Source organism: Mytilus edulis, chromosome 11 (genome assembly GCF_963676685.1).
Source record: "Mytilus edulis chromosome 11, xbMytEdul2.2, whole genome shotgun sequence".
Classification (NCBI taxonomy): Eukaryota; Metazoa; Mollusca; class Bivalvia; order Mytilida; family Mytilidae; genus Mytilus; species Mytilus edulis.
In genome coordinates, this window is record NC_092354.1 from 45,453,377 (window position 1) to 45,597,555 (window position 144,179).

At 32.1% G+C, this 144,179-nt stretch overlaps 8 protein-coding genes and 2 long non-coding RNA genes across 16 annotated transcripts; 6 read left to right on the forward strand and 4 right to left on the reverse strand.

The window, feature by feature from the left end:
- Positions 1-21,236: 21,236 nt before the first annotated feature.
- Positions 21,237-23,150, reverse strand: LOC139495711 (uncharacterized). The gene is made up of 4 exons (XM_071284040.1): positions 22,694-23,150; positions 22,109-22,258; positions 21,904-21,967; positions 21,237-21,448 (listed from the first exon to the last, which is right to left on the reverse strand). The coding sequence occupies exons 1-4, from the start codon at positions 23,075-23,077 to the stop codon at positions 21,282-21,284; spliced, it is 765 nt and encodes a 254-aa protein (XP_071140141.1). The 5' UTR covers positions 23,078-23,150; the 3' UTR covers positions 21,237-21,281.
- Positions 23,151-30,740: 7,590 nt separating this feature from the next.
- Positions 30,741-35,758, forward strand: LOC139495712 (uncharacterized). Of its 2 annotated transcripts, XR_011657439.1 has the most exons (5): positions 30,741-31,171; positions 31,528-31,742; positions 32,701-32,849; positions 34,240-34,357; positions 35,324-35,758. It is a non-coding gene; the product is annotated as an uncharacterized lncRNA (long non-coding RNA). The 2 variants fall into 2 exon arrangements; XR_011657438.1 differs by lacking the exons at positions 30,741-31,171; positions 31,528-31,742 and having other exon boundaries at positions 31,752-32,849.
- A 6,655-nt stretch (positions 35,759-42,413) lies between these two features.
- On the forward strand, positions 42,414-44,689 carry LOC139495714 (uncharacterized). Its single transcript, XR_011657440.1, has 2 exons — positions 42,414-42,990; positions 44,577-44,689. It is a non-coding gene; the product is annotated as an uncharacterized lncRNA (long non-coding RNA).
- Positions 44,690-49,793: 5,104 nt separating this feature from the next.
- On the forward strand, positions 49,794-50,948 carry LOC139494306 (uncharacterized). The gene has a single exon (XM_071282473.1). It carries the CDS (start codon positions 49,794-49,796, stop codon positions 50,946-50,948), a length of 1,155 nt encoding a protein of 384 aa, XP_071138574.1.
- An 884-nt stretch (positions 50,949-51,832) lies between these two features.
- Positions 51,833-53,155, forward strand: LOC139494307 (uncharacterized protein F54H12.2-like). The gene has a single exon (XM_071282474.1). The coding sequence runs from the start codon at positions 51,833-51,835 to the stop codon at positions 53,153-53,155; it is 1,323 nt and encodes a 440-aa protein (XP_071138575.1).
- Positions 53,156-55,256: 2,101 nt separating this feature from the next.
- LOC139494308 (uncharacterized) lies at positions 55,257-59,060 on the forward strand. Its single transcript, XM_071282475.1, has one exon. It carries the CDS (start codon positions 55,257-55,259, stop codon positions 59,058-59,060), a length of 3,804 nt encoding a protein of 1,267 aa, XP_071138576.1.
- A 1,077-nt stretch (positions 59,061-60,137) lies between these two features.
- Positions 60,138-62,372, reverse strand: LOC139495675 (ABC transporter F family member 4-like). Its single transcript, XM_071283998.1, has 4 exons — positions 62,142-62,372; positions 61,356-61,499; positions 60,974-61,155; positions 60,138-60,284 (listed from the first exon to the last, which is right to left on the reverse strand). The coding sequence occupies exons 1-3, from the start codon at positions 62,370-62,372 to the stop codon at positions 60,985-60,987; spliced, it is 546 nt and encodes a 181-aa protein (XP_071140099.1). The 3' UTR covers positions 60,138-60,284; positions 60,974-60,984.
- A 1,329-nt stretch (positions 62,373-63,701) lies between these two features.
- LOC139495674 (uncharacterized) lies at positions 63,702-66,269 on the reverse strand. 2 transcript variants are annotated; one of them, XM_071283997.1, is made up of 4 exons: positions 65,946-66,269; positions 65,675-65,764; positions 65,407-65,479; positions 63,702-64,887 (listed from the first exon to the last, which is right to left on the reverse strand). In XM_071283997.1, exons 1-4 carry the CDS (start codon positions 66,267-66,269, stop codon positions 64,721-64,723), a joined length of 654 nt encoding a protein of 217 aa, XP_071140098.1. In that variant the 3' UTR covers positions 63,702-64,720. The 2 variants fall into 2 exon arrangements, with proteins under 2 accessions (XP_071140098.1, XP_071140097.1); XM_071283996.1 differs by having other exon boundaries at positions 64,747-65,101.
- Positions 66,270-91,118: 24,849 nt separating this feature from the next.
- LOC139495715 (metalloproteinase inhibitor 3-like) lies at positions 91,119-95,936 on the forward strand. The gene is made up of 5 exons (XM_071284041.1): positions 91,119-91,301; positions 91,998-92,077; positions 94,071-94,182; positions 94,919-95,040; positions 95,663-95,936. The coding sequence occupies exons 1-5, from the start codon at positions 91,172-91,174 to the stop codon at positions 95,792-95,794; spliced, it is 576 nt and encodes a 191-aa protein (XP_071140142.1). The 5' UTR covers positions 91,119-91,171; the 3' UTR covers positions 95,795-95,936.
- Positions 95,937-124,016: 28,080 nt separating this feature from the next.
- LOC139495676 (metalloproteinase inhibitor 3-like) lies at positions 124,017-129,471 on the reverse strand. Of its 5 annotated transcripts, none has more exons than XM_071284000.1 (6): positions 129,334-129,471; positions 128,270-128,428; positions 125,798-125,877; positions 125,320-125,431; positions 124,746-124,867; positions 124,017-124,220 (listed from the first exon to the last, which is right to left on the reverse strand). In XM_071284000.1, the coding sequence occupies exons 2-6, from the start codon at positions 128,382-128,384 to the stop codon at positions 124,092-124,094; spliced, it is 558 nt and encodes a 185-aa protein (XP_071140101.1). In that variant the 5' UTR covers positions 128,385-128,428; positions 129,334-129,471; the 3' UTR covers positions 124,017-124,091. The 5 variants fall into 5 exon arrangements, with proteins under 5 accessions (XP_071140101.1, XP_071140103.1, XP_071140102.1 ...); XM_071284002.1 differs by having other exon boundaries at positions 128,270-128,408; positions 129,334-129,438; XM_071284001.1 differs by having other exon boundaries at positions 128,270-128,408; positions 129,262-129,406.
- Positions 129,472-144,179: the final 14,708 nt, after the last annotated feature.

Genomic DNA, 144,179 nt, shown 5'->3' on the forward strand with positions numbered 1-144,179 from the left:
TTCCAATTTTGAAACACAGGTAAGCATAAAGTTTTTCAATTTTTCATATAACAAAATGGTATGGAGTAGTAGTATAGGATAAACGTATAGTCTAGAATTTTAACAAAGTTATTGTTTTAATACTAAACTATCATTTCTAATGCACGAGAAATAAACGGAAACACAATCGATGAATTAAATGAAATGTGTATCACGTGTATCCCTGCAATCATGAGACAACGAAATTTAAAAAAATTAAAATACGGGAGTACGCGCATTAGAAAAACTTAAAACGTTGCACGAAAATAACTCTCTACCACTCTCGTAACAACATATTTTGTTTGTCTTATAAGTAAATTATACTATGCACACTATCATGGATTATACATTATTTGCAATCTGTTCGAAATCCGACAATTCACAATGTAGAATGTTCATCTGGTTTTTTTTACATCTTCAATTTGTAGACCCAACTTTAAGTTAAGACACCATGACAGTTCGTTTCACAATATGTCAGAATTTATGCTATTATGCATAAAAATATAACCTTAAAGAGGTAGGTTCTTGTCAGTCTTTCGGTATTCTGGTATGTCATAATATATATTAATACAAACTTGTTTTAAGTGATTATATGATTTAACATCTTTGATTTCTAGATCCAATTTAAAATTAAAACACTTTTTTCAGAGCAGAACTCAATTATCAAAGGAAGAGAAAGCTTGGCAGATGGTAGAGGGAAAGAAGAATGTGTCGACAACAATACCCCCGACGATATCAAAAGATGTGCCGGCGTCGCCGACAATAATAGAAGAGCTGTCAACAGACGAGGATCTTCCTGCTTTACTGTCGGAGGAGGAGGAAACGCAACTACCACTAAAGAGAAGAAGAATAGTAAAAAAAAATCAAGAAACCCATAGTGGAGGAGCTCATAAACGACGAAGCGTTGGATTAAGGTCGTATGTTTGAAAAATCAAGTCCATCGATAGAATTATTCCGGTGTTAATTGAGTCACAAGTAGCATTAATGACTCGTGATGTTTTATGTCAAATGCCTACTTCAGTATTAACTGAAATATATTCACATTTGAAGTAAGATTTAAACAAATCAAGGGTTACCGATCTAATGATGTTGTTGCATGAAGTGCTTTGGCAGAGGAGTTTTTCGACTGGTAATGAATCTTTAAATAATTTGGAAACTTGTAAAATGGTAAGAAAATGCGGCTTTTCAACTACCAGTCAAATATCTTTTTTGACAAGAGAATGAATTCTCTTTAAAACAATTGGATGATATGAGGGATATATTTGCTGATGATCATTGGCATTGTCGTATCATGATTTTACGAGTGGTAGTAAAGAAGTTAAAACACACGTCACGTGTTTAAAGTCTTAATGTGTTCTTTTGCATAATTAAAGCATATTGAGGAGCTGTTTGTGCAGGTGTTGCGGTTTTATTATATGCTAGCTCATATTTAAGCATTCCATATTTTATGACCCCATGTAACCATCTCCTTTTTTACATACCCAAGGCTGTGGATGTTCAGTACAAACCCAATGTTTTATTGTCCCCAAGTAAGTATATACTCAATGGGTATTCAGTAATCATCTCATATTTTATTATCCCCAATGTTGTGGGGTGTGGCGTTCAGTAACCATCCCATATTTTATGACCCCAAGTAAGTTCCCATGTTTTATGACCCCAGAGTTGTGGGTGTTCAGTAACCATTCCCTATTTTCTGACTCCAAGTAAGTTCCCATGTTTTATGACCCCACAGTTGTGGGTGTTCAGTAACCATCCCATATGTTATGCCCCATGTAAGTTTTCAGGTTTTATGACCCCACAGTTGTGGGTGTTCAGTATTTCAATGTGCAGTGACTTGTTCAAATGAGTTGCAGATGTTTGTAAATATTGCAAATACCAATCTGTATGTATTTGCAAGTATCGTTTTGATCGGGTTGATGAATGGAGGAACCTACCCTTTTTACGGTCATCACCAATTCCTCAAAACAACACCAACCATTTTCTACTACACAACAGGAAACTGCATCCATACATCTTTTTAATGTGATAGCAGTTGAAGACGGGATTACTCCAATCATTGAAAAACCGCCAGAAATTATATCTCCATGTCATGACAACGGAGGACTTTATTCTATCTGTACAACAACAGCAATTACTTCGTAAAGAATTGACATTGATTATTGGAAATGCAGTTGTAGCCAATCCACCTCAGTATAATATATTTTCAAAAATATGCTGAAAATTGGGTCAATTTAAAACATTTTGATCCTTCAGGTGCACTACTTTTGAGTCTTTCATTACTGCTGATTCCATATGTGCTCCTATTTGAATTTAAGCATGTGAGAGAATAACCTTGGTCAAATCTGGATATAAATGGTATCCATATCTGTTTAAGTTGAATTGGGTACATATTAATTATTCCTAACATTGGTTGTCACAAGATGGACATGATGCACATTGAAAGGAGGAGAGGAGTCAATTTTGTACATATCTTCTGGTCAGTATCCCGAAATATAATAACATAGTTTACGAATGTACAATCAACACATGTACAAACATAGTCACAACAGAGTTTTTATTTGTTTCTGCTGTTTGTTTTGTTTGTAATTTTTTTGTTAATACAATTTAGGTCAACCACAGATACAAACAGAAGTAAGTTGGAAAATAACACCAGACACACAGCCTAGTTATGACAATGAGGTACAAGGTGAGTGTCATGATGTACATTTTAAATTTGTTATCACCATATTAAAATCAAATGTGAAACATCAAAGATTCAAGCTGCTTTATCTTCATACCAGTTATAACTTCATCACACGGAATGAATGCAATAAGATATGGAACATCTCCATTGCAGCCACTTTCCTGTAAAGACATTAGTTTGAAATACATAACACACTAACAATGTACAAGGAACAATTTGGTCAAAATTTGGATTCAACATGTTTAATGAACGAGGAAATTTAAATCGGCACGAATTAGTTCAGAAGAAATACAGCAAATGTCTAAGTCAGTGTTCGAAAAAAAATGTACGTTTTGGTGTTATTGATATATTTACAGAGTTCTTTATTTTGTAATGCAGGAAATAATGAAGATTTTCCTTTGCTGTACCATCTGTTGTTTATTCAAAAGTATAATTAACAAAAAACAAATTGCAGTCATTAGCTATCATATGCATTATAAATTCTAGTATTGCATGTTTGCTATTACATGTTTCATTTGCTGGCACTAATGGGCTGTACAATCTGAACAGCAACTGTTGGTTGAATTCGGTACTACAGTCCTTGAATCAAATTGTGTTTCCAGAATTAGACAGAAATAGCAAGATAATGTCCCACCCAACCACAATGGATGTTTTTTTTTATATTGAAGCAATGTACTATTCATTTAAATATATATTCGTTTGGACGTAGTCAGGTAATTGCGGCTGCAATTGTACAGTAATTTGATTTAGGTCTCTTTCATTGACATGTATGTATTAACTCAACATGCAGACTATACAGAATATAATTATGTCCACAATTCAGGACATTTCATTTTACAGATTAAATTCATAAAATTACTGACAACTTATAGTCAACGTACATTTACAGCCTACACATCATTTATGAGAAAGGTTCACAAAATTTATATTCATCATCAGATATTTCATCAGCTGCATTATTGATAACTGCACTGAAATGTATCTTGAAAAGTTTTGATACATACATTTCACCTTTAATTTGAGATTTCGTAATTGGCAAACTGAAAAAAAACCAGAGGGAAAATTCATAGATTTTTGTAATTGTCTTCTGCATTAATTTAATGGTCTGCATGTAGATATGACAAAATAGAAGAGAGAAATCAAATCAATGCATTTTTTTCTTATCTACATTGTCATTTACCATTTATCTGATCTCCAAATAAACATGCATTTCTTATTGCATAATGTATATATCCTGTTTGATGAGGTTTAAATGAAGACAGCACCAAAGATATGCAATTGATAGTTGACTTGCAGCAACCTGTTACAACAAAAGTTAATCACTCTGTTGAGCATATTCTGGTAAATACTGTGTATTTTATAGATCTGATTCTGGTTCACTTGATTAGAGTCGCATATTATTTTATTTATAGTCGCACTTTATATATATAAAATACTACTATATTTATATTACTATATGAGATGCAGTTCAGAGGAATAGACCTTGAAGGGAAGAATATGGAGGCGGTGGAACAAAAGCAGAAGTTCAATGTGATATTGACGGAATTCGCTTTTATGGCATACTCGGGCTGCTACGAATCGTTGGCTGAAAAGGGAATTCTTCCCTCTATTATTAAACAAATTTATAAAACCTGGTCCCAAAAGGCCAGATTATTTCACGAGAATAGAATGATGGGGACAATTTTTAGGGATTCGTATAAAACCTTTTTTGACAGTTCCCACCACGATAGACTTTTAATTCCCTCTTTAGTTAAGGAAGTTGTTGAAATTGAAGTAGATACAGCAAGAAACAAGGGTTTCTTTTATTTGCATACGCCGAGGTTGCAAATGGAAAACTAATAGTATTCTTCCCCGAGTTCATGGCCGAAATTGGGGGAGAAATACGGAATGATCTTGTGTGGTTGTACTGTGAGAGTTAGCGTGTACAGCAACTATTTAAAATTATTTTATGGTTTTATAATGAGACATGAAAATTAGGTATGTTGTTTAATTGTAGGATACGGGACGGGCGGCTGGACTTATTTTGCTAACACTTCTTTTTGGTTTTGGCGAGCTTTCATATCTGACAATATAGTATTTGACAAAGTAAATACTGTTTACACCACGAGGTCGAAATGGTTGGGTTCTTTTATAATTGATTTAAAACTTATTTCAAAAATATATTGGATCTCCATTTATATTTCTCTTTTAAAATATATTAAAAAAAAGCCAACTGTTTCACTATAATTTATAAATGATGTTTCAGTTTATAGTCCCCTGTAGACATACAATTTTAATCGAAAATATTTGAAGTTCAGAATTAATTGTTTTACATGTACAATATTAATTCTCATACATCATAACTAATAATGCCCAGGTCATAATCTTTAACAGGTTTAGATTTATTGAATCTTTTATTGTTAATATGTTTTATTTTGATACTTCCAGAAATCTATGGAATAATGAGATTTATTTAATAGAGCAGAAAGCGTTTCATGGATTAACACCTCTACATACATAATAAAACTGATACAGTGTCAATTGAATGAAGACTCGTTGACATTATACAGTGAAATAAGTTTTTAATTATTATGATGTGTATTAGCGATTTCTTGACATTTAAGTTGGTTTCTTTCCGTGGTTGTTCCGGCCTCCTATCGTGAGCCTCCCCTAAATTGTGCAAACGGTCATTACAACTATCGGGATTTACATACAATCTTTTAATCTAAAACCATGTACAAATAATTACATTAGATGTATGTTTCATTGTAATACTTTATTCTGATTGGCTTACTGCACATCACGTGTTATTCCGTAAGCAGTTGCATGCTCAATACAACTTTTCATTCATGATAACACGTGGTCCAACAATAAAGTGCACAGGTGAATTAAATAAAAAAATATATAAAATTCGTGTTTTCATGATCATAGCTAAAAAATGTAATTATAAGTATTGAATGTTTCTTTTTGTAACTTTATAGGGTTGTAAAAGCGTTGACCGTGCGCACATTTTCAGAATGAAGCGCTTCCGCGCTTCATACAAAATGTACTTCGGTCAACGCTTTTACACCCCAATAAATTTACAAAAAGAAGCATTCAATTCTTAAGTAAATGTAAACAGACAAAAGAAACAAATAACATTAAGTAAGTACATATGTTGTACTGCTACATGTATGTGTACACCAGACTTTAAAATATATCTTTTACATGTTAACAACAGCTTATGTTGTATTATATTAAATTACAACTTTTTCTTACAGAGTGGTGGTAGGGAATACTGATTTGGACTTGTCAGAGTCTAAGTGTCTAACAGACACCCGTCATACCATTAAGAAAAGGATCGACAACATAAAAGTGTGTTAAATAGTTAGCACAATCATGTAATTAACACCAATAACAAAAGAATAGAAAAGGAACTCCTGTTTGGCAATGTTTATCAGAAAAGGCTAAACATGTTATCAAACGCATAACCTGAAGTCTGTAAATTTATATATTTATGAATCTCATTACATTAAACAGTCAAGGGTATAACTTAAATAAGTTATTAGAGAAAAAATACAGATACTTTCATGAGTTGTTTATTCTTTGTTTCTAAAATTTTCTTAATCTGTAGTAAAATAATATGTTTGTTAAATAAATCATAAAAATTTTCATTTTTAGTGGATTCAACTACAGTAACACATTCTTATTTTGATTTCAGTTAAATACTTTTGATAATTATAATAATAATAATTCACTGAATAGTTATAATTTGAATGCATGTTTTAGGTATTCAGAAATAGCAGTCATCAGTCACCTGGAAAATATCATGAAAAGGAAGATTGATGATCTTGCAGTCAAAATCATGTATCAAGCAGATGTAATTGAAAGGAATAAAATAAAGTAAAACAGTGAGATTGTGATCAAGAATTAAAACCCAGAAAAAGGGATTTAATGTCAGAAGAACTCAACAGGTGACATTTTGGAAATGGAGAAACCATATATATGTTATTTGAACAATGAATTGTTGTTGGTATTTTTTTAAATATCTAAAGGCATTTGTTGTTGTATTCATTGTAGATAATACATATGCGTAATAAAATGCATACATTCCATTAGTTGATGTCTATATCAATATAATTGTGAACTTGGTTACTAAATGTAGTAATTTAAATGAGCTTTGAGTTGCGGGTTCCCACTTAACCAATTTCAATGTATATATAAAAGGGATGTCAACTCGGTGCGGAATTATTTGAATTACTTCATATATTTTTCACTACGTTAATTTAGTCGTTAAAAAAAGGGGGGTAACTGTGATATAATGGGTGTTGTTTGAAAGAAGAAAACCTGTAAATATATTCAAGAATATTCCCTTTATATCAGTTAGTTTAACAGTTGTCACTGTTTATTTTACTTTATTTCTTAAATCGTTGCCGAATGTTAGTATTTTCCCACTATCTCATTATTCACATACTTTAGAACCAGTCCAGATGAACGAAGAGGGGGTGGCGTTGAGGCTGTTGGAGGAGAAAAGCCGGGAGCCTCCACGCAAGAGGATGAGGAAATCCGTACCCGCCAGAGCATTCCTTATAGCAGAAGACAGCAGCAGTCACACAGATTGAGGGAACCGATGTTGAAAAAACTTTCAAAAAAATTATTAACCTATGTAAACCTAGTAATGCTTATACTCGCGACATAATAGTCAAACTACCCACTTACTACTACGGGAAATAGGATTTTTTTTTATCTTCAGACATCGAAAGCGGGGATGTGGATCTGTTATCTTTGATACAAGAAATAATTTTTAAACGGATATTTTTTAAGGAAAACAGTTACACGGATTTACATTTGGATGTCATAAGACAATGTACATATTTATCAATAGCAGAAATTAAGATTTTAATTAAAGATTATCCTAATAAAGTTAAGCTTGATCTTATTGAAAAAAAAATGGATAAAATTTTAAATCAATAAGTTTTAAAAAGTCCACTTGAATCACTGAACAACAAGCTATAAATGGCATTACAATTTCTAGTTTAAAACAAATCAGACAGATGCATATACAAATATATATATAGTTTATAAATAAGTATATTCGTGGACTATTGTTGTTTTAAATGCGTTCAATATGGCTTCACTGATATGTCGTGTTATGCTTTGTATGGTGCAGTGGTGTAACTCATTCGTGATAAGACGGAAACGCATGCACAGAACAGTTTAATCTAAAGTTTGAATAAATAAGTTTAAGCTGCAATTTAGTTGATACGAGTGGGTGTATTTTTATAATCACATTTGCAACCTGCTATGTATAGGTTAGCGCTGATCACATGGCACAATCCTAGGTACTGACACTAGCGAAGAAACTGAAACAAATGTCAGAAGAAAAAGCAATCGAGGAAACACGAATGACAAGACCTTAACATCCTTAATGTGTTCATAATCTCGAACTATGAATGTATGAGTTTAGAGGAAGTACATTTACACCGCCCGAACTAAACAAACAGCTTCATTGTCCAACGTTCCAACAACGAAGTGAAAAAACTAGCTTTGTACAGGTAAGCTGGTAATTGCATTATCCCCTGAGGCACTTCACTTGTCAAATTGGCGTACTCCTGAATATCATATAATTATCATTTTCATCTACTGTTCATCTATCTATTTCATAATCTATCCATCTATTTCATTAGCTATTTATCTATATAATATATCTGAAAATAATAGAATGGTGTGAGGATGTTTCAACCAAAATGCAAATCAAAAACACCTCTAAATTACAACAAAAAGACACAACTCAATAAGTTAGATACTGCCTTTTAACAATTGAACATTAAGTTTAGAACGTTTCAAGTCTAAGTATTCCATTCCGTTGGATCCATATAAACTGAAGGTAAAAAGATTGTAACCCGTTACTTGTGATGTTGGTCGTATCTCTTCATACGATATGCTGTCAACCCCTAACTGATAAGGTTGAAGTTTTAAAAAAGTTCTAACTCAGTTGGTTGCGCCTCCGAGTAGTATAAAATGGATGGTTCAAACACTTGACCCCTTGTTTTTCTTTTGTTTGGCTATTGTTTACAAAATATGTGAGGAATGCCATCCACATATAATGTTAGCCGCATCTTACTTGATTTGGCGGGTAGTTGTATACAATAGTGTGTATTACAGGAGGGAGAACTCCGGTTTCTAAAAGGTGAACACAAGCGATACACAAGTTGTCCATGTGGTTTTTTGAGTAGTAAGCTACTGAAAAAAAAAACGAAGGAACGATCATATGGAGAAAATTCCATACTTAAATTAACACCGAAGTTTCCAAAATTTGAATAACAAGGACATTTCATACATATAAACTGAACTTCTCAGTTTCACAAAAAAATGTTCGCACTTTAAGCTATTGTTTTTTTTTAGTTCTTTTATTTTATCAACATGCATCATCTTTGATGTGCACAAAGAATGTGTACCAATACCAAGAACGTCCATATTCCGATGTGGCGTATTGGGAAAGGGAAACTATGTAATTCACAGCACAAGACTCGTTACGAGGTTGTTGTTCGAAGTAATTTTTGAGGGTGTTGAAATGAGCACATATGCAGAGATGACACCAGGACTACAATATGTATATTCCAAAGTTGGTGATTGCCCTGTTTTTAAGACAAATATAGAAAGTCAGATAAACGTTGAAATAGGAGATAATGATCAACAGGTATTAATTCAGACATATTTATAAACATATGCTTATGATAGTAACTTATCGATTCAAAGTGTTCAAACTGTCATCATGTTTCAGAAATTTCAAAACTCCCAGTTTTCTGAAAAATAATTTATGTCTCTAGTCCATATAGTCTGTTCAGATTTATCAGAAAATAATTTAATTACACCAACACCAAAAGAGAAGAGGAAACCACATCACATTTTACCTGTGTCTGTCTGTCTGTTCGACCCTTTTCTATCATATATATGTCATATACATGTACATATACTTCAAATGAAGATTGATTGATTGATTGATTGTTGGTTGCTTAACGTCCAGTGGCAAATATTTCATGCATATTCAGGACGAGAACAAGTTCACAATAAATACAATAGGTAGTTTGATACAATAGAGGCCATCTGGGATGATGGTCGTGGAAATTTGGACTGCCACTGGAAAATGAGGGTATATTGGATAGGGACAGAAATTTTGCCTTGCAACAGGCCACCTACGGACCCCTCGAAGAGTTGTTGCACGGGTTCTTAACGTGCAAAGAGTGTGGCACTCTCTTTACACGAGGCATCGGATTTAACGTCCCCCTTCTGACCGGACGTGACTGCGAACTTGATACATCCCGCACAGCCAAACGGACGCCCCACTTCGGCAAGCGTTTTACTGCCGGTCGGGAGAAGACCAAATGACCATATTTCTATACCCCAGTCACCCTTGGGGGCTTCAAATGAAGAAATTATTGCATTGTGTGCATATATTATTACGAATTAGGAAGAATAGACAAAATTGAGATTAAATATTACAATTCTGTAAAATCAACATACCTGTACTGTCATTTGTATCAGATATCAGAATGGGCGCTTTTATTATTTTGATATTTATTAAGTTACATTAATTGTATTAAAACACTCTGAATTTACAGTTTTCGTCTTTTACGGTCATGCATATACTTTTAAGTTTTATATTCATTGAGCTAAACTCGCACATGTAATTTTATGGGAATCAAATTTCAAAGTCTACATGTATATGATTCTACAAATTAACTTTTTATTAATTTTTTTTTTTTCATTTTCAGATAAGATTTTCTCATGTCAACAACAAAATCGAAAATAACGATCACCAACAGAAATGAGGATACCACTCTCCAAACACAAAGATAGAAATTTGTAGTTTTTGAAGTTTTAAGATAAGTCAATTTAAACTTGCTAGTCTTTCACTGAAATATATTTGTTTTGTGATTGTTATTTAGAAATTTTTATTTTTTTTATAAAGTCTTAAGATAAGTTGTTTTGTTTCACAACCTGAATGCAAACACAAGATTACTTAATGATATTACATTTTACACCAAAGATTTTATATGATGTCCACAAATAAATTGTAATAAATTTACATACGTAATTTCTTGGAATTACTTACTCATGGTGTTTACATTGGGTTGTTTTTTTTAATGATGTTTTAAGATCGTGTGAAACATTTTAGTCTTCCAATGAATATGTACAAACACAAAGATAGAAATTTGTAGTTTTTGAAGTTTTAAGATAAGTCAATTGAAACTTGCTAGTCTTTCACTGAAATATATTTGTTTTGTGATTGTTATTTAGAAATTTTTATTTTTTTTATAAAGTCTTAAGATAAGTTGTTTTGTTACACCACCTGAATGCAATTAGTTTGATGATATTAATACAACAAGCTTCATTTTGATGCACTACCTCTTAAATATTTTCACTAGGTTGAACATTGATCAATGTTGGTATATTTTACTTCAGACGCTTTTCTCGTTCACAATTCTATATACAGTTTCCACTATAGATCAATATTGAAATATTTTGTTTCCCCATATCTTTCTGTTTTGTAAATTTACGGAAATTACTTAATGATATTATATTTTACACCAAAGATGTCCACAAATAAATTGTAATAAATTTACATATTTTGGAATTACTTACTCATGGTGTTTACAATGGGTTGTTTTTTAATGATGTTTTAAGATCATGTGAGATCGCTGTCTCGCGTAGATTTCTTTTGATTTTATCTTCAGCCAATGGCCGATCCGCAAAGTAGTGTTTGTGATATTTATTTTCAAAATGAAAAATCTGAATTGTCGGTGAACATTCATTCCTTTTTATTCAAGCTGTAATCTTTTTAAAAGAGTAGCAACTCAAAATATCCAAGAATCAGAATTCGAACACTAGTACTACATTAGGATGGAGCAGAACATTGCGATAGTCTGTCTCATCGGAAGTTGAGGCCGACGCCTATGGAAAGTAGCTATAGCAAGCTAAAGCAAACTTTCCAAAAACGACTTAAATATAATAACATTTTTATATTCTATAATAAATTCCAATTTCTTTTAAAAATGCAACAATACTTGTAAATCGAACATTATTAAAAAAATCATACATATTATTGACATTGAAATGCTTCTTACGAATATCAGCAAAGTCAATACAATTAATTAAAACATTTTTAATAGTACACTTGCAGTTGCAAGGTACACATTGTGTGTTCATCTTCATTTTTTAAAAGATTTTCGTGTGTTATTCTAGTATGACCAATACGACATCTAGAAATCACACTGATCTTTTCTGCACATAATATTATTAAAAGGTTTGCCTATATTAGGTTTAATTTCGTGTAATTTATTATCATCTTTTTTACTACATTCATTTTTCAATATATTAAAAACATATTCTCTAATATTAGATTTAAAATCAGTATATGGTATATCACAGTTAGATAAAGGGTCACCCAGGGCATTCTTTGCCTCAAGGTCTACAGCTGTGTGTCCAAGGATTCCAACATGACTTGGAACCCATAGAAATATTATTTCTTTCAGAAGATAAGGAGATAGAGGATGCAGCTAAAGATTGGCTGCGGTTGAGCCTTGACAGAGAAGGTGGCAGGAAACAGAGAAGGTAAAGAAAGAATAACATAAATAATAATGACACTGTTGAAATTCAAATTGAGGAGGACAATACTCGTGGTGACGACCAATGATATCAAATTTAAAATAAATAAGTTTCATCTTCTGAATTATATAATTTTCAATCTGGATCTGGAACCAGTACAACTAAAATTACATCTCATAAAACATTATTTGTATGAGCGACTTACCATAAGACATACGTCATTTGTGCTGTTAAAGAAATAAACACAGATTGAGGGAACCGATGTAGAAAAAAAATGTATCAAACAAAATATTAACCTATGTAAACCTAGTAATGCTTATACTCGCGACATAATAGTCAAACTACCCACTTTACTACTACGGGAAAAAAGAATTTTGTTATCTTTAGACATCGAAAGCGGGGATCTGTTATCTTTGATACAAGAAATATGTTTTCAACGGAATGCTGATAAGGAAAACACGGATTTACATTTGAATGTCATTAAACAATGTGCATATTTATCAATAGCAGAAATTAAAGATTTTAATTAAAGATTATCCCAATAAAGTTGAGCTTGATCTTATTGAACTGTTTCCATTTGATTCTTGGCATAATACAATTTCAAAAATAGTTAGGGATTCGCAAAGGTAGGATCACTTTTTCGAGACTGATCACTTATTCACATTCATATATGTTCACTATTCTTATATTAATAAACATGTACAAATCCTTTATGTCGTCTTTATTCATATTCAGTCTTCTCACATGACTGTCCGTCTGTTTGTCTGAATTCCCCCCCCCCTTTTGCTACACGGCCTTGTCATATAGGTTGTGTAACAGTGAACACGCTAATCATGTGATTCCAAACGCATTCTGTACGTATCTTTACTTGCATAGTCAGCTAATTTTGGGTGTTTACGTACTGATTGGTTGTTTGTTAACCTGATGGCCAATGAAAAACAAGGTATAACACTCATATTTAAAGAGCAAGCGGCTCTCTTGTCCACATGTCAACATCCTGGATTAAGAAACAATATTTCATGATTCAGACAAAATATATAGAGAGGGTAGTCCAACCTTTGAAAACGAGTTGCGAAACTTAAAGAGAAATTTAGAAATAGACGAGGGATTTAAATGTAAAATTTGTAACTGGGTCATAAAACATAGCGTCAATTATCAGAGACATGTCAAGTCGCATACAACTACTTAAAAATGTTTCATGTGTCCCAAAAGGTTCAATAGGAGTGACGCACTTACACGAAACGAACGCGGACATCTAGTCGGTTACAAACCAGCAAATAATGCATTTACCTGCAAAACATGTGGTGAAGTTTTCAATAACTATAGTTCATTGTTCGATCACTCTCAGAAGGCACACTCGTCGCAGTGGGATGGGAAAATTAGCACATCTTCGACAAAATCAAAAACTACTAGTCACCAGTCGTCGACACAAAACGCAATAGATGATGCGGTACATGTTCTCATCCTTTTCCACACGGATCTTGACAGATACGATCTACTCGTATTTTTCTACAACACACGAGAGGAAATAGAAATCACTTGATTGAAAGGTGTGACAAAATGAAACATATAAAATGGTTTTTAAATGTCCAATCATGTCGAATTTGTTAGGGAGATGGTTATCGGTGAAAGTGATACCAGTCAACCCTATTTCAAGAGTGATGTATACACTTTATTGTCAAAGGAAAATTTATCCGAGACTGCCTTGAACGAAGCATTTACGAAACAGTTCAGGTCATTCGATGAATACATTGCAAGATGATCCGGATGGAACTTAAAACACATTATCAATTTAGAGATTCACATATTTCAATACCGTCCCATAGGTGGATCCAGATATATTCAAGCCCATTATTCACTCAAGGGTAGTCATTATATTGCCAACATTCGTAATAACGACCAAAAATGTTTTGCATGGTCTATTCTCGCACACCTTCACCCAAAGGCAATCAATCGAAATAGGCTGCAAAATTATAAACAATATGAAGACGAGTTGAACATGACGGGTATATCATTGTTCTGTGTCCGGAATTCCCGAATTAGTTCCGTATATGACTCTATTTTTTGTAACATCACATCACTTTCTGCATTGTTTTGAGAGCATTTTGACCACTATTTCTTGTTATTTCATCACTGTCTCGTAACGTGGTAAGCTTTTTATATTGATAATATTGTCAAACATATTTTATTCTATCCCTGTAAATGATTTTTATTTGATATTCCTATTGAAAAGTCAATTTTCGAAATGTGAGTTGTTCATGAAACTCCCGGCAAATTTTTGATCTATGGAACGCCATTCGTGACATTTATGTATTCGTCACTACTTTGGTATGTATGGCACGCCATTTGGGACACTTTTGATTAATATTTTATTTTTGTCATTTTGATTGTATTTTAGAGCAGAGAAACATTTTATGAATGCTTTTTTGATATTTTGATCATATTGTAAAGGTTGTTTCTTTTTTCTTTTCAGTTTTTACCTTATACTCGAATGATGCACTACGCACCCATTTGATGTCTTGTCGGTCCCTTGTATGAATAAACTTGTGCAACTAAAATTCTTGTTGGTTATCTGGTTGTTTATCCTAGAAACAGCACAATCATATCCCGTGCAAGTAAAACAGATTCCCAAATAATATCTCTGTAACTGTATTCAGATACGAGGACGGTAATCTGTTTCCAATGTACATTAGTACGAGTGTAGCGGAATCGGTTTTTATATATTTAAAATTATAAGTAGGATGGCTTATTTCAATTAACAATTCATTTTCATTATCATTTTGCTTGCATGTTCGTATCCAGGTTAAACTAAAAAGTGTAGTCAATTTGTATTGGTTAATCAGTAAGGGTTCTCGGTGTTTTACATACGATAAATGATTAAAAGCTTTTCTTTTCTTCTCGGTCGTAATCAATAGTTGTTTAGATTAAAATATTTTCGAGTGCACCTTTATATACAAGTTTGTATCGAAGAACGCGGTTTGTTAAAGTTGTTATTTCTTCACCTGTAATTGGTATATAAAGTAGATATTTTATTAATTCGGCCGCTTGATCGTATAAAGCCAAGGTCTGTATAAGACATAATCGACATTTGGTTTGAATAAAACCGCCGTTGTTTATCTTTATTATTAAGGGCTTACGGGTGTATTATACCCCGATGTCTGAATAAGACGCTGCAACTTGGTTTGAATAAAACCGATATGCTTTATTTCTCAGGGTGATTCTTCGTTGCTTTATTTTGTCCGGTTTTAGACCATAGCGTGTTCTAGTAAGAATTGAGTAAAGTAGCTTTTATATTTTGGGGGTTTGAATTTAATATTTAATGAGATTACGATAAAGTTTAATAGTTTAGGGTATTTACGGTAAAATCCCATTTGTTTAGAAGCCGAAACTTAATATTCATTTTACATTTTTGATAGGAGCTTTTACATTATTTTACAATGTAATATTTTATGTGACTTTGATACTTTGTATTGTTATTGCAATCATTTACATCTCTTGATATTTTGAGAGACCTTATTAAATTATATAAACTTACTTATCTGGATCTCTTAGGCCAAGGAATCTCGGGGCCCAGTGGTTCGAACCTTCACATAAGGTTAACAGACGGTTTTATACAATTTATAGTCGGAAATATCAAGTAGACTTGTGTTTCGGGAATTAATTATTTCCGAGCCATAAGATCAATTACGCTTGATTTAATATAATTGTCCGATTACAGGTGTTTCAATTAGTAGTTAACTTAGGGATATTGAGGTCAATGTCAAGTATTGATTTGTCGGTGTACTTATAGGTAAAGGTGGGTTCGAAGAGTAGGCACACGTACTCACAGTATTGTTGATTTATACACACGATAAAAAGGAACTCGTCATTACAATGTAGAAATACCTGTAGCTTTATAGGCTGAGTTAACATAAAGCTGACTTTAACAAATAAAACACACACACACATACAGAAGTTCTCTTTCACATTTCAACGGCATAATGTGTTGCGTTTACATTATCGCTGCATACTGATTAAACAACACATCATATATATATATATTTTTTTTTTTATTTTTTTTGTTTGCGTTATTTTTTTTTTTTTTTTTGGTTTATACTTATATTAAAACTGGTAAAATTTCATACACTGATACAAATATACGGCATGGATCTTATGAGCCAGTTTATAGAAATGACAGAATTTTCCATGAAACTGTTTTTATGATATTTCGAAGCAGTGCCTCGTGTGTCATGTCTATAAACGCGTGCATAATATTGATTGATACTCGCTCTGACACTGGGTCAAAGAACTCTGCTCGTCAAAGCTGTATGTTTCGATAAGGCCGAAGTGACTAAAAATCGTATTACTGCACTATACACTTTAGGTATATATTGCAAGTGAGATTGCCTTAACTAAGGTTTAAAACTATGTAGATTTGATGGATTTAGGTTTAGAGAACCTCCCAAGTTTTTATAGACCTTAGGAGTTTATTGGAGGAAAGTTTTGCTTGTAAGACTAGAATCCTGGTGTTTGATTATAGTATTGTGGGTACAGGATTTAAATCACGCGCATGATGTAGTAGAGTCGCGCCACGTCTGTTTTAATTATCATCTTTATGATTTAAATGAACTATATTTTCAAAATCTATATTCAGAATGTATTTTACCGCGTATCTACACATCCATACAAATAAAAGAAGAAAAGAAAAAGAACAGCACATAGTTAGTTTAATTTTTTTTCTATTCATTTCGTAATTGTGTTCTTTTCTTTTGGTTTTGTTTTTACTGATGATTGTTGTTCAATTTTAGCAATGGATTACACGGTATCTTCGAGAGAGCAATGGCTAGTTTAGACATGGACACAAGAGCATTAAGGCCTGGTTGTCCAGTTGGTGGCATGCCTTGACCAGTGGCACCCTCAGTACAGGACACCTCAATTTTAGACAGCTTGTCCGCCACTGGAAAAGATATCATGAATTGGAAATACATGCCCATAAGTGTCCGTTATGTGGGATAACAGACACCAGACGGAATGACCTTAAGCGGCACATCAGAGATATGCATTGGGTCACGGGTAGGAACATGGAAAATCTAATGAAGTCAGTTGTCGCCGTGACTGTCATTAACACTCAGTACAAAGACCCTGAAACTGCGGTCCTGCCTAAGTATGTTCGTCCGAGTCCGTGTAGTACTGAAGAAGCAGTGGTAGAAGCCGATTGCCGCATTGCTGGTGTAACCTACGCCGACTTTGATGATGAATAAGTAGTTGAAGAAGTAGTCGAAGAAGTAGTTGAAGTCGATGAGGTGTATTATGAGGCCCTCACACCTAGGGAAATGGCACAACGACAACGGGAGGAGTATGTTAAGCAACACACCATTCATTTGAATGAACTTGAGACTCCGGATGTTCTTGTCGCACGTGATCAGGTGGCAACTTTGGGTGAAATTATATTTACACGAACCATAAATTGTTACAACAGCTGGTTAACAAATATTAATTTATATCTCAGATCCCAATTTACTGTATAGGAATGGTTGTGACATTTAACATCTTGTCACATACATTTTATTTTATATTTGCAGATTAATGTCGTTATTCATCGTCATTTTGAAGTAAATCAACCAGGACCAAGTAAAGGAAACAAAACTCAGTCTGTTTTACATCAGAAAGAATTTAATATGTGATATATGCTGCTACTTCTTGAAACTAAAAATATTTATGTTAACTTTTTTTGGACCAAGTACAGAAACTATAATGGTATGGATTTGTGTATTCACTCATAATATCACATACTGTTGTTTAATAAGTACTGTTTTGATAATTTTTTTTTTATCAAAGATCAGATTGATTGATTGTTGGTTGCTTAACGTCAAGTAGTAAATATTTCATGCATGTTCAGGACGAGAACAAGTTATACAATCATTATCAAGAATACTGTTACATGTTTCTAGTAAAGCTACATTGAAAAAAATCCAATTTTTATCATTTAGTTCATATTCCTTCGTTCAAAACCAGTCAGAGAGGTCTTCTTATCCTAAAAATAAAAATAAACATTTTATTACCAGAATGTATGTATATAACTTGTTCTATTTTTAAACTTGATTTGAATATGTATTTCAGTATGAAACGCATAAATAATTGTATTTGTATTTTAGTCCGTTTATTTTACATTTATTTCAAACCATTTGAGAACCGCTTCTGATTCAGTTCTACAAAGTTGGAACGTGAGCTTTCCGTGACACCGCTAAGGTAGATCGACAGGATACACAAGATTCACTGGACCTCCCACGAAATCCTTCAACTGTTAGTTTGTATTGGGTAGAAACATTTCCAACAGAGAATGTGGAATAATTTACATATCCTTTGCTTCCTTAGAAATTAGAAATGTCTATCCTTAGATTATGTCTGCTTTCCGAAGGCTGTGAGAACTTAAGTATTTTACTTATCGGTTTTTTCTTAAGCGGTACTGACAATTCTCTTAGCTCTGTTAAACCTAGAAATATATTTGCATTTAGGTTTTGAAGTTGGTTGTCATATTAATTACCGTTCTTGAAGCGTTGTCAAACCTTGGAATATATTTGCTTTGAGGTTTTAAAGTTAGTTGTCGCACCACTAACACTTTTCGAAGATATGTCAAATCTCGGAATACATTTGCATTTAGGTTGTAAAGTTGGTTGTCACATTACTTGCAGTTCTTGAAGTGTTGTCAAGCCTTGGAATATATTTTCATTTAGGTTTTAAAATTGGTTGTCAACAGTAGTATACTACTACACGTTCTGGAACACATTCCAGACATTCCAGCAATTGTGGTACACGTTGTAAAACAGTAAGAGGTCAATCAAAGTTCAAATAAGTGACATTCCAGCAATTGTCAGAATGATGTCATCAAGAATGTTGTAACCTTAACCATAGGAATGTATGTACCGGTGTAATGTTGATTTTATGTTACTTTTTTGAACTTACAATAATAAGAATGTTGTTGACCGAAATGTTGCAAGGTCATTTATTGGAATGGTGTAAAGACATCCTATTTTGTTTTACGAATATATGGTAAACACTTTTTGAGTATAGAAACTTGTATGCTGTTTAGACAGCTAGTAAATGGCTTGGGAAAAAGAAAAGATGATTAAAACAGATTTAAATTTATTCACATTTAACATCACTGTTTCAAGTGTCTAAATTATTTTTCAAGTAAACATCTAAACTATATATATATTAAAAGACATCACATTATTCTTGTTTTAAAAAACAATATAACTGACTTGCGTTACCTGAGATCTTTTTTGATTAAAGAATTATATGAATTGAAAAAATTATGCAATGTATTGTTGTAAAACATCAATATGTAATACCATATATCATTCAAAAACATGTAACCCGAGGACAATAATGTGATGAATGCTATTATGAAGTTATGACTTCAGGTAAATAATGCAATGAATACTACTATGTATTTACACTATATTTTGGCACTTATCACATGGTGTAAAATAGACTATAAAAAAAACACAATATATGACAACATACAGATGATCAATCTTTAGCACCATGTAAAACATCAGTAAATTTAAAAAAAACAAATAACCTGAGATAAAATATATTGAGCTTACTTAATTAACATATGTTAAACTTTGACCTTTTATAAAGCATCAAGTATAAAACAAGTACCTTATTTATTTTTTTTTTTTTTTGGTAAAAGGTCTAAATAAAAGGACATAAATTGATCTTTGAAAAAAAAAATGCAGCAATATGTCATACTAGAATAAATGATTCCCAATGCATAATGAGATTTAAAAAAAAAAAAAAACAACAAAACAATCAAAGTATACACATGATCATATAAAAAAGTCTGTTTAATAAAAAGATATCTTTAACACAACAAAACCATAAAAATGTAACAATATACTAAACTCAGATAAATTGGTCCCTATGTAAAACGAGATCTATAGAGACTAATTAAACAATCAAAAGAGTGAATGTTTCTCTCTTAAAATTAAAGCTTGGATAAATTGAACCCTATGTAAAAACAAGATCTATAGAGATTAATTAAACAATCAAAAGTATGAAGGTTTCTCTCTGAAAAATCAAACTGGAATGTATAACATAAAAGAAGATGTCTAAAAACCTGTCAAGTGCAAGATCCAACAAATACTATTTTCATAAACACTATCTATCATAATTATAATTCCCAACCATTTATTTAGCTTATGTCAACATGGTCAAGAGATCCAACAAATACTATTTTCATAAACACTATCTATCATAATTATAATTCCCATTTATTTAGCTTATGTCAACATGGTCAAGACAGAAGGTGTAACATGACACTTAAAATTGATTAATGTGAAAACATGAAACAGACCCACCCTTCATATAAAAGAAAAGACCGCGAAAACTTTCTTTTAGAATTGGCGCGAATATTTGTGGAAAAAGGCGGGAAAGTAAGTTTTTTTTTATGTACTTAAGCTTTAACATTACATGTTAAGTAAAAAAAAAAAAAAAATGTATGTTAAGACATCTATCGTATAAAAGTCGGCAATATTAAAAAAAAAATAAAACTATATATATATAGAAAATAATTGTTTAAATTGTAACTAAATTTTTTTTATAGGTAGTGGAAAAATACATTTTTTTTTAATCATGACTGAAACATTACTGAACTCTCAAAAAGAAATTTACCCAGACAAACAAAAATACCAAAAAAAAAATTACTATAAGTTTAGTCTCATAACAGGTTTTATTTGCCTTTGAGACCTTCTTAAGGGCTGTGGTTGATTCTCGGCCGGTTGTGGTTGATTCTGAGCGAGTTGGGGTTGATTTTGAACAGGTTGTGGTTGAATCTTAGCAGGAAGTGGAGCGATGGGTTGGTCTTGAGGAGGTGGGGCAGCTTGCAGTTGATCATCTTGTTGTGCTGTAGGATTTTCCAAACGGTGTAGCAAATTTTGAAGTCTAATTCTAAATTTTCTGATTAATTCTATTGTAGCCACTATAATCATTACCACAGCCAATATATACTCTGTAAAAATTACATGAATTATTTACTAAAAACTACATCTGAAGTGTCATCTAAAGAAATTTCTTCATCATTTTGACGTCGATCCAGTGGAAATTGTTCCATTTGAAATTGTTGAATTTTTACTGTCCTTTTCTTTTGATATTTAAATAGGATTAAAGATGTACTACTCAAAAGGATAATTAAAACTGAAAAAAAAAGAATGTCCAAATGTCATGACTGCCACATTCAATTATTGTTTTTTTTCTGCCACAAGATATAATGTGAATGCTAGTTTTTTTAAAAGCACAATACAACATAGCTCCAAATGCTATAACTAGAACCACTGAAAGGGAAAAAAATAAAAGATAGTTATTTTTTTTTAAAATTTACTTTTCTGCTCAATGTTTTTTTTTTAATTTGTAATTATATTTTCCTTTTCTGTGTTTGTTTTTTTCTTTAATTGTATTTTGTTTTGTTTAAATTGTATTTCTTTTTTTTTTTGCTAAATGTATTTATCATTACACATCGACTTTAAAAAGTTTGTCCCAATTCTGTTTAAAACCTACTCTCTGAATTTCTTGTGTTTGTGTATGATTTTTTTTTTCTATTAGTGAGTTTCTATGAACATTTACCTTACATTAATATATCCTATAAAACTTACCACATAAAGTAGAAACTGTGGGAATTACCCAACCTTCCAGGTTGTTGATGATCGTTCCAGCAGTCTGAAAAACAAATAGGAAACATTAATTTTTTAATTTTTACTCTATGTTAATGTTAAGTTAACCACAATTTGTATCTATTTAAAATAATAAGATGATGTGATATGGGTGTAATAATGGTATATCTATCATAATTATACATACCATATTTTTTAATTCTGTAGTCATGGTAGAAGTTGTTGATGAAAAAGCCAAAGTGTTTTTGGTTTCTGAGGCAGGCAAAGTTGTGGTTCTTGTTGGTTGTACCATAGACGTGTAATCTGTCATGAGTGAAGGAGTTTTCACTGTAGTAGGCTGAAAAAAAAAGACAATGGTAAGCATTTACAAACTTGCTTTAAGTATAAATATTGCCAATTAATTATAACTCTCCTAAGCAGTGTCTGAATATGTTTAACATTATTTTAATTTTTTTTTTGGCTTAAAGTTGGTTTATTTACTTTGTTTCACCATACAATATTATCAGGGGCGGATCCAACCATTTTCATAAAGGGAGGAGGGTCAAGGTAAAGGGTCATCCAAATATATTTCCTGATATAAATGCATTGATCATAAAAAAAAAAGGGGGGGGGGGTGTTCCAACCTCCCAAACCTCCTGGATCCGCCACTGATTATCTATTTTTTTTTTATAAATAAGAATAAATACTTTGCTAATTGTAGGGACAAGATCAGTGAATGATTTATTAACAAGAAACACCATATTGTCAACAATGATGATGCATAAAGACTTACACACTGTTTATCTGCAACAAAAACAGCTGTTGCGCCTTTTATGCTGTAGCAACACCACTCCATTTCTCCGTTATTTATCCGTACCGTAACACCATCTTTATTTATAATTTCAAGTGTGGATGACTCAAAAAGGCGATCCATAATTAGTGTCGACACTTCAATCTGCGGCTCCAGGATGTACGTTTTTTCTCCAACATAACCACAGCGTAAGACGCCCTGTCTTTCATATCTGCACAATTCTCCCACTTCCAGTTTAACAGTCCTCCGTGCAGGTGGTGCAATTACTTGCACTATCAAAATTAAGATGAATATGTTCATGTTTTTTTTTTCTTTTTGTTGTTGTTGTTTGTTATGATATAGAATGGCGCGAAAATGAAATGACATCTGTGTGGGAAAAGGATTTGACTAAATACTAAAGAGACACTTTTCATATTGTAAAGGAGATTTAAAATGTTTATCTAGAATTTTTAGTTTCAATTTTCTTCCTACGATATAAAAGAATCATATTTTAATAATATCATCAATTCTTTATATTTTGTTTTCATGAGTTTGTCAATTAACAATAATTTTGCGTACGTTGTATTTAAATGTTGGTATTAAGTCGCTGTTATGTCCTTAAAACAAAACTGTGATTGGTTGAAAATAGATTAATTATGTAAGGGATATACTAAATAAATAATCGATGTGTAGGAGAGTGAAATAATTCCGGAATATTATATTTGCGTGTGTTATAACTAAAAGGAAAAATACAATACATTTCAGTTTCATATTAATCTAATTATTGATTTATTTTAAAAGAAGGTTAAATCAACCATCAAGTGGTCTATAGTTCCCCGATTGTTATTTTAAAAGAAGGTTAAATCAACCATCAAGTGGTCTATAGTTACCCGTTTCTTTCTCCAATTTCCTGAATCCATTTCCTTAGCTTTGGTATCTCTGTATCTTCCTCATTGTAAAAAAAAAAAAACAAAAAAAAACTAATATATATATATACAATTTAAATACATCGTCTTTTACTTGGTTGCCCCGAGGGATTCCCGGGATATAGAAATAGGACCCAGCCCCTCCAATCTGCTGCGTGGTAAGACCCCACCATAGGGAGGGAAACTTTCTGCTGTGAAAAATAATAAAACAACTAATATATATATATACAATTTAACAATTTAAATACGTCGTCTTTTTACTTGGTTGCCCCGAGGGATTCCCGGGATATAGAAATAGGACCCAGCCCCTCCAATCTGCTGCGTGGTAAGACCCCACCATAGGGAGGGAAACTTTCTGCTGTGAAAAAAAACAACTAATATATATATACAATTCAACAATTTAAATACGTCGTCTTTTTACTTGGTTGCCCCGAGGGATTCCCGGGATATAGAAATAGGACCCAGCCCCTCCAATCTGCTGCGTGGTAAGACCCCACCATAGGGAGGGAAACTTTCTGCTGTGAAAAAAAACCAAACTAATATATATATATACAATTTAACAATTTAAATACGTCGTCTTTTTACTTGGCTTCTCCTCCTCCCTCGTGGAAACCATGGGGTAAATTATATGGTTTCAACAGAGTGTGCCGATCTGCTTTTTGTTGTTTTTCCCTTTTCTTGCGTTGTCTTTTTTCCCCTCTGGTATGTATTTTATGTGATATAAATTCAATGTATTTACTTCTATGATGTTTGTTGTGTAATGTACATGTGTAATTGTTTTTTTTTTTTTTTTTTTTTTTTTTTGTATGAATAAATTGTGGGACTTTGGCGGGAAATTTGTGGGTGGGAACATTTCCCAAAATAATTATTCAAATTTTCATGCTTCAAAACGGACTAACGGTATGACATGAAGCTTTTTGGGGTGGGTGGAGTTAATTTTTTTTTTCTTGGCAAGGGGTTGGTTTCACCGCATCTTACAGAGAGTACATTATAAAGGTATATGCTTTTTCCATTCCTTTATTTCTACATTCAACATGGAAAACACTTCTCGCTTTGTATTCACGGAAAAAGTCAAAAATGGGAAAAAAGAATTTTCTCATCGGTTTGGGAACCAAAAAAATATCGTGTTTCAACAATCTACTAGGGGGAACTTTTTCGTAAATATCTATGACAATAGACCAAATTTTAGCGGTCGGATATCGTTCTTATTTGAGGAAGCTGTACAGTTCAGCGAACTAGTTCCCCAACTAGAAATGTTGAAGGAACATTTTAAAGTAAGTGTATTTTCATAATATGTGGTGAGATAATAATTTTTAAATGTTAAAAAATATGTGGTATGATTGACCAGTGAGAAAATGATTTTTTTTTAATAAAGTTAATAAAGTTGGGATTTTTTTTTAAAATAATTAATCAAGATATTTTTATAATATGTAAATGCTGTCTTACAGCTAAAGAGGGAGGGGGGTTGTTTTTTTTTTAAATGTTGATCTTATAATAAAACTTATAAGACTTAAAATTTGTTCCAAAGCACGCATTCATTTTCGAAGAACTTTCGACTTTAATGGAAAAAAGATATAAAACTTATAAAAAATATAAAAAAAAATAAAAAAAAAAATAAAAAAAAAAAAAAATAAATAAATAAATATAAAAAATATTATAGGAGGAGAATAAAACTGCCATTGGGACACAACCCACAGCAGCAAGTGGATCTGCAACATATGATCCAGCACCTCTATGGTATGCAGAAGAAACATCTTCGAGGGGACCCACACAAATGCATCCCCCACCGCCACCTTACACAGCTCCTAAGAAAAGAAAAGCTGAAAACCATGACCTTTTGGACTTATTGAAGGATATAACCAAATAATTGTATTGTACTCTCTGTAAGATGAGTTTGTTTCAGCAGTTCCAATAAAAGTTTTATGAAAATTCATACAATTTTATTTGCAATAAAATAAAATATTAAATTATAAGATAAAACATTAATATAAAGAAAGTTTTTATGAAAAAATTCATAAAATTTTATTTACAATAAAATAACATACTAAATTACAAGATAAAACATTAATATAAAGTTTAATCATATTTTGAAATGTCCGTAGGCATAACTCTTAATATGATTAATCCAAAATCTCTTCTCATCAAAATTAGATAAACCTTTTTTAACAATATGGTTGACAAAGAGTTCATGATTTTGACTTTTTATCAATTTCATTGAATTCATTGTCGATACATTTTGAAATAAACATTCTTTATAATTGGCATGTTTTAACTGTTTTTTGACGGCACATTTTTTTATTCCTTTGGCAGTTTTCTTTTCCTGTTCCGTGTTGCCGTCATCATATATCAAACTGTACATTTTTGGTCGCAATCCAACAAACTCTTTAATTGGAACTCCTGAAACAAAACGAAATTCATCAAGTATTAAGTTCAAAATTAGGTTTCAAATAAAAAAAATTTTTTTTTTGTGAAATAAGAAACAAATCGCAATGATATTATATTTTTTTTTCTTTGATTTTTTTTGTTTATTTAATATTTGTTATTTTCAAGTTTTTGTTAATCGATTAATAATAAAATTAGTTACCATCTAGTTCATCCTTGAATTTTCCAGGCATTTTTTTGTATTTGTTTGAAAATAGATAGTGAGTTTGAGGATATCCAGAAAAGTCGAAATGGTCTTTGATGATTTCCATATCCTTGTATACATCATCTGACATGATTTCGTAACACAAGCTGTCTGTAAGAAAAAAAAAGAATTTTATCATTGTTTAGCTTTGACTAGTCGAATAATTCAGCTTTTGACTAAATTTATTTAACTGAAACATGCATGGTTGAAGTGGTAAATTTGATAACTTGTGTAAAATACTATTTGTCTTTTATTCCCATAAAATAGAAAAAAATATTTACCTGTATCCGTAAAAAGCAATCGAATATCTTCTCCATACATGGGCTTCATTGTTTTGTAGTGGAATTCATACATCAAAGCTTTCGAAATGTCCAATATTGCCTGGCCAACATAGATTGGTTTGTTTAAAAGAATGTTCACTTTTTTGTTTTCTATACCCACAAGGTGTTGGTTAAATATCTGAAAATGGTCAAAGGACGGTTTCGACGTATATTTTACCAACTTCTTTTGGTCTGTCATAAGTTTTACGTTTCTATGTCTGCGAATATCTTCCATGGTCTTTCCTGCAATTAAAAGATCGATTAATATTTTCATTTAAAACAGCTTTTATGAATTGAATGTTTTACTTTTTTTTCGTTTCTTATTAGAAAATAAAAAAAAAAGGTTAGACATTACATCGCCTAAAAATTACTTACCAAAAACACTGTTATTCATTAACTTGTAGAATTCTTTCTCAAACACATTATTAGCCTCCTTTCGTTTTTGACTATTGAAGTCAATATAGGTCTTCAACCATCTTGACTGATGAAACTCTACAATCTGATGTATTTTGGTTACCTTCATTCCAAGTTCAAGATATAGCTGTAAATTTCTATAATGTAGAATGTAATGGTCTTTATTTTCCAATGTAGGGATAAGTTTTTTGGTGACGACTTTAGATGCATTTTCACCATTAAGGTCTTTCCAAAGATTTTGACTGTAAGGAGACAGCTCTTCCATTTTAACTTTCTTGTGAGATGGAGCTAGTGGATAACAATTATGATGATCATGTAGTTCGGGGGGATATTCCAGATCAACCTCTAAGATGTATCCAGTAGATGCATCCTTTTCAATCTCATTTATATTAAATTGTCGTATTTCATCATCCTTCAACAGTCTAAACATACCCGTCGGTAATGGTTGCATCATGGCAGCTCCATAAAGGTTTCCACAGTCGGTATATAATATGTGCGATGATGGTTTTGAAGGATCGAAATCTTTCATATATTTATTGTTGGCTTTAGCATACTTTTGGTTAATAGAGGCTATTCCACCTCTCGTTCCAAGTTCCACAAGATTGTAAATAATAGGGTCTGTAATCAATTCTAGCGAAACCCCACTCATTTTTAACGCCGCTTGCCATGCGAGACCAGGGGCCGTAAAGAAATGACAGGGATCTAAACCATAATTTTCCATAGTTATGTCTCTAAATCGTTCAAAGACGTCCGCTAAAAGTAGAACATCCGTCATTACATATAGATCGTGAAAGTCACCCAAAGTATTCATGTTCATGGTATTCCAAACTTCAAGAGCGTGATTATAATCCTGATCCGAAATGGGTTCATCCGTTAAGCGATTGTGAAAGGCTTCTTTTGATGGTAATTGCCTTTCTTGGAATCTCTCTTCACAGTCAACGTAATCATAGCAATATTCATTCTTCCTCAATAAAAGTTTTGCTATGTCTTCAGACGGGAACGCTTTTTTGAACTGTCGAAAATGTGTTGGTCCTTCTTGTGATAAATTTTTTACTAGAGTGTCTAGAGAACTATTTAAAAATTGACATGTGTCCAAAAAGCGAAGATTTCCTATAGTGAGTGATACGTATTTTTCCATGTTATTTGGAATACAGGATATTGGCTTATCTTTAAAACAATCAGCCTTTTGTAGAAGTAAATGTGTATCAAAATTTTTACCATTATGGAATAATACAGGAATATACGATGGTTCCTTTAAACTTAAATTACACCGCTGACACAATGCATGACGATAATTAGTATAATCTTTTTTTCTGGGGTCTCTGGTTATTCCATGATGTGCATGGTCTCGTACTTTAATTACATTTTCATCAAAAAGTGTCTGACAAACCTCACAGTTGGTGGTAAGTTGAAACTCTTGTTCTGCTTCATCATTCATTATCAAAGGTTCGGGTTCTCCAAGTATGTCATTGATATATTCCTCCTCGGTAGCCATGTCTTCAAAAAAGTGTTCTATAACGTTATCTCCTCTATAAACAACAGGTGGTTTAGAATAATCATCGTTCGTACATAGGACTATGTAGGAGTACCCCGATGGTTCAAATTTCGTTTCGGATGTAAGCGATGATTTCTTCGGGTTAGGTAAACTTGTATCCATCTTTCTTGAAAAACATTCAAAATCAGCTATGATGGTGAAACTTATTTTTATCCCTTTGTAAAAGTCATTAAATTCTAAAATGTTTTCTCCTTCTTTCGGATATTGTACTTTCTGAAAATCTATTTGATCACAATAGGGTTGATGACTTACAAGCAGGTCTTCTCTTGAAAATCCATGCAAACACCGTCGACAAAAGAAATGTGCATTATGTTGGTTTGTTTGTCTTAAAAATCTATTAAGATTCTTAATCAAACAATAGTGTGATTGTTTTTCGTTTGATATATACAACAAGTCAATACTTTGATGGACGTTTCCTGATTTAGATAAAGCTAAAGGGAAAATCTGTTCACCTTCATATCCGAACACGTTAATTGAAAGGTTGTTTAGTTTTTCGAATTTTTCCACCTGCTTTATTGGAACAGGAAAATCAAGTCCTGTCGTATTCAATTCATTTTCAAACGGTTTATACTTATGTACACGATGAGCGTTGTTATCAGTCGGATGAATTGCTGCCAAAACAGACCAGAGGAAGCATTTATTATCATCATTTTGAATGTTGATTACACCTTTACAAAGTTTTATGGCTGAAGGAAGCTGCATGTATGAGGAACCATTAATAGGTGCGTATTTTACTGTTCTTGCTTCTAAGTGTACAACTTTCCGTATTATCCAATTTGAGCCTCTATTTATGTATTCTTCAAGACTTCGATGCATCTTTTGATAAGCTTCGTTTAAATTATGTTCTAAGTCATTATCATTAAACAAGGACACATAATTTCTACTCCTAAAACTGGGAATGACTGTTTCTGTTTGACCATCTTGAATATCACGTTCCATTTCAACTTTTACATTCAAATACCATTTAATGTCTCTCATATATTTTTTCCTAGACTCGACTATTTGTTGTATATCTTCTTTAACATTCGAAAAAAATTGTAAAAGATCGTATTTTTCACTTCCTTCTGGAATTATTTCAATTTGATTAACGGAATCGTTCAAAGCAGATTTTTTAACCCTACGATTCTTTTTCTTTTCAGTAGGTAAATGATTTATGTTTTCGATTTGCGGATTCAAGGTGCTGATAGACGGATCAGACGATAATGGAGGAGAACTGTTTGTGATTGAACGCATTTGATCCACGACTTGCCCTGCCTGACCTCCAGTTTGATTCAATGGATGCTCAACATTGATGTGATCAAAAAGATCCTCGTATGTATCAAAAGGTAAGCCACAATGTCTACATGGAAATTGTCTTTGTTTTTTATGGGATTTTGAGGCGCGAATACACATTTTCTCGTGTCTTTTCAAGTTCTCTAAACATGATAGGGTTTTGCTACATGTATTACATTCATATCTCTTCCTTGTGTGTGTGATCATATGAAGCGATAGGTTGCATGTTTTAGTAAATTCTGCATCACATAAGTCACATTGATATAGCGCTTTCTTTTCCCGTTGTGGAATCGTTTCATTTGATTTCCTTTTCCGATGGTAAAGTGATTCTGATGTGTCAGCTGCCCGAACCAATGCTTCTTCATCACAATCGCTGAATTCAGAATTATTTAATTTCTCGTTAAAGTCTTTAAACAATCTTTCAAGCTGTTCGTTTCCTTTAGGATAACGTTGTTTTAAAAATTGAAGAAAACTATCGGCCATGGCTGATGTGAATAATAATGTAAACAGATTGCGGCTCTTATATATTTATAAATATCAGGTATTCCACACATTCCGTTGTAAACATTCCTCACATACCACTCACATTTTAAATGTCAACCATTTTGTTCTTGTTTGTGACCTTTTTACACCTGCATTCCTCATTTTGCTTTTAGGTTGTTTGACTTTGAGAAATGTTGAAGGTTTCATTTTTAAATATGACTGAGATTTTTCGGTTTCAATCCCATTTAAATTTTCGTTGTGTATTTTTGTCTCTTGATGTTCATCCTTATTTATTTTTTGTCCTTCTACATCGTCCTTGTTTTGTGGTTTAATGTCGCTTTTTGTGGTAACAGTTTCTTCAGTATAGTCTTCTTGGTTTTTATTGTCACGATGTTCATCATTAAGTGGTTTGTTTTCAACGTCTTTAATTAGTCTATCATACTTATATTTAGGAATAAGCACCATTTCACGCGACATATTTCATATATGATGTAAGTAAAATTGGTAAAACTCTACTGATATTCTGCAAACGAATCCGTCTCTCTTTCAGTGTTAATTTCGAAACGGTTAATCTACGAATGGCTGCTCTGTGTCTTCTTAGCGTATTTATATCGTTATCTGAGAGAGGACATACTCCTTGTATAACGTTGAAAACAATTTCTGTAATGACCTGTAGTTGGGTATTTGATAAGGTTGATATAACTTTTTTTCTTTGTTTTGATTCCATTAAATACTTGACTAAAGCTTCATACTTCTTCATTTTTCAGGAAGATAAACAATGGGGATCTGTCCTGGTAGAATATTAGTACGCAACTGATATTGTTCGTCGCTTTTGAGACTTAAATCAAGAACCAAATAACCAAAAGGTTTGCTCGTTGATTTATTGTAAGCATCCATAAAGTATTTCAATTTTCCAGGAAATATTTGTCTACCTAAAGTATTGATTTGTAAAAGGTCTCTTTTTGTTTTCATGAGTATAAAATAATGAACGGACAATGATGCCGTCCGCATTGATTTTGATTTTGGGAAGGCATTTTGAAGTAAATGAAGAATTGTTATATTATGATGATGAGAGCCAACACAAAGAATATGCACTAATTCCATACTATCAGCTGCTTCCATCATAAGATCGTCAAATACTAACAGTTTATGTCCCTGTTCACTTCCCCATTCATTTATCTGGTCCATGGTGGGGAGACCCTTGTGAAATAAGATTGATGATACACTCTGTTGCATTTCAGAATACAATGGTTGCCAAATCGAATAGCAGAAAAATATACTTGATGGTGGGGTTTGAAACATCCCATCTGCTTGTTCAAGAAGGTGTTTTGTCAACATGGTCTTACCAGATCCGGAAGGACCAACCATAAAAATTGATGTAGGTGATTCGAATTTTAATGTTGCGTGCTGTTTTTTCAAGCCTTCCATCCTGTTTGAAGGTTGAAGTAATAATAAGGTAATATGTATGGTGAATGTTTGTTTTTTTTAAATGACAAATGAGAAACAAGTACAGAGGTGAGTAATATCTTTTATTAGCACTTATTTTTACTGATACATATCTGAGATTGTTCTACAAGCATTACACATTGAGACAATTTATCATTTACAAAGTCAAATACAAATCGATCATTTAAGTCGTAGTCACTTGTAAAACGCTCTCCTATTTTTACAATCGACAGCCTTTCTTTGATACGACACCATAGAAAAAAAAACACAATATTGACCACACACAGACGTCTTGTCTCCCTGGAGACGTTTATTGTTAAATGTCACTTTGTCATATCTTCTTATGAAATGTTTGATTGAAGAAGAATAAAGATCTGACGAATTACCATATGAATCGAAACATTCTAGCTCTCGCTGTTTGTTCACATAAAAGGCAATCCAGTGTTGACCTGGTTTAGATATTGGATCCGTGTTTACAATAAATCCAGTTAGTTCACGTACATTTTTTGGTATTTGATCTGAGGCAAAAATACCAACCACTCGTTTCTTTAAATCTCCATCACAGGAAAAAATACTTTTTAACTGATTTGTATTCATTCTATTTCGATAGTGCGAGTTGCCGTTATACCAAACATCCCCTGTTGTTCTGAATATATGAAACAGGTGATTGCTTTTGAAAGAGCAGTACCAAACTGAGCTTCTAGTCTGACATTTCCTTGTTTTAATAAGGTTAAATAGTGTGCACTTTCTCCAAATTCTGGTTCTAATTCGAAACAGTACAATGCATATCCTTTAGCAAAGTCTTCTCGGGTGATTTGATTACCAGAATCTCGAGATTCTTTTTCTGTTATTTGGAATAATTTTGTATACGCCGGTATGATCGTTTGACCAGTGGTAGCGTCAAAATTGATCTGTAAAATGTTACCTGAAACGGGTATGTTATTCACGTATAATCCAATGTTTTTCAGGTTAAAATGCTCAAAGTTGAAGGGGTTTGTGATGTAACTACCTGCAGCAGCTTCGGCATCAACAAATCCAATTACAACTCGAGCTGGACATGACCCAAGAAATAAATCTGGAAAGTTAATATTCAAAGTACCACTTGGAATGTTCATAGGTATGATCTGAGATTTTGTGAAGGGGTATCTTGCATTGGTTGATTGTAATTTTTGAGCGTGAGCCACTATCACTGCTGGGTTTATCTGTAATTTACAAACTTTCAGAACGATATCTTCAATGACCACTTCAAAATTTGGATTTTCTTCTGCTGTTACGAGACAAAAATCAGGTCTTGATCTGTACAATTTTACACTGATAGGTACTTGATTAACTATAAAGCGATCAATACTACATAGGTCGTTAAGTAAGGGACCTTCCATGTCACATGTTTTTGATCCTGCAAATAGCTTAAAGCGCTCATACAAAGCCTGATTTCCAGAACCCTTTACATCATTGGCATCAACATATCCGGGTGTGTCTTTCTTCCAAAGTTGTGCACCCACTTGAGTTTTTTTAGCATCACTCCCATAAGACAACAATGTTTGTATCATTGCTTTATATGGATATTGGTTGGTGGCTGTCGAAATAAGTTTCCCCTGTAATGTAACGTCTACTTGTGCAAACATTGCATGTAAAAACAAATTCACTGGTCCAACATATTCCGTCTCTGTTAAAGAAGATCCATCTGCTTTCTTTATTTTAGCTTTTACATACAATTTTGTTCTCTTCAAATCAACATATTCTAACCCATTTTGTCCAGAAACGTTAAATTCTAAGGGTGTGTTTCCACTCAATTGTGAATTAGTTCGAACGTCTTGATAATACATACGTTCCACGGCCGTCTGATAAGGAGGGATAGAGAAAATGTCAACTCCGCTTGGTTGTGCCTCCTGCATTTCGTCGGTGGTAAACGAGGCCATTATTTTTTATTCAAAATATCTTTATATATGACTTTAGATTTTTGCGGAAGTCCTGACTTCGTTTGTTTTGCTGATCTGGGATTTTTTCTCGGTTTGTCCTTTTCCTTACTCAACTTCGTCTTACTTTGTCGAGGTTTTTTTATAGAATGAATATTTTTTTTCGATCCTTTTCTTTTCAAACCGTGTGTGTCTCCGACTTCTTCTTTGGCTTGTTCGAGAAATTGTTCGCTTGTTGACACTAATTTGACCTTGACATCTTTCGATAAATCAGTCTTGTTTGTGGACATTGTACCCACAGGAATCATAAATGATTTCGAAGTTCCAGTTAATGATCCACCAACTTGGTTATTGTAAGCTTGTTTTTTCAGATGTGCAGATGGGTTATATTTTTGTATCCCAATGGTATCATAAAATTGTATCCATTTTTTAGGATTAGGGATATACATTCTACTTAAATCCATGTTCACGAAAATGGAAATGACTTAAAATGAAGTGTGACTGTAGAAGGTCTGTCTATAAATGAAGATAAATCGTCATTGTCGTTTGTTATGATAATTTCTATGTTGTAGATCTCTTTTACTTTTACAGGCATGTAATGGGCCGTATCCATAATGATAGTCCAATCTCCAATAGCAGTAGGTGACAGTCGTCTCAGAACTCCTTTTTTTTTCCCCATCAACGATTGATTCCTCACATACATTTGAATGTAAGTATAACGAATCTTGTATTGATGATGTTGATGTAATATCAGCTTCTACGAGTCCAACCCTCCACGTTCCGTCAAGTACTAAAGGTGAACTTAAATGTGATCTAAACCTGTAAGGTTTGTTATTTGGAAAATAGTTCATGGACTTATCGCTACTTAAAATTACATACATGCTCATCTTTAGCTATCAGCCTTATCTGTGATGTCTTGTTCAGCTACCCATTGGTTATATTCCTTTGGCCACCCTTCAAATTTTACAAGCCATTCGGTGATACCGTTTCTCTTGCGTTTGCGTATTTTTTTTTCTATATACCATAAACTATCTTCATTTTTATGAACCTTCTGCATCTCATTTTCATAAAAGTTACCTCGAATGAAACCGGCCTCGCCGGCCGCGTCTAAAAATGATTTCAAACGATACATGGGAATTCCTTGCATGCGAAAGCGTTTACGTACTTTAAAAATTTCTCGAGTAAAGTGCTCATCGTATGACCTTTCAAATGTTGAATTCTTACTTGCAATTCTAACTAAATCATTTATTTTGAAGTGATAGGGGTTGACTCCCTTATTTGACGTCTTCGGTTTCAAATACATGTGTGCCCAAATATCCGCTTCGTTATTAGTGTTTACATCTTTCGGAGCAATATTATTCAAAGTTCGATGTGGTGTTGCATTATAGCTTGACGTTAAATCTTGTAATACATCAATATATCGATAAGTTCTGTTCTCTGTGAAATATCTATACATCTTTGTTTTTATAGTTTTGATGACACGTTCGCATACATTTGCCTTTGTATTTGAATTTTGTGTTGTGAAATGATATATGCCTTCGTTTTGTAAATATGACTTTGAAATGTTAGAGGTGAACTCCGTCCCATTATCCGTTTTTAATTTATTACACTTTCTTCCATTCTGGAATATTACTTGAAATCCTCTAACCACTTCTTTTGCTGTTTTATTTTTCAGAGGTTGGATCCAGAGGTACTTACTGAAGATATCTATAACAAACAATAGCTGAGAAAACTGATCGTTAGAGTCTTTTAAATTAGACATGTTAGCTAAATCAGCGACGAATTGGTCGTCAATACCAGATACTACCACTCGTGCTTTACGAAAAGACTTTCGAGCTGGTTTTTGTAGACTGTAACTGTCTTGATCCTGTAGCCATTTTCGAACACGATGTATACCTAGTTTTATTCCTTTGGATTTCAATATTCTGTACAACTTATCAGGACCGACATATGCACCACCTTGGGAAAACTGATAATATAATTTTTCGAGGACCTTGTATGGATCGTCCATTATCTGAAGAGACAACTGAAACACTTTACTAAAAGTGAAAAGAATAACACGAAACCAGTTATATATATTGAATTTTATTATATGATGAAACAAAAATTACACTATGTTGTTTATTGAGCAGTCCATAAAACAAACAAAATTGTCACATCAATTTGAACGTCACTTTACTAGTCATAAAAACGTTCCTCCAACGCTCTCATTCTTTCTGCCGTGACTTGTATTGCTTCCCGTGAAGGTGCTTCTTTTTCAAGAAATGAAAACAACCTGGTCTTCAATAATTCTGGTATATTTAAACGTTCAATTTCCTCCTTCCACTGAGCTGTAATGGTTTCTGTTTTCATTGAATTAAAGGCTTCATCAAAGTATAGATTTAAATGTTCTTCGTCTGTAAGTATGGTGTCTTTGACTAGGGTGATCTACTTCACATCCATAGCAGTGATTTTTTGCTAATTTCCTAGTATGTTTTATAATATTCTCAGCAAATTTAAACATATATAATGTATATGAGTGCCAGACTAGACGATTCTTTTCTTGTTGGTCCATCTTGGGTTTTTTTCCTTATGAACTACATTAGCTTCGAATTTCATGGAATATATATTTGATGGTTGAATAGTTAACATTATTCACATACTCGGTATGTTTCTATAAATCATTCACATATTTTAAATTCATGGAACATATAGTTTTCTAGCTGAAAAAATGCATGCGTGAAGAATTTGTTTAATTTCTCTTTTTGGCATTTTTCAATATTGTCGGTAGAATTCGTTTAATGTAGCGTAGTTGATCAATGTTCAGTTGAACCGCATTATTTGTTGGCTTCCCTCTGATAAATTCTCTAATATCTACCTCATCATATCGTTCGCAAATACTAAGAATATAATTGTGAGGAAGATTGATCTGTTTTACAAATTTACAAATATTTGGTCCACAAGTCTTTATTTGTATGCAGTCAGATGAATTATGACTTGGAAGGTGAACAGATGAATAAATATTAGTTGTAAGGACGAGTGTTGCTAACATCATACATAATAATATCACAACTCCTGACCATTTTAATGTAGGTATATGAACATTGTAGTTTTCATACAGAGATTCCAGACTAGCGGCTATACTCGATCGGTTCATTGAATGTCTTTCTGTGTCAAAAATAAAGCTGTCTGTCTGATCATTAGAATTCTTTCTGGACATCTTAACCCAACCAGATCCTGAACGAAACTAAAGGAAAAAGGCAGGTTATAAAGGTTATATCATTATCCTTGAACCCTGATTTAATGTATAATAAACGAACTGAGAATATCATATTTCCATTTTTCTACAAATCTTTCCTTTCGATAATAACTGTTTTTCAGTTTCAAAAGCAAAACACGATTAATGTATCTGCTAAAGAAAAAAATATATAGATCTGTAAGGCGATCTGTAAATGTTAAAAAGTCATGAATCTGCTTTTCATTCATTTTTTCTTTCTTTTAATAATAGTTTTTGTTTTATTAAAAGAGGTATACCAATGATATAATCAACAATACACCAGTACACACATTCCACACATTCCTATGGTTAAGGTTACAACATTCTTGATGACATCATTCTGACAATTGCTGGAATGTCACTTATTTGAACTTTGATTGACCTCTTACTGTTTTACAACGTGTACCACAATTGCTGGAATGTCTGGAATGTGTTCCAGAACGTGTAGTAGTATACTACTACACACCACTATCATTTCTTGAATATAAATTAAACCCCGGGAGAGATTTGCTTTTAGATTGGAAAGTTTGGTTGCACGTTACTATCAACTTGAATATATGCCAAACCTTTGAATATATTTTCAATGATGTTGTGAATTTTGTTGTCACATTACTTACAGTTCTTGAAGCGTTGTCAAGTCTTGGAATATATTTTCATTTAGGTTTCAAAATTGGTTGTCACACTACTAGCATTTCTTTAATATATATCAAACCTCGGAAGAGATTTGCTTTTAGGTTGGAAAGTTAGGTTTCACGTTACTATGAACTTGAGTATATGTCAAACGTTTGATTAGATTTTCATTTATGTTGAAAAGTTGGTTGTTGAGTTACTTACAATTCTTGAAGCGTTGCCAAACCTTCGAATAGATTTGCATTTAGGTTGATAAATTGGTTGTCACACTACTTAAATTGAGAATAAAAATGGGGAATGTGTCAAAGAGACAACAACCCGACCAAATAAAAAACAACAGCAGAGGGTCACCAACAGGTCTTCAATGCAGCGAGAAATCCCCGCACCCGGAGGCGTCCCTCAGCCGGCCCCCAAACAAATATACACTAGTCCAGTGACAATGAACGCCATACTAATTTCCAAATTGTACACAAGAAACCAAAATTAAAATAATACAAGACTAACAAAGGCCAGAGGCTCCTGACTTTGGACAGGCGCAAAAATGCGGCGGGGTTAAACATGTTTGTGAGATCTCAACCCTCCGCCTATACCTTTAACCAATGTAGAAAAGTAAACGCATTACAATACGCACATTAAAATTCAGTTCAAGAAAAATCCGAGTCTGATGTCAGAAGATGTAACCAAAGAAACTAAACAAAATGACAATAATACATAAATAACAACAGACTACTAGCAGTTAACTGACATGCCAGCTCCAGACTTCAATTAAACTGACTGAAAGATTATGATTTCATCATATGAACATGAGGCATAATCCTTCCCGTTAGGGTTTTAGTATCATACCATCATAACATATATTATATATATGTATATAACATTCTTGAAGATAAGTAAACCTCGGAAGAGATTTGCATTTGTGTTGGAAAGTTGGTTTTCGCATTACTCACAACGTTGAGTATATGTTAAATCTTTGAAGAGATTTGCGTATATGTTGCAAAGTCGATTGTTGAGTTACTTGCAATTCTTAAAGCGTTGCCAAACCGTTGAAGACATTTGCGTTTAGGATGGAAATATGGAGAAGATTTTACAATCGTACAAGGAGTTTGTGCTTTCTATACTCTAAAAAAATAAAAAAATATTTACACAAACCATAAATTGTTACAACAGCTGGTTAACAAATATTAATTTATATCTCAGATCCCATTTTACTGTATAGGGATGGATCTTATCACATACATTTTATTTTATATTTGCAGATTAATGTCGTTATTCATCGTCATTGTGAAGTAAATCAACCAGGACCAAGTAAAGGAAACAAAACTGTCAGTCTGTTTTACATCAGAAAGAATTTAATATGTGATATATGTTGCTACTTCTTGAAACTAAAAATTCTTATATTAACTTTTTTGGACCAAGTACAGAAACTAGAATGGTATGGATTTGTGTATTCACTCATAATATCACATACTGTTGTTTAATAAGTACTGTTTTGATAATTTGTTTTTATCAAAGATCTGATTGATTGATTGATTGTTGGTTGCTTAACGTCAAGTGGCCAATATTTCATGCATGTTCAGGACAAGAACAAGTTATACAATCATTATCAAGAATACTGTTTCATGTTTCTAGTAAAGCTACATTGAAAAAAATCCAATTTTTATCATTTAGTTCATATTCCTTCGTTCAAAACCAGTCAGAGAGGTCTTCTTATCCAAAAAATAAAAATAAACATTGTATTACCAGAATGTATGTATATAACTTGTTCTATTTTTAAACTTGATTTGAATATGTATTTCAGTATGAAACGCATAAATAATTGTATTTGTATGTTAGTCCGTTTATTTTACATTTATTTCAAACCATTTGGGAACCACTTCTGATTCAGTTCTACAAAGTTGGAACGTGAGCTTTCCGTGACACCGCTAAGGTAGATCGACAGGATACACAAGATTCACTGGACCTCCCACGAAATCCTTTATTTTACATTTATTTCAAACCATTTGGGAACCACTTCTGATTCAGTTCTACAAAGTTGGAACGTGAGCTTTCCGTGACACCGCTAAGGTAGATCGACAGGATACACAAGATTCACTGGACCTCCCACGAAATCCTTCAACTGTTAGTTTGTATTGGGTAGAAGCATTTCCAACAGAGAATGTGGAATAATTTACATATCCTTTGCTTCCTTAGAAATTAGAAACGTCTATCCTTAGATTATGTCGGCTTTCCGTAGGCTGTGAGAACTTAAGTATTTTACATATCGGTTTTTCTTAAGCGGTACTTACAATTCTCTTAGCTCTGTTAATCCTTGAAATATATTTGCATTTAGGTTTTAAAGTTGGTTGTCACACTACTAACACTTCTTGAAGATATGTCAAACCTCGGAATACATTTGCATTTAGGTTGTGAAGTTTGTCTTCACGTTACTTACAGTTCTTGAAGCGTTGTCAAGCCTTGGAATATATTTGCATTTAGGTTGTGTAGTTTGTTGTCACGTTTCTTAGTTCTTGAAGCGTTGTCAAGCCTTGGAATATATTTGCATTTAGGTTGTGAAGTTTGTTGTCAAGCCTTCGAATATATTTGCATTTAGGTTGTGAAGTTTGTTGTCACGTTACTTAGTTCTTAAAGCGTTGTCAAGCTTTGGAATATATTTGCATTTGGGTTTCAAAATTGGTTGTCACACCACTATCATTTCTTGAATATATATTAAACCTCGGAAGAAATTTGCATTTATGTTGGAAAGTTGGTTTTCACATTACTTACAACGTGAGTGAATGTTGAATCTTTGAATATATTTCCATATATATATTGCAAAGGTGGTTGTTGAGTTACTTACAATTCTTAAAGCGCTATCAAACCGTTGAAGACATTTGCGTTTATGTTGGTAAGTTGGTTGTTTTGTTACTTACATTAATTTTGTTGAAGCGTTGTCAAGCCTTTGAAAATATTTGCATCTAGGTTGAAAAATTGGTTTTCATGTTATTTGCATTTAGGTTGGATAGTATGTATTCACGTTACTTACAAGTTTGAAGATGCAGTTAAACTTGAAATTGCCCAAACGAAGTTCCTTTAGCCTAATGTTCTTGTTTGAGAAGCAAAATGTGTTCTTTAACGTATAGCAATGAAGAACAACACAAGTGTTAGGGTGAGGGTTGGTTTGTAAAGGTAACCACATACCCTCTTTTGTGACAGCAAATCGTAAAATAATGAATATCAATTACAAAATTATATTTGATTAACAACAAAATGTTCACATATGGTATTTTCTCTAATTGTTCATATATATTTACAACAAAATTTTCCACATATGTTTTTTCTTTAAATGTCGGTATATAATTCGCATTCCAAATCCGATTCCGAGTCCGTTATTTCAATAACCTTCGAATTTTTGTGGTATGGTATTTTCTCTAAATGTTTATATATTTTACAACAAAATTGTTCACATAAGTTTTTTCTTTAAGTCTATACATGTATATAATTCTCATTCGAAATCCGATTCGGAGGAGTCCGTTATTTCAATAACCTTCGGTCTTTTGTGGTGAAGGTTTGCTTCTGAAATAAATAATAAAAAAAAGAAGAAATATTTTAGAAATTTTAAAACTTAAGAAGTTATCTCCATACATATGTAGGACATTTAAATTTATACTTGCTATTCTTACTTTTAAATCAATCAAATAGTAAATAAAAATAAAATCATGTTTGAAATTGGGTTTAAAAAAGAGATGAATAGTATATTTTGAATCGGGTCACAATCATGGATGATATTGAAAACAATCTAAACGATCTTGAAAGATCAGTGAATAGTAGAACTCTTCTTTTAGTGAAAATTATAGGTATATCTCTGATCCTATATTTCACTGGAGTTTCTATTGCGGCGGTTATAGAAATGGTTGGTGATCGTTCAAATTCAACATCAATATTTATATATATATATATCAATAATTTCAGCTTCAACGACCTAAACTGACCTTAGTTCCATGCACAGAAAAGTTAAAGTTTGCGATTGTGGGAGATGTATTTGTAAGAGTGTGTGCCAACAAAAATACGATAGTTGACATTAGACAGTACAGAAACCAAACACCATCATCAACGGGGATATTTTATCTACAACTCAGTATGATATGTTTAACAATAAAAGTACTATAAAAAGTTTCCAACCTAATGGTATTATCACAAGTATTGCATCAGTGTTTTTTTTTTTTATCAACTCAAATAATGGATAACAAACATTATTTAATAAAACTATATTTGTATTATTTAGATTTGAATAAAATCTTTCTAGAGACTTGTTTTTTGTAGGGAGGTCAGAATAACTATCATATCATCTGAGTACTAAATAAACTACTAATTAATACCATTTAACATCAGTATATAACATATTTACATTCAACAATGTACTAATTAGAACATTATAGTTTACATGAAAAGGAATGTTTAAGACTAAAATTTTAATCCTATATAAAAAAATATATTAAACGTATTTATCTAATTTAAACATTATTTAAAAAAATAATATAAAGGTTAAATATAGATTATTTTGTTTAAAACAGGTGGGTAATTTATAACCTCTTACATATGGGTTACTTAATAAGTAATAGTATAGCTCTTAATTAACATTTTGGAAGTAGGTAAAAAGGGGGGGGGGGGGTAATAATTACCTCCTAATATATGAGTAAGTTCAATAAAATTGAGAATGGAAATGGGGAATGTGCCAAAGAGACAACAACCCGACCATAGAAAAAAACAATAGCAGAAGGTCACCAACAGGTCTTCAATGTAGCGAGAAATTCCCGCACCCGGAGGCGTAGATAAGTTTCTAACTGTACAGTAAATAATCAATAGACTTCTTTAACAAGATAATTAATATATTATCATACCATGTCACACTTTATATTACCTGTGTTTGTATATGACATTATTAAGGTAAACAGTATTTACTTGAAGAGATAATTAAATGTGTAATAGATATGACAAATCAACTTCTGGATGTTGTGGAGTTGCCTTTAACATGTGTAATATAAAATTCAAGAAGTTTCAAAAGGATAATAAAAATGACACTAATAAAGCTGCCTGTCTCATATGCCTCTTCTAAGTAATAAATGATAAAATCTTTTTACTAGTTTTTAAAATATATATAGCAAAAATTTCATTTTATGACAAAACATAATAAAGTAAACATGGAAAATCACTATGAAATTAATGAATACTTAATTCTAGATCCTGAATATCAGGATATGCTAAATTAAGTCTATTGGTCTGATGATGATGAGGATGTGGATGTATATGCATATCAGGATATGCTTTATCAAATATACCACTTAGATGATGAGGATTTAGATGCAGTATTATATATGATGATGAATATGGAAGAAGATGATGATGAGGGATTTTATGAAATGCTTGAAAGTGAAGATTGAGGAGGAGGAGGGAGGTGATCAGGAACATGTATAATAAAGGTATAGTGAAATAATAATTTTAATAATACATAAGGCGGTCTGGCTGGTTTCTAGCTCTAAGTGGTAGATTTCGAACTCTTGGTTGATGTTGTCTTCTTCTTCTTCTTTGTCTTTGGATAATGTTGATGGGATGATGTCGGAGCGGCTGATTTGGGAATATGAGTTCATAAAATCTTTGAATATTATTCGCAAGTTGCGGTCTGAATGCATATAATCCACAGAGAATAATTTCTGCAAAATAATTTTTTTTTTTTTTTTCACGTTGTCTATCTTTTCTAAATTGGACAGTTCTATGCTGGAATTAGACGAATTAATAAAGTTTGATATTTCAACTTGCTCTAGTGGAGAATATGTTCTAGTTGATTTTTTTTGTAAATATTTCCTTACAAAGTGTATGGCGAAAAGAGTTCCAACGAATATAGCTAGGGAAGCTGCAATGCAAAAAAAAAAATGACAATTTTAAAATCTGTCTTTTCTTTAAAATTTTTACCATACAATTTTCATATTTCAAGCATTTAATTTCAACATACAAAAAAAAATGTAACTGAGAAGTCTAGGTTTTCTAATGGTAAACTTAAGGTAGTTCACCTTGCATAGTTAAAAATAAATAAATTCAACCTTTAGCTGAAAGTGGTAAGGTTTACCAGTTGTCTGTCCAAATTGGTTGAAGTATTGTTGTACATGGTGTTAACTTCCATTCATGCTATCAATTCATTAAAATACAACTGAGTTTACTCTTAATAAAATTATTGTATTCTCTTTTTTTTCTCTCTCTCTCTCTCTCTCTCTCTCTTTTTGATTGCTAATTTATATAATCAACCACTAAGATATACAATTGTCTACTAAAATGATAGAGTTTGTGGTTAAATTGTTCACCAAAAGTTTAATCCTACTTAGGCAATATAATAGTGTTTGATCCAGAAATATTTATAAGAATTCCAAATCTCCCGCATATATATGTTACTAATGTAAGACCATACTTAAAACTGCAACTATTATAAACATGAAATGGTCATTTTATAACAGGAATAGATATGGGATCATAAGCAGTCTTTTAAGATAGCCCTGATTGTGTATGACACAGACTTGTATACTGGTAGTATTTTCCGTTTTTATCATTCTTTATACCACTTTTTTCAATGGAATGTCAATTATCATAGTTGGAAACAGTGGATTTTATAAGTTGGAGCTACTCACTATTTGCCATTACATATGGCAATGGTGGCCACTTCAATTACAGTATTAAAATTTAAGGATACCTGTATGACGGACTCCGAGAATATCATAATGTAGAAAGTGGGCTAAAAAAACCAACTGAGACAACAGCCAATGCCAGGATATAGACAGAGCCATGCACTTTACATTTTACATTTCATTTCATACATGTATTAAACATATTAAAAATATTTATGTTCTTTTAAAACTCACCACAAACAATAAAAAGAACACTTTGTAAGGATAAAGTTGATGTTGGTATGCTGGTAGTTGGTCTTTCTGTCTGTAATTTAAAAAAAAATAATTTTACCATTTTGTTTCAATAACATTTTATATATATTTGTTTTAAAAAGAAATTATTTTATTTGTAGGATATACTCATACCTGATGGGGTGAAAATGCAGGTTCTGATGTGGCAGAAGTGGTACTGGAGGCTGTGGATTTAATGGATGACTGAAAAAGAAGGAATAAAAAACTAAAAGAACTTTTCTTTTAAATTGTGATGCAATGTAAATTGAGTGAGATATGACTGATAAAATCAAACAAATAGTTGTGGTTTAATTTTACATTTGAAATACTTTGATTAAATATCTATAAAAAAATGAAGTATGTTAACTTAATGTTGTTTTGATTGTATTGTTGGTGGTAACTTGTTTCATTATAACCTTTGAGATAACCCTTTGCAGTTCTTGGTTTTTATTCTTTGACCAGTGATTAATTGATCAATTGGTTATCATGGAAATTAAAGGGGAGCGTTTCAAAACATAAATTGATTACAAATAAACTCCAAAACATGCACTCAAATAAAGTCCAATCTACAACTTACTTGACAAGGGATGCCTGCTTTTGATATAATAACTTTTGGGTTGTCGCAAGACATATCCTCACATCGTGCAGATCCTGATTCTATAGTAATTCGGCGTAAGTGTTCAGCATTCTCGATAAAAAGTGTTGATGGATAGAAAAACCATTCGAAACGTATCTCTCGGTCGTTATTCAGTTCTTGAAGGGAGATGTACTGCCCTTCACCACTGTAAAAGCACCTCATTACACCATCCTGACTCTCACAAATATTTGTGATGGAAATATGATAGTAAAAAAAAAAACACAAACAAAAGAGTTGGTTTTTTTTTCTTTTTTTATTGTTAACTTGTTCTCATCCTGAATATGTATGAAATATTTACTACTGGACGTTAAGCAACCAACAATCAATCTATCAATCTCCCTTCCTCCCTTTTTTTGGAGTCGTTTTTACTCAGTTTTTACTCATTTTGGATCAGTTTGTACATTATATAACTTGGATGATTTGTTTATTTTTAGTCTATGTTAACAAACTTTGTTTACTTAAGAGTTGATAAGAGCCACTATGTAAATAGACTTAGGCCTACAGTAAATAGTCCTTGTTTGTATAGACCCCTTTTATGGTCCATATGTAAACATGATCCAGAAAATGTTTTCGAACCACACAAAACACACTACTTCTACTACTTTACTATTTACTACATGACAATGGCAGGAGGGACTACAATGTTTTGATGACTTGTACAAATGTAAACCCAATAAACTAGGATGAGACGACAGTCGACAAAACACAACCAAGTGAGTTAAAAATCCTAGAAGATGAGTCCGTAGAAAAACAAAACAAATAGAATGAATGGTACATTCATTGTAATAGGGTCTGAAAAGCAGCAAGAGATGAGAGCTTAAGTGAGACTAGCAGTTCAAAGCCAGAGGTGACAGTAGCTTTATTATTAGCGGAACAAAAATAGATTTAAAGAAATTATAGTTGAAAATATTTCTGTCGGTTTTTTCCATTTTTTTCACGTGATATATTTAGTTTTAAATATTCAGATTTTAATATTTTTGTCAAAGGGTCAAAGTAAACGGGCCAAATTAATTTTAGTTAAAGTGTTAGGTACCACCTTAAACCATGTAAACAGGTCCGTTCGAGGTATGAAAACTAATTGTAAACAAATATCACATTTATATACGATTCACTATTTTGAATAAAAAGAGGTTGTTAGTTCTATAAATTGAGGGCAAACAAAATTTTGAAGTCATTGTTTTCCAATATAACTGCTGTCATTTTTACAATACATCCTTGCCTAAAAAAATATAACAGGACTACTGCAGTGTGCGGATAAATGTATATAGATTTACATGATGAAGAGCAAATATGGTCAGTTTAAGTTTAATTTAAAAACATATTTATTTATAATAGTGGATTGGGCAAGTTATTAAATTTGGTTAATGAGGTCAGATAATTTGGTTATGTGAAACGAGCCATCCTGACTCCCGAATGACAAATGTAAAACAATTCAGCGCTTGTACATGAAATCAAGAGCGTGTTGTTTACAATTATTTTGTACTAACAATGGCAACGTTATTTTCCATGTACCCTGTTCGACGTGGCTTATCAGGTATGGGATGATACAGTTTTGTACTTAGAATTATTCCTTTGATGAAACTCGCGAGACTTATTTCAAATTCAGTCAGAGGATTTAACAAGGGTGTCTTTGATTGTCGAACGTCTTTGGACGAAAGGGAAATATGCTAAAATACAATCTCCATTTACAGTCATTAATAACATAGACGACAAAGTTATTTTTGGTTACCTGTATGTGACGTAGCCTAGTTAGTTACCTGGCACCCACCGTTTGTTGACAGGTTGACAAGTTAGCTTAACGAAGTAGGGTCTTATAACAGCGTGAAACAAACTGATTTCAGTCATGTAGGGGCTCTTCATTTATCTTGTCAGTACATTGCTAACGATTATAATTGAAGACACATGCAGTTCTAGCAGTTGTATCCTATTTAAGTGGTTGTAACGATCACCCTTCGGAGAGCCTCTCGAAGTAAATATGACCTGTATCACGAGATTGATCGGACAAGGCGAATTGAATTTCTTTCAATATTATTTATAGACGACGTTAATTTAATGTAGGTTCTATGAGAAATTAGAATTCTGTTTTTATCTACCTGAAAGAGTAGTCAAGAATAATAATTAAAGAAGAACTTTAAACGACAAAATTGTTTTCATATACCTGTATGTATTAACGATTGTTTCTGAATTACAGATAAATTTACATTATAATCCTGAAAAACTTCTTCCGCGAAGTTATACAGTCTTTACGCGAAGTTGGGAACATTTTCACCAAGTTTTTGTTTAGGTCGAAAGGGAATCGTGATGAAATACGATCTCCATTTACAGTCATGAATACTTCAACCGACAAAACTATTTTTGGTTACCTGTGTGTGACGTAGCCTTGCTAGTTACCTGGCAACCACCTTATGATGACACGTAAACATGTCAGCAGCACGAAGTAGGATTTATGAAAAAGAAAATCATACTTAAAACCAACAAAGCCACGTAGAGGCTCTTCATTTATCTAACGGTTACAATGGTTTTAATAACCTAGATAAGAAATCAAGTCCAAACTCATTTCTTCCTTGATGTGTTTGCTAATAGTTATGTACTAAAGGTGTTGTTTATTTTTTAAACGATCTTTAAAAGTCGCAATTAAAAAATCAAAATGATGTTTAATCTGAAACAGTGTCATACCAAATTTTGGCAGGATTTTTAAGTATTATCACGTTTACATTTCTCAATTTTCAAAATATAGCTCTTGTTCCTATTGTTGGTCCTGATCCAGCGTTTGTAGTTGTTGGTAATGATGTTGAGATTGCCGATGAAATGGTAGATGTGCTGTTGAAGTGGCACTGGTAACTGCAGATGGTGTCGATGTCTGCAAAGAAGGATATAATGAAGAAAAATGTTGAGTTTGAAGTTGAGTTGTTGGCGGTGGTGGTCTAGTATTAAAAGAATATGGAATAGTTGGTCTGCGGATAATGGATGGCCTCAAAGGTGTGACGTTGTTGCTGTCGCTTTGATGAATTGGTGATTACTGTAAAAAGGGTTGGTCGTCATATGGAATTGTTGTATTGTTGTCACAATCTTCAACTGGATACGATGATGGATTGTCGGTTCTGAAAGAGACAACGTTGTCGGTTTTATCAAAAATATCTAGGTTATCAATCGCTGAATCAAGTTTCGCCTGGATTTGTTGATGTTGGTTGTAATTTGATGGCGTTTTTCCGTTGTTATACATAGTCCTCTACCATTATATTGTGTTGATATATTTTGTGTGATATTATGGTATGTTGTCCCCGACAATTGTAATGCCTTTTGGTGCAATCTAGGGGGAGGCTGACGGTAGGAGGCCGGAATCAACAACGGAAAAGAAAACCAAACTAGAAAAATCAAGAAATACGCTATTATTAATACTTAAAATATATATATATATATATAATAATATAAAATAACATTGATGTTATGAAGGTACTAATTTGTGCCCTATAGATTATCATAATTAAATTGTTGACTTAAGTTGACCATTGTCAGAAGTTTGTGACTTGTTTGTTAATCTTTTACTTTCAAACAAACGTTCAATTAATATTTGTTTTATCAGAAAGTTAGTTTGACCACGTAAAGTTTACTTAAACTAAAAACTGGACATGGAAGTTTGGCCTTTAAAGTATATATCAGTTAAACACTAATTTATTATAAAATATTTTTCACATTACATTTTATATGTATTAGTGAACTATATGAACTCAAATAAAGTGCATTTTTCTATTACAATACAATTCTACAACACTTTATGAAAAACATAATTTTATAACTTATTTAGACAGTCTTTTAAAAAAGTTTTTCTTAAAATTTTAAGACATGAAATGCAATACGATTTGTGAAATGAAAATGAACATTTTGTTTCATAGCTGAACATTTCAAGTTAAACAAGTACAAGTTTCATGAAAATATATGTTTAGTAGTATATATTGTGTGGCAGCAGCAAATATTTTTGCCACGTTGACAAAAATTTTGCCCCCGTCAGCAAAAATTGCATAATATATTTGTTGGATAATATCAAAATATTGATTTTTAATTTGTAAAATATAAAAGAATGTTTTTATTTTTTTTTTCACTGCATTAAACAATTTTAATGCATTACCAATCAATTTAACATTGTTGATATGCTGGATATGGAAGTAGTAAAAGTAAATTGAACATTTAAAAAAAATTTTCATTTCATTAAACAATTTAACGCATTACCAATCATTTAAATTGTTGATATGCTGGATATGGAAGTAGTAAAAGGAACATTTAAAACAATTTGAGAGCTTTAATTTGATAAAAGTTTAATTGGTAAATATAATAATTTATTATTATTATTAATAAAACATGGATGAGATAGAATCATGTGAAAATATAGCCAGACTTGATAACATATTCGATATAATATATGCAAAGTCAGTTTTTGACATTCTGAAGAAGGAAAATCAAGTGGAACACATAAGTGGAGGAAATGCATGGGATTTTTTTTATCAAGTAGAAACAGATAAAGTGTACACCGATTTTGTTAATTTAGTCAGACAATCAAATATTCCAGATAATGTGAGAGTCTACTATCAACTTACATTTTTACAATCAACAGATTGGAAAAATACTATATTGAAAACACCGCACAGAGCATCTCGCATAATAGATAAAGTTGAAAAAATGATAGATTTGGAACCTATTTTTAACAATGGAAAATGATGATTTAGATGAAAAACTTAGGAATGTATATTACAATACAGCAAATGGGGGAGCATACCTAAGTGCTGAAAAAATTTATCAAACGTTGAAGACATCAAGAGATGGAAATGTACCAAGCGTATACAAGATCAGGAAATGGATGGAAAAAATAGACGACTACAATTTACAAAAACCTGTAAAACGTAGAATTAAAAGAGTGAAAATAATTGTATCGGAACCGTATGAGCAATACGATGCTGACCTTATGGATGTATCCAACATACAGAAATATAACAATAAGACACGTTTCCTGTTGGTTGTTATCGATATTTTCACACGGTTTTTATGGATTTATCCATTAAAAAACAAGTTTGGGAAGACAGTAGCTGATGCATTTGAAAAAATCTTCAAACATGGTAAAATCCCTTTGAAGGTTTCCACAGATGCGGGAACTGAATTCAAAAACAAAGATTTGAAACGTGTGTTTAAAAAATATGACATTTACCATCATGTCTATTTAAATTCCGACAGTAGTAAAGCGTCAATAGCAGAGAGGGTCAATTTGACATTTCGGAGGATGATGTTCCGATATTTTACAAAGCATAGAACTTATAGCTATCTCAATGTTCTACAAAATTTGGTAGCAAGTTATAATGCAACGCCACATAGAAGTTTAAATAATACAGCTCCAAAAGATGTGAATGAGAAAAACAAATATGATTTGTGGGCATATATGTATATTAAAACTCCACCCAAAGAAAAACGAATCAGAGAAAAGAAAGAAACATTAAAAGTACAACGTAAAAGAGGGAAACAGTTTCATTTTAAAATCAATGACATGGTAAGACTGAGCCATTTGAAGAAACCGTTTCAAAGAGCTTATCAGCAACAGTGGACCTCCGAAATATTTAAAATATATAGACGATTTCTAATACATGGGAAAATCTTTTATAAAGTACAAGATTTTTTGGACAAGGAAGTTGTAGGCAATTTCAATTATACAGAGTTGCAGCGTGTGAAAAAGGAGGCTGACGCATTGTGGTTTGTTGAGAAAGTGCTTAAATGGCGAAGGCGGAATGGTCAACGTGAGGGTTATGTAAAATTCCAGGATTGGGATAAACGTTTTTGTCAGTGGATTCCTGAGAGAGATATTGTTGACTTTTAAAATGAGCTTTTACATGGTCATTAACAGTAACAAAAATTTAGACATTTACCCACATAACAGACCACACAAATTCCGTACATATCTTCAGACGCCAATAGTGATGAAATCAAAATGGAAAGTCGCATTAGTTGATATTAAATTATCATCAAATAATGATCTATATATATATGCAAACATATGCGGTGATGTAATAGTCGATGGTAACAAACAACCCTTATTGAAGCGAATATGTTGCTGCTCTCAAACTGAATACTACCACTTTGATCAACTTGCATACATTCCAGTGGTGAAAAGTGAAATAAGAGACATTGAATTCTTTATTACTGACATGCAAGGGAGTCATGCATCATTTTTAAAAAATCCAGTGTCGATTACACTGCACTTCAGGTCGTATCCATACTTTGCATGATAATCATGGAATTGAACAATTCTCAATATGTGCTAGACCCTAGGACATGGATAATGTACTATGAAAATCTAGCGAATGACAAACATCACAATTCATATCTTAATAATTCATACAGAAGAACTATCCAGAGTGGTGGTTCCCTCACTAATTCAGCAGCTAGCTTCATGGAACCAATCACATTACCACAAAGTAAACCACATGCGCAATCACCCATTAAACTTGTAACACATGCACAGCAGCAGGTGGAAAATGCTAAGTCGGAAATTAGTCGAGCTGTGAAAAAGATAAAACGCAAACGTGGGAAGTTACAAAACAGTAATAGAAAAAGCCATAGAGGGGAGCAGAAGAAAACGAAAAAGACAAAGAAAGGAGGAAGGAAAAATAAAACAAACAGTAAGAAAGGAAGTGTACAGAGTGTGAAAAAAAGATTAAAGAATCAGCTAATTGAAAAGGATATTTTCCAGTAAAATTCAAAATGGCTAAAATAAATCCTGAAACATTTCATGAGCTGCAACCAAGTCAGTTGTCTTTATTCAATCTACCAGGTCATCAAACTGCAGTCACAAGAATCACATATGAACATATTCGACCAGCTGCAACTTTTACAAAGACATCGCCAATAGAGTTTCACATATCTGGTGGAACAGAGTATCTAGACTTAAGTAAATCAACAATGCATGTACGTCTAAGACTTAAAAGAGGAGATGGAACCATAGCAGATAGCAGTGACGTTAATTGCGGGCCTGTGAACTATGTTTTGCATGCATTATTTAATCAAATAGATGTTTTAATTCAAAATAAAATTGTCACATCTTCAACAGGATTTTACCCTTACAAAGCTTATATGCAAACTTTATTGAAATATGGGAAAGAAGCTAAAGAATCGCAGCTCTCAAGTCAATTATGGATAGACGATCATCAAGGAACATTGGATGATGCAGATTGTAACACAGGATCAAATCTTGGGCTCTACAGAAGAACAGCATACATAAAAAATGGTAAAACTGTTGATCTTGAAGGAAACATTTTCCATCCCCTGTTTTCAATGAATCGTTACATATTAAATCAAGTAGGAGTTACTGTGAAATTCTACAGATCGAGACCAGAATTTTATCTAATGTCGGTTGATGAAGATGCTGATTATTACCTTGAGATTGAAGATATGTATCTATCAATAGCAAAGATCCACGTTCACCCCGGCATTGTATATGGCCACGATTCTATACTCAGGACAGTAAACGCTAAATATCCCATTGTGCAAAATGATGTTCGCACAATTTCACTTCCAGCTGGTCAAATAAGTTTTAACTTCAACAACATATTCCAGAATAATAGACCCAATAAGGTATTGATAGCCTTTACGGGGAGTCAAAACATAGCAGGTGACTACTCACTATGTCCGTGGACATTCAAACATTGCCACCTAAGTGAAATAAATCTTAAAGTTGAGGGAGTGCCAGTTTCCGGGAATCCTGTCAGAGTAAAATTTGACTCGTCAAGTGGAGAATCATCCATTGTTGCATTTCGCAATCTATTTGAGGTTGCTGGGAAAACTCTGCAAGACTGTGGTAATGGATTAAACAGAGACAGTTTTTCTGAAGGATATGCCTTGTATGCCTTTCAACTGGAACCAATTTTTGAAGGTTTAGATTATTTAACATTGAAAAGGAATGAACGTGTCAATTTGGAATGCACATTTGATTCTCCCCTCACTGAACCAACAACTATAATCATTTATAGTGAATTTAGTGGATATTTTGAAATAACTCAAACTCGAGACATCATAATTCAAGAATGAACACTATGCAATTGGAGTGTATGATTAATTGTGATGAACTAATGAAGGATAAAATTGTTGGTATATTTGCAGCAGATCAGATACCTAAGATAGTGAGAAATCGACCCATGGGATTTATTTGTAACACTGAAAATCATTTTGAGAATGGTGCACACTGGATCGCCTTTTTCATAAATGAGGAACGAAGAGGGATATTTTTCGACAGCTTCGCACACTCTCCCGATTATTATTCACGTCACTTCTTAAAATTCTTTGAACACAATGCGATATCTCTGGAAATAAATCAAAAACGATTACAGAGTGAGAATTCATCAGTATGCGGTCAATATTGCATTTTCATCTTATCACTCTTATGTAGAGAGTATGATCTAACTAACATTCACGATTTTTTCAGTGATAATCATCAAGCAAACGACATCTTTGTTTTCAATGTGATTGGTAAAACCTATTCACACTGCATATGAAAAAGTGTTTAAAATGATGAGACACATGGTAACAATCATCATTCGAGCAAGAGGTGATCATCATGAGTTTGGTGAAATTTCAAACACCCATGACTTCAATATGTGTCGGTCCAACGGGTTCAGGAAAAACTACATACATTAAAAGATTATTAGAGAACGCTCAGGAAATGTTTACAATACCACCTCAGAAGATATACTACTGTTACAGCATATGGCAAGATGTCTTCGATGAATTGAAAAAAACTGTCTCCAACATTTCATTTCAACTGGAACTGCCTGATGAAAGTGATTTTCTTGTTGATAAGGATATACACACATTATGGATCATTGATGATAAAATGGATGAAGTAGTGGACTGTAAACTGATGCAGAAGATTTATTGCGTTTTAAGTCATCACACCTTAACATCAATTATTTTTATACTACAAAATTTATATCAGAAGGGGAAGGTTATGCGATCAATCAGTTTGAATTCTCACGTCTTTTTTCTTTTCAAAAATGGTAGAGATTCACTGCAAATACAATCTTTAGCTCGACAAATGTTTCCAGGTCAAGTTCGCTTTTTCATGGACGTTTACCAACGTGCAATTAGCAGACCATACAATTGCTTGATAGTGGATATAGCACCAGGTTCAAACCCTGAATATCAGTTGCGCGCAAATCCTTTTCCGGGGGAGGACACGATTGTTTATCAACCAAAATGATTTTAAAAGAATCAAGTAGAAGCTTCCTTAAATTATTGGCGAACACTACACCTGAACAATCTGCTCAAATCATAAAAAGCACAGACCACAGACAATTACAACTATTAGTAGAAATAGTATTCAACTGTCTAAAAAGCGTCATACCATTGTCTGAGAGGGTTAAAAGGAATCTTTCAACTTTTGCAAAGTTCATTCGTGCTGTGGTAGTTAATAATATAACACCTCAGTTGAGGAGAAAACGTTTACTGAAGATAATTGTTATTATTCCAACATTGATATCATCTTTTTTCAAATACTATGACTCGGGAGTTAATACTATTACCCAAGGAGAAATATGAAAGATTGATGAATATGTCCAACCAATGTGAAATTGTTAATGTGAAAGAAAAAGAAAAGGAATATGATGGTAAAGATAGTGACAGTATAAAAACAGAAATAAACCTAGAAGAAGATGTAACCAAACAACATGGTAGTGGTCAGGTTTTGCAAAAAACAGAATTGAAAAATTTAAAAGAAACTGTAGATCGATCAAAATCAGACAATCAAGAGGAAAATAGGATGGATGTTGATGAATATGATGGTGCAGCAGAGGGTAAAGCTATCAAGATGTCTCCTGAAAAATTCTTAAGAAATGTGGAAAAATCGCAAAATCGCAAAAGATTAAAGAGTAAATGGTTATCATTTCATTTGTAATGAAGAAGTGGATTATTTAAAACTATTGGAGACTTCAATCAATCACTTGTATTTTTCTTTAAATTTGTCTATATTTATATATGTATATAATATATTGTCTATTTGTATATTTACACTGTGTACCTTTAAATTTAATTAATAAAATAAATATTTAGATAACATATGTTCGCCTATTAGTTCTAGTCCACGATCGCGTAGTATATATAAAACGTTGAAAGTGCTATTGATATCACAATTGTCATGGCTGATGATCATTTCTGCGAGGATTTATTGCGTCTTTATCCTGACAGTAACCCTCAATATCAACAGCAGTTGCGAGAGTTAAATGATCGATTGAGTGTTGATAATGACAACAGATCAAATCTTACGGTTAAGGTCTATTCATGTTATTATTGTAAACTTCTGTTTGATCACCCTTCCAAACTGAAGAGACACCAGAGAAACAGTTGTACATTTCCATGTCGACAATGTGATAGACATTTTGATTCAGCGGAAAATTTGTTTAAACATAGCAACATCGATCATACAACTTATCAGACTGGTTCAGGAAACACTGATTCAAATTCACATACTACAATCAAACATAAAAGTGTGGATAAGTCTGCTCTCTTGGGAATAGCACGAGCTCGTTTCATTTATCCGAATGAGGATAATGGGGAAAAGTATGATCTTCTAGCATTTTTATCTGGAATTAAGCATGAGGTAAAAACTCATTTACAAGAGATGTGTGATGAACTCGGTCATATTAAGTGGTATATGAATTGTCTTGTGCAAATGATCAAGCCGAATGGAGGTGAAGGTGGTAATGATTTAAAGAATAATGCACATTTTATCTCGAAGACATCGAATCTAGTTGATAGAGCAAATATAGATGATGAACATGATATTAATGTGACATATCAAAAAATATTCAAAAGTTTTGATGAGTATATACGAAATGGGAGCGGTTGGTCATTAGATCATATTAAACACATTGAGATTAATACAGCTAAATATAAACCTTTAGGCGGTGGATCGTATATACCCCTACCAAGAACTCTTGCTGCAACCAGAGCGTTACTCAACATAAGAAACTTAGATGAAAAATGTTTTGTATATGCTATTATAGCATCCATACATCCTACGTGTTCAGGTGACCCTTCTAAAGTGCATCACTACATCCCATATGAACATGAATTGAACATGGAAGGTATACAATTGCCCGTTGCACCATCATTTGTGAGTAAATTTGAAAGGCAGAATAACATTTCAGTAATGGTGTTAGGATTTGAAGAGGGTGAATTTTTCCCCCTCCATGTAACAGGTCTAAGAGAAGCTCATCATGAAGTTGACTTATTGTATTTGAAAAGTGGGAATAAAAGTCACTGGTGTTTGATTACAGATCTCAATAGACTTTTATATCGAACAAAATGCTTGGGACGCAGTCATAAGTATTGCAGATTCTGTTTATCAGGTTTCACCAGTGAACATACTTTAGAGAAACATATAAAATACTGCTCAAAATTTGAAGCTCAACATGTGACATATCCCACCAAGGGGGTAGACGATATACTAACATTTCAAGATCACGCCAAACAGTTACAAACATCATTTGTTATTTATGCTGACATGGAAACATTTTGCGAACCTATGGTTACTGAAGAGCCAGAAGATAATCGAACCAGCACAACGAAATTAACAAAGTTGATACCATGCGGGTACGGTTATCAAGTTGTTTGCATCGATGACAGATACACTCAACCACCTAAAATATATAGAGGTGAAAATGTTAGTGAACACTTCCTTCATAGTCTTCTTGACGAAAATAAACGTATAAAGGCTATTTTGAACAATCCTGAACCCTTGTGCATGACTGTTGAAGATGAGGAAGATTTTCAATCAAGTACACATTGCCACATTTGCATGGAAGAATTTACAGATTCCACTATCCGCGTTCGAGACCATGCACATGTTTCAGGTAAATTTCGTGGCGCTTCATGCAGAGATTGCAATCTTAATTTTAAAGAACACACATTCGTGCCAGTTATATTTCATAACCTGAAACAGTTTGATGCACATTTAATCTGTTCCTCGATAGGTATTTTCAAGAGTGAAGAAATTGGCTGCATAGCCACGAATGCAGAAAAGTACATCAGTTTCAACCTATCCAATCTGCGCTTTATCGATTCATACCAGTTTTTGAATTGTTCACTAGAGGAATTGGTATCGTCAATGTCTAAGGAGAATCCGAAAGAAACATTTAAACATTTTACAAAAGAATTTGATGATGATAAGCGGATTGCTCTTTTGTTGAAAAAAGGAACATATCCTTACGAATACATTGACAATGCAGCAAGGTTCAATGAAACTGAATTACCCTCTATAGACAAATTCTACAGCAATTTATCAGAGAAAACAATTAGTCAAACCGAGTATGAACATGCGCAACGGGTATGGAATCAAATGAATATTAAGAATATAGGCGAATATCACGATCTTTATCTAAAAACTGACGTTCTATTATTAGCTGATGTATTTGAAACTTTCAGGAAGAAGTGGATAACGAACTATTCCCTCGACCCTGCAAATTATTACACTCTTCCAGGGCTTTCCTGGCAATCTGCATTGAAAATGACTGGTGTGAGACTTGAGCTATTGACAGATCCTACAATGTGGCTCTTCTTTGAGCAGAGTATACGAGGAGGTTTAACAATGGTGAGCTGCAGACATGCAAAAGCAAACAATCCCTACTTGAGCAATTATGATCCAGCTTTACCAACTTCATACTTGATGTATGTAGATGCGAACAATTTATACGGTTTAAGCATGAGCATGCCATTGGCTGTGGGGAAATTCCAGTGGTTGTCAGAAGAGGAAATAAACGATTTCAATGTCTTAAATGTATCCAATAACGCTGACATCGGATATGTCATTGAATGCGATTTGGATTACCCAGATAACTTACACGATCTTCACAATGATTTTCCTCTTGCAGTTGAAAAAGGAGTGATAACAAATGAAATGCTTTCACCTCATTCACGTCATCTGTATGAGCAAGCAAATGATGATGGGAAAGAATACCAACCGAGCACCAAATTGCTAGCTACTTTGAAAGATAAAAAGCATTACATCTTGCACTATGTGAATCTAAAGTTATACCTCAAACTAGGTTTGGTTTTGAAGAAGATTCACAATATAGTTTCATTTGAACAGCGTCCATGGTTGAAACAGTATATTGACTTCAATACCGAAATGAGGAAAAAGGCTACTAGCAATTTCGAGCAAAAACTTTTTAAAAATGGCAACAATGCTATTTTCGGTAAATCAATGGAATCGTTGCGGAAACATATCAACTTCTCTCTCTGTCATAGGTGGGATAAGTTTCAAAAACTTACTGCAAAATCATCATTTAAAAGCTTTAAGATATTCAACGACCACTTGTGCGGCGTGCTACAAACCAAAACAAAAATTTTCTTCAACAAACCAATTTACCTAGGACAAATGATTCTCGATCTGTCAAAGGCGCACATGGTTGATTACTACTACAACCACATGAAAAAACTATACAAGGAGAATGTAACATTATGTTACACAGATACTGACAGTTTCATTATGCATGTGAGAACTGATGACATATATAGAGACATGTCGTTAAACAGTGAGCTATATGACTTTTCAAATTATCCAGCTGATCACCCTCTTTACACCAAAGACAGGAAATCGATTATTGGTTTATTCAAAGATGAATGCAAGTCCATTCAAATGGTGGAATATATCGGACTAAGAGCAAAAATGTATAGTTTTATCACCGCAGACGACAAGGAAACTGTAGTAGCAAAGGGTATTAAAACCCGAAATGTTAGATTCGAACAATATAAAAACACCTTGTTCAATTGTTCTCCACTACTCTCGCATATGTACACTTTGAGAAGTTTCAACCATCAGATTCACATGGTGAAGGTTGTGAAAAGTGGACTATCACCATATGATGACAAGAGACACTTGCTGGATGATAATGTGCATTCGCTAGCATATTTTCATAGAAAATTAAAAGAAAAACATTAATACAATTGTAAATTGAAAAAAAAATCCATATCCGTAATAAATTCAAGAAAAAGAAAACACACTGTACAATAATTATAAAATATTTTATTTCATGTAAATAAATATATGATTTTATAATAAAATATATCAACATATTTAAGTTTTATCCGTTTGCTATCAACCTGGGGAAGTGAAATACATAGGGCAATGGGGAGTAGCATGGTAAAATGGCGACTTTAACTTAAAAACCCCAATGAAAATACATAACTTTAAAACCCAAATGGACCTTCAAACAAACTTCAAACATAATGACAATAGGACAATGGGGAATAACACCTTCAAACATTAAGGCAATAGGACAATGGGGAATAACACCTTCAAACATAGGACAATGTGAAATAACACCTTCGAACATTAGAACAATGGGGAATAGCACCTTCAAACATTAGAACAATGGGGAATAACACCTTCAAACATTATGTCAATGGGGAATAACACCTTCAAATGGGGAATAACACCTTCAAACACACCAGTGAAATACATTGGACAATGGGGAATAACACCTTCAAACACGATGAAAATATTACAAATAAATTTTAGATTAAAATATAAGAGACATATTCTTTGGTAAATTAAACACAATTATGAAAATGGGGAATTACACCTTCAAACGCACCAGTGAAATACATTGTGCAATGGGGAAAAAGACCTTCAAACACGATGAAAATATTACAAATAAATTTCTTAAATTTTAGATTAAAATATATGAGACATATTCTTTGGTAAATTAAACACGTGAAAATCGCATGTTTAATATTTTCCTTAAAATATCGGAAAAGTTCTCCCTATTGAACGAAAGTCCGAGTGAATTTAAAACAGACCCTGGGACGTTCTTTAAATGAATGAATATCTCTTCAGATGTGAAATGGCTGCATTCCCTTATCATTTTATTTAATTGATATCTTTGATCAAAAATTTCCTCGGCAGCATTAAACACATCTAATTCGGCAAATCCAGGATTTAAAACAAATTGAAAGTCTGCATAATCCATAAAAATAATTAAAATTGGTGAGGGAATTTTACAAAAAAAATCTCTCATTTGAATATCACATTTTGTTGTTAATTTATTATAAATACATGCAACAGATAAAGTTCTTAATGAAGGTGGAGCTGACCGCTTTCGTTTTTCACTCAGTGTCTTTTTTTCTACTTCTTCTCCCATTGTCCTTTTTCTGTTCTGATTGGCTAAAAGAAATAAATAAGATACATAAACTCTAGTAAAATAGTTTTCACATCATAAATCTACAGATACATGCATGAAAACAAATGAACAAAGTGCGACACCTGTATTAAGAAATTGGATTTCATAATGGAGATTTCTAAAATAAATGAAAAGGATGAATTGAGTAGTGCAAATGTGGAAGAATATTCACTTAAAATGACAGATGAGCATGATTACAATTTTATCAATATGGATACAGCTGAAATCAGTGACCAGTTTCCACAACTGCACTGGCTTGGTGCAAAGATGAAAATTGTCGGATTGTTATTCTGTTCGATAACTCTAGCAGTTATATTAATAAATGGGCCATTAAACAGTGAAAATGATCCTCCATTCATATCTGATGATGTTAAACGAAACAGTAGCGGAAACGATTTATTTTGTAATAAAATGGACACTTTTGCTTTATCTGAAGATATTTTTGTAAATACATGTATATTGAATAGTGAACTGTTTGTATTATTGAGAAATGATCCTCTTAGAAATGAGATCGCTTTAAATCAAAGGCAATGGTTTTATCTTAAAGCGAGTATTTCACATATTGATAAATCAATCTTTGATTGGAAAAATGTTGCTAAGTTATAAATGATTTCTATCCTAACTATTGTATATAAGAACATATTAGAAACAGAATAAAAATTTGATCACTTACTGGTGTTATCTTCACTCGCCATCTTCAACTGCTTCAGAAAGTATGAATCCAGCTCCAGCTGTTTTCTTTTTCTTCTTTAGCCCCTTGAACGGGCCAGATTCTGCTGCAACAATCACCTTTCTGACGTCCGACTCTGACACTCCCGCCTCCTCATCGCTATCGCTGATAGCAATCACCTTTCTCTAAAATAAGAATATCATAATATAGAAAATCATCTTAAAATTTTAAAGTTATTTCAATGTTTTCAATTTTTTTTTTTTTTTTTTTTTTTTTTTTCTTTTTATGGTACATTTAATTGGATAATTACTTTAAATTCATAAACTTGAAAATTATAACTACTTATTTTGATTTACATAGAAAAAAAAAACAAAAGTTGTTTTACCTTTCTTTTCAAAGTAACTTTTTTTACTTCTTCTTCTTCTACTTCTTCTTCTTCTTCTTCTTCTTCTTCTTCTTCTTCTTCTTCTTCTTCTTCTTCTTCCTCTTCAACAACTATAACCTTCTTTTTCCTGCTAGGTTTTTGCAGCTAAAAAAATTAATATATAATAAAAACAATTGAACGTGTAAGAAATCATATAAATCAACGTTTGCTGTGGGAAAGAAATTCGTATTTATTAGCGGTTGAGAAATTTACCTAGAAACAAAAATGTTGAAATATCTGCAACTGAACGTTTATCAAAACATTTTTTACTTGCTATCAATAACTTTGAAAATTAATACTAACAGTGGTGAAATCAACCCAGAAACAAGTGAAATATCTGCAGCTGAACGCAAGCCGCTTGTAAATACTCTCTATCAATAACTTACTTTTAACTAAAACGTTTGTTGTATATTAAACCTATAAAGTATATATTTATGTTCAATTATTTGCTGTTGAAGGATAATTAGAACGTTTATCATATAGTTTTTACTCGCTTTCAATAACTTTGAAAATTATGTGTACTTACTAGCAGTAGTGAAATTTACGAAAAAACATATAAGGTGAAACATCTGCAGCTGGTGCTTTTATTAAACACTCGCAATATCTTACTTTAAAATAATTTTGTAGATCGCTCCTATTTCTTAGAGAATAAAATATATATCACGCTCAACTATTTGCTGCTGAACGATAATAATTTAGCTATATGTTCATGTAAATATTTACTGCTAAATATTAGAAATCACTAACCTGTTTTTTTATTTCTGCCTCAGCTTTTAAAAGAACTGGCTTCAGATTGCATAGCTCTTTAAACTCATCAGTCCCAAGAGTTATGCTTCTGCTACTTGTTAAACTGCCTATGTGGATATAAACATATCCCTTGTACGGTGTAACCGCAATGTTCTTCTTTCTTCCAAAATTCAACTCAGCCCGCTCTACTTCTCCACCAAATCCCCTCATGTACTCAACCTGGTTCATCATTTTTATCGCTTTATGATAGAATTGAGTGTACCGCGTTAATAAAGGAATAAAGCTTCCGTTTCATTAAATTATGAATAATAGTTTCCAACACTTATTTACTCCTAAAGGCTCGCCAACCTTCCATTATCCATGTTACACCATTTTATTAATTCATATGTAATTTCAGTGTAGATCTGTCCCGATCGCGATTTTTCATGTCAGATTGATCTCCAATATTGCGGCAGTATTTGGATAATACACCTTCTGTTTACATTAAATCTTAGTTCATCAGTTTAAATATAAAGTGTTTATCACCTTTCAAATTTGAAAAGTGATCATTACTCAATAAATTTTGATTGTTTTTATTTAAGATCAATTATATATTATAGATTTGTTCGAACCGGATTTTGATGGTTATTTTTTACATCTCATTACTATTTTTTCTCTCTATATATAATTTTTCCTTCATTAAAACAAAACCTATTTTCTTTTCTTTTCTTTGGATCATATTTTCAATGGTAAATCGAGTTGGATTTTGACGATTATTTTTACATCTCATTACTATCTCCTTTTTTTTTCTCTCTCTCTCTCGCTCTAATTTTTTTCATCGTTAAAACACCTTTTTTCTTTTCTTTGGATCATAGTTTCAATGGTGAATCCTATCTCCTTTTTCTCTCTCTCTATTTTTTCCTTCGTTAGAACATAAGCGACTTTTTTCTTTTCTTTGGATCATCTTTTCTTTGGATCATATTTTCAATGGTGGATCATATCTCCTTTTTCTCTCTCTCTCTATTTTTCCCCCTACATGCTACTTTTTTCTTTTCTTTTCTTTGGATCGTAGTTAATTGTTTTGCTCATGACTTTTTTGCAGCTAGCTAATTTTTCCCATGTGTAAATATTTCATTTGATAAGATTTGAGATTGAAGCTTGTGGATTACCATCTTTTATAATTAATAGTTGATAAAAATGTTTTAAGCAAAGTTTTTGTTTTGCAAATTTCTAGATATGCTCTTTTCTTTTCTTTGGATCATTGTAAATGGTGAATCTTGTTTTGTTCATGACTTTTTTTTCAGCTAGCTTCTTTTTTCCTGTGTAAATATTTCATTTTCTTGACAAGATTTGAGATTGAAGCTTGTGGTTTGACCTCTTTGAAGAGTTGTCTCATCAGCAATTAAACCATATTTCTTTTATAATTAATAAATTTAAAGTAGATAAAAATTAATTAAGCAAAGTTTTTGTTTGCAAATTTCTAGATGATATACAAATGGTGTCAACTGGTAATCATCCACATTGATTGGGGTAGCAATGCAGTGGGAAAAGTTTAAGAAAAGTCTAATTTATTAACACATATCAAATACAAATACTTTATTCCATGAAACAACATAGTAAGTTTCAAAACAAATCAAGTTTTCTGCACTATTTATATAACAATTGTAAATAATATAAACAAGAGAACTATCAAATGAAATTTGGTTATAAAAAACTTACATCATTTGTAATGCACCATTTTTTTTCACATAAAACATGTTATAGAAAGCACCATGACAGCGGTTACAAATCAAGAATTTTTATATATTTATCTCTAGGTTTAACTTAATCATATAGCACTATAAAAAGTAATAAAAACAAAAGAAAAAAAGTTTAAGCAAACACAATATGATAAAATATGCGATAATATGTTGTAATTAAATTTGGATGCTGTAAATTCTCATATGAAAAAATTCCAAAGATGAAAATGATGATAAAGTAAACATAAAAACAAAAAGTTCTCCAAACATTATATACATATATATATTATTTACATATATACAATAATACCAATCATATTTGTTTTTTAATTTAATTTATTTCTATTACAAAACTAAACATATGTAAATGGAAAACTAAAAAGAATAATTTAATGAAAGGAATAGATTAATAATGAACTTTAATACCAGAGAAAGTAGATTATTTAATGAAAAGAATAGATTTATAATGAAATTTATGGTTTGAATGAGCATGAAACATATAAACTAAGGTGAATTTATAAAAACAAACTACATGTATACTACTATTTACAATATAATAAAATGAGAGTAGAGAAATGCGAGTATAATCAAAATCTTTTCTTTAATTAAAATAAAGTGTAACTAATCCAAATAAATCAAATGAAAGAAAATTGAAAAGTTTTGGTGATATAATTTTTCATAATATAAGTAGATTTGTAGAATACATCCTCATCAGTGATTATTAAAATTTAGATAACAGTGTATAAATAAGTTTATAAAATTTAGAAAAAAGATTATAAAATTTAGAAAAAAAAAATAAAAAAAATATAAAATTTAGAAAAAAAATTTAAAAAATTTCATAAAATTTAAAAGTTTAGAAAATTAATCATAGGTTAGTCTCTGTGGCCGAATAGATATCCTGTTTGATCTTCTCAATATTCTTGGTGGTTGTTGTTGTGCTGGGGCTACTCGTCTGTTATTTTCACGTGGTGGAAAAAAATAATTTATAATTTCTTGAAGCCTTTCATAAATTGCGATGAGGATATATTCTACAAATTAAAAAGTAGTAAATACAGAGATAGATATTAACTTAAACAGTTTTTTTTGGTGTATTAACAAAATCTGCAATTTCTATTTCGGATAGTGAATCTGCATCGACATTGAAGGAGAATTGGTGTTGGCGGAAATTGGTTTTTGCAGTTCTCTTCTTTTTGCAGATGCAAAATAACATCAGCGACAAGAGCATAACACATGCTAGAGATGCTGTAAAGATAAATTTGAATATGTCACTTACTTTAAAAATTATAAAATATATTGATATATATAAATAGATTAGACCATTGGTTTTTCTGTTTGAATTGTCTTTATAGCTTACTGTTTGGTGTGAGCTTTTGCTCTGTGTTGAAGGTCATACTTTGATCTATAATACATTGGCACTCATACCGCATCTTTTTCTTATTTATAAATAAGTGTTTTTATTAGAACATGTATATATTTTTATTTTATTTATTTATTTTATTTTTATATTGTTTGTCAATCAAATAAATAAATTAAATTTAGATACTTACCAAAAATCATTATAAGAATGATCTTAATATTATCTAGACCCTTGTCTTCCTCCTGTGCATGTGGTGTTGACTTCTGAAATAAAGAAATAAAATCATGTATTTCATGAAAATGTTGATATTAAAAAATCTTATCCTTCACATTTTAATTTGTTTTTAAGCACTATACTATAGAGAATACAAATTGACTCGTTCATGTACATGTATTTCCTAATAAAAATAGAAAACAAAACGGACGTTTTAATTAAAAAAATATCAGATAAATGCTTACCAGTTGTTTATCAGTGGTGCCGATTGACAATGTGGATCCTGGTGTTACTCTTGTTGCTGCTGTTGTTGTTGTAGAAGCTATGACTCCATTCTGTAAAAAAAAATATACATAATGTAAGAAATGTTTTACACAATAAAATTAATAAATAATATATAAGATCTGCTCATAGTTTAGGTTGTTTCTAGTCACTTTACATATAGAGACAATACTACGTGATTACTTTAAAGCTCTTATTATTCTGTTATTCTTTTCTAATTTCCTATATACTTACATCACAATGTATACCATTAACAATTGTTATTGTTTCTGGTGCTGCTAAAACATTGCTGCATTTAGAATTTCCTTGTTTGATCTCAATTGAATGCAGGTCTCTATTATTTGCAAGGTCCAATTGTCCGGCAACAAAAAATCTTTCGAATACGACTTTCTTTACATCTAGTCGGATTCTGGTGTTGTAGAGCCCTGCTCCAGTCCATCTGCAATGGAGAGTATCCCCCTCCACTGTGCATACATCTCTCAATTCATGCGAGCATGAAACAGCTGACATTGTGAAACAAATGATGATGAATATAAACATGGTGTTGATGGGTGACATTTTGCAAATATTTTGAGGAATTAAATACCCGGATGAGAAATAAAAACAATAGTCTAATTAGGGAATAAATTAGGGGTAATTAATTCCGTGATATATGGTTGGGATAAGAGTGGTAGATGGATAAGGTTTAATTAATGTTTGAGTATGGATTGTTTTAATAAATAATAATAATAGTTTTTACAATATACGCTAGGGTTAGGGTTAATTAATATATTTTCAATTCTTATTCATTTTTGTTACAAATGAAACTTAAAAGTTTTATAAAATTTCTTCTCTCAACGCGAAGTCATTTAATCTTCTATTTTTTCAGTTTTACTTTTAACTTCTTTATCCAAAATATTAACAATTTAAATTGTCTATATGTTAAATGCGATGGAAAATAAATCAAAACATTCTTTTATAAGTGAAAAAACAAAATTTTCATTTAATATTATACAACAGTTATATTATGTAATTTTCTTGACGTCTGCAAAATGCAACGTGTGAAAAAATCAAAACAGTCTTTTATATTTCTACAAATTTTAAAATCCAATATTTTGATATTATTCAACAAATATATTATACAATTTTGCTAGCGGGAACAAATTTTTGTCAACGTGGCAAAAATATTTGCTGCTGCCACACAATATATACTACTATGTTTACAATTAAAATACACAACAATAATAACTTGAGAGTTATTAATGTCACTGATGTTGATAGAAGTTCTTGGTTCTTAGAAAATAATGCATAATAATGTTCTTGGATTCAGATTTCTCCTTTATTGTTAGCATCAAGAGTTCAATTGTGTATTCTGATAAAGTTACAAATAAATCATTAACTGGAAACAAATGTAAAAGTGAATAGTCCTAAAGGTATAAATATAATGTTCAACTGTAAATATTCCGGTTCGTATTGTCGAAACCTGTCTTAGTCTCTGGCATTCTGTAAAGTCTACATGTTGATTTTTGATGTCGGCCTTTATATTTCGTCGACAAATTATTGTAATAGTTGATGTTGTTGTCAGCTTTGACAGGTCCGCCGCCATATAATATTATAACAAATAGTAGTTGGACATTCGTTGTTCTAAAACTTGTTCTGCTTACTGTTCTTTTCCCTCGGACTCGCAACAGACGAACTACATCTGTGAGAGCTGGTGTTAGGATCTTTACATGATTTTGGAGGGGACTAGCTTTAAAGTTTGAAAGTTATTGTTGTATATAAATCCCTACAGTTGTAATGACCGTCTGCACAATTTAGGGGATGCTCACGATAGGAGACCGGAACAACAACGGAAAAAAAAACCCAACTTAAATGTCAAGAAATCGCTAATAAACATAATAATTACAACCATATTTCACTGTATAATTTCACGAGTCTTCATTCAATTGACACTGTATCAGTTATACTATGTATGTAGAGATGTTAATCCATGAAACGCTTTCTGCTCTATTGAAGTAATCTCATCATTCAAAAGATTTCTGGGAGTATTAAAATAAAACATATTAACAATAAAATATTCAATAAATCTATACCCGATAAAGATTTTGAGTTGGGAATAATTAATTATTGCAGGTACGGTTGCAAACGCCGTGTTGTACAGCAATAGATTTTCCATTTGAAATTTGAGCTCATATAAGTAATATGAACTATTGTTTTATGCGTACCCCTAACTATTAGAACTACTTCCTGAACCAAAGAGGGAATTAAAAGTTTATCGTGATGGCAACTGGCAAAAGAATTCCTGAAAATAGTCCCAATCATCCTATTTTCATGAAACAATCTGGCTTTTTGGATCAGCTTTTATGAATACTTTTTAACTATAGGGAAGAATTCCTTTTTCAACCAATGGTTCATGTTATCCTGAGTACGCTATGAAAGCTAATTCCGATAATATTAGGTTGAGCTTCTGCATCTGTTTGATGGCCTCTATACAAGTATCTTATATATATTATATAATTTATTTAAATATAAAAAATACAGTCTGTCTACTGTTCTAGAATATCCTTTAAACATTTTGACATTTCAGTAATGTAAGTTTTTCAAATAAATGGTTCAATGGCATTGCCTCATATATCATCTGAACTGATTGTTATTGTGTATATGATTAAATAATTTTTCCAATTTTGCTTCTCTAAAATTGGTTGCGATACCATATTTATTTTTGTACAAATCTATTTTTACAATGTCTATAGAGATGTTAATCCATCAAACGCATTTTGTTCTATTGAGGTAATCTAATTCTTTCCCTGATTTCTGGGGGGAAAAAAATGTTGAAACTTACAACGGTCCAGACTAGTTTCCAATGTACTGGAAATATAGTTCAATATTTCACTAAAAGTCGCTAAATATAACTTAAATAGTCGGTACTGTTTCTCCATTAAAAGTCACATTTTAGGGTTCATCCTTCTACTTAGTTTCACATGGTTTTGTTACGGAATTCAACTGAAGTAAACAGTTATTAAAAATGTTCCAAATGTTCTATGTTGTCCAATAATTACAACAACTATCGTCTACTACTAGTATATAAAACTGACTAGACACATAAAAGTCTTGTCCTTAAATCAATGTCACGAAGAGTTCATGGTTATTTCCTTGTACCATAAAATAGTGGTAATAAAAATTGTCCACATACGTCTGTAAATACACAGTTCATGATATAGTTGATTAAACGTTCAATATGAATATATGGATTATATATCAAGGTATCCTAAATCCCTTCCGGTCACTACCATTCTGTAGTCTGCTTTCTTCCTTCAAAGACTAAAAATACATGTTATAGTTTATTTAAACAATTATTTACTATATTGTACTTCTCGGTGTCCACTTTGATTAATTATCATGTTGGATGTGATCGTATAGATTTATGTTAATTGTCAATAATCGGTAACTTCAGCACTGGATAAATATTATTTTGTGTATCATCCTTGTGGTTGACCAGCATTGGTGCAGAGGCTACATCTCTGTTGGTGGTAACTTCACCCTCGGTCTTTGCCGACACCAGATGCCTCACCTTATCATATTTGGCAGCGATATTCATCACCTTTTCGCCACCCTCTCTCCTGGCTGAACAAGATGAACAGAACCTAACTTTGCGTCTATATTTACACATAATAAACATAGCTATTCCAACCAAAAGAGCCCCAAATAAATATATCAAAGTATATACCCAATTTGGTAATTCACTATCCTCAGTTATTTGACTCAAGCTTTTTAATTGGCTAATTAAATCATCCTTTGGTATCTCTTTAATTTGATCTAACTCTTTAGGTAACATTGTTAAGTTAAATTTCGGAAAAGACTGGTGAAAAGGTTCCCATAGCTTTTTGGATGTCAAATCATAATTATTTATTATCCTTGTAAAAAAATCGTCCGTTGAGGTAAATTTACTTTGTTGATTATAAAAAGGCAATAATGTCATAGAGTCATTCGTCGCTGTACATGTCTCATTAAGCGTCGGAATATTTATTGGAGGGAAAATCCTTTTTGTCAAGGTCGTTTTATATTTAGAATTTTGACCAGCAATTGCAAAATCAAGTGGTCTATTTGTCGTCACTAACCATCATCCTGACGAAATATAGTTTGCCATGGGCAAGATTGATCTCGGTTCTACTAAAACCTTACAAAATTTATCAATGTCATTTTCTTTCTTCATAAATAGTGAAATCGCACAATTATTACTTAGATTTATAGGGTAAACAGGACTTGCTATTTTACAAAATTTTGTTAAACGATCTGTACATTTATTAATTTTATCATTATTTAATAATACGTATTTTGACCGCTCAGCATTTATTGCAAAATATTCAACATTTATATCAAATTTCGCTACCATTGTTAACAATTTTGTACTGTTGTTTTTCGTAGGCATAGGGAGATTAAATGCTTTACAAACCTCGAACCTATTGTTTGAATCGAGAAGCGGAAGTAAAATAATGGCTAATATTTTAACATCGTAAAGTACAGTGGTGCAAGTCAACAATCTATAAAAGAACCATAAATTTGAATTAGGATCCTCTGATATTAACTCTAAGTATCTAGGTAATTTGTTTTTAATTTCGTTTAAAAGTCGTTTTAAATTTGTTGGAGTAATAGTACTAGGTGAAAGATGACCTAATGATAACATATTTAATTGCGAACCTAAATGTTCTGAATAAAACATTGCTTTCTGCATTAATAATTTTAATTCACCGGTTATTTAATCTAGTTGAACATACTTTTGTATATAATTTTCAAGATCGATTATTTGTTTTTCAAATTCTTCTGTTACATTTTCGAGTTTAGAATCTATTTCACGCAAGTTCCCTATCAATGAATTAATTGCATGCCTATTTTCGGAAACTGTTACATTTAAAATTGAAAGATTTCTGATAAAACATGAGAAAGTTCATTTGATTATCTACAAGAACTATTATGTTACCTTTTATTGCACTTATGTCTGAATCCGTTAAAGTTCCAATTACAGATAATTGGTAAAACACTACGTTTATTCCTATGTAAAGCCTAATAAGCATTAAAAATTCTTAATATCGAAGTATGGGTATCTGTTAGTAATCGAAATTCATTCCTTAAATTAGATAAGGTATTTTTAAATCCTTCCTTTTCCGGTTTATCATATCGTCTCGTTATCTCTTGAGCAAGCGCGGCTGTTTGAACAATGTCATTTGAAAGTTTCTTTATAAAATTATCAAAAGGTTTTAAGTCTGTGACAAATGTAACCAGCCAATTCGATCTTGTGGTCGTAATTGAATTTATTTTGTCGAATACTTCATTTTCTGAAATAAATGCTTGTTCACCCAAACAAAAGAGGAGGGTGACGAGAAATAATGTCCTCATGTCTGTCCTGTAATTTAAAGAAATATTAATTAATAGTCGTTTAAAAATTAGTGCAAAAGTTTGGGAAATATGCTGCCATAAACTTTTCAAAGGTCGTATACACGGGAAAATCCCTTACAAAACGGTTATATACCATTGACCAATTCGGAAATATAAGAGGGGGTCAAGTTGATATCAGGGTTTTATTTTTTGGAAAGTTTCAAAAGAGTCCCTCATGGTTTCGCCTAACATATTCGACTCATGGAATACCCTTGCTTTACAATTCCAAGTTTTGAAGATTCGTTTGATTATAGAAGGCTTCAATCCTTCTTCCAGTGTTTCTTTACATCCGGAATATGCTATGTGGGAAAATTCATGAATGATTAAATTGACTTTTCCTTTTATTATTTCGGCCTCTGCCAGTCTTTCTAAATCTTCTATTCCATAAAATTAAGATCTAGTTAACTTTTGATTTTCGTTAACGATTTTCTTTTCATGAAGAAACAAGTGACTTAATATTTTCTCATTGTTCGGAGGTAGTGGGTAATACCACATTGAATTCTTTCTATAATATGTAGATATTTTATAATGGCATTGAGCTAATACATTTTTTTTTATTATGCAAGTTTTCGCGTTTATCCGCGCACTTGAACTTATGTAGGCGATTTAGGGATTAACAATCAATGGGGATTTTACTGAAATAGTTTAATCCTATGTAATGATGATAAAATAAACATGAATAGAGAATAAATTAAAGGTGTATAATATGATATTAGTAATGACAGATTTTTATAATTTAACGCAAGTTGTTATTTACGTGTCTAATATATGATTTATTTAATTGTTCGAAATAGTCTATGTGTAAAGACATAGTAGAGGGCAAACTATTATAAGGTATATCTAGCTCATTTTCAATAATTGTTATAAAACATAAAGGGTATCATATATAAAAGGATCAAAATTAAAAATTATATGACAGAAGACCATTTATAGCATCGCAATAGTCCAAATCTTCGGAATTATTTGACAACATGGACCAGACTTGTGCCGGAGATAGACTGAACATGTCCATGTTTGGTAAATCTAAGGAATAGAAAAAAAATATTAATATAAGGTAGAATGTATACAGTCAACTCAAAATAATAAGCAAGATATATACATTTTTTTTTTCATAATATTTTTTTCTCAAACATGATGCAATGAAAATTATTACACAAAAAAAAACCACACATATACATGTTAAAGGGAAACTTCGCAAAAAAATCAAAAATTGATATTATGTTCATTCTGTATAAAAATGCTCAAATTCATAGATATTAAAGTTTTATTCCGCTAGATAAGCGATCACCATCGATTTTAAATTTAGAGTATTAATTCTCTGCGTTCCGCCATTTTGTCCTTCTTTCCCAAATAAAGAAACGATATGTCTATAAACCAAAAAGAAACAAAACTACAGTAACCGATGTAGTCGTAATTGCGTGTCGATATCTTGTCAATCGTACGGTTGTTTTATCCGACTAACTAACCATGGTCTGTTGTTTTTAAACTTGATATTGGAATTAGGTGAAAAGTCAAAGTTGAAATCATAAATAAGTGTTCCGTGAGAATTGTTTTCGAAAATCTAATTTGTTCATAATTCTTTAAAGTAATAAACTGTTTTCAAATAAATTTTGATCTTCCCTCTTCTGATCACCAGCATGGCTAAAGGTATTACTTCCAAAGGTATTGTGAGGGGTGTGAGGTGACACGTCCAGGTATTCAAGCGATTTCCTGTCGGGCTTGCAAGTTCACGCATCGTTTCACTTCTGCAGGTATTGATCAGTATACACGGCTGATAACATTTAACTTTCCAATTTGAACTATCAGATGTATAATATACAACTCTGTCTTACTTGTCATTACCAAACTCATACGCTTGTTTATAAATAACATTTCTGGTGTAAAGAATATTATTCATAAAAATATAAATAATACCCAAAAAATAAGATTTGATGAAATTAAAATCTATATTAAATATTTTTTCCAAGGGTGAATTTGGGAAAATGTAATATATACTCATTGTCAAAAGTGAAGGACAGATTGGAACATACCAGAAATATTGATTTAAAAAAATGTACGCACTTGCCGACGATTCGTTTATACGACTGGATAGAAAGTTACGGAACTATAGCGCAATTTAAAATATATACATGTATACATTGAACATAAGAAAAAAACATATATTTTGAATAAATAGGGGTAAAAGTGTTGTAAATAGACTAGTCCACGTATGCCAACAGTATGTAATCATCGAATGTCGATAGACTATTGTATACCAGAAGAAGAAGAGAACCAATTTGATTTAAATACAGGTCGATGTATAACTTTTGCTTTGGTTCATTTAAGTTGTGGACATAGTAAAATCACAGATTTATATTTCAATAAGATTGTTCTCGAACAAAGGAAGGAATTCGACATCACAATTGTTATATATGCCACTGGACGAACACTAATTATCCCGAAGGGATGTGAATATTTTGCTGGGAAACTTTTGAGTATCAAAGTTTCAAATTAATTTCGGGATTTATTTTTGTTCTTGGTATTCAATAACAGAAAAAAGAATAAATTACTTGTCCGCTAAATAGGGGTATTCTTGTCAGATGAAAGACTTTTAGTTATATTTAAAAAAAAAATAGGGAAATATGACATTAAATTGGTTCTGTCTTTTTTTTAAACATCGTTAAATAGATGTGTGTCTAAGGTAAACGCCACAAGAACCCTGTAATACTAGTACGAGAGTATAGCATGTAAACATTCCTTCTCAATAATATGGTTGTATTGGAAATCTTTTCATACAGATTGACAACTCATTGTCCGATATGCATGTAATATTTGCCACATGACGCCCATAGTTCTTTCTACCATCATCATCTTATTCTTTGATATTGCTGTCAACATTGATGGTTCACACCCAAACAAAATGGGAGTAATGGACCTTCAGAGCTTCTCCGTGTTATACACTTGTGAAATATATAGACGAAATTTCTGTATTGAAATGAATATACATCTCACAAACAGGATGTTCAAATAACGATTTTGAGTAATCACCTTACAAACCAATATAAACGTATGGCAAGATATAACCATGAAGGAATTTAGTTTTTGTCAGACACAAGAACTCATCACTATCATAAACGTATACGTATATATGCATACAATTTCAAATATCAAGAACAAACGGTCGATGTCGATAGTCTGTTTTCTAACTGTTCGAGTTAGACATGTCACTTGTTCATTCTTGAAAGCCTTCATATTCCCCGTCTAACGATGGGAACTGTTTCTGATTGTGTTGACTATAAATGCTTGTATGGTAATTCTGTTGTTTATCTGTACAAGCGGTTGCGTTTCCTCTCCTTTCCCAACAAACAAACGAACGAAACGCTACTAGTCTGCTTTCTCTGGAGCTCATCCTCAATGGCTCTTATACGTCAGGAAACTTACATGTATACTAATAATGATTGTTTCAAGAACAACGATGTATGGACGAACTATTCTAAATTCGTCAATATCAGTTATGCATGACTAAAATATAACTTTTATTACAACTACTGTATTACTTATTTGGATTAATGACGGCTATCATGTTCAACATTGCACAACTATTTTCATAGAATTAAAAAAAAAAATCCTCAAAAATCCTTAAAAAAAAATAATGCCTTAGCTTAGATAATTGGTATTTTTTCACAAAAAGTTCGTGTAAATGATTGTCAAATGAATTTAATTATGTAAGAATAAAATGTTAAAAAGAAACTAAAAAAAAAATCATGTATGTTGTATTTTTTTGTCAATTAAAAACTTTAAAATTGCAATAGTTTTATTAGCATTTAAACACAGCCAGATTTGAATACAAGTTAAGAAATTCCGGTAAAGTCAATGATATCAAACAGATGTACAATGGTATATCAAATTGGGTAATATTGCATTTAGTTTTTATTAAAGATTAAAACTACTATTTTTTACTTCATATTTGAATCTTTACGCCAATTGCCGCTAAGAAAGTAATCAAAAATTGTTTCCTTTTATTTTTATACATTTTCGGATTTACGAATCTGAATTTTATTTTCAATTAATTTACACAATTTAATTATTGAATCTTTATTCTCATCGTGTATTACATCTTAGTGTATTAACATCGTGACATCATACTCTTTCTAATCCTTTCTGTATATCCTTTCCAAATAACAACATTTATACCTGTGTACGCTTGAACTCACACCTGCGGCTAAATAGCTACAAGGTAAACGAATTGACCTCAAGCCGAGAAATATACAGTGACCTTTACAAAATAATATACACACTCTGCTCACACATTAGTTGCATTGAAATGATTATCAAAACAATAACGGTAAATAGACAAGTAAATAGTTAAAATGTTCAATAAATATTTTATGAATAAAATCTCAACAATAATTAATTAAATTTATTCAAAAACATTAACTAGAGACAGAGACATATAATTTTATAGGAGTTTAATTCAATGAATACAAAACGGTAAATGCATATTCATTTTCGTTCATTATTATATTGTGGTTAATAACTACGACCATTCGTCAGCTGTGCGCTTTTAATTACGTATATTGTCGATAAGCTATAAGAGTTAAACAGATTTTATTTTTTCCCAGAATTCAATAAATCGGGCTAATACGTCACGACCCACTCGAGAATTCAACAAAAAAAGTTACAAATACTTGATTTTCTCCGTTATTAGAAGGAATATAAATTTAAAACTTTGCAAATGTGTTTTTTATGTTAAGATGAACATAATTAGATGATAAGTAAAAAATCGCGGAATTTCCCTTTAAATATACAAAATAATTCAATAATAATAAAGCATAAATTGAAGATTTAAAGGCCTTAAATATTTACAGATGTACATAATGATATTAATTAAATGACAAAATACAATAACTATTGTAATGTGAGTGTCATAAAATTAAGATCTAGTTAACTTTTGATTTTCGTTAACGATTTTCTTTTCATGAAAAAATAAGTGACTTAATATTTTCTTATTGTTCGGAGGTAGTGGGTAATACCACATTGAATTCTTTCTATAATATATAGATATTTTATAATGGCATTGAGCTAATACATTTTTTTGTATTATGCAAGTTTTCGCGTTTATCCGCGCACTTGAACTTATGTAGGCGATTTAGGGATTAACAATCAATGGGGATTTTACTGAAATAGTTTAATCCTTTGTAATAATAATAAAATAAACATGAATAAAGAATAAATGAAAGGTGTATAATATGATATTAGTAATGACAGATTTTTATAATTTAACGAAAGTTGTTATTTACGTGTCTAATATATGATTTATTTAATTGTTCGAAATAGTCTATGTGTAAAGACATAGTAGAGGGCAAACTATTATAAGGTATATCTAGCTCATTTTCAATAATTGTTATACAACATAAAGGGTATCATATATAAAAGGATCAAAATTATATGACAGAAGATAATTTATAGCATCGCAATAGTCCAAATCTTCAGAATTATTTGACAACATGGACCAGACTTGTGCCGGAGACAGACTGAACATGTCTCATTTGACTCATTTCTTCCTTGGTGTGTTTGCAAAATTGTTATGTGCAAAAGATGTTGTTTATCTGGCCGCAATTAAAAAAATCAAATGATGTTTCTTTGAATCTGAAACAGTGTCATACCAAATTTTGGCATGACCTTCTAGATGGAAAAGAAATGATTCTGCACTTTTTTCCTTTGATAAATCATTAAAAACTACAATATTGGTTAAAATTAGTTAACCAAGTCTCAGGAATTTGAGTATTATCACCTTTAAATTTCTCAATTTTCAAAATCGATGACATATTAAAAATGTTTGTAGGAGGTTGTACTGTCCTACCTGATGAAACTGTGGAGGTTGATGATGTTGTTGTGGTTGTTATAGCTCCTGCTCCTGTTCCTATTGTTGGTTCTCATCCAGTGTTTGTAGTTGTTGTAGTTGTTGGTAATGATGTTGATATTGCCGTTGAAATGGTAGATGTGACAGTGTTTACAAATTTCTGCCCCTATCCAAAATACCCTCATTTTCCAGTGGCAGTCCAAATTTCCCCGACCATCATCCTAGATGGCCTCTATTACAACAACCTACCTATTGTATTTATTGTGAACTTGTTCTCGTCCTGAATATGCATGAAATATTTGCCACTGGACGTTAAGCAACCAACAATCAATCAATCAATCAAAGTAAAATAATTTTTAATCTTAATTATTTCCTAAACCAAGAGACTCACCTAGAAAAATCAAGAAATACGCTATTAATGTTTTAACGACTTGCTTCCTTATATACCAATTTCTTAGTGTTATAGTGACCATAAATCGGGCTTTAAACCATTCATTGCTACTGCTACTAATATATCATTAGATATATCTCTATTAGTAGCTAATGTTAAGAACCTAGATAAGAAATCAAGTACAGACTCATTTCTTCCTTGATGTGTTTGCAAAACGATTATGTCAAAAAGATGTTGTTTATCTAGCCGCAATTAAAAAATCAAAATGATGTTTCTTTGAATCTGAAACAGTGTCATACCAAATTTTGGCATGACCTTCTAGATGGAAAGGAAATGATTCTGCACTTTTTTTTCTTCGATAAATCATAAAAACTATAATATTGGTTAAAATTAGTTAACCAAGTCTCTTGATTTTGAGTATTATCACCTTTATATTTCTCAATTTTCAAAATAGATGACATATTAAAAATGTTTGTAGGAGGTTGTACTGTCCTACCTGACGAAATTGTGGAGGTTGATGATGTTGTTGTGGTTGTTATAGCTCCTGCTCCTGTTCCTATTGTTGGTCCTGATCCAGTGTTTGTAGTTGTTGTAGTTGTTGGTAATGATGTTGATATTGCCGTTGAAATGGTAGATGTGACAGTGTTTACAGTTGATGTTGAAATTGCACTGGAAAATGCAGATGGTGTCGATGTCTGCAAAGGATATAATGAAGAAAAATGTTTAGGCGTTTGTAGTTGAATTATTGGCGGTGGTGGTCTTTGAAATAAAAGAAGATGGAATAGTTGTTCTGCGGATAATGGATAGTCTCAGAGGTGTGATGTGGTTTGGTGCTGTAGGGTATCCCGTCCACGATGAAAGAAAATGGTTGCTGTTGCTTTGATGAATTGGCGATGACTGTAAAAAGGGTTCGTCTTCGTGTGGAATGGTTGTATTGTTGTCAAAATCTTCAACAGGATACGATGGTGGATTGCTGGTTTTGAAAGTGACAACGTTGTCAGTTTTATCAAAAATATCTAGAATATCAAACGCTGAATCAAGTTTCGCCTGGATTTGTTGATGGTATTTTTCTGGCTTTTGTGGTTTCTCTCCGTTGTTATACATAGTCCTCTACTATTATATTGTGTTGATATATTTTGTGTGATGTTATGGTATGTTGTACCCGACAATTGTAATGCCTTTTGGCGTAATCTAGGGGGAGGCTCACGGTATCCGGAATCACCAACGGAAAAGAAAACCAAACTAGAAAAATCAAGTAAAACGCTATTATTTAATAAAGAGAACATCATTATAATTATAATCCAATTTCACAATACAAATATTATAGTCAAAAATAAATTGAAAACAATAATTAAATACTACAATTCAAATTAAATATAATATAATAACAATAATAATTACCATTAAATTACTGTTGAACATGAACAGTATTTGGGAGAGCTGGGGAAGGTTGATAAGATTGATTTGGAGTAGTTGTTTGACTCAGACTGTTTACATTCATAGTTTGAATATGTTCTCTTAAGGAGTGTATCTCATTTAAAACATGTATAAGGATGTATCAAGTTCGCAGTCACGTCCGTCAGAAGGGGACGTTAAATCCGATGCCTCGTGTAAAGAGAGTGCCAGGCTCTTTCCACGTTAAGAACCCTTGCAACAACTCTTTGGGGGGTCCGTAGGTGGCCTGTTGCAAGGCAAAATTTCTGTCCCTTTCCAATATACCCTCATTTTCCAGTGGCAGTCCAAATGTCCCCGACCATCATCCTAGATGGCCTCTATTACAACAACCTACCTATTGTATTTATTGTGAACTTGTTCTCGTTCTGAATATGCATGAAATATTTGCCACTGGACGTTAAGCAACCAACAATCAATCAACACTCAATTTAAAACAGTTTGATTCATTGAATTTAAAGAATTTACATTAGAATCAATTGCTTTTTCTGCTAAATTATCACCCTTAAATTTTTCTATTTTTAAAATTGATGACATATTGAAAATAGGCGTGGAATGTTGCACTGTACCTACTGTCATAGATGTGATCGTCGTTGACGCCGTGGAAGTGGTTGCAATTGGCACTGACGTTGTCAAAGTAGTGGATGTGGTTGTTTTTGTAGATGTTAATGCAGTTGGCACTGACGTTGTTACGGCAGGTATTAACGAAAATAAACTTGATGAAGAAACTAAAGCAGACGTTGAAATGAGATAACCAGTTGTTCCGGCGGGAATTGAATTTGTTGTTGTTACCGCTGGCTGTAAAGCTTGTGGGTATGTTGTTGGTGGCAATGCTGGGTATAAAGCTGAAAAATTAGCTGGTGTCTTCAATGTTGGCTTCAGCGATCTAGTTAACAAAGAAGTTAGAAATATTGGCCTTTCAATATGAGATGACCGGATTGGTTTTATAGGCGACGGAAGTGTGTATTTCTCCCAAGCTAGAATATAGGGATGGTTAAACACTGGTGATGAATTATATTTTGGTGGCTGTTCTACGAATGGAATAGTGGTATCGTCGCTATTTTTGCAGTGGAAATCTTTATTTTGTTTGAATATGACGGTTTCCTCTTGATCCTGGCAAAAGTCTAATTGGTCTCAACGGTGTTTTTCATTTTGTTGACTTCCCGGTTCATAACATGGTCTTTATTGGGTCCTCCACCATTCTATTGTGTTGATGTTTTGTATGTTGTATACTTTTTCAATTGGATTGCCTTACAGCACACTTGAGGGGTAAGACTCACAGTAGAAAGGCTGGGAACGCCACAGGAAAGTAAACCAACGAGAAAGATCAAGAAACTCGCTATTTTAATAAAGAAAACATCACAAGTAATGACATTACAATTTTACAATATATAATTTCATTACAATTAATTGTTGAATAATAAAATAACTATTGTTGTAAATGTAAACTTTGTAAGTTAAAATAATATTAGTTACTTATAAATTTTATTTAACTTTTCTAAGATAAAAAGAAAAATAATTTTAGATATGAATTATTTTCAAACTAAGAACTAACCTAGAAATCCCCTAATTGGTTTTTCACATTGTCACCTCTGTAAAAGAACTAGTTTTGTCCTTAATAAAGTATTAGAATACTTACATTTAAACTTGTTGTTCTGTCATTTTTTCGTTCTGTTTGTTGATTATGGAAAATAGTTGTCGCATTTTATATAACCGAAAAAATGTACTGATGATGCAGTTTCTTTTGTGAGGGTATATCTCCTATCGCCATACCCTACTGACATAAAAATTTCAAAATGTAGGAACTCGTAATGAACTATCTATCATAATGTCAACTTCTTGTTGTTTTTAATTTAGAAAAAGAAAGGTAATGTTGCATCCCTACGGTTTTTTTTTTTAAAGAAATGACTTTTTTTTTCATTACAAAATTCGTTAAGAGACTTTTTTCAAAATAAATCATGAAAGATTTATCATAATGTTTAATTCATGAAAAAAAAGTTATCCTAATGGTTATTATCAATTTTGATATTCAAGTAATTGCACCCCTGGCTATATTCGGTCAGTGAACTAACTGTATATTTATTTCATTGATCTCGACTTTTCGGTCAGTGAACTGTTCATTTATTTTTCTCATTGATATTGACAACTTTTCGGTCAATAAACTGTACATTTATTTAATTCAATTTTGGACCCACTGACTATATATCCACTATAGGGATCCCCTAATACAGACCACCATGTTAATTTGATCCTCACTATATATCCAATACAGGGACCCTAATGCATCTTTGGACCCTGGATATAATGTGTTTGGACCCTCACTATATAATCCAATGTATTTGGACCGTCACTATATACCCAGTACAGGGGCCCCTAATGCACCCCTTATATAGTGCTATACAGACAATTTAAAAAAATAAAAAACACAGTACTCAAGAGAAACTGCAAATATAATTTATATGCATTTTCAAGTCAAATGATTTCAGCCATCATATATCAAAAGTTTCAATTTTGCACAGTTTACCTTTGATGCTTGTCAATGCCAGATATTTCGTAGAAAGACATGGGTGTCTTTGGCAAATTTATCAGTTTGTTCAGGTCTGTACTCTGGCAAATCTTTAAGAAAGAATCCCAGGAATATGCCTCTTTCAAGGATTCCACGATTTCCCCCTCTAGACTCATCTTGATGTTAAAGGTTGAGCAACCACGAAGTCTTAATTGCGAAAATATTGTTTTTCTTTATGCCCAAAGCTTTTGGAAATATATAAAACAAAAAAAAGTATTTAATTGTTATTCCATTATTATTTTGTAGATACCTTATAAATTCAAAAAAACAAACGGCAGAACAAGTCAAAATCAATGTGGTAACCCTCCAATAAAATGTAGCAGAGAAACGGTTTTTGCCACAGATGCAATTGGACAGTGAAGTTGGCAGAATTTTTAAAAGCAAAGTGAATTGAATAACAGAGATAAATCTTTATATGTGTATGCTACTTATTATTGATTATATCATTATAGATGTTTTAAGTTAAAAATATATCAAAAACATTCTTTAATTCTCAAAATAAAAATATTTATCCCATAAATTCCTATAATTTTTAACAAAATGTTCTGCATCTGATTCTGTTTTATACATATGCTCATATATGAGGCACAGATATAACTTAAAGTAAAAATGTCCATAGCGAAAGGAAGAATATATTTGTAAGAGTAAAATGTGTATCTGGCATCAAATATGTGCCCTTTCCGCATACCTGTAATCTGTGAATTATTCTAATCTGTGACGTATTAAATTGACTTTCGGTAACTTGGCATGACTTTGAAAGGTCAGGTATATAATGCAGCCGATCCAACCATTTGAACAATATGGAGTTGTATTATTTTTTTAACAATTTTTTAATTGTAAGAATCTCAGAACCCATGTTCCTAGGTGAACATACATTATCTTTTCAATTGACTATTATCGATTTCATTCCAATATAAAGTTCCAACTTATGTCTGATACAACAACATGTGTTCCTCGATGACGTATTGGTAATTATGACGTCCAACACATAGGACATTGGTAAATTTTACAAATATGTATGAAAATGGACATGCTTTTGTGACGTCTATGACCCAATATATAAGGGACATAACTCTATGGAAATGACACATCAAGGAGGCTGTTTATATATTTGAGGCTAGAAATTGATTTGAGGTCTACATAATAAACAGCGTCAATCCAAATACAGTTTTAAAAAATTTAATCCCTATGGAATATCTTCTCATTCTTTTGCAGTTTGCAAATTGATCATGTGTTGTTACATGGCTTCAGTTTCAAACAGGATTGCTGGTCAATCAATTCGCAAAAGTAATGCATTTATGCTTAAAAATATGAATTTAACAGCCGATATTCGAAAGGAATTGTCTTATAGGCAAAAGTATATCCTTTTTTTTTACTATAACTTTGGTAATACTAGTTTTAAGAGATAAAACATGAACTGCATCAGCCGATCGATTTTGATCCCCTTCAAAATACATTAAAGATGTTGTAATGTATCTTCTTGTATGCATTGTTTATACGATGACGGCAACGCTTTATGTTACAAAGTCAGTAATAATATACATATTAACTTTTAATTTTAATATTGACCAATTATGTGTGTACTTAAAAGATGATAGACAGATAATACATATAATTGTTTGCAAACACCTGTTGCAGTTGTCATGCCTGCGGCGAATACATGTAATAACTAAAGACTTTATCATTATAATATAATTATGTATTAAATAAATGATTATTATATTCATCATGTACATGATGTAATAATAGTCACGCGACGATTTTATTTTATTTACTTCCAGTCAAAAATGAGACTTTAAATATTATTACCATCGAAAACATGCCTTGTGTACAAGTGAACAATAATCCTATATGAAAGTAAACAATCTCATGTATCTTTGTTGTATACTATCACACTGTAGGACAGCAATATTAATTTCCCGTTTATCAAACCAGCTAAATGCATTCCTCCACTCCTCATCAAAACACTGACATATGAATACTTACCAATTTAAACATGGCCGCCATGACTAAAAATATAAAACAAAGGGTGTAAATGCAGGTTTTGGCTTATTCTTCTGAAATGAAAGCATTTAGAAAAAAATTGACATGTGGGTTAAAATGACCACCAGGTTTAAACCTATCTGCCTTGAAATTTTCAGACGAATAAAACAACCAGTTGTTGAGTTGCTGCATCTGAAGTAATAATTGTTAGTTTTTAGTTACATGTATTATCTTCAATATTATTATAGATAGAGACAAACTTTAAGCAGCAATAATGTTAAGTAAAGTTAGTACAAATAAGTTTACACTACCAAAAGTGTCAATTGGCCTCATAACTTGAACTAAGGAGTTATTACTCTTTATAGCAAACTTTTAACAAGTTTTTGTCATCTTTTGCCAAAATCGCTCCTCTGAATCTATATAGACCATACTTGTACACAATCATAATGAGGTTATCTAGTTTAATAAAAATGTGCCCAATTACCCCGCCTGCCAACGTAGATGGCTGACGTTGCTAAAACTAGAACATAGAGGCACAAATTCATCGGGTTAAGATCGATATGCCATGATAATTTCAAACAGATCAGACAACCTGTTGATGGGTCGATGTAAACAGCTATATCTATTATACGGTCATTTGTTATAAATTTCCTGATACAAAACTGTGTGTTTTTCGAAAAACTAAGGATTTTTTTATCCCAGGAATAAATTACCTTAGCCTTATTTGGCATAACTTTTTGGAATTTTGGGTCCTCAATGCTCTTCAACTTTGTATTTGTTTGGCTTTACAACTATTTTGATCTGAGCGTCATTGATGAGTCTTTCGTTTACCCTCATTTTCCAGTGGCAGTCCAAATTTCCCCGACCATCATCCCAGATGGCCTCTATTATTTCAAGACCTACCTATAGTATTTATTGTGAATTTTTTCTCGTCCTGAATATGCATGAAATATTTGCCACTGGACGTTAAGCAACCAACAATCAATCAATGTAGACGAAACGCTCGTCTGGCGTATTAAATTATTATCCTGGTACCTTTGATAACTATAATGTTCATCAAAGTAAGATCTATAATAAGTCAATATTTCCAAAAAGGTAAATTGTCCCTTAAGGATTTGTAGCCCTATATATTCAATTTTCAACGATATTGTTTAGTAAATTTATGTTATCTTTTACGAGAATCTTCTTCTATTAATCTACTTGCCAAATAGAATTAAATTTAACCATAATTTTAGAAAGGTGTATTGCTTGAAAAATGTATACAATGACCCTGCCATCCAACCAGCATGTCCAATATGACTAAAAATCGAACATAGGGGTTTACTATATAGAAGCTGTAGGGAAAATGTTCAGAGAACAATTTTAAATGGTCACAACTTGCCTACTAATTTAAATGATGATAAAGGGTCTGCAGTAACTTTTGTAAGACTTCACTTTGATGTCCGGCTTTTTATTAAACTACTGGGCCAAATTAAATCAATCTTGGTCTCAATCGCTATTGTAGTTTCTTATACTATTTATCACCCTGTATAACCCCGATACAAATGAATCCGGACGTTGACGCGTTCGAAGCGATATCAAGACAACATTTGGAATGACAGCAATTTCGAATGCCTCTCTAGAACTTATTTGAGTATATATACATATGACAATGTGCATGTTAGTTTAATTATTCAATTATACAGTTGTTGTCAGTTTAAGATGTTTCAAAGAACGTTTGATAAAACTCCTAGATGCAAAACACAGACATGGTACAATTTCGTACGTTTTATGAGATAAACAATGCTGAATATCTTTTCGTGCATACTTTATTGCGTATTAATACTTTAAGCAATAATAAATAACTGTACGTTGAATTACTACGTGCCTTGTTCCCTAGAATTTAGAATAAACGCAGTATCATACTAAATAAGTTTTCTCTTAATGTATTGTTCGTTGCACGTTTTTTAATAATCACTGTACAGTTCGTTGACAAAAACCGTCACATATCACTTTCTTGTCAAGATATTCGAGATGGTGTCGGCGACCCTTTTCCGTATTTTATTGTAATTATTAAAAATTGGGACTTCCAACGTTATTCCAGATGAAATGAACAGTTAATAAATATATTCCAGATATATAATGATGTAATGTTCTTTTCAATATTAACAAGCTGTCTTTCTATTTCCTCTTTCTATTTTATATTTACAAATGTGGGTTCTCCTTGGTCCTGAATATGCTTCATATTTTTTCTTCGTCTTTTAAAATTTTTGGTACTTCATCATCAACATTGTATTTGTTTTTCATTCCTTTAAGTATTTCCCAATAACCTTTAGGTTTCTTATCAAAACTATCTGTCAATGAGTTGAATATCTTCTCTCTGTATTGTGCTTTTTAAATTTTACCATTTTTTTAAAACTTTTTAACAATTCAAAATATTTCTGTTTAATTTGATTATTTGGACATTTTTTAAGTTTATTTCCAACCAAGTTTATTTCTTTTTTTTTTTGTCTTATAGACACAATTGTCTGACCATGCCTGTCTATATTTTTTTCTCTTTCTTTTAAATCTTTTTGATATTTTACAAGTAATCTCAGAGATATTTTCAAAAATATTAGTTAAATTTTCAGTTGCACCATCAACCCCTTTCTGATTTCCCTCATACTAATTGAATTTAAAATTTAATATATCGTTTTTAATATGCTCTGATGTAAGAGCTTTAAGTAGCAAGTTTTGTGAATTATCAGTCCATTGAATGTTTTCAAATCTTTCCATTTTTTCTATATGACTTTTTAGGTCAAAAATTTGTTTTATATTACAATTTAAAGTTAACTGAATCTGTACATGACCTGACAAGTAAGTAAAATCATCAGTTTTAAAGTATTTCACTAAGGACAGGAGACTATCAATTATTAATGCATAATCTACAGCACTGTATCCATTTATTGACATATAAGTATAGTAGCCTAGGCTGTCCCATAATAAAAAAAAACAATCAGTTTTAAGAAAACTGTGTAAATTCATTAAGTGTATTAATAAAAAGGTTAGTCTCTCCATGTAAACGTTAAGCACAGACTGATTTCTTCATATTTAGTGTAACCTGTTTATTAAACAGGTATTTCATCATAAAGTTGTACTTTATTATATATTATCTGCATCTGTTTACCCTCAACTATTGTATTTGTATTTATATTGTAATTGTACTTTCTCTGTTGACTGGTATTTAGTTTTTAGAGAATAAAATATCTATCTATCTAATCAGAATAGAACTGAATGTTACTCCAATGGTTTCACCCAAGGACTGCATCCTTGATCTATTAACCATTTTGTTATATCAACCTGTTCATACTTAGCAGCATAATGTACAGCTGTGTGTCCATCCTATAACAATATAAAAATATAAACATGTTAATAGTGTGTAATAACAAATTCATGAGAGGAGTCAAACAATTTACCAAATGTAAGAAATATAACATCGGGTAAGAACATTTTCAATTATATTTGTGTATAAACTATTAAATAAGTGTAGATTAAGATATATAAATTCAATGCATATTTTCTGATTCAGTGAAACAAAACAGGTAAAAAATAGTACACTCTTAATTATATGTGTAACAAATCAAATAATAGCAACCCTCACTTTATATAAGTCTCACAAGTATTTGTTGTCCATTTAACTTGTATGATAAACAACGTGGTTGTATGTTGATTCAGTAGAATGATCAAAGTTGAAATAAAACTTTTTTCAAGAAACATTAAAACGAGTAATATTTTCTGATTCAATACAATGAGACAAGAAAAATAAGACCCTACTTTATATATTTCTGTCAAGTATTTGTTATTTTTAAAAGATGTTCTACATTAAATCTGTAGAATAAATATGTGACTAAAGATGTCAACACAACTCGTTCTCTTTAACTTCTCATTAAAATCAGATGTTAACAAAATAATTTTTTGTCTAGAAACAAAATAAAACCTTTAATATCTGATTCAGTTCTGTGCTACGAATAAAATGAGACCCCACTTTATATAATTCTGTCTGATTAACAACATGATTTTGTGTAGATTCTGTATAAAGTAATGTTTGGTCAAAGCAAGGTAATTATATCTATCATTACCGAGGATGTAGCCTCTAACTGACTGCCGTGAGTGACGAGGTACTTCATCACCTCCTGGTTTCGTCCCCGAGCCGCCATCATTAATGGTGTCCATCCACCCTGTAATATCAAGATATAACAGACATCAACACTTGTGTCATAAACTGGACAGTGTTGTGTAATAAACATTAACAAAATATATAGCACATGAATCAGTGGTCAAAACTCAATAAAATGACCAGTCACACTTTTATTTATATTCTACATAAACACCAAATAAACAACATGTTTTATTGTGAGATGTTAGAACTTCTATCAGAACTGTCAGGTTAAAAAAAACTTTTTTCTAGAAAAATTAACAATATTTATATCAATGGACTCAGTTGGACAAGACAATTAAAACGAGACCCAACTTTATATAATTCTAATAAATATTTGTTGTCCATGAAATCTTGCTGATTAACAATGATTACGTAGAATGATCAAAAGTTTAAAAACATTTTTCTTTCAAGAAACAAAAACGAGTTATATTTTCTGATTCAGTACGAAAAAGCTCATCAAAGTTACCAGGACTAATTTTTGTTTATACGCCAGACGCGCGTTTCGTCTACAAAAGAATCATCAGTGACGCTCGAATCCAAAAAAATTTAAAAGGCCAAATAAAGTACGAAGTTGAAGAGCATTGAGGACCAAAATGTCTAAAAGTTTGAAGAGTACGAAGGGACAAGAAAATTAGGACCCAACTTTATATAATTCTGTCAAGTATTTGTTATTTTCAAAAGATGTTTTACATTAGATCTGTAGAATTAACATTATCCGACTAAAGATATTAACACAACTTTTTCTCATCAACTTCTCATTAAAATCAAATGTTTACAAAATCATTTTTCATCAGGAAACAAAATAAAACCTTAACTATCTGATTCAGTTCTGTGTTACGAATAAAATGCGACCCCACTTTATATAATTCTAACAAATATGTCCATTAAATCTGTCTGATTAACAGTATATTTTGTTGATTCAAAATAATGATCAAAGCTTATATTTTGTGATATATCCGTGTAAAGTGTTTGGTGTCTACCAGCTGCTTCATATCTTATGAGTTGTTGTGTATAAGGATAATATAGCAATGGTGTATGTTTGTGGTGAGTGTAATAATGTCATAGTTATGTCACATATTAGTGTTGAGTATACGAGTGTCACTACTACGTCACATGTTGGTGTTGAGTATAAGAGTGTAATTGCTATGTCATATGTTGGTTTTGAGTATAAGAGTGTCATTGCTATGTCACATGTTGGTGTTGAATATAATAATGTCACTGCTACGTCACATGCTTTTGTTGAGTATAATAGTGTCATTGCTATGTTACGTGTTGGTATTGAGTATAAGAATGTCACTGCTACCTCACATGCTGGTGTTCAGTATAATAGTGTCATTGCTATGTCACATGTTGGTGTTGAGGTAAAGGGTGTCATTGCTATGTCACGTGTTGGTATTGAATATAAGAATGTCACTGTTACCTCACATGCTGGTGTTCAGTATAATAGTGTCATTGCTATGTCACATGTTGGTGTTGAGGTAAAGGGTGTCATTGCTATGTCACTGTTGGTATTGAGTATTAGAATGTCACTGCTACGTCACATGCTGGTGTTGAGTATAAGAGTTTCATTGCTAAGTGACAGGCTGATGTTGAGGTAAAGAGTGGTACTGCTAAACCATATGCTGGTGTTGAGTATAAGAATGTCATTGTTATGTCACATGTTGGTATTGAGTAGAAGAATGCCACTGTTACGTCACATGCTGGTGTTGAGTATAATAGTGTCATTGCTGTGTCACCTGTTAGTATTGAGTATAAGAATGTCACTGCTACATCACATGCTGGTGTTTAGTATAATAGTGTTATTGCTAGGTCACATGATGGTGTTGATGTAAAGGCGGTCATTGCTATGTCACGTGTTGGTTTCTATAATACTAAAATTACGAGGTCCAATTTGTCAGCCGTCATCACGTAAAACAGATGAATCAAAGAATTCAACTTTATATGTAACTAATATACTACAATGGTGTTGATTAAAAATTACACCACTCTAGGCCCATTTGTTTTCCACGTAATTAATATTGCCAATAATTAAGAAGTTCCGGATCGAGTCCGACACCGATACCAGTAGTATATTCACCTGTTACCTATTACCTTATCTGTACGTTCCGCATCTGACAGGCGCACCACCAAACAGTGTATTTAGAATTTTGCTGTATACTGTTGAGTAAAAAATACTCCATTCCAGGCCCTTTTGTTTTTCAAATTATTAATATTACCAATAATTGAAAGTTCCAGGCCGATGGGTTTAAACAGAAAGATTTTGAAAGCAGAGAAAACTGTGCACCTTATACATGTTATAATCGGCATGACTTTATCAGATGACAATACCAATACTAAAACAAGGCATACGCATAGTTATATATCAGTCACGGACCCGCGATATAACGGGTGTGTTCTAGTTGTTTATAAGAATGTCACTGCTAAGTCACATGCTGGTGCTGAGTATTAACGTGTCATTGCTATGCCACATGTTGTGGTTGAGTATAAGAATGTCACTACTACGTCACATGTTGGTGTTGAGGTTAACAGTGTCATTGCTATGTCACGTGTTGGTATTGAATATAAGAATGTCACTGTTACGTCACATGCTGGTGTTGAGTATAATAGTGTCATTGCTATATCACATGTTAGTGTTGAGGTAAAGTGTCATTGCTATGTCACTGTTGGTATTGAGTATTAGAATGTCATTGCTACGTCACATGCTGGTGTTGAGTATAAGAGTTTCATTGCTAAGTGACATGCTGATGTTAAGGTAAATATTGGTACTGCTATACCACATGCTGGTGTCGACTATAAGAGTGTTATTGCTATGTCACATGTTGGTGTTGAGTATAATAGTGTCACTGCTAAGTCACATGTTGGTGCTGACTATAAGAATGTCATTGCTATGTCACATGTTGGTGTTGAGTATAAGAGTGTCATTGCTATGTCACATGTTGGTGTTGAATATAATAGTGCCATTGCTATGTCACATGTTGGTGTTGAGGTAAAGAGTTTCGTTGCTATGTCACATGTTGGTGTTGAGGTAAAGAGTTTCATTGTTATGTCAGATGTTGATGTTAACTATAAGAGTGTCATTGCTAAGTGACAGTTTGGAAATGAGCCTCCCCCCCTTGGAAATACGATGTCATCGGTATGGAACTGTTTCAAAAGATATAAAAATGATCCAAATAATTCTAAAGTTCACTGGTGCAATTGCTTTAAATATCTTATCAATTAATTATATAACCTTTTGTAATTGCTTTTATGAATTCGACAATTGTCCAGTTCAATTTCAAATCCATTTGAATCAAGGTAAGTTTATAAAGATGATCTGTTGAAAAATTACACAATAGATGATTTTTTAGTGGTTGATATGGCAAGCCACTTTGATATTTAATCTAAGTGCAAGATATCTCATAAACTTTATAAGATATCTATAAAACAGTTAATTAAATATCTTATATAGTTTGTAAGATATCTTATAAAGTTTAGTACTAGTATATACCTAATTACTTTTTTTAAGTGTTCTGAAGTTTTAAATTTCTAAGTGAACTGGAGGTAGATTAATTTGTATTTGCTTAATGACATTGAGGTCTATATGTACGACATTTACTAATTAGCGTGTACATGTAAATCTTTTATCAAAGTACATTTTATGTCTAATGTTGAAATGATGCAAGTCATCATTGCATTGTGTTTTCTTCTGCTTTGTTTATTTTCTTCGTCTCAACAGTGTGGATGTCCAGCACAGTTTACACAGCAAATATTTTGCAATTCACAATTAGGTAAGATAATTAATAATTACTTATTTAAATATCTTTTAAATCGATGTTAACCTGAAATAGCTAGACCATTTTTCATTGTTTTATAGTTAAACATGACGCAACTTGAAAACCAATGTCTTAATGGACAGGACATATACCTTTTCGTGTTTTTATTGACATATTTTGTTTAAGTCTTTAAGTCAAATTCATTAAATTAAAACACAACTTTACAGTTCCGTCTGCTTCGCAAATTGTTTTTAAAAGATAGGGGTCACCAATCATATCATATGTTCCTTGCATATACTACATTTAACCTACTACTTTTTTTATATTTACCTAGTAAATCGGAAAAATCACGCATATATAATTACATAAATATTTGTTTCATGATAATACGTTTTTTTCTGATTGGCTACACAGCAATCTCGCGCTTCATACAAAATGTACTTCGGTCAACGCTTTTACACCCCAATAAAGTAACGAACAGAAGCATTCAATACTTAAATAATCAATTTAAAAGCTGCATTATTTGATCATTTATTACTGTGATGTGGTGTAAATGAAACCAAACTGTTTCAGTATTATGTTTCAAAATTCCACTTGTTTCTACATCAAAATCGGAAGTTAAATATAGAAATTGCAAATCAAAAGCTTTTGTAACATTATGTTTTGAAGTCAACTTTAATTCAAATATATACCGTGATTATTTTTTTTCAGTCGTCAAAGCTAGAATTGAATCATCTACATCAGACCAGTCATATACCTTTTATGAAATATCTGTAATAAAATTTTATGACGTAAGTATTATTTGTTATTAAATAATTGTCTTCAAGCAAAGCTTTATAAAACAATTTAAAAAAGGGAGATATGAAATTTTATGAATGAAACATCACATTCCTTAAACACATTAATAGTTATCAAAGGTACCAGAATTATAATTTATTACGCCAGACGCGCGTTTCGTCTACATAAGACTAATCAGTGACGCTCATATCAAAACATTAAAACAGTTTCATGATCAAACATGCAACATAACGTATCCAACACCATATGTTAAACTCTGAATCATATGCATTTTAAAACTTGTTTTTATGTGAAATTGTCCAGCAGGTTACATAATCCTTCGAGTTGTTTCTCGGTAAGTATGATTTGATGTAAATGTAAAGACTTTATTATTTTGAAAATGGAACTATTAAAGTTGGGCATTGAACTACATAAAAGTCCGATCAGCATACAACCTTATGTAATACACTATATTCTATTTTCCACTTTGTATCATTATGTTTTGCTATGTATTTTTGGACTTTCAAGTGATATATTTATCGTACTAACATTGACGTAATTTGCTGCTTAATTAGTTTCTATCACTTATCAAGTGTTTCATCGTACATGCCGATCATAAATAAATAATCTAATTACCCACGTTTGTAGCACATGCGATGTTCGAGTGGTCATCACACTGAAGTGAAGAGTACGTCTAAATTTCATATAATATAAATAGACGTGGTATGTTGCCAATGCGACAAATATCAACTGTACTTTAAATGAAGTATTATTAAGCATCAGCAATGGTTCATCGTAACATTTAAGGATATTCGCCTGTCATGTTTCTGAATTTTTGTCAAATTTTCGGATTCTTCTGGTCATAACCATTAAAAAAAAATGTGCCCATTGACCCCAATTTTTCTTTATACAAATCTTTTACGTGTATAATTATAAGCCAACTGTAACAGTCACATAAAATCTTTTAATGTTTTTTGAAAACTTAAGCTTGCTAATGTAAAAGCTATGAAAATTCAAGAGAGAACATTTTACCGCAAACATTTCATTAGTTTATATGTCAAAAACAAGTACATTGACCTATTGATTTATTTGCTCTTTTGGTTCCTTAATTAAAACCCTATCAATGTGTAGTAAAGTTATGAACAAATTGTAATTTTAAAACTAGTAGCGAAGTTCCTTAAGTAATGTCCGAAACCAATATTGTATAGTCAGATATGGAAGGCCCAGAAAAAAAAGACATGGATGGAGAGTTGTCTCATTGGCACTCACACCACATCTTCCTATATCTATGCAAATATTGTCCATAAAAAAAAAATATGATAGACAGAAACTCAAAACACTATGACGTGGATTTCAACTCAACTAATAAGCAGTATTATAAACATGAATCTATGGCCTTTTATAACAATGTGTTGCTTTGTAGGACTTTAATCTTGAATTATGATAAAATAATCATTCCATGGACTGCAATTTCTAATATTTTAGTGAAGAGTGAATACAATGAATTGAAAAAATGAGGCAACTCATTGCCTTATTATATAAACCATTTATAAGGATAATTTTACCTTTTTAATTGTTGACCCTCTACATTAACCATAAATTCAATAACATATCATTGTAAATTGCTCTCAAATAACGCATCATCATAGATGCAAGAATTCAAGTTGAAAACGCTAGACGCGCATATCCTATACTAAAAACCCATTATTGAGGCTCGATAAAAAAAAGTACGAGGTTGAAGGGGATTTGTAAATCAAAATAAAAAAGAGCACGCTCTTTGCAAATATGATTCAAAAGTAATGCTTTTCGTCGATTTTACATAACCAAAGTCTTATTTTAATTATTTAAATTCCTCGTCGATGTACAAAATGCAACAATACTGTACGAATAACTGAATGAACACAATATATATTACAAATTTTTTGGAGTTTTATCGACTTGTGGTTCTTGATTATTCCCCCCCCTTTTTTTTTTTATCTTTTTAACATTTTTTTTCCAAATGTTTAGGGTGAAGATGAATACAAAAGACTGTCCAACAAAACTACACTTTGGACACCAAAAGAAAGTGCCGCTTGTGGTCCAGTAGTTTTCGAAACTGGATCCAAATATATTCTTACAGGTATAAAATAAAAATAAATAATATCGAGCAAAAGTTTATCCTTTTTCAATATTATTATCACTGTGCAGGTTTTTTTCCCAGTGGTATGAGAAATATTTGTTGTTTCATAGACCAAGGGTGATTTGTAATATATTGCTTTCAACGTGTAAACAAATAAACTTGGTGAATTATAATCATAGTAAAACAGTACCAAAAAAATCAACAAAAAGAAATACCCCAAAAAAAATTCAATGAATATGCATTATACCATTAAAGAATTCTTTTTAATCGAAAGCACTAATTAACCTAGTAACATACTATAACAAAAATAAATGAAATTATTTTCTGTACGAAATCCTTCATCAGGAACGTTCAAACCCAATTATCAATTTTTATCAATTTGGTTTGTTAATCATATTTCCGTTAAATAAATTAAGTTGCACGGAATGGAACCCCTTTTTTTTGACAACTTAAGCTTGTACTGATTTAGTATGGTGATATATGGTTGGCCCCCTTTTATATATCTTGCATTTGTTGTAACCCGATTTAAAAAAAATACCGGATCCACCTCTAAAAATACATGTAAAATCGTATCATGAAGTGACATTTCTAAATTGTGTGTTTAATCAAATATGTGTTCTTTTAAATCATTTAATACTACATATAATGATCATTTATTTTTATATATTTTCAAATGAGAATAAGCAACACAATGTAATTGTGAGTACAAGTTAACGTTGGATCAATTTTCTATTAGTTAGTGTGTATGACGGAATAATGAGCCATAACCTCTGTGGACTCCAAGTAAAATTCCTTCATGCAAGTAAGACATTGCTAGGCGGTTTATCTGGTGAATACAAGAAAAACTGCCAGTGTAAGGTAATTTCACCATTGTTTACATAAGGAAATGCATGTACCAAGTCAGAAATATCGACAGTTGTATTCCGTCCTTTAATTTGTTTGAGCTTTATGCTGTAATTTTTTAAAGGACTTTCTGTTATCACTTCCCTTGGAGTTCGGTATTGTTTTACTTTACTTTTCATTGCAATTATACAGTTTAATCTATTTATAGTAAGTGTTAATTATATCAATACTTCACAAACTTTATTAATTTCGTTTTTGAGGTTTGGAGACTTAAATCGAAATTTTACAGACGTCAGGGTATCCCTGCCATTGTAAAGTGTTTTATTGACATAGATGAAAGGCTTTAAACTAATTTCAATGACTTATGTGATGACTTCAATTTTCAAATGATAACTTCCCATATTTTCTTTGTAACATATTATATGTCGTAGATCTTTTTTAAATATAAAAACTTACTTATTTACTTACAAGTGTCATCGATCTGTATTGCTGAAATAATATATTTAAACAATTTGAAATGATAAGTACTCAATCACAAAGTCTTAATTGCGAACATATTGTTTTCTTTATGCCCAAAGCTTTTCGAAATATATAAAACAAAAAAATATATAATTGTTATTCCATTATTATTTTGTAGATACCTTATAAATTCAAAAAGACAAACGGCAAAAAAAGTCAAAATCAATGTGGTAAACCTCCAATAAAATGTAGCAGAGAAACGGTTTGTGCCACAGATGCAATTGGACAGTGTAGTTGGCAGAATTGTTAAAAACAAAGTGAATTTAATAACAGAGTTAAATCTTTATATGTGTATGCAATCAATTATTGATTATATCATTATAGATGTTTTAAGTTAAAAATATATCAAATGCATTCTTTACTTCTCAAAATAAAAATATTTATCCCATAAATTCCTATAATTATAAACAAAATTTTCTGCATCTGATTCTGTTTTATACATATGTTCATATATGAATCAGAGATATAACGAAAGGAATTGTATTATAGGCAAAAGTATATCCTTGTTATGACTATAACTTTTGTGAAACTAGTTCTAAGTGATATAAAACATGAACTGCATTTCAGCCGATCGATTTTGATCCCCTTCAAAATACATTAAAGATGTAATGGATCTTTTTGTATGCATTGTTTATATGATGACGGCAACGCTTTATTTACAAAGTCTGTAATAATATAAATAACAACTTTTAATTTTAATATCAGCCAATTATGTATGTACTTTAAAAGATGATAGACAGATAATACATATAATTGTTTGCAAACATCTGTTGCAGTTGTCATGCCTGCGGCGAATACATGTAATAACTAAAGACTTTATCATTATAACATAATTATGTATTAAATTAATGATTATTATATTCATCATGTATTACTAATCACGCGACGATTTTATTTTATTTATTTCCAGTCAAAAATGAGACTTTAAATATTATTACCATCGAAAACATGCCTTGTGTACAAGTGAACAATAATCATTTTACATATGAAAATCAACAATCTCATGTATCTGTGTTGTATACTATCACACTGTTTGGACATCAATATTAATTTCTCGTTTATTAAACCAGCTAAATGCATTCCTCCACTCCTCATCAAAACACTGACATATGAATACTTGCCAATTTAAACATAGCCTCCATGGCTAAAAATATAAAACAAAGGGTGTAAATGCAGGTTTTGGCTTATTCTTCTAAAATGAAAGCATTTAGAAAAAAAATGACATGGGGGTCAAAATGATCACCAGGTTTAAACCTATCTGCCTTGAAATTTTCAGACGAATAAAACAACAAGTTGTTGAGTTGCTGCATCTGAAGTAATAATTGTTAGTTTTTAGATACATGTATTATCTTCAACATTATTATAGATAGAGACAAACTTTAAGCAGCAATAATGTTAAGTAAAGTTAGTACAAATAAGTTAACAAAAGTGTCAATTGGCCCCTTTACTTGAATTGAGGAGTTATTGCTCTTTATAGCAAACTTTTAACAAGTTTTTGTCATCTTTTGCCAAAATCGCTCCTCTGGATCTATATAGACCATACTTGTACACAATCATAATGAGGTTATCTAGTTTTTAAAAAAATGTGCCCAATTACCCCAACTGCCAATGTAGATGGTTGACTTTGCTAAAAATAGAACATAGAGGCACAAATTCAATTTTGGGCTTCTATATCTGAAACTAAAGCATTTAAAGTAAATATGACATCCTATTATCTATTATATGGTCATTTTAATAAATTTCCTGTAACAAAACTTTGTGTTTTTCGAAAAAACTAAGGATTTGCTTATCCAAGGAATAAATTACCTTAGACTTATTTGGCACAACTTTTTGGAATTGTGGGTCCTCAATGCTCTTCAACTTTGTATTTGTTTGGCTTTACAACTATTTAGATCTGAGCGTCATTGATTAGTCTTTTGTAGTCGAAACGCTCGTCTCGCGTATTACATTATAATCATGGTACCTTTGATAACTATAATGTTCATCAAAGTAAGATCTACAATAAGTCAATATTTCCAAAAAAGGTAAATTGTCCCCTTGAGGATTTGTAGCCCTATATATTCAATTTTCAACAATATTGTTTAGTAAATTTGTATTATCTTTTACGAGAATCTTCTTCTATTAATCTACTTTGCCAAATAGAATTAAATTTAACCATGATTTTAGAAAGGTGTATTGCTTGTAAAATGTATACAATGACCCTGCCATCCAAGCAGCATGTCCACTATGACTAAAAATCGAACATGGGGGTTTACTATATAGAAGCTGTAGGAAAAATGTTAAGAGAACAATTTTAAATGGTCACAACTTGCCTACTAGTTTAAATGATGATAAAGGGTCTGCAGTAACTTTTGTAAGACTTCACTTGGATGCCCGGCTTTTTATTAAACTACTGGGCCAAATTAAATCAATCTTGGTCTCAATCATTGTTGTAGTTTCTTATACTATTTATCACCCTGTATAACCCCGATACAAATGAATCCGGACGTTGACGCGCTCGATGCGATAATCAAGACATCATTTGGAATGACAGCAATTTCGAATGCCTCTCTAGAACGTATTTGAGTATATATAAATATGTCGATGTGCATGTTAATCCATTTATTCAATTATATAGTTGTTGTCAGTATTAGATATTTAATAGAACGTTTGATAAAACTCCTAGATGCAAAACACACAGACATGGTGCAATTTCGTACGTTTTATGAGATAAACAATGCTGAATATCTTTTCGTGCAGACTTTTTTGCGTATTAATACTTTAAGCAATAATAAATAACTATAAGTTGAATTACTACGTGCCTTCAAATGTTCCCTAGAATTAAGAATAAACGCAATATCATACTAAATAAGTTTTCTCTTACTGTATTGTTCGTTGTGCGTTTTTAAATAATCACTGTACAGTTCGTTGACAAAAACCGTCACAAATCACTTTCCTGTCAAGATATTCGAGATGGTGTCGGCGAACTTTTTCCGCATTTTATTGTAAATGTTTATCTGTTAACTTAGTCAAAGTAGTTGAACTTAAAATATAAGACATCAAAAGCCAAAATTGCAAAGTTTAACCACCGTACATCTGATAGGAATGTTTCTATTGAAAATTAGGACTTCCAACGTTATTCCAGATGAAATGAACAGTTAATAAATATATTCCAGAGGAAATAAAGTTTCAAAAAATTTAATATAGTCAATAAAACTTTTATGACTTACTTTTCACAATTACTCTTCCAAATGCGTTGGTTCAAATTCGCCAAGACGAAAGCAGACACAGAAGACGATGTCGTTGAATTTAGTGTGTCGAATGCCTTAGATGGCATTTCAACTGCTTGATTTTTATTTTTATTAATTTTTTTAACTTGGGAATATAAACATGGTTCCTTTTTGGTCTTCTCGGAAATAAGTCAAAATTTTAATGAAATGCATATGGGTGGGTATATACTTAAATATGCTTATAGTAACCAGAATTACCAATCATTTAGATTTTGGCACCACAGTAGAAAGACTAATGTTCGAGGAAATTAAGCATACTCTTTAAGCTGGGGTCACACTTTCACGATTTTTACTGCCGTCCCTGACAGGACCATTCATGATTAAAATTTGGCAAATGTCTGATAAGATCCTGTCAATCGTGGATGGAAATTCAAACTTCAATTAAAATTAGTAATTTTTTTTTTAATCACGACAACAATCAGATATTGTTCACGAAACGTCGATATTTAACCGTTTCCAAGCGAATTTGTCCCGATAATCCCGTCAGGGGTTCAAATTAACATTTGGTACTGGAAGGTCCAGGACCTTTGACACTCCATACTGAAAGGTCCACAGCCTAAATTCCAGGTCCTACTTTTACTTGAAATATTTCATAACTCAGTAAGATACAAAATTTATGTGCTTTTGGTGTTAGGTTAACTTGTTTCATTGTCAGTAACTGTTGTAAAACATGTTTAATTATACATGTAATTGTCTACAATTTATAATAAAATCACATTATCTTGTTTTTATATGGGGATGGTGTCACTGTTGGTGGGTGGGTGTTGTCTTGTAGTTTTCACTATGATATAAAGGGCTATATGTATCTCTTTTTTATATTGTTCATTTCGGAGTATACAATTTAAGTAGTAGTACAAATTCAAAGCTATTTATTTGGTTCCTCTGTGAAAATAAATTAAGAAATTTCAAGATTTTACTGGGCGGTCCTTCAAAATTTAGAAGAAATTATCTCTTGGAATTGTAGTAATATGTTTACACTATAAAAATATCTATATGAAATATCAACATTTATTAATAATAAAGAAAATTACTGTCACATTTTATTGAACATGTTGAATTTTGACATGACAATTTGTGAACTAAAAGTAATTTTGAGTTTCTGTATAAAATATTTCCTGCTTTTTCTTTCTTTTCCATATATCTTTTGGGTTTTCAATTCTATTGTTAAATTATTTTATCATCAGCTGAGCAATGTATTTTGTCACCTGCCTGGAATTATTTTTTTTTTATTGAATTTGATCGGCAAACCCGGAATTACCCTTATCCGCCTCTGGAATCTGATCCGGTGTTTTCCAGTTTATGGCATCCATTGTTTTCAATGTTGTTTTTGTCAGTCAGATACGATTTTACTCGGATTTACACATAACATGCTTACGATTTTCGGTATAAAGATAGCGGTTGAACAAAATCAACATCGTTGTCATGAATAATAAAGATGAACATAAATATTGAGATCGTTTGGAAAACATTTTGGTTAAAAAAATCGGCAAAGTTAATGTTTACTTTCTTTCTATGCAAAGGTCCGTCGGGCGTAACTAGTAACCAAAACGAAGGTCCGATTGCAATACTGGAAGGTCGCGGACCTCGGACCACCGCTAATTTGAACCCCTGCCCGTTCTCAATCCGATTTGTATCTTTCGCATGGTTACTGCGTCCCGATTCTACCGAATGGAATCCGACAGAGTTCAGACAGTGACCAGACAGTGAACCGACGCTGACGGAAGTTATCCGTTATAAAACTGTCGTCATATTCGGGATAATCAGGTACTGTCGGAACGTAATCCTATCATGGTCCGCTCTATCGCATTGCAAACGGCTTTGTCTGGTCTCAGTCGTATTGCTTTCTGTAATTGTCGGGGAAATCTGACGTGGGTATCATTGACGAATTTCGTATTAATAACGGGACTGTTCCGGAACGGTTTCGACAAAAAACGGTTCGCAATCTGTACTCAATCGGCAGAAAAACAGCAATGAAAAATTTATCCAGATCATTCCCGTTCCACAGGACACCGTCCAGAAAACAGAACATTGTTAGGATTTTTATCCGATACAGCAGAATCGGTCACGACATAGTCACGGTTGTAATCTGACTAGACAAAATCGCACATAACTGTCGGGGTGCTTCGCCGAACTACCAGGACCATTCCCGACCCGTAGGAATCTGTCGGAATTTAAAAGACTGCGTTTAGACAATGATAGGACATTCCAGATAATTGAGGATAGTAATCAGTGTTTTTTTCACTTTTCGTGTCTTATCGCTGTCTGATCTCAAACGGAAGCAATAATCGGCAATGTGTGAAAGCCGTATTATACTTTAAAAATTAAACAAACAAGAGAAAAACACATAATTGAAGAAAGCAAACAAGTTAATAGTAAGAATTTTCTCTTCATCTCTATACCTTCACATTAAAGAAACTACTTACTATTGATGGCTTTAAGTTACATGTTCATTGTATACACATATTCTTTAGCCTTAATGTAACTGTGTTCTAAAATATGACCCCTATGGTCTCGCCTCTAAGATTCAGACCAAAAGCCTATGATACATTGATTATTTTTGATTGCTGTCTATATCAAAAAGAAGATGTGGTTTCGAGACAACTGTTCGCAAGAGACCAAACGACACAAAAATGAACAATTATAGGTCACCGTACGGCCTTCAACAATGAATAAAGCCCATACCGCATAGTCAGCTCTTAAACCTTTGTCACCGAAATGACAAATGTAAAACAATTCATACGAGAAAACTAACGGCCTATTTTATGCACAAAATAGTGAACAGAAATTAATTATAACCACAGAATTACACGCTCCTGGCTTTGTACAGGCAGATACAGAATATGGCGGGATTAAACATGTTAGCGTACACCCAACCCACCCCCTAACCTTGACATTGACTGTCGTATGGTAAACACTTTTAAAAATGCCATCAAATTGGAAATCGGACGTGTATATCTGTATGCTTATGCCTATTTGCATCTGTTAAGTTATTGTATTTTCCTACCAATTTTCACTTTCGTATACATAAGGATTGTTTTACATGAACAAAATACCTCCAAGAGGGTTTCAACAATACAACGAATATTATGGGTTGCTGTCTGCATATTATGGTTGTAAATTATTTGTTTCAAACATGCATATCGGTTATAATAATATCAAAGCATAATTTAATACAATAAAAAAGTCATGCAAAATTCATTGAGAAACGCAATATTGTGTCAACGAAGCGTATAGTATAAAAAGATGTAATGACAACGAAGCGTACACAACATGAAAATAAAGACACTTTAAAATGTGTATTTTGTTTGTTCCTAGATACAACACAAATATACGATCTTTATAAGTCTGTTAATTTTAAACTATGAAATTTTCAAAAATGTATGTTTTAAAAACTAGGAGGTACGAAAAACATTAAGTTTTGTATATTTAAAAATACCAAGCACGTTTTATCATTGATATCGTCGTGCGTTTTTGTGATGTTTGTATATAAAAATTATGTTTAAAAGTATGAATTCCTTACTGTCCGAACTCAGTGTTACACGGTGTGTTTGATTCGAACGCGTCAACGTCCAGTTTCATCTGTATCGAGGTTATACGGGGTGTTATGATGATTTTACATGATTTCCAAAACCAAAGTTAATACTGGTGACCGACAAATGTTATTGAAAGCCTCTAGTTTTTGTTTTCTCTATGGTTTATTTGGTCACGTATTTCCCAATATATATTTTGTATTTTATCTCTATTTTGTCATATTGACTCGACGTTACTATATTTAGAAATTATATTGACGCTATGTAACTAAATATAGTAACATATCGTCAATATCATTTCCAAAAATAGTACTTCATTTCGTGGTATACAAATTTTCGTTGGACACATCAAATGACGAATTCAAGATTTCTAAGAATAATCCCGAGAAAAGTGAAATGAATCATATGTTTACTTCCGGTTTAGCTTTTGTTATACATGTGTAGCGTTGATTCAGAACAAACATGGTAACAAAACAGGTGTATTAAATAAAATAGAAATAGAAAAGTATTACATTTATTCACATACTGTAAAAGCAGAAATTTTTGTTGGGGATTTATTTTCATTTTTTCATGGATAGGACATATCCACGAAGGTAAAAAACCCAACGAAACTTTAAGGTTTATGAGCCCTTCTGTAGCCATTTTTGTACGAATTTTTCAAACATCAATTGTATCAAAACTACAGGTATAATGAACAATAGAGACAGTCCATTTTGTGCATATACTAGGGGGAAACGTGGTGGAAAGCATTTGAATCTACTGTTTCATTGCATTTAAAAGAAAAAGAGTACTTTGTGGCAAATAAACTAAGATTTTTATAGAAAATCCACAGCCTTTAATACAGAGATTTGTGTTATAAAACTTGAAACATAGATTACTCACTTGCTTTTCTATGATGTGCTAGTGATTATTTTATACAAAAAGTTCTAATCAACCTGTAAATTCCAAAATACCTCGTGCTGAGTCACTAACGTCGAGCGCACCCTAAAAGGTGTACTTGATTTGGTCAATATTTTTATTTGTTTTAACCAATAACTACATTAATAAACTTGTTTTTAGGAAACCAATGCTAGCACTGCATGCAATTATCCTATATCTTTCAGTCATCAAATTGCCAAATATAATAGTATAAGGATCAAGGCTGTGGATTTTCTATAAAATTTCCATATGTTTGGCATTGAATCAACAGAAGGGTACATAATCCTTAACTATAAATTCACCAAGTCACGGCCGACACTCGGCTAACCGAAAGTCTGGTCGGTTAATCTATATTGAGTATGCGGCTATATCGGCGGTTGGTCTGTTAATCGGGTTGGCTAAAGTCTGTTAATCAGGTGTTATCGAGAAAATCATTGCAAGGTTAGCATGTTTCATTGTATAACTTTTTAATTATATTCATATCATAAAAACTATTCATGTCTGACAAAACGATTTGGAGTACTGAATCCAGTGGTGTAATTATTTTTTTTCTAGCTTCAATAAACGATCTATAAAATGAAAAGGCGAGTTACTCATCAGTAAATTTATACACATTTTACACACACAAAATGTACACAAAAATGACAAGTTGGTTGAGTTTACTTGCATGCAATATTTTGAACATCGAAAAAAGACAGGCATTATGTTTGTTTACCATATTAACATCAATATGTAAAAAATCTACACGAAAAACTGTATTTTGGTGACATAAATCAATTTTTAATAAAAATGTGGTCTGTTAATGGGTCGGATGTATAAAACTCGGTCTGTTAATTGGTCTGTTAAGAGTTATGAATGACATTACAAGCATATTCGGGAATTTCTCGCTACATTGAAGACCTGTTGGTGACCCTAAGTCTGCTGTTGTTTTTTATTTGGTCGGGTTGTTGTCTCTTTGACACATTCGCCATTTCCATTCTCAATTTTATAATTTAATTGCTATATGGGGTGTTATCTGAATAAAGGGATAGCCTCAAGATTAGTGGCTAGAATATATGGAAACAACACATGAAAAATGAAACATAAGTTTAGACAATGGAATCTGAAAATTGATAGAAATGGTTTCAAAAAGTGTAATATCAAAGTAATATTAATTTCAAAAGACAATACATACCGGAAATAAACTCCTCATAGATACCAGGATTGAAATTTTATATTTACGCCTTATATTTACGCCAGACACGCGTTTCGTCTACGAAAAACTCATCAGTGACGAAAAAAATGTCAATACGCTAGTAATTTTGGATGCATTTAACCTGTCAATCATATTTGTAACGTGTGCAAAAACAGTTTTAAGCGTGTATTGGGCGTACTAGAAACGTATGTTGGCGTATGTTGTATGTTTTTTTTTATGCTGCATACAAATTTCCTGTGATTGTAGCGTTCCTCAAGCGTATTTACTTTCCTTCATTGGCTAGAGAAATAGAGGAGGGTTGATATCTCATAAACATGTTTATCCCCGCCGCAATTTTGCGCCTGTCCCAAGTCAGGAGCCTCTGGCCTTTGTTAGTCTTGTGGGATCTAGTATACATATCTTTTAAGGGGCCAGCTGAAGGACGCCTACGGGTGCGGGAGTTTCTCTCTACATTGAAGACCCATTGGTGGCCTTGGCCTGCTCTATGGTCGGGTTGTTGTCGCTTTGAAACATCCCCCATTTCCTTTCTCAATTTTACCTTTGTATTTCGACGTACTAAAAACTTTTGCAACGCGCTTTGAACTATTGCTAAGCGTTCCTATGGCATGCAACTAACGTATACCGACTATGTCAATTTTCTCTGTACGTTTGGTGCACGCCGGTCTATACGCCAATGTGTGACGCCGGCATTAGGTAATCTATTCCTAAGGTAGAAAAGCCTTAATATTTCAAAGAAAACGCATGGAATTTAACCAGCTGCATTGCAACACATGACAGATTCAAAGATGTTGCATATTTTGGCGTTAATATTGAGTCATTGATAAGGTCTTTGCATCGGAACTAAACACATTTATTCTAAAAACAGTTGTTGGCATGACACGGGTTATGTTCTTCTCATATATGTTATGATGGTATGATACTAAACCCCTAACGGGAAGGATTGTGCCTGATGTTCATGTGATGAAATCATAATCTTTCAGTCAGTTTAGTTGAAGTCTGGAGCTGGCATGTCAGTTAACTGCTAGTAGTCTGTTGTTATTTATGTATTATTGTCATTTTGTTTATTTTTTTTGGTTACATCTTCTGACATCAAACTCGGATTTCTCTTGAACTGAATTTTAATGTGCGTATTGTTATGCGTTTACTTTACTACATTGGTTAGAGGTATAGGGGGAAGGTTGAGATCTCACAAACATGTTTAACCCCGCCGCATTTTTGCGCCTGTTCCAAGTCAGGAGCCTCTGGCCTTTGTTAGTCTTGTTTTATTTTAATTTTAGTTTCTTGTGTACAATTTGGAAATTAGTATGGCGTTCATTATCACTGGACTAGTATATATTTGTTTAGGGGCCAGCTGAAGGACGCCTCCGGGTGCGGGAATTTCTCGCTACATTGAAGACCTGTTGGTGACCCTCTGTTGTTGTTTTTTATTTGGGCGGGTTGTTGTCTCTTTGACACATTCCCCATTTCCATTCTCAATTTTATTTGAACAGACAAAAAAAATAAGGCTGATTGATAACTTGGCGTAAATAATAAATTCGTGCGAATTCGAGCGGCCAATCAGTCCATATAACGCTATATTAAAGTGACACATCCTTCAATGAAATGCAAAGAAATAAAATTAAAATAAAAGTTCTCTTTCTATAAGGATACTGTTGCACCGTATTGTAATTTTTTCGTCACAAGTACATCTCATTTTTTTCAATGTGAAAATATAAACTAAAGGTAGTAAGACTATTGTCGTGGCTAAATAACTCTTAACTGACACGATTTAAATTGTCCAACCCATTAACAGACTGTATTCCCCTAATATTCATTAAAATGTGGTATTACTCAACTTATATAACAATTATGAAATATTTATCAATGACAATTATTTTTTTAGAACCAAAGTACTATTTTGTGTCCTTTAAATCATATATAAAAATGTTTTTTAGCCTTTTATCCAAAATATTGCTATGCGTACAAGCATAAAAACCACATACTTGCGAGACGCCTTTTCGTTTTACTTAAAACTGCGCAGGCTATGCATTTTTTTTACTGGTGGAAAATGTTCTATGATAGATATCATTTTGTCAGACACTTTTCTTTTTTTGATGTGGTTCTCATAATATGGCAAAAATCTGTATATTTAACAGAGTTTAACATTAAATTGTGAGTTTTACTCTTAACAGACGTATAACCAACCCGATTAACAGACCAACCGCCGATATAGCCGCATACTCAATATAGATTAACCGACCAAACTCTCGGTTAGCCGAGTGTCGGCCGTGCAAGTCTAAATAAAAAATACTTAAATGTCTACATTGTTTATACATACAAATTCATATTGACATTATATAAATGGTGAACATAAATGTATACAATGCAATAATAGGTTAATGCATTAGACAAACATATTTTAAATGTTTTCTTTCAGTAATTTTAGTTTGTACATTAATAATTCAAAATAAAACACTAACAAACAATGTCATTTAACAGGCATATGCGTCTGTAATACCCACAAGCCGAAACCAATTAATTACATCATCATTGTCCTTAGATAAATCATCAAAGGCGTGTAAGCCAGTAAGCGTGTACCGGTTTAATTGCACTAATCCTGTGATCGACATATACTTTTTCAACAGGTACACATTTTTCCAGTTGAGTAGACACTTGATTTGAATACCAATTAAACATTTTCTGCTTGATAATGTACTTCAATATCCAGTTAACGGTACGGTCACACGGTTCAAGTTCTTCTGTTGTACTAGGGGGGAACAAACACTGTACGAATACGATTTTTATGAAGCAGTACAATACAGTTCCTGTCTTTGTTACAGGTGTGCCTTAAATACATCGAATGTGGCTAGTGTATATGCCTTTTTTCTCCCGGAACGTTTAATATCTTTACGAACAAAGCATGGTATCAATACGGATTTCGCGTATTCTATCATTGTAAAACTTGTTGACCAGTGATTCTCAGAATGCGTTACATTTCAGTCTTTAGGAAATGTGTGTGAAGGATGACATCTATCAGTTGTACCCTTGTAAAATAATTGAAACGGAAGCAATGCATCTGTTAGGGAAATTTCAACCACATCCGGTATTTCTCTTTTATCATCTAACGTAACGATGCTACAATCTATTGATTCCTTTTCTTCTAAAGTCCATTTACTTGTAGGAACTATTTTAAGACCTGTCTGGTCAAAGATTATAATCAGTCCATGTGGAGTATCATACTCGTCAACACATTTTGTAATTTTTTTCAAGTATTCCGCCTTTAAGTTTTCAAAATCTACCGTTAACTTTGGTGCCATTTTTTGTCCCTTTTCTTTATACTAGATTCACTCACGTCAAAAGTGATCTTGCATAATCTCGACTTACATCTAAAGGTTCTCCGTTTCAACAAGCAAAGCACGATTTTCAGCTCTAACTATGCCGCGGGTGGCAGCAACAACTAGAGTCGTATTTACAACTCCACAAGCAGCACGTATAGTTTTCACAAACATATTTACTCGTCATCAAGTTTATCTCCCAACATCGAGGGCCTACTTCGAATTTTGGTAGGCAATTCCTTAATTTCAGATGCAATTCTCTGTTCAAAGTTTTCCATAAAAGAGGAACGAAAGATCAAATCGAAATAAACTGACAACGCCATGGCTAAAAATTAAAAAGAAAAACAGACAAACAATAGTACACATGACACAACATATAACACTAATTTCCATCACGGTATTGGATACCTAAACTACATAAGTGTCCTTACAACCAACGGTATATTGCTGGATCTTCAATGTGCTCCACCAAACCCCTTTCTAAATTATTAACATCTATTTTATCAGCAATCAAAGACGGGCTTCAAAGTTATTGTGAAACTGCCTTTTCTAGAGGTGGCGTGAATCAGATGTGGATACTTAAAAATTCCACAGATCTTTTAGAGTACATACAATCTAACTCTCTTTCATCTTGTAATAGTATTAAAATATTTGACTTTTCTACTCTTTACACAAGTATTCCACATTCCAAACTAAAAGACAAATTGAAAGAGCTGGCATTGCTTTGGTTCATAAAAAAGAATGGCCACGTAGATATCTTGTCTTAGGGAGGGATAAATCCTACTTTGTAAAGGATCACTTTGATTCAAACAAAAAATTCTCTGAAACTGATATTATAAAGACTCTTGATTTCTTGATTGACAACATATTTGTTACGTTCGGAGGACGTGTTTTTCAACAGACTGTCGGCATTCCAATGGGAACAAATTGTGCCCCTCTACTTGCCGACTTGTTTCTTTATTAGTATGAGGCTGACTTCCGGTAAATAGTATAATTCGGTAGGTCACTATCATGAAAGGAAAGGGGATTGTAGTTACGACGTAAAGCACATATCCGATATCATTTGTGAAACGGTAATTCCATAACAGTCAACCAACTCGTGATGGCGTCCGTAAAATTTACGACGGGATGATTTTAACTTCACCGTTTGAAACTCGTGGTTAAATAGCTTCCTTGTTAGCAGCAACCCTCTATCAGAAAAATCATGATAGGAAATAAAAGCACGGGAATTCGTCTCTCATACTTCTGATTGCTGTGTCCGACACCCGTTTTCCGAGATCACTTGATATTTTTCTTGACGCCTTTGACACACCAAAATCATTTGCGATTTTTGCAAATTTAGCACGTTCTTCATGCGTATAGGATCCATATTTTGCTCGTTTCCTTTGTCCTGGTCTAGAAGGTGAAACTCTTGGGTAATCACTTAAAAAACTTTCGATGACTTCATTTGCTACCGTAATTACTATTGCATTCTCATCGCATTTTGCACGGCTCGGTGAAGGCAATCCTGGGGAGGAAGGTTCACGTATGTTGGAACTTTTAATCTATTTTAAGATAAACATGTTTACACTTCTTCATACCATTTATGAATGATAAAATTGAAGTTCACAAAACTTAATTACCATCTGAGGATTAGATTACCTTAGCTGTATCTGGCAAACTTTTAGGAATTTTTGGTTCTCAATGCACTTCAACTTTCATACTTTCTTTGGCTGACATTTTCATATTTTTTTTCTCAACTTAAAAACCACGAAATTAATTCCCCACGAACTTACTTTTGGATAAAAAACCACGAAATTTTAACCCCACTAAAATTCATGCTTATAAAGTACTAGTATTCCACTTTCATTGGAACATTTAACAAACATTACAAACAGGAGCATATTATAAATTAATTAAAATTTTATAACCACTCAAATACACACAACAAAACATTTGCACACATACTTTTAATAATCTTTAACAAGACTTAGTTCACACACATATAATATCACTCAGTACGAAACAAAGCACTAAATAGAATGTAATAATGTCAAATTTACAATGAACCAGCTTTACGATAGCCATACTTGATTAGGTCGGTACGGATAGACATGATCTGGTGTGTTGAAACTGTTAACTGGGCATGAACGGGTTTCATGTCGGATGTCTTCACATCTACGATGACCTTTGATTCACGTTCACCGCTGATTTCTTCGTGATTTGTTTAGCTGTGGTACTACTTGTGCTAAGTACCAGTCATGGAAATTATATTTTAATTGTTCTTTGTATTCTCGGATAACAGATAAGTCAAACGGCGATAGTTTTTCAGTACATGCTGCAGGCACAGACAAGGGAATGATGTCATCTTTCTTTAAGTGGCTTGGCAGTTTTTCTCCTGTGTGGGCTTTGTAATTATTAAATATATCTACGGCTTTCTTGTTTTTCTGAGAAAGAGGAAGATCTTCAATAATATCCTCTTTGTAAGGCAAAATGCCTTTGTCTACAAAACGGATCATGGTGGCTTCGTTGCTCCAATGAGTCTCGGTACTTGTTAAACCCCAGTTGTCTGGAAAAGCGACAACATTTGGTAAGATACTGTATTACCGCGGTAGATTAGCTGAGCTGGCAATAGAGACCCACTCATAGATGTTGCTAGAAGAAGTGTTATTTGACGTTTTTCATCAATACCGGTGATCGGTACCTGTTGGTAACCCTGTTGCTCGTTTGTCCAGTCGCCGACTGGTATCAGTTGACATCCGGTCTGGTCCCAACTAATCACGACATAGTATTGAATGCTGTGTTGCTTAATCTACTAAAGTTTTTACGAACTCCTGTTTGATGTCGTCGAAATCAGCTGGAAGATGTTTTACACCCTTGGTTAAAAAAATTCCCTTATGTTTAACGATACCTATGCGGCGGAAACAGAAATAGCGTAGATCTTTGTAATGTTTATATGCCCGCCATACTTTGAGGCTTGTATCTGGCGAACTCTGTTACGATGGTCTCAGCTGTTGCCATAATGACTGTATCGTTCTTACGCACGTTGATGATCCATTGTTGAAAGTCATTTTCTAGATGACCAATTAAGAGAAGATTTCAACGTGGCGATCTTGGTAAAACGTTATATCTCCACCTTCTAAAATAAACAATAACAACTTTTAAATATCGGTTAACAGGGAGTCACTAGGAGTGTCCTGTGAAAGCTTAATTTACACTTATTTTGCTTTATTAAAGCCTTCAGTCAGGTGGGAAAGAAAATCTCACCTTCAATCGTATATGTTACTTTCATTACACTGATTCAAAATATATATGGTCTCTATATACGTTCACATTTAATAAAGGAGTTCTCAAATCCAGTTTACAGAAAGTCACATCCGGTGCCATACAATAGTTTGTTTTGCACTGATTGTGATGGACTTGTCTAAACTATGTTCCAAATAATCAATTTACGGTCGTGGTGATTGATTGAAAATCTGGACGCCAGCAGACATTATCCTTAAGGCTAATGTCTCAGTTTTTCTTTATTATCGCAAATTAGTTATTTTCTTTTATCAGACTTAAATAGACCAGTATTATTGTACGATGACATATAGTTTTTGATGTCCAAGTCATTTTGTCTCTTATGGAGGGTTGACACATTTGCAATCATGCCACATCTTCTTAATTTTTGTATTCTTAAAATTAAGTCATGGTCACCAGATATGTGTGGAGGTTTATTTTAAAATACTTTGACCTATTATGGTTTACTGTTACAAATTGTGATTTGGATAGACAGTTGTCTCATTGGCACTCATACCACATCTTCTTTTATCCATATTGTTTACTTTTACAAATTGTGATTTGGATAGAGAGTTGTTACTGGCACTCACACCACATCTTCTTATCAACGACAGCGATAAACAAGTTAAGAGAATGTTCGTTACTGTTTGTTTGTCAATAGTTAAGTCGTTTATTTTTGTATCATTTGAATTGATTTAAATCTGGTTTATAGAGACAATTCATAGCAGCCTATGACGTATGTGTGTTGTTCATTGTTGAAGGTCGTTTAATGAGTAAGAATTACTTGAACGTGAGTCATTTGATATTTGTTTCTCATGCGATGTTCATACATCTTAATATTATAGCACATATATTGAAAAGATTTTTTTTTGCAAAAGTCGGAAAATATAAACTGCAGATTTGGATGGAATATTTTAAAAATCAAAATTAAAATACTTTGGCCGTAATTATTTAATGCGTAAAAGCTTCTAATCCTTGACATTAAATGTGTGCTATTATTCGTTGTAAAAATGTAAATGAAAACAATTTACAATAGTATAAATTGATAATGATGACAGAAAATTACATGTAAATTACAGTTTTTTGTTCATTATTCCATATGTACTTTAAAAATAAATCATCATTTCATGATTTCAAATGTCATGCATTTTTTTGCTAGTTATCCATTCTAAATTCAATTTCAGTTAACTAATCGCCAATGAGGACTGCTTTCCTGGGATTATTAATTCATCCTTTTTTCATATTTCTAATGAACTGCATATATTTTATTTGTTGTGTTATTTGAAGTTTTATGTGTGTACTGCTAAATGATGATTGGAATTTTCAAAGTTAAGAACAATACAGTTTGCTTCGAATTTAAATTTTTGGAGGACCATAACACATACAATAATAATAGAAAGTAAAATCACAAAATTGTCGAACTCCGAGGAAACTTCAAAATGAAAGATTTACTAGCCCTGCTATTATAGATAATAAATAATCTTCTTAAAGTTTTAAATAATGTTTTGACCTCAACAAATTTGGCAGATCCTCTCCGGAATTGTATGATTATCCCCTAAAATAATGCTTCTCAAAATAACTGTCAAAAAAAATTAAACTACTTCTAATTTACTCAGTTAGTTTATTTACATTAATCCCAAAAAAATATTTATTCTATACATACTGTTTTTATATATATTCAGGTCAAATATGATAGCTTTATTGACAATTATTTCAAAATATATTGTTTGACGAATGTCTTGAAGGAGATGATTAGGCATAACCGGCTTACTAAATGTCACTTCAGGGCTCAAGGTATATGTATACCAATCTTGAAATTTATGGTTTCTATGAACTTTTTTATGAAATAAGTGCAAAAATAAAACTTCAAATTCTCTCATGGTCTCTCGGTCGTCATAGTGCAAGGTAATATACCAGTCAAGGTTTGGCAAAATACCTTATGGCTTTATCATGTACCAATATGATGTAAGATTAAATGTATTGAAAATAAATATTTTTGGAGCAGTAACTCCTAAAAGATATCATTGGATTGTTCTAAACCAATTATATTATATCTTAATAACAAAAAGCAAACATGAAGCAATGTGCTTCATATTTGCTTTTTTGTTCATATATATATATATAACTTAAAAAACTTCAGAAAAATATCAAAACAAGCATAAGGCAATATTGCAAACACGACCTTGATAAATGACCTTGACTTGATTTTCTAAATAAGGAAGAGAGAACCTGACATATAAAGATTTAAGGGGTATATAGCTTAATGGTTATATGTGACAAAAATCATTCTAACAAATTCATTCGGTGAAGGAAGATAACTGCTATAAAATTTCTCCATTGGTTCGATCCAAATCATCCAAGGATGTTAAGAACAAATGTGAGAAAACATTGTTGTTATTTTTATGGGTTATTGAGGAGAAAGAAAATATACTGTAATGAAAAGTCTTCGATTAGAAATTTTTATTTAGATATAAATAACTGTTCGATTTAATACTAGAAATATTTAATCGACATCATGTTATACAAATTTAAACCGTAGGCAAAAGGTTCGGTGGACGAAATGAAATAATGCTAACAGTCAGAACATATACATTAGGTCTTTCAACAGAAAAATGGATAGACCAAATTGAATAGAAATAACGTGTCGTCAGTCAGTGAGCAAAATTTGAATGATGAACATATGAATTGCACGACACAAACGAGGTACACCGTCCATGGTTGTGTACAATGGCAGATGGAATAAAAAACGGACGAACTTGGAAATTAAATGTTTATAGTGATCATATATACTATTAAACGAGAAGACCTCTGTTTGTGTGTCGCTTCTCTTCCTTCCTCAATCAATTATTCAGCATGCCTCTGTGTCCTATAGGTTCCATGCATAGTCGCATTTGTCATCCTTACTTATGATTATTCAGTACGAATTATTTTGAAAAGAAATCGATAAAAAGGCGTCTGGATATTGTTTCTTTCATTGAATGGAGTTTTAAATCATACTATACTTCCAGTTAGAGTTTGTATGTATACTTTGAACTATATACTATGAATACAGTGTATTTGCTATCTGCTATCATTTTCAACTTTAGTATCCACGGAGGTCACACAGTTTATTAAATAGAGAGGGTCTATATGATATATCAATGACCGCCGTGGACCGATTAGTTGGTAGACAATTCATTCTAGTAAAAAGCAAATACACTTTATTTATAGTAATGAATTGTTATATATATCTTTAATAAACGCTAACATTATTGAAATTAATAGAAAACAATGGGAATTTGTGGAAAAAATGGAGAAGCCGTGCTAAAAAAAACATTGTCCTGTCCCAAAGTACCTAAGACATTTGATACCTTTTCTTAAATTCTCGAGTCATCAAATCTTTTACAAAAATACATCGGGTCACACAGTATATTAAATACAGAGAATCTATATTATATATCAATGACCGCCATGGATTGAGAACTGATAATTGATAGTAAAAGACAAACACCCTTTATTTATAGTAATAAATGTTCATAATGTACTAAATGTATGTTCATATTAAAATTAATAGAAAACAAAAAAATTCCAAATTTTGCCAAAGCAAGGAGGAAGAGTAAAAAACACATTTGTCCCGTGTCCAGGTGCCTTCGACTTTGATACCTTTCCTGAAATATTCCAGTCATAAAATATTTTACAAAAATTTGTCCTGCAACACTTAATACCGCAGTCCCACTAGGCCATGATTGCACTACGATCTGTGATAAAAAAGCAAATTTTGATGATCGTAGTACTAGAGTACTTGGCTGTGTCGCCATGTATATCTCCCCTGTGTAAGAGCGATATTGCATTCTGAAAGTACATGTTATAGTGTTCCTCTGTTTCCGCACAATGGACAATCTGGTTTTTCCATCTGTGCAGATCTGTAGGTGTAAGTAACATATCATACACTGATCTTAGAATAAACTGTAGTTGGCATTGAGGATATCGCCATACATCTGACCATGTAAGGGATCGTTGTTCTAATTCCCATCTTGGCCATGCAACTTGGCTCCATAATTCTTCTGTCTCTGTCTGATATTATTTGATCAAGTTAAAACATTAAAATACGAACTCGTTAAGATTTTTTACTTGAAAGTTTCGGTTTAGTTTTGTTTATAATATTTAGAATCAGAAATGGACAGGTTGTGGTAAGCAAATCCGTAAATATTTCCATCGATAGTTGTAATACTAAAGGCAAACATTCAAACGCTCTAGCAATAAGGTGTTTGAAGGTACACTTATGTAATTAAGGTCTCAAGTTTGGAGTAATCAGACCCATTTCTTCATTTTAGGTTGAAACTCCCAAGGAACATAGGACACAATGATTATCCAGAATGACATCCTTATTGACAGAAACTTGTTTATGATCATAAGATAGTATTAAGAAGTAAATTTTGTAGAAAAAATGTTCATTTTTTTCCGTATTTTACTTATAAATGATTTTTTTTGTGCCAGGAAACAGTAAATTCACTCTATGGTTCAAGTTTATAAAATTGTGACACTATTGCAACTATTCTGGATTTCTACCAAAATGAAGTATTCTGAAATTCTTTCATTCCAATCCAGACTTGTCTTATCATTTTACATGATTCGGCGCCGGGGTCAACACTCAGGCACAGTATGTGTTAAACGTTTTCTTTTGAGATATCTATATTAAACCTACATGTAATTTCATGAAATTGGACAGGATGTTATTTATGACCAAACGACGACATGCAGAGTGAAGTTGTGCTCCGTTTTAATTGTGAATCATAAATTAAAGATGTCGTTATCACACATTATCTAAAAACTATTACTAAATTATTTATAGACACAAAGATTTTAACATATTTATGTGGACCTGTAGAAGACTTACTACACACGGGATAGCACATCCTTACAGTTATGTTGTTCACATAGTGTATTATCATATTGTGGTGTACTGTCGTCAATTCATAGAAGGTGTCCGTTGTTGAAATGCGGTCTACATGTTGTAATGTCCTTTTATGTTATTTATTTACGTATTGCTGTGTCCGTTGTCCTCTAACGTTTTTTTTCTGTCACCAAATGTTGTCAATATAATTGTTATTTTAACATTGCCGTATACGCTAGAGGTTTTGTTAGCTATAAATCTAGGTTCAACATACCGTTTTTTTTTTAGACAATTTCCTGTACCAAGTCAGTGGGATAAAAATAGTCCGTTTCTATGTAAGGTGGTGGTTTTTTTTTTGGTGGGATGCAGTTTAGTGTTTCGGTTTTTTTCGGTTTTTTACTTCTTATAGTTGATGTTTTTCTCTCAATGTTCTGTGAACCGGGTTTGTTTTCGCTTAATCGATTTAGTACTTTTCAACAAAGGCATACAATTGTTGCTCATTTAAAGAGCCCGTATAAATATCAATAGTGCTTTAAAGCACAATAAATATCATTGCAATGATGAATATTGCTGACTGCTGAACGTAGTTCTGCTAGATGATGTTGAAAAAGCAAGCAAGCCATGTATTCGTTTTAAATTCAAGTTTGATTAAAATTGCAAAATGTCAAATGCACTATCAAACTCAGATGTCGAAAAAACCGAACAACAATTTTAATTTAAAACATTCAATCGATGGCAATAAACGACCTTGTTTATGAAAATCTATAAACAAAACACAGGCAGCTATGAGTAAACGCGATAAATATAGGCAACAGTAGTATACTGCTGTTCGAAACTCATAAATCGATAGTGAAAAAAAAATCCGGGATACAAACTAAAACTGAGGGAAACGCATCAAATATAAGAGGAGAACAACGACACAACATAAACACAACATCAAAATGTAACACACACAGAAACAAACTATAATATAGCAATGGCCATTTTCCTGACTTTGTACAGGACGTTTTAAGAAAAAATGTTGGGTCAAACCTGGTTTTGTGGATTGTCTCCTCAAGAAAAAAAGTTTAACACTTGACAAAACTTCGTACAAATAAGTCAAATATTCATTGGAATAACATATTGGCAATATGTATGCAATATGTTAATAAAGTTTGATTGATTTATTGCATGACAAAAACCAGGAACACCATACGTTGTTGTGTAGAACGACGGATGGAATGAGAGACGGACGGACTGACGAGTTCTGCTTTCTAATCTTGCAATACACATAAATTGAATGATGATAGTGATCATATGTCATTTACAACAGACCTCAAATGTCATTTATAAGCTGTGAACGCCATATACTGCAATCATTGTCCAATTTGTGATAAATATATAAGTATAATATGACATTTGATATTAATCCAGGATTGAAATAGATTTTAAAAGTGCATTTTGTATCAGACAATCATTTAGATATTAATATTTATGTACTGCCACTGTATTGCTCAAGACTTTACAAAATGTACAATTTAAGATTTTGTGAACTTGCATGGTTTATTGTTGTAACCTTTTACACCCGATTACCAAGTATTGAGTCAATAGTTTGATTAGGAAAGAGGATTCCATTCTTTCAGTAATGTTGGACTCTTATTTCTGTGCTTTGTTGTAATTGTTACTTGATTTTTTTGTCTAGTTCCTGTATTCTTAATTTAGTCGATTACAAATATGTTTTTGTTTTTTTTCTTATGTAATGTCGATAAAGGAAATTTGAGTGCACATATACTTGTTCTACAAATGTACAATTTGAGGAAACTGTAGCTTTGTGGTTGTCGTTGGTTCATGTTTGTCATATTTGCCTGTGCATACAATATGTTGTACAATTAATTCGTTAGTTTTCTACACTAAATTGTTCTCAATTTTCCATATTGGGGTCATTTATAACCGACTACACCGTTTTTCTCATTCTTAAAAGCCGTACGGTTGACGGTAATTGTTTACATTCATTTCATTTAAAACTTTACTAGAAAATTGTTCCCATTTGCATTTTCCGTTTCTATATGAATAAATTATTTTGATTATATTAGATTTTTTAACTTACCAGATATGAATTTACAGACTCATTTGGGCGGCAACGAGTACAGCAATGTATGTATTTTCGAACGCTTTAACGTATGAACATACCGTTTTTGTACTATTATAATATAATTAATTTTCTCATGTCACGCACTATGCCCCTTTTTATTATGGGTATGCACTACATTTGACCATATTTTACACGCTTTTTTAATATAGCATTTTGAAAAAGTTGATAAAATCGGTCAAGATAATTTTTTAATAAAATTTGCAACTTTCGAGAGTTTTATACAATTAATATGTAAGACTGTTCGTAAATTATGTTGTACATTATGTCCCGTGGTGTCTGTTGTTGGGTGAAGTTTTTCGTTATTGCTCTGCTGATTGCATGTTAAGTCGACTATCATATTATTTGTTTTATTTGTGAGTTTCTCTGTGATGAGTGTTATTGTGGATACATTTGTTTATGCTGTATTTTTATCACGTAGTGTTTTCATTTAAGTGATGTTTGGAACATAATCATATAAGCGAGAGGTTTGGCTAGTCATGAAACAATGTTGAACCCAGCATTTTTGTCTTTAATTGTCTTGTATTAAGTGAAGAATATGGCAATTATAATCAAATAGTTCGTTTCTATGTATGTTAGCTCAACTTTTTGATGCATTTCAGTGTTCTTGTTGTTTCTGTGTTTTCCTCCAATATATAATGTATTTCCCTCGATTTTAGTTTGTAACTCGGATTTTATTTCTCTCACTCGATTTATGATATTTGCGGCTGTATTTTACCAAAATTACAACAACAACAATGTGATCAATCCTTTTTTTTTTAAAATTGCCACATAAGGGGAGGTAAATCAGCTATAAAAGGGAGATAACTCAGATAAAATAATCTTTATAATAGAATCTGTTGTGAATTTGCACATGTTATACTGTAGCAAAGGTAAACTACTCCGTTTACCCCATTTGTTTTCTTTTTCTTATCTTAAATCATATTACTATCTTCTCATTTTTATTCTTTAATGTCTATGGTGTAGTTTTCTTTTATGATTGCTTTTTCCGTGCATTATCTTTACACAATCTGACAATTTTGCTCAACTAATAAGCACGAAAAAATCAAGGTTGCCTACACTTTTTATCATATTTTTCAAAAAAGGACGATAGACACTTCATTTTGACAAATTGTCAATATATCCTATGGATTGTGATCGAGACATTTTGTACTGATGGGCCTGTCTACTCTAACTTGCTAGTTATATTGCAATTTTGATTGACAGTCATACAATTGACAATTGATGGACTAGTAATTAGTGTATGTTCATATGTGCACATAAAGGGAACTTTGATTATCACAGATGCAGTTTAATTCGCCTGCTCGATTATGTGCCAATATCAACAACTACTAACCAGATTTTTTTTATTTACTCCTAGGATGTTTACTACTCTGTTTTAAAATAACAAGCATTTTAAAATACTGTTATAAATTGATAGTTTGAAAATAATGGAACTAAAAAGCAGAAAAAGATAAAGGGTAGGTGTGCTTTGATTCGTGGTATAAGTTTTGGCAAATTTGGCGGGAAATAATTCTCTCTAGATTTTTCTTCATCTTTACATTGGCGCCTTTTTTTCTTTCAAAAATAATAAAAAAAAAATAACATGGATTTTATAAGATTTTCAGAGAAGACATTTTCAACTAATTTCAATCAAATTATGAAAAGAAAAGTAGGGTTATTGGGCAAAATGTGTTAGTGGTACTTAAAGGATAAAACCAGAAGATTCCAAAAATCTGACAAAAATTCAAAAACAAGAGGAGCATAAATCCCTAGGTCAATAACCTAAAACTATCAGCAAAACATAATAATCAAATGGTACCATGTTATCAACATTCATAAGGAGAAAATATCATGAATCAAACACCTTCATTCCGGTTTTTTTTTATCATTAGTATTATTTAGGGGCCCATTGTTTCTGTATGTTAAGAATGTACTTTGGTGAGGTTTTGGAATAAGTGTCAAATGTTCGGGCTCCTTGGTATTTTGCCATATGATACACCGTAAAATATTTTGCCCCATAACACCTTTTTATCTTTTAACATAAGAGTTAATAGCTCATAAAAGGTCATTTGACAAAATTTAAGCAGATTCTTGATTTTCTTTCTTTTGATTTGAGACCTATATAATACCATTGCAAATATAACGTAAAAGTCCGAGTCAGCCTTTTCTCCTATATTTTATAAATTAAATAGCTCGAAACGTACCTCCATGACCTTTCAATATTTTTATTTGATTTTGATCCTTAATTAATACTCTTACAGCTTAAAGTATCAATTTTGAATTCTTGATTTATTTAATTTTACCGTATATCACCTAAGTACATCCTTAAAGAAACTTGATGAATTTTAAATAGATATGGAAAAAGATGTCTTAATATACATGTCAAAAATTGTTACCGATGTATTCAAACAATTATCAAACCATGAAGAACGGTATACATGTAACGTCAAAAGTCAACTCCATAGTTGGTTCAATAATATCCAGTAAGATTTAAAAATATACAGCACAACTTAAGAATAACTGTAAAAATCTTTTGAACAAAATTAGTTTTATTACAGATATATATGCCCGTACTGCATTACAAGCATACAAGCATTAGCATGATTAACTTATGCTATAAATGATTGACTGTAAAATAAGAATAGGTTTCAATGCGCATCTGAGCCGTTAGATCATGTGATCTTATACTATCACTTGGATTCCAGAATTGAAAATAAATACATTCTACTATTTGATGAAATTTTCCTTAATTAATAATTTTTTGTTGATAATATGGAAAAATAATTGAGGACTTAATCAATCAACAAACATGGCGGTTTTATGTTGAAATGGTTTGAGTTGTAGAATTGCATTGCTCCGAAAGGGTAAGTAGATCCTGCTCCACATGTGGCACTCGTCGTGTTGCTCATGTGATTACAAATCCGGTGAATAGTCTAATTCGGTAGGTCACATTCGTAAACAGGGAAGGGTATAGTAGTTTCGATATAAGGAATATGTCCGATATAATCTGTGAAACGGTTCTTCCATGAGAGTCAACCAACTCGTGATGGCGTCCGTAAAATGTACGAAGGGATGATTTCAACTTTACCATTGATTTCAACTTCACCATCAAGATATGAGGCAGACTTGAAGTTAAAGTATAAAGTATAAAGCATACAAGTAAGATCTATCTAGAAATAAAACCAAGTTCAACTTTCTGCATAGCGTTTGTACCAATTCTGGAAAGAGACAGTTGTTTCCCATTCGTTTGATTTGTATGAGCTTTTCATTTTGTGAATCAATAAGGGACTTTCCGTTATGAATTTTCCTTGGCGTTCGATATTTTTTTGTTATTTTACACATTGCTGACGTCTTTTCATTCTTGTTAAGAAGCTTTTTTTATGACGTCAGCATCATGTGAGTTTAGGAATAGATTGGTAAGAAGAGGAGCACAGCTAAATTCCATTAGAATGCCGACATATTGTTTGAAAATACGCCACCTCTAGAATAAGCAATTTCACATAGACTATATAGCCCGGCTTTGATTGTTGATCAAGTATATGTAAATAATTCATGGAACACTGGCAATATAACGTTGTTTGAAGAGTCATTTATGTAATTAAGGTCTCGAATGTGGAGAAGACAGATTCATTTTTTTCATTTTAGGTTGAAATTTCAAAGCAACATAGAGCAGGCCTATAATTATCCAGGTTAACCTCCTTGGTGAGTCTCATGGAAGATAAGTTTCAATTGAATATTTAAACCCTAATTAGTTTATCAAGTAATTTATGTAATGTAATGTGATAATATACACATAAACGATGGAGTGTGGGTTGATCTTCGGGTATACCATTGAGCAATACAATTGGAAGAATGATTTTAACTATCCAAAGACTAGTTTTAGTCATGTTGCTCGTTTTTTGCTTGTTGATTATTCTTTTCCCTATAACTCTTACCATATGACAGATAGAGAGCCACTATGAAATTACTAAAAAATTACCAGACGGACAAATATTAACTCATACTTTAATTCATTTACAAAAGTTATCAAAGGTACCATTTTGATTTAATTTAATACGCCAGACGCGCGTTTCGTCTACATAAGACTCATAAGTGACGCTCAGATCAAAATAGTTATAAAGCCAAACAAGTACAAGGCTGAAGAGAATTGAGGACCCAAAATTCCAAAAAGTTGTGCTTGTTAGGTAATCTATGCCTTGGATAAGAAAATCCTTAGTTTTTCGAACAATTCCAAGAACTGGAAATTTAAAAAAAAATGACCATATAACTGATATTCATGTCAACTCCGAAGTGCTGACTACTCGGCTGGTAATACCCCCGGGGACGAAACGTCCACCAGCAGTGGTATCAACCCAATGGTGTAAATAGTTATCAAAGGTACCATGATTATGATTTAATACGCCAGACGCCCGTTTCGTCTACAACAATTATTACCCTTACCATGATAATATTTTATGTCTTAAAAAATCAAGAATTCCGTAATTATACCACATAAATAACTTATTTTGAATTAATGAAATATAAACAAATATCACTGACCTTTTCAAAATTTATATATCAGATTAACACGACAAACTCTCAACGACTATTTCAGATCTTTCGTTCCATATTGTTGATTTTCCTTTTTTTCAAACGGTTATGTTACTTTGACATCTTACAGTGTTAATATATCATAACTTATTCGCTATGTCCAGGATTTTCGTGACTTGTTGGATTTTATTTATGTTTTAATAGTAAATTATGAAGTAAAGAATGTCGTGATCAGTAATTACTTAAAACTTGTACTAAATTATTCCATAGACACAAAAAAATTTGGTTCGAAATTATAAGTTAACCTGTAGACGACTTGTTACATACTGGATATCACGTCCATATGTTTACCGTGATGTTGATCACATAGTTCATAATAATATTGTTGTGTCATGGTGTACTGTCGTAAATTCATGGGAGGTGTCCGATTTTAATATGTGGTTAATAGGTTGTAATGTCCTTTTATGTTATTTATTAATGTATTTCTCTGTCCATGGTCTTCTTGCGTTTGTTTGTAATGTATTTCTTTCACGTAATGTTGTCAACTGTTTGTATTTGTAGCACTGCCATATAAGCAGGTGGTTTGGCCAGCTATAAAACCAGGATCAAATAGACCGTTTGTATGTTTGTTGGCGCTTGTTTTTGGTGCAGTCAAGTGTTTCTCTTTTCGGTTGTTTCTTCTCATAGTTGCTATCTTTTCCCAAGTTTTGTTTTGTAACCCAGATTTGTTTTCGCTTTTTCGCTTTATTACAATTCAACAGCTGCATATAACTGTTGCCTTCATTTACCGAGCCCGTATCAATATCAATAATGAATTAAAGCACAATAAGCATAATTGCTATACACACTGTTGATTGTAGCTAACTGTTCAGACTAGTTATCGTCTCAATGGCAAGCTTACCTAATATTCGTTTTATATTCAAGTTTGATTAAAATTGCATAATACCAAATGCAATATCAAATTGCATAATACCAAATGCAATATCAAACTCAGAAGTAGAAAATCAACTGACATTGACATGGCAGAGAAATAAAAGGATCAGATGACAAACATCATTAAACACCATATAGAAAAAAAAGGCCCCCCAAAACACGGCTGTTATCTTTTATAAAGAGTCGACTTATGGCTCATAATTTGCCGACGATTTTTCTTTTTCCAATTTCTCTCTTTCTTTTTATTTCCGTTTAAAAAAAATATCATATGCAAAGGGTAACAATTTTTACAAAAGGCAGCTACAACAATAATAAGTCTATTGTTAACTGTGGTTATGTAGAGCGTATTCGTTGCTCTACTGCTTAAAGACCCCTTATTTACAAAAGCATATATCTGAATGGATGATGATACAGAATCGGTAACAATACAAACAGAACATTCTACAGCATAAATCAGATACAGAAAATTTTCCTTTATATTTAATTTACCGTTTATAGAAAATAAATGTTTTCCAATTATATCTTTAAATCTATAAACAATAATTGTGTGCTTGTTTATTGCATAGTAGAATAATACAATGTATTACAAATCTATGATCTTTTGAACCATTTGTTTAGCAATTGTGCCAATTACACTGCCCATTACCATCTCTGGCACATACGGTGTCATAATGACATGGTGAATATCCACATTGATTGTTGGAACGTTGTCCGAATTGCGGAGGATCATACATATGTGGAATCTAAAAATAAAAAACAAACAGCTTGCAAATATACCAGAATAAAAGTTTTATATTTGCGCCAGACGCGCCAGACGGGCGTTTCGTCTACACAAGACTCGTTAAAAAAGTGACGCTCTAAACGTCTGTTATATTTTCATTTTTGTCTGAAATATGCATTTCATTTCTTAATATATATCATAATCAATTAGTTGTTTCAACAAAATTCCTTTACTACTGACCTTATGCTTTATTAATTGTCATATTAACTGCAAAATATTGTTTGTGATATTAACGTATGATTTTAGTCTGTAAAACGTCAACTATAACAAATGTAAAACTTCTGATGTTATACTTGTGTATTCCACTAGATGTACAAAAATATAGTGTACGTTCAGGAAAAGAACATATTAACACAACAATTAAACGGAAGGTCAACCAGAATAAATCGCGACTAATTTGGACTGCTACAGGAAATTAGATCACATTGATTAGCGAATATAATTTAGCCTTGTAACAACCAACATAGGCCAATGCAACAAAGCATACCTCACAATCACAGTTCTCTTGATATTTTCCTGCAAGGCCTACTAACAATTTGTTCGATGCACTGGATGCCTCAACTTGGAGTTGACATAAGTTATGATGCATTTTCCCACCATATACAGAGACTGAAAAGAGTATAAATAGATTATGTCATCATCACACTGGTACATAATTTTTGTCTGGTAATCAAAAGGAATACTTCAAACGAACGGGTACTGACAGCATCCAGAATTGATAAGATTGCCCACAATCAAGATAAATAAACTAAATATTTTGGAATTCTTTAAAAATTCGACTGAAAAACTGTAAAACCAACATGCTATGTGTTGATTCATGAAAGATTAACACAACTTATTTGCAACAACAAATGGTACGTTTCCGAACTTAAATGGATTGTAGTATTATTTTTTTACTTACACACGGAATTAACTCTACGTTTGTTTCTGGAGCCTTTTCTATTAAGAAATCTGTTAACAAAAAAAAAAACATTGCTTTGATGTGTACTTTTTCAAATCATTAACTAGTCTGCACAAGTTTCTTATACGACAAAGTGCATCAACATCGACAGTGCATTTACCTGAGAGAAAATAGCTTGATCCCACATTCAAAACTACAGGTCCACACATATAACTTCCTTTTGGTGTCACGAGTGTCGTTTTATTGGACAATGTATCATACATCCCTTTCCCCTGGTAAAGAAAGATTGTGAAAAACATGTATTTATAAAGATTATATTGTATTATCGCGAAAATTTCCTTTGGTCTTGCTGACTGAGTATTTTCTTTCTCAGCGGAGTTTGACAGTTTTATCTTGAAAAGAGTGTTTGCACTAACATTTGGTCAGTTAGGTTTTCGGCAGGAATAATTGAATTGTAATACTAAAATACCACCCTTTTTTAAAGGAACAAGGGGATAAGCAGTCTTTGAATAACTACTCCAGAACAGCAAAAACAATAACAAATCAACCACTACTCTTACCCCAACCTCACTAATACTATTAAGAAAACTATGTGACGATGACAATAATTCCATCAGTTTAATACATTTAGTACTTACTTGATAGAACTTTGTCACGGATATTTCGTAGTTTTTGACATAAAAGTTTTCTGAGAATGATTCAATGTTAGCCTTAACGACTGAAATATAAAGAAAAATATATTTATTCATGCGATTGTACTTGTTAGAACGATTGGTCTATTTGATGGCAAATAAACAAATATACAAATATGTCCAAATAGACTTTCTTAGTTGTTTTCGCATATATGTTTACCCCTGATAAAACTAGTTAAATGTGTCTGAAACTAATTGTGCGTCTGACGTGTAATAGGTGTGAATTATTTTTTTGCATTTAAATGTTAACCTTGTTACATAAAAATGATCGTTTTAAAAGTGGACAATACGTGACATACCAAGTGACACATATTGTTTTAAACATTTGATCGTGATATGTAATAGGTGTCATGTCGACTAACTTCACGTCTGACGTTAATGTCAAATATTGTTGCAATTGTCTACACTTCATACAAATTTGGAAATGTTTTGCTTCCATGTTCATTTAAATAATCTCATCATAGATACAAGGCTTGAAATTTTATAGTTAGGCCAGACGCATGTTTCGTCTATAAAAGATTCATTAGTGACGCTCAAAAAGAAAACAATGTTGAAAGGCCACGAAGTTGAAGAGTATTGAGGACAAAAAATCCTAAAAGATTTGCCAAATACAACTAATGTTATCTATTACTGAGGAAGACACGCTTTAGTATTTAGGTGATCATCCTTTCGGTAGGTAGAACATGTTTCTATTTCATGATTTACTTTTACGACGTATGGTAAAGAGAAACAAAGGCAGTCTTTGTGTACACGAAACAATGGTTAAATAACCCGACAATGTGTAAAGTCAGGATATCCGATGAATGTATTGTACGTTGATTTTTATTTTTATTTAAACGAATCATGTGTTTGTGGTTAGTAGGGTATGTTGTACACTCTATTATACTTAAAATTTATTTTAGTCTTTTCTCATACATGTATAGACAAAATTACTGACAAAGTAAATGTTCCTTAAACGTTATTGAATTTCCAATACCAATTATTACCTATTTTAAAAAACCTATCAATTTTAAAATTTAAGGATTAATACTGAAGGAATGCAATAGTTACGTGGACTATACGGTATTGGTTTTGCTCAATGTTGAACGCCGTTTAGTGGCCCATAGTTGTTAACTGCTTTGTCATTTGAGTCTCCTGTAGAGAATTATAGAATTATCTCATTTGCAATTGTACCACACATTATTATTTTCATACTCAACAATTTTCGTTGTTTTTCAGTTTTATTTTTGAACATGATGTCATGGCTCAATGGGCCTAGAGACTTGTCGTAAATATGCATACAAGCGACAAGTACCAATTTCTTATTGATTAAAACCCAATTATTAAAAGATTTTTCCTTCTTAGATAGCAAGCTTCATGTGAGTACCTTTATTACATTTGGCGTATTTATTCACAATTTAACTTCAAAACGCCTTTATTTATCAAATGAACACATTTTGAATTATAAGCCCTTCTATAATAATGTATAAGAAGTGCTTAATCAAACTGAAAAAATATTCTGAACATAAACATATGTTTTATCATATCATACCAAACGGTTTTCATCACTGGATAACTTTTTGTGTGAATGGGTTTATGTAGTGTGGGCTTTGTTTGCTCTTTGATGAAAGCCGTACGGTGAAGTATATTTGTTAATTTCTGTGCCGTTTGGAGAGTTGTCTCATTGGCACTCATATCCCATCTTCTTTGGTTTGTTTCCACATTCCGGTCCTTCATCATTATCAAGATAATAATTGAAATAAGTTCAGAAGAAAATATAGTTCAATTGAAAAATGAAAATAAAACATTGACATATTTTGTCAAGGAAAAAAAACGAAATATGAAAGAAAAGAAAGGCGATTCTAAACGGTTTGTGATGCAATAGATAAATTAATGATGCATTTCATAACATCGACGAATTTGTTTCATATTTTCAAGCTTGAATATACCATTAATAAGTTTTTGATACCATAAGATCATAAAGAGTACACCAACTAATTTCACGAATCAAAAAAAAAGTATTGCGATATGACTTCACGAACAAAGTAAAAATGTCACGAAAATATATTAACAACGAAGTTATAAAAAAGGATACACTAAATTTTTTATAAAAACCATGTGAAACTGCTCACTGATGATACCCTCGCCCCAACTGGATAATTTGAATAGCGTAAACATATGTAAGTGTTATAATGGAAAATGTTGCGTGATAAATCTGAAAACGCATCACACGGTAAAGCTGATTTATAATAAACCCTGAAACCAAATTTTAAAAATCCTTATGATGTAGTGTCTGAAAAAGATGTGACGAAATTTATAATAATTGGACGGATACACGTTCGAACGGACAGACAGAGGTAAACAGTATATCCGAACTATTTCAAAGCGGTGATACATTTTGCATAAAGTTTTTTATTGTTTAAATCAAAACTCTCTTACCTATTGGGCTGCCACAAACTATTTGCTGCGTATAAGGAGCTGGACATCCACACTGCTCTGACATTGCGAATAAACAGATCACCAGAAAACTTGAATACATCATCATGGTTCTCATTTTGTTAATATCGAGAATGAGAATCTGTAAAAACCAGTAGCTTCCTGCATTGAATATTGACAATTGATATACGAAATTAATTTCAGGAATATCCAGTTAATCTTGGCGGATTTATTATAAAAGCCCAACAAAAAATCATGGAAATAATCTTCATTCAAATAAATTAGGGAGGAAAAGAGTATAGCATACAAATTTTGTTAAAAGATATGTGAATGCATTTTACGTTATATAGCCAGATAGTGTAGACATTAACAGAGGTTTATTAACAATTATATTCATGCTGATGTTTTAAACAGTTCATGATTTCTATTATTTCCACATATTATTTTGATATAGTTTATTTTATTTTTACTTTGAAAATTAGAATGAGACGAAAAATTAATGAATTTAAAAATAACACTTTTCATAATATAAAATTAATGCATATACAAACGATCAAATTACAAATGCATTGGACAGTTAAACATGTTTAATAGACGACCAAACTCTCGTCAAAAACCATCCTACCGCAAAAATAATAAACAAGATAAGATAATGAAACACAATGAATATAACCTGACAATACATAAACACTGAAAAATGCCGGGATGGATATGACTTGTGATAATGTAAACACATAAATATCAAATTAGTTATTTAAAAAATCGCCTACAAAACACACGTTTTGTGCACATCTGACGAATAACTTACAATATTTGGTCCGTCATTTTCTGCAGATAATCATGAAGTTGTCAAGTCATCATATTGTTTGTACAATTAAAATGAAATTATTGGTATTCAAATAATTTTGAATTTCTTATTCAATGGTTACTATACATGCTATAGTAACGTTAAAAGTAATGTCACACATAAACTTCATGTACGTGAAAAAACTTACCAAACAAGTGAAGTTTGCTGGTTAGTAATAATTGCACAAAAAACATCAGTTTTATAAGTTAAGTTTACTTACACCTTTTCCGCCCACGGACGAAACTATTAGTAGTATATCAGTAAACAATTTAACAAGTCAACATATTTGTGCATTGTCAAAAGTATCACCGGACACAAGCTGTTTCCTTTTTCGTCATTGGCAGTTAAATTTTGTTTTTTTTTTATTTCTATTTTTAATTCTAAAGTTATAGTCTGTTGTATAAAGTTTTCTGAAAATTTTCATTTGATATTCTCATGATTATTGATATATATATCGTACATTTCTTGTTGAGAATAGACCACACAACATCCACAATACCTTGTATCCCTATTAATTGAAAATTAAAATTACCACATATCACAATTGTATTTATAATGGTAAATAATTATATACATAGTGTGGTATGTGTAATTATGATTTAATACATTTCATTATCAATAAAATTATATAACTATAAATGTTTGATTATTTAAGTCTTCCTTACATTTTCATATGATGCAATTGAATCAAGTTATGTACATCTTTATAATTGAAAACAACTTCATCATTTGATATGGGACTTTTTGTTTTGTATAATATCCTTGCAGTTCGGTATTTTTCTTATTTTATTTTGAAAAATCTTTTTTAATGAGTATTTTATCAGAACCTTTATTCTTTTATAATTTTCACAACTAACAGTATGTTAAACCTTTTCGACAAGTGCATCAAATTTGTCTTTTATACACAACGGTTTTAAAAATTGAATTGTATCGTACCGAGCATACATGAAGTATTTGCGAGATTTTTGTGAATCTTAATTCATGTGAATGACATTTCCATGTGCAGGAACAAAAACATAAATCATATTTCGATCATTTTGACATTTGCCAAGGACGAGCAAATAAAACTTTTTTACCTTAAGATTTTAAATTTTTGTTATTTCCATTTGATAAGTGACGTATTACTTTACCATACTTTTTATTAATACCTAAATGTGAAAGACAGTGAAAAAACAGTTCAAATTTGATTTTTATTATTTTGAAATTAACTTTGAAGGAGATCTTGGATTTTCGGCCTCGAGCATCATTGCAGAAACATTTATAGTCGACATGCGCATCTAGTGCATAACACATTGTATCTTTATGTTTATTTTCCCTTGGTTACTGTGAAAGATCCAGGTGATAATTAAATTATTAGTCAATGAAATAAGATTTAAGCAACAAAAACATTTCATTTTTAATTAAGTTTTAGTATTGACTATTAATATTTGATTTTATTTCCAATAATGAAACCCATTCACAATAATATTCAATTTAATATTCAGTTTTAATTTTAGTAACATTTAAAGAAAAACAAATGATTAATGTCACACATAAAGTTTATGTACGAGAAAAGATTAACGAAACAAGCTGGCTGGTTATAAGTAATTGTTACCACAATATTTGCATAACTACGCAGTATTATAAGTCAACTTTACATACACGTCTTCCGTCCGTGAACGGAAATAATAGTAATCTATCAGCGTACAATATAACAGGTCAATATGTGTTCATTATCAAACTTATCACCGGACACAAGCTGTTTCCTATTTCGTCGTTAAAATCAAAATGTTAAAATGCTTTTATATTTATTACTATTTCTAAAAATAATATTTTATCTAATCACCGGACACAAGCGGTTTCCTATTTCGTCGTCAAAATTAAAATGTTATAATGTTTTTTTTTTTCTTTTTTTTTGTTTTTAAATAATATTAAATCTAAGTTTTCTGAAGAGCTCCAGTGGCGGAACCAGGGGGTGCCAGGGGTTGGAACCAACTTTTTTGACGATCAATGCATTTGTATGGGGACATATGGTTGGTACTTCTCCCGTTATCCTGTTATGGGATTCCCCGTTTGAAAATGGCTTGATCCAACCCTCAGCTCATTTAATATTATAGATACATCCGTTGCACATTTTTTGTTGATAATAGTCCGTCTACCTCAACATACAATTATGGTATGAGTAAGATGATTATCAAAATACAATTATGATATGAATAAGATGATTATCAACAAAGTTATATTAATATAAAGGATTGATTTTTTAAGGTTTTCTTTCCAATTTTATTTAATATAATTGATACATTTGTTGCACACTTGTGATACATGAGAAGCGTCGGTTATTTTGATTTTTAAGAAAGTTTACGAGTAGTGTTATGTAATTAATTGTGTATTATTATTATATATATAATAAATATAGGTTATAACATGGCAATTTTCATATTGGACCCCTTATTAGCCCTAGGTCATGATATCAGCCCGAGAGCCGATAGGCTCGATTGATGATTTTGACTATCGGTTGATAAGGGGTCTGATATGAAAAATGACATGTTATGTTCTTTTTATCATTTTCTTCAAAAGAAGACGTACAGACAAAAACTTTTTTTAAAACTTTGAAAAAATGCTTTTGTTGTATTATTTGTTTTGCATTTTTTAATAATATATTTTCATGATTCCTTATATTTTATTTGTATCCAACTTTGTTATGTTTTACACAAAGAAACGTACACCTGAGGTATATTTTCTGGAATTTGCCAATGACGTTGAAATGTCATTCGATAACGTTCCAGCAAAGCATGCGATACTAACCGGAAGCAGTTGATATGAAAAAGAAGCAGTTGATATAAACCGGATGCAGTTGATACCAAAAGTCATATCACACGGCTGAGGCAATCTTCAAATTTAATGAATAAATACATGTACAAATAAGTTTTATTATGGGGTTCACTTATACCATTACTTTGTATGAGTATATGATAAATATAAATTATATCAAGTTGGATAATTATCAACCTGAAAAAAACAAAAAATATATGAAAGTACATGTTTAAAGATATATATCTTCTAGTATGTTTGTATCCTGAAATAGTTTCTCTAATCAATTGACTAGTATCGTTTTTATCTCTCTGGTTATGAATTTATACCAATATCTTTCTATCTATCGATTAAAAGTACCGTTAACAATCTTCAAGCTTGTCGGTGAGTGGTAAAATTATATCCGTTAGATCAATATTTTACAAAATTGTTCTCTTTCATTTGCTAGATGATACATTTTCACACTTAAAATATATTACAATACTTTAACAACATTATCAAGAAGACATTTCAATAACCACTGCCCTTTCCTCGATCTTGATATCTATATCATAAACGGGAAGCTTAATACAAAAATTTATGATAAAAGAGATGATTTTTCTTTTCCTATTGTTAATTATCCATTTTTAGATGGTGACGTTCCCTTGTCACCATCTTATGGTGTTTATATATCTCAACTTGTACGATTCGCTCGTGTATGTAACAATGTATTAGATTTTAGCGAGAGAAATTTATGTATTACTGAAAAATTATTACACCAGGGTTTTCGATATCACAAACTGGTCAAAACATTTACTAAATTTTATCACCGGTATAAGGAAATAATTCGTAAATATAACTCAACATGCAGACATCTTATACGTTCAGGTATTTCACATCCAAAATTTTATGGAAATATTCTTTATAAAGCACAAAAATGTCAGTATTCTCCTCAGAAACTAACAAAACCTTTAAATAGACTTATTAAAAGGGGATATAGTTACGATACTGTTGTCAGGTCATTAAAGATTGCATATTTTGGCTTTAACATTGATTCACTGATAGGGTCTTTGCATCGGAACTAAACACATTTATTTCTAAAAAAACAGTTGTTGGCATGACACGGGTTATGTTCTTCTCATATATTTTATGATAGTATGATACTAAACCCCTAACGGGAGGGATTGTACCTGATATTCATATGATAAAGACATAATCTTTCAATCAGTTTAATTGAGGTCTGGAGCTGGCATGTCAGTTAACTGCTAGTAGTCTGTTGTTATTTATGTATTATTGTCATTTTATTTATTTTCTTTTGTTACATCTTTTGACATCAGACTCGGACTTCTCTTGAACTGAATTTTAATGTGCGTATTGTTATTCTTTTACTTTTCTACATTGGCTAGAGGTATAGGGGGAGGGTTGAGATCTCATAAACATGTTTAACCCCGCCGCAATTTTGCGCCTGTCCCAAGTCAGGAGCCTCTGGCCTTTGTTAGTCTTGTATGATTTTAAATTTTAGTTTCTTGTGTATATTTCGGAGTTTAGTATGACGTCCATTATCACTGTACTATTATGCATATTTTAGGGGCCAGCTGAAGGACACCTACGGGTGCGGGAATTCTCGCTACATTGAAGACCCATTGGTTGCCTTCGGCTGTTGTTTGCTCTATGGTCGGGTGGTTGTCGCTTTGACATATTAACCATTTCCTTTCTCAATTTTATTTTATTTAAACATTTTATGTCTACTAGTTGCCTACATAAACAATATCATTATTGTCATCCAATTATTCATGTCATAGTATTTCTCATCATTTATTTCATAACCTCATTCTAAATTTTAAATGATAGAAAACAAATATTGTACAGTTTTCAAGGATTTTTTTTTATCAAATTTAAAAGAGAGGAACGAAAGATACCAAAGGAGCAGTCAATGTCAATGTAAACGTTACTCGGTGTTAATCATTGAACATGCACATGATGGGCAAGGTTATTTTGATAATCTTCCATTTTGTTTTGCATATTGACATTCATTTCATAATCATTTCCCGTTTTTACTCATTTTTACATTCGCAATTTTGATTTATTGAAAACAACATTAGTACATTGACTATTTTAATTTCCTGACTCAAAATGCCATTTTGATTTTCATTTCTCATTTCGATTTTCATTTTGAAATTCTTCATTTTAATAAGGCAGTAGGATATTCTCACTCGGACGTCATCGGGTGGTCTAATAAGGATGGATTCCTTTGCAATCATACCACATCTTCTTATTATGTTCGCCATTTTCATTTTTATTTTACAAAAAAAGAGATTATTTTGTTTATACTTATTTTGACATTCTTCAATTCGATTCTGACAAGGACAATTTTTATTCATACATTCACCATATTCATGTACTTCAGAAATGCTATTTTAATATTAATTGATTTATCGATAGTCATTTTGAAATTCACTTTTTCCATTCTTGTATTTTAAATTTTCACTCAATAACCATTTACTTCAATCTGTGTTTGGCCGTTTTATTTTTTTATTCGAGTGTCACTGAAAAATCGTCTGGAGACAAACTTGTTTCAGTGATGAGTTTACTGTTTACGAAACTCGCGTCAGGCGTTTCAAATTATAAGCATTTATATGTACGATGCGGTTTTTTTTTCATTAGAAAAATGCAATTATAATTTCCTTTTCTTTTATCGATATTGAAAATGTTAACAAGTGATAAAATTGCGAAATATTGGAATCAAAAAGGTGAATGTAAACATTAGCCTCATTAGTCAATTTATCTAGCGGAAGTACATGTACATGTGACCCTAGTAGAATGGTTATTCTTTCAATATCCCCGAAGGTAGAAAGACGTGTCTACTGGAGAACGGCAGCCGTACTGAGACTGACAAAGGTAAAAAAAAAATCTAGGAGGCACAGACCTTGGTGGTCATAAGCCTTGGTGGCTATTAATGAGATTTATTAGACCTAAGTGGTCAAAAGCCTAGGTGGCTAATATTAGATATTTTTGACCTTGGTGGTCAGGAGCCTTGGTGACTATATATTTTTGAAATTGGTGTTATTTTATTAGAATATAATGAAAGAGTACGTGCTGGTTTTGTGAGAATTTAGAAAATAAATGTTAGAATGTAGAAAATTAGATAGGACCACGTTCGACCGCTTGGGTTGCACGTGGGAAGCATGCGAATATGTGAACAGAAGAAAACATGGTAATATGTTGGTACTTTATTATGTTATAATAAGAATACATTTAATGCTGCATAATTCAAGTAATATTGCGTGTTATTTTATGGATTAAATTAGATTCTAGAATGTAGCGTGGTTCGACTTTAGAACAGAAATATGAAAAGAAGTAGTTTTTTATTTTACGAAAACCGTTTGGTTATCTAGTTCAATTTGTTAATCATTCTATTTTCTATTTACGCGGTCTGCTTGATTTCTTTAGTTGTGCGTGTTTGATTAATCAATATAAGAGCTGGTTTCTTGATGCATGTAGAGCGGGACTTTGGTTGGATTGCTTGCTTTGTTGGTATATTGTATAATATATAGTTATTTGAATAACTTCTAATAATATAATATATTTACCATATATATTGTTTGAAGATGTAAATCTTAATTACAAAACTTGAGTTTTCTTTTGGTTGTTTATTTTTAGATGGTGTTGCCACCAGTCATTACAAAGCGATATAGTTTAAAGGGAATGAAACTAGTTCCAGTAATCAAACTTATAAGACCAGAACAGCCGGAATCATTAAAAGGATTAGCTAGAATGAATAAAGATCTGAAAACTGAAAATTTGAACATGGAGGAGATAGCGCAACATGTAAAGGTGCTTAATGGGGAGGACTTGGATGAAATTTTCCAGTTGTCTGGGAGAAGTGATGACGATGTGGGTGAGGCCAGGTGGATCCTCCACTCACTGATTATGTATTCAAATGAGTTTGGACAGCCGAATGGTCAATATCTGCAGGTTTCGGAAGGAGGCTCTGTGAGTTATTTATTTTTTCTATATTCAATATTCCCAAGCGCGATTTTTTACTTGCGTTTTATCTCCTCGGGTTAGTTCATTCGTGTTTTTTACATTTTGAAGTTGTGAAAAAAAAGTTTTCCAGATTTTCACTTGATGTATCAGCATTATTAAATATTAAACTATAGTATTTATGATATTTTAGAAATACACAGCTGAATTAATTACTAATCAATACACTAAGATTAATTGAATGGTTGAATAAGAATGAATCGACAAACAGGTCACGTGAACTTTAACACGGAACACAATAACATAGGTGGCAAATAAAGCTACCCAACTCATATGATATTATATTGACTTTATTTAGAATAAAAAATTATGAAAGTTTTGAGCTTGAAATAGAATATATGTAATTTTTATTGAAATATAATGTTATCATTATTCAAATGATTTTTACATGAATGTTATAGGCTCCAATACAAAGTACTTCTGATATGGACACTCAATCTCAACCAAAGGCTGGAAAAAGAAAACCTGACTTGTCTACTGCTAGTGATACTTTAGAGGGTAGGATAGCTTCCTTGGAAAAAAAGACTAAAGTTGAAATAATAACAGAGCTGAAGGACAAGGTGAGGACATTGTGCTTACAGTAAAATCCATGCGATTCACTAATACTTCTTTCGTTAGATGAACTTGCAAAATTTTCAAAAAAATTAGATCACGATGACGCGGACGTTTATGAAGAGCTGGCTAGGCAGGCAAACAGGCACTACTACAAACTGGATATTTCTAGTTTGTGCCTCTCAGTTGTAGGTGGAAAAGCAGTTGATACGATTACTAAGGCTATTTCTGTTTGAAAGAGAAACCATCGGATAAAAAAAATGATGGTAAAACTGATCAGGGTAGTGACAGTGCTCCAAAACGCGAGGAATCCCCTTTGAGTAATTTGTACCCCTAATTCCGAAACCCGCTTATGTATTCCATGTATCAGCCAAATTATCTACCTCAAGGTGTGCAACCGTATGGTAATTTTACAGCCGGGGGTTTCAGGAATACAAGGCCCATGGGGGCTAGGTTTGGATTCCGTCCTAGAGGCACTTGTCATTTTTGTGAAAGTACGACACATTAGATAAATGACTGTGAAAAGATGAAAGTGGCCAAAGGAAAATGAATGATAAAATTTAATTTGTTGATAATTATTTATCTTTTGTAATAAAGCAAAATAATGTAGAAGAAATATTTGCATAGTGTTTTTTATTCTATATATTTGCTATTTGGTTTTCAAACCAACACGTTACTGTACGGTAATCTGAGAATTTCATTGTCTACAGTCCAAGGGGCACTGATCGCCTAGTGGTTTTTCAACGCGGGTTGTAGTTGAAGGAATTCTTCCCTTGAGTGTAACTTACGCTGGTTTTTTTTATTTAAATCAAAGTAGTTTCTTTGTTATCTACAGGGAACTACGGATACAACTATTAGTGATTCTTTTGTACAAATCCAAGAGTGGGAGTTAGAAAGTGGATTTGATCCTTTGAATGTAACAGTAAGGGAGAAATTAGCATGGCTAACACTTAAAAGCAGAGCTCCTTCACTTATAAACCTCAGTCCACGTGCGGAAGAGGTCTATTATGATAATGTTTTGTTTGATATAGACTCTTTACAATTACGTGACCCTGATTAATTTGTCCCTGTACAGTTACATAATTGTGTATCAGAATGGAGGCTTATTCTTGATGAAAATGCACATCAAGACGTGGTGAAATGGCTTAAAGATGGAGTTGATGTTGGAGAGTTTTTTCGACGTTTTAAGGGAAACTTTAAGGGAAGAAATTATGACTCTGAAATACCCCCTAGGAGTTATTTTCAGAATGCAGCTATTTGTAATAATCTGCGAAATACTCTGCTTTTATATCAAAAGAATTGTGCGAGATAATTTTAACTGGGTGCATCAATTTGGGAAGGGTAGGTGAATGTCAACCCCCTAAAGTTAGTATGCCATTAACTGTAGAACCAAGTAAACCACGGTTATGCCATGACGAAAGATATCTTAATTGATGGGTCAAAGATTTACCTTTTCATTTGGAGAATTAAAAGATGTTCATAGGTTGGTTCAAGAGAATGCTTTGATGATAACATGTGATGAAAAGTCAGGCTATGACCATGTCAATTTGCAAGAATCATCTCAGACATATTTTGGTATTCAATTCGGTGGTTTTTATATGACATATACTACTCTACCGTTTGAATGGAAAGCGTCGCCGTTTATTTACCATTCGATAGGAATTTGTGTGACCTCTTATTTAAGACAGCTAGACGTCATAAATACATTGTATTTCGACGATAGGTTTGCTGTTACAGGTGGAAGTAAATATAGCGATGATGCTATGGTTGAAGCAAGTAAAATAACCTATATGGTGTTGCAGTTGCTGACAAGGCTCTATGTTATACACTGTCTCTTAGTAAATGTTCATTAATACCTGGCACAAAACTTTGATTTTTTCCCAGGCATAGATTACCTTAGCCGTATTTGGCACAACTTTTTGAAATTTTAGATCCTGAATGCTCTTCAACTTTGTACTTGTTTGGCTTTATAAATATTTTGATATGAGCGTCACTGATGAGTCTTATGTAGATGAAACGCGCGTCTGGCGTACTAATTTTTTTTTTTTTTTTTTTTAACAACATAATTAAATATTTATTTCAAATATTGGCTTGTAACAATATCCTTCAAGAGTCCAAGCTCCTCCTGATGTTCCCTGTTACAATCCACTAATCACTCAGGGTAGTGAAAAGTTGTAAAATACATATTACATTTGTATAGCAAATATATATTAAATAATACACTTAGTACTAAATTATAATCCTGGTACCTTTGATAACTACATGTAAGAAATTTCTTGGTTTTTTAGTTGACTCTGTTAAACAGGCGTACATACTTCCTGATGATAAGAAGTTGGAATTTATTGATTTTAGGAAATCTATACTTTCAACATGTTCAATGGGTGAGGTTGACTTGAGGACACTGGAAATATTTTGTGGTAAATGTATTTCGTTGACATTGGCTGTTCCAGGGTGCAAGTTATTTGTAGGGAAGTGAATGCTGCAATATCTACTTGTATTAAAAACAGTAGAAAGGTTAAGGTATTGGGACCGTTGAGGGATGAACTAATGCAATTTGGCGTTTTCTTGAAACGTGGACTGGATATTCCAAATGGAGGTCTGAATTTCACAAGGTGATTGAGTTGTCGACTGATTCCTCTGGTTTCAGATATGGCGCTTCAGTGACGTTTGAGGCGAGTATGGGGGACTATTGGGATACAAATGACTGTAGGCCAATTCACGAGAAAGAGGCTGAAGTTGTCATGAAGTCGTTACAGTCTATAGACAGTTCTTTGCACGATTCTAGGGTTGATTTGTTTACAGACAACATGGCTGTTATGGCGGCATGGGAAAACCAAGGTCGCAAGTCTAGAGATTTAAAATGTGTCATGAAAGAAATATTTAGCCATGTGTCAAATTATAACATTGATTTACATTCAAAATATGTCCCGTCATGTTTAAACGAAGCGGATGCCCCATCAAGATTAACTAATACCGCGGATTCAATGTTAAGTGAGGAGTCATGGTTCCTCGTAGAGTCTTTGTATGGTCCCCATTCAGTTGACCTAATGTCTTTTGATTCTAATGTCATGAAGTCATCTACAGGTGTTCCACTGAAACATTTTACCCCATGGCCTACCTATGTTCCGTAGGAGTTAATTTGTTCTCACAGAACCTGAGGAGTGAGCAAAATCCGTATGTTTACCCACTTTTCGTACTTGTATTTCCAGTATTGAGTCTGTTGCGAGAGCAGGGCATTTCTTGTACAATTATAGTCCCTGAAATGCGATCTTTACCGATATTGTGGCCAATTTTGAAATACTACAAAAGTATAATATATAAGTACGCTCATTTCGCTACGTTATTTTATAGCTTTTTGGTCAATTCCGAAATAGCAAGTAAGTGTCTCATTGTTTGTCAAAATGAGTAGTAACACTGGTGCCTAAAAAAATCTGATACGAAACTGAAATATAAACCGTACATTAGATTTTATCAATCGTGTCTTAACTGACGTTGTTTGATATTTTTTCAATGATATGATTTATTCTTGTATTTAGTTCGTGCTAAAAAAAATGACGATAAAAAAAAATTCAAGGAAGTTATCGACATCGGTCTTTAAATGTATATAATGGTCAATATAAACTGTCAATTAAATTTTTATAATATGCTTATATTGTTGTTGCATTTATCTGAGACTACTATAACACATTATATCCGATACTGATATAGACAATTATTAGTCTCAGTGATTAGGTGGTGATATATGTCGTCTGCTACTGTTAAATACGAAACTACGTTATATTAACGTAGCTGAAAAGTGGAGACCCACATTACACGATAAATCGGTAGTGATCAATCTCTTTGTTATAGTAGTCTCAGCATTTATTTAAACAAAAATAATGTTTTATTTGTAAATGTAATAATTTAACCCGGTTTAACCTTATACATTTTATAAAAAAGATAAAACATGGAACTTCATTCATCATACGTCCACGAATGGGTAATTATTTAGTCAGTTTATGATCATCCGTTCCGGTTGACTGCTTAAATAATCCGTTTATTAAAATGTAAATAACTTTCACCAAGCATCTGTCATCTGTGTAAAATTTTAAAATATAAAGTAAATTATAAACTTAGAATATACGTTTCTTGACCAAATATAGATAAGAACTCTTACTCTACATTAGAAAAAAACAACAGGACTACTGTATGTCAGAAAGCATGACTTCAAAATTTTTATGACACATTTTCCGGTTACAACAATTAATCTTTTCTCATATAACCAATGAAATGTTAAAGATTCTTTCGAAAATAAATGAATTGTTTTATACAGTCATATTAAAAGACCACAAAAGAATATCATCCAAGATATAGAGATTTTATTCATAAAGGGGGAGAAACCCCTGATAAAAACAGATAAAGTGTCGCCCATTTTATTCAAAATATTTAAAATCTTAACACAACTGAACACGATCATACAGCAACTAAACAGGTTTTTCACCTTTGGTCTTATTTGATCTGAACGTGATCTAATCAAGTCTTATTTGAATGCTAGATGAATCTGTCTTGTTTATCTTGACACGACAAATCTGACTGAACACGGTATATCTTAACAGAGTCTTAGTGTCTAAACTGGTCTTAACGTTTTTCTCTAGCGGTAAATTAAGTCGAGTAAGACTTGATCAGACCAAAATGACCGTTTCAGACCAAAATCTGGCTACTAGTGATCACTTCAGAGTACTAGAGTACTTGGTTGTGTCGCCATGTATATCTCCCCTGTGTAAGAGCGATATTGCATTCTGAAAGTGCATGTTATAGTGTTCCTCTGTTTTGCGCACAATGGACAATCTGGTTTTTCCAGCTGTTCAGATCTATAGGTGTTAGTAACACATCATACACTGATCTTAGAAGGAACTGTTGTTGGCATCAAGGATATCGCCATACATATGACCATGTAAGGGATCGTTGTTCTAATTCCAATCTGGTCCATACAACTTTGCTGCCTAATTATTCTGTCTTTGCTTGTTTGATATTAGTTTTATCAAGTTAAAACATTGAAATACGGACTCGTTAAGATTGTCTACTTGAACGCTTCGGTTTAGTTTTGTTTATAATATTAGGAATCAGAAACGGACAGGTTGTGGTAAGCAAGTCCGGAAATATTCCGATCGGTAGTTGTAAAAATAAAGGCCATCATTCAAACGTTCTAGCAAATAGGGATTGTAATAGGTATTCTATAAACGCTCACAGGAATAAGATAGTTGATATAGTCCAAAGTAATGGTATGGTCCAATCTTTGTACAGAAGCTGATACTCTGTGAGAAAAGGGTCGCTTAATGAATAGTAAAGACGTCTTGCAGAAGATAAAGGTAATCATTTACACTTATGATAAACTTGTCAGTATAATAATATATCTGTGTACCTGGATAAGGCATAAGTGTACATTTACCGGTGGATATTTGGATTGTTGCTTTGTGTCAACGACATAACTTAATTATCCTATTCGGTTTGAGTTATTTTCGTCTTCTTTATTGCGTGTATCCATAGCTGTCATAAATCAGGGCGTTGATTGCCTTCAATTAAACTGTTTTAAATGAATTTAAAGATTTTTATAATTGACATTACGTATGATGAGTCATAGTTGCTGCAAAAAGTTGGATAATTAGTTTATTCGTATCTTTACCTCATCTTTTTATATTAAATAAATACCGAAAAGAATATAGTCAAGTTAAAAGACCATTTTACATAAACATATTTTGGTCTATCATTTTTTATTGCGGTCTCAACCTTCTTCGTCATTGTGTGTTATTAGTCTGTTTATCGGTATGGTAATCTTAATGACATCCGTTACAGATATATACATTTATGATTATATTATAATCTCATGTAAAAGTCGGCAAAAAGAGGAGCACAATTTGTTTCAATTGGAATGCCGATAGTCTGTTGGAAAACACGTCATCCGAACGTAACAAATATGTTATCAATCAAGAAATCAAGCATCTTTATAATGTCAGTTTCAGAGAATTTTTTGTTTGAATCAGAGTGATCCTTTACAAAGTATGATTCATCCCTCCCTCAGACAAGATACTTGTATCTACGTTGGCCATTCTTTTTTATGAAACAAAGCAATACCAACTCTTTCAATTTGTCTTTTAGTTTGGAATGTGGAATACTTGTGTAAAGTGTAAAAAAGTCAAATCTTTTAATACTATTACATTATGAAAGAGAGTTAGATTGTATGTAACATTCACCATACGACAGATATAAGGCCACTTTGAAAATACCTCAAAATACAGACAGACAAATATTAACTCATATTTCAATTCTTGTACATCCCGTACCCTTACCATCATTGCATTTTGTTTCTTAAATAATCAAGAACTCCATAAATATACTGCAGAAATTTACCAAAAATCACTTACTTTGAATAAATAGAATATAAAAAGAAATCTCTGTCCTTTTTAAAATTTAAACCTCAGATGTTTCGTTCCATATTGTTTTTTTTTTCTTTTTTGCACGTTAATGTTTCTTTGACATCTAAGGGTGTTCATATTTGGACTCCGTCGGATAGAAATCGACCTCAAGAAATCGACCTTATGCAAGTGAATATCAATATATATGTTATCCTATTTCGGCTTGAAATTAAATCTTAATCAAAAGTCTGGAACTGTGTAAAAATTGAGTTGTTATAAGAACCCTATAACACAGACCATAATTCATTTTTTAATTTGTACTTAAAGTACTTAAACATGTTAAAGTTTCCGAAAACTATGATCATAACTCATTCGCTATGTCCATGATTTTTGTGATGTGTTGGATGTATTGTATGTTTTAAATATAAATTATGAGGTAAACAATGTCGTTATCACACATTACCTTAAACTATTACTAAATTATTCATAAGTCACAAAGATTTTTGGAAGTTTGAGTGAACCTGAAGACGACTTATTACATACGGGAATGCACATCCGTACAAATATTTTGTTCACATAGTTCATTATTATATTATAGTGTACTGGTGTACTGTACTAAATTCACGGTGTCCGTCGTTGTGTTGTGGTCTACATGTTGTAATGTCCGTTAATGTTATGTATATCTCTGTCTGTTGTCTTCCAACTTTCGTTTTTACTGTATTCCTGTCACCATTACCTTATATAGTCAATATAATTGTAATTTTAACATGGCCATAAACGCTGGAGGTTTGGCTAGCCATAAATCACGGTTCAACCGTATATTTTATCCGACAATGTCATGTAAAAAGTCATTGGGATCAAATAGTCCCTTCCTATGTATGTTGGCGTTGGTTTTTGGTGCAGTTAAGTGTTTCTGTGTTTCGTTTGTTTCTTCTTAAAGTTGTTGCTTTCTCTCAGTTTTAATCAAATAAATATCATTGCCAAATAGATTTTTTCTGTCCGTGGTCTTCTTTCGTTTGTTTTTACTCTATTCCTGTCACGTAATGTTTTATCTTTGCATTTTAAGAGTTAGGTTTGCCATAAATTCAGGTTCAGCCTACCATTTGTTCTAACAATGCCCTGTACCAAGTTAGTGGAATCAAATAGTCCGTTTCTATGTATGTTGCATTTTGTTTGTGGTGCAGTTTAGTATTTCTGTTTTTCGTTTGTTTCCTCTTATAGTTGATGTCTTTATCTCAGTTTTGTTTTGTGAAACGGATTTGTTTTCGCTTAATCGATTTATGACTTTTCAACAACGGCATACAAT

Coding starts and splice junctions, on each gene's coding strand:
- LOC139495674 (XM_071283996.1), bottom strand. CDS start 66,269: ATGTCACCCATCAACACCATGTTTATATTCATCATCATTTGTTTCACA. Junction 65,480..65,674: donor GCACCACTGATAAACAACTG/GTAAGCATTTAT, acceptor TCTTTATTTCAG/AAGTCAACACCACATGCACA. Junction 65,102..65,406: donor CATTCTTATAATGATTTTTG/GTAAGTATCTAA, acceptor TTATCTTTACAG/CATCTCTAGCATGTGTTATG.
- LOC139494308 (XM_071282475.1), top strand. CDS start 55,257: ATGGCTGATGATCATTTCTGCGAGGATTTATTGCGTCTTTATCCTGAC.
- LOC139495676 (XM_071283999.1), bottom strand. CDS start 129,307: ATGTTTTTTGTGCAATTATTACTAACCAGCAAACTTCACTTGTTTG. Junction 128,429..129,261: donor CAGCAAACTTCACTTGTTTG/GTAAGTTTTTTC, acceptor TATTCAATGCAG/GAAGCTACTGGTTTTTACAG. Junction 124,221..124,745: donor AAGAGAACTGTGATTGTGAG/GTATGCTTTGTT, acceptor TTTTATTTTTAG/ATTCCACATATGTATGATCC.
- LOC139495675 (XM_071283998.1), bottom strand. CDS start 62,372: ATGATGAACCAGGTTGAGTACATGAGGGGATTTGGTGGAGAAGTAGAG. Junction 61,500..62,141: donor AGGCAGAAATAAAAAAACAG/GTTAGTGATTTC, acceptor TAATTTTTTTAG/CTGCAAAAACCTAGCAGGAA. Junction 61,156..61,355: donor AAGTTACTTTGAAAAGAAAG/GTAAAACAACTT, acceptor TTCTTATTTTAG/AGAAAGGTGATTGCTATCAG.
- LOC139495715 (XM_071284041.1), top strand. CDS start 91,172: ATGTCTAATGTTGAAATGATGCAAGTCATCATTGCATTGTGTTTTCTT. Junction 91,302..91,997: donor ATTTTGCAATTCACAATTAG/GTAAGATAATTA, acceptor ATTTTTTTTCAG/TCGTCAAAGCTAGAATTGAA. Junction 95,041..95,662: donor AGAAAAACTGCCAGTGTAAG/GTAATTTCACCA, acceptor ATTATTTTGTAG/ATACCTTATAAATTCAAAAA.
- LOC139495711 (XM_071284040.1), bottom strand. CDS start 23,077: ATGTCATTTCATTTTCGCGCCATTCTATATCATAACAAACAACAACAA. Junction 22,259..22,693: donor TTGTTGCAGATAAACAGTGT/GTAAGTCTTTAT, acceptor TTTTTTTTTCAG/CCTACTACAGTGAAAACTCC. Junction 21,968..22,108: donor CTACAGAATTAAAAAATATG/GTATGTATAATT, acceptor TTTGTTTTTCAG/ACTGCTGGAACGATCATCAA.
- LOC139494307 (XM_071282474.1), top strand. CDS start 51,833: ATGGCTAAAATAAATCCTGAAACATTTCATGAGCTGCAACCAAGTCAG.
- LOC139494306 (XM_071282473.1), top strand. CDS start 49,794: ATGGAAAATGATGATTTAGATGAAAAACTTAGGAATGTATATTACAAT.